Below are 144,179 nucleotides of genomic sequence, written 5' to 3'. Positions count from 1 at the left end.
AAACATTGTTGGAAGTTAGCGCTATGTGTGTCCCTATGTGTCTTTTTTGTCCTGTCTTTTAATCGCCCTGCCGTACACCTATTCAAGCCTCGATAGCGCCGAGGTGGAGGAGGTCATGATGGTGGCCACCTTCCGTTCCCCCTGCCACTTGGGGCAGGCGGGAGTGTCCGCCCTGTCGGGGCCACCGCAGTTCCTGCAGCGGACCGTCTGGCAGGAGGAGCTCTCCGGGTGGCTCTTAAAGCAGGAGATGCAGACCGACGGCCACCTGCAGCACTCCAGCACGTGTCGGAAGCGGCCGCACTGCCGGCACTGCACTGTACGGGGCCTGGCCGGCCTCACCCTGAACCCGAGCTGCTCAGGGGGAACCGGCCCTGCACACCGGATGGTGACGGTACGATTCTAACGGCGCAGATAAGTTCACTATTAGCTCCCTCGGCACCCGGTACCGTTTAAGGTGCTGGTTAATGATGTCGCAGAGCACCAACCGATAACAAAACGCACGCTCCCTTCGCATAGGATCCCTGTCGAGGGCCCGGAGAGCCGTGAAAGCAGCCTGGAAAGACAAATGCAGAAAGAAGCAGTGGCTACTGACACTAACAATTTATTACAAAAACTTCACTGCGGAACATCGACACCTGCAAGTCTCACTGCCTATCACATTTTGATATCGTATCAGCGTTCATCGATGCTGGGTGTGCTGCCTTTGCTGCCAAGAAGAAGCGATCGATCGATCGCTTCTTCTTGGCTTCTCCTCAGCTCATGAACCAGATCAAGAGTTTGCTTTTGAAGGTTCAGGCGGCCGCATTCCGACAGAGACGAAATGCACGAAGGCGCATAAACATCTCTTTTGGAGACCGGTAATAAATCATAGGTTGGTGCCTGCAAATGTCCTTATTCCATTACCCGCCCTAATTTTCTGCCATCCTCGACACCGCTTCCTTTCCTTCGTACCCACTCTGTATTTCTAGTGGACAACCGATTATCTATACTAATTACGTGGCCTGGTCTAGCTTCAATTTTCCCCCTTAATTTCCATTACCGCTATCCCCGGTTGCTCTCTGATCCACACCGCTATCTTCCTGTCTCCTTACGGTAGGCCCATCATTTTTCGTTCATACGCTTGTCTGAGCTGTCCTTAACTTGTTCTCAGGCGTAATTCTTAACTTCCAAATTTCTGCCCCATATAATAGTATTGTAACAATGGAATGATTGTACAGTTTTCTTTTAACCGTTAACAGTGAGCTCCTGGTCATGATTTGGTAATGCCGGCCGTACGCCCTCCGACCATTTTCATTCTTCTGCAATTAACCTTTTCATGATCAGGGTTCCCTGTGAGTAAATCATCTAGATAAACTTACTCCTGCACACATTACCTTTGTCTCCTGCATATTAATCTTCAACCTACTGCTACACTTTCCCGGTTAAGGCCCTCAACCAATTGTTGCGATATGTCCCCAGCGTTGCTAAACAGGACAATGTCATCGGGAAGCAGAGGTTTTTGAGATATTCGCCGTTGACCATCGCTCCTAATCCTTCCCAGTCTAACAGCTTGAATACTTCCTCTAAGCATGCAGCGAATATCTTAGAGAGATTGTGTCTCCTTGACTTACCTCTTTCTCGATAAATACTTTTCACTCTTCTTGCGGATAATTCAACCATGTCAAGCCGGAACGACCACTGAGGCAGAGTCGAAGCCTGAGGAGTTGCGGATACGCGCTCCGTGGCTGAACGTAAATATGAAAGTTACGCATAAATGAAATCATTTTTGAGTTGGCAGCCGAATGGCTGCAGTCTCCATGGCCTTGATGTGAAGTTCGTTCAGTCCTTCAGTACAATCCATACGACATTCACTCACACCGCCAATCACACACAAAGGTCGTAGCTTCGTTCAAACGCACTGCATTAAGTGATCAAAATGTGCGCCGCCCGGAGAGCATACAAGACAGCATAATTCGAGCGACGCAAATGCTTACCTTGCTGATGCGACTCCTTCTGGAGACCACGCTTAGCGTCGTGTACGCTTCACATTATTCACTTCGCGATACCAGGCCACTGCGGCCGGATTTTTCATGACGTCATGCTGTCTTGACTTATGCGCAACAGGCGCGGAGCACCGTAGGACTGTCGCTTACTTTTGTGCTTGAATGCATAAACAACGTCTTGTTAAGAAAGTAACTGGAACTCCAATGCATTTCTCCGCAAAGTTCGGGAATTAATATCTTGGAACTGGTGTCATCCTGAGAATTCGCTCCAAGTGAATCCGCCTTGCGGACTCCACGTCTAGAATTTGTAAATTGCAATACGGGCCATAAAGTAAGTAGTTAGGAAGTTAATTAGTGATTTTTTTTGTTAATTAGCCGACTATGCATTTCAATTTGTAGAGCAAGTAGGGTCCACCGCTTCGAGTAGACCAGCTCATGAACTAGAATTGTTCTATCTGCCACAGGCAACCTTTAAAATTTTTTTGAAAGTGTTCGCTGAAACACCCGGTATATACTGCCATCCAACAGTGAAAGAAGCCTGCGAATACACGCAATATTCCGGCGCGACTGGACGCTCGAGGCACTTTGCGCGTATTCGCAGGCTTCTTTTACGCTCGGAAAAACACTTTTATGTAGCACGTATCGAGCAACAGAAAGCTGTATCGGGAGTTAGTCCCCATGTTGCTCTACAATTTTCTCATTTACGCTTTTCATCTCATTATAATATTTTAGAAGTTAATTATTTAATTATGAATAATTGTCTAAGTAGGCGGAATGAAAAAAATAATCTGAATATGTAAGCGACGGCAAACAACATTATCTTGGTTCTGTCCAGCTACGTGGCGTTGGCATATTTTTAATCTTTGGCTCAAGTTACGTGGGACAGCCTGTATGCAGGGTGCCCCACATAACTTGAGCCAAGAAGTTAAAAATGAAATGCGCGTCGGAAGCAAATTGAAGCAAACGCATAGTATTCACAATAGCCTGTAGTAAACTCGGAAATTTTTTTTTTCGTTTTCCCCATAACTCACTCATTAACAAAGTTTAATTACCCAACCTTTTAATTATTGGGTGAGGACCCCAAGTATGATACGCAGATTTGTAGAGCACCTTCAGAAACCATCGATAGAGCTCTTTATCTTACGATACATCACACGTAGTCCTTTCTTTAGGATTGCAAAGAAAGCCCGCGAAATATGAAAAAAGCCACGTAACGGAGCGCTTGTGCAGTGGTATCGTGCTGCTGGCGTGAGTTCGGTGAACAAGGTCGGCCCTCGTCAGTTGACGGCGAAACTGCATGCTGCAGGCCGAGCGCTGCCGATGAGATAAAGAACGCCCTGCCGCATCCGCGTCGCCAGCCACGATGCAGCCGACCCTGTTCACCGAACACACGCGTGAAGGCAGCACAATACCACTGCGCAAACGCTCCGTCACGTGGGTTTTTTTTTTTTCATATTTCGCGGGCTTTCTTTGCAACACGGAAAAAAGAACTACGAGACGCATCGTAAAGGAAACGACTCGAACGGTGGTTTCTGAAGGTGCTTTACAAATCTGCGTAACATACTTGGGGAGCTCAGCCAATAATTAAAAAGTTGGGTAATTAAACTTAATTAACTAGTGAGCTATGGGGAAAACAAAAAAATTGTCTGAGTCACTAAAGGCTATTGCGAATAGTATGTGTTCGGTTCAATTCGCTTCAGACGCGCCTTTCATATTTAAATTCTTGACTAAAATTACGTGAGACTCCCTGTATATTGTTGTAAACACAACATCTGGGAGTTAGTGCTTGTCAACGTCTCGTTTCCTTTTCCCTGTATCGTCCTCATTTGTGCGAACTTTTCCTTATCGTGTTTCTTCACCTTGTCTCGTTTCGTGCTCGGAATATATAAATAGACTCAACGGCTCAACTAAACGGTCCGACAGCAGAGAATGGTTAAGCTTGTAGTGACTTGTGAGCTCTCGACAATGTTTGCCCTGCATAATAAATGTTACGACCGTTTCTCCAGAGACGAAAAAAAATAATTAAAAAATAACCTTAACGGCGCCATTTGCAGGGGGACTGTCAGCTCCATCGAACGAACATGTGTATATAGGTAAAACGGGAAGGCCTCCATACGACTAGCACTACTTTACTTTGCACTAACGCTGTTGACGAGTACCGATTCAGGGCACTCTGCATGCGTCCTATGTACACCGCCGTCGCATGGGCGCGGCCACCTTTGAACACGTGACCGCGCTGTGATTAACTCTTCTGGCTTCCCCTTTCCGATAGCAGACGACATGCTGAGTACATGCAGAAAAGCGCTCTTATAACTTTCTGAGTGAATTACTATTCACCGGTGACGCAACCCTTTCAACAGAAAGCGCAAATCGAACGATACTGCTGGTGATAACTTACATATGGCCTAAATTTAGCCTGATGGCAGTGAGCGAATGCTCCAAGTCGGCGGGTGGGCGTCCTCCGATGAAACGACACCCGATTACGCCTACATTTCTTTCTATCATTCTCTCGTAAACGGTATAGCTCTTACGACCTCACTATGCTGTGTAATCCATCATGACAGTAATTATGCGCGAGCACTCTGCCAATAAGATTGTTTTCAGTGCCATTAAAAACGTCCCTGTGCTGTTCTCACTGCCCCTCGCAACAATCGGTTCTTCCAACATGCTTCGAACCCTCATAGTCCCCGGACATGGAGAAACGGGGAGAGCACTCAAAGCTGCATATGCATTACAGTCTGCTCTCTTATTTACACTATTGTTATATTAGCTTATCAGTCCCCGAATTAATTCATTCGGATAAGAAAAAAAAGAAAGAAAAAGAGCAAGGACAAAGGTTACAGCCGAAATCAAAATTTGCGCCGAAATTGCCTTCGTGCTTTGCGCTTTATTGAAACTGCGGTCGTTTGAGGATGTTTCGCTATGCTTTGCGTGATGTCAACAAAATTTTCATTGAGACACATTTTCATTTCTTGTACTTCTCATAACACAGTCAGGAAAATGCATTTACATAGCCAAGAAAACGTTGTCGGCCTATATTGACTGCATGCAATTACTAGTGTACGAACAGTCTAATTGTTTTCTCCTGTCATGACGACACCAAAATCGAACGAAAGGACTCTCAATAGTTCGCTCACTCATGATCTGTTCATGATGCATTCATATCGGAGCAAAACTTTCTTGTTTTAAATATGAGTAGCTCACCTAAAACACTCATTCATCTGTTACGAACAACAACGACTTATTTGATAAAAACCGCTGTCGGATGCGCACAAAACGCGTAACATGTGCACGCTTCCCCTGTGTCTCCGCTATCATGCACCATTATTTAAAAGTATGCAAATGCCACGTAGCTGGACAGAACCAAGGTAATGTTGTTTGATGTCGCTTGTAGATACTCAGATAGTTTATTGCATTCCGCCTAATTACGTAATTATACCTAATCAATTAATCAACATCTCAAATATTATAGATAGATGAAAAGTACTCAAGCGGCCAGTCGCGCAGCAATTTCGCGTGCATTCGCGGGCTTCTTTCACGCTCGGAAAAACACTTTTATGTAGCACGTACTGAGCAACAGAAAGGCGTACCGGGAGTATTTCACGTTGCTCGACAATTTCCTCATTGACACTTTTTATTTAATTACAACATCTGAGAAGTTGAGTAATTAATTAGGACTAATTTCGTAGTTAGGCAGTATGCAATAAGCAACCTCAGTATTTCCAAGCGACGGCAAAGATTACCTTGGTTCTGTCCAGCTACGTGGCTTTTGCATATTTTTTAAAATCCTGGTGCATGATAGTGGTGTCCCCATGTATATAGTACTACAGAGTACGCCGAGATTGCATACCGTCGGCTGATACTTTTTCAGATGTGCAGCGCCTCACTTTACTTAACATGCGCAACATTATCCTACACACGCCCGTCCCACTCTTGCGGCGGTTCGGCATTCCACTGTACTCAGCAATAGAAGGCGTCGTATGACTACAGGGTATGGCGTCGTGTGGCGTCGGAGCTGGCAGCTCCGTCCCTTTTGCGCTCCACAATCTGACCATTGTAAACTATCTATACGTGCTTCTCTGTTAAGCTTGGCACGTAGTCATCCCTCAAAAGGATATGAGTATCCTTACAGATTTCTTCTCTTTCATTCTCCTCACTGCGCTTGACAACAATAAAGAAACCCCTAATGTGGCATATCTATGACGTATCCCGTATCACTACCCTGCTCATGCAGGAAACCCTTTACGGGAGCAAATGAACACGGGCACTCTTGTGGAGACAGGATCTGCGAATCGCGTCCTCAACGTGCGTGAGAACGAAAAGGACTTGTTGGACGCCATCGTGTGCAACCGGAAGCGTATCGCCGAGGAAGTGGAGAGCGCTGTCATCAACGCGCAGCTCACAATGCACACGACTTCGGCGTGGAAGGCCCGTTCGTGATCGCAAAAGACAGACCGCTGCGTTCAAAAACTCGGACATTCAACACGGAAGAAAAATATGTGCGACTGAATGTGGAGCGGAAGAGGAAGGTATATTGAGAAAGGCTTGCAGATGGCGACTCACGTGGTAAATAAATCGTAGTGTTCGCGGCAGCGTGATATCCCACAACATCTCGAAGGCACTATTTCACAAAATTTGCCCTAAACAAGACTCTCATTTCGTCTAAAGTCCAAAAAACACATAGACAAGCAACGGTTTCATTTCAGTGGTTTTTCATTGTGGAAGTCGGTACCATCTGTTTTAAACAACCACGTATAGTCACCGCCGCCCGCCCTCCCACTTTCCTTTTGAAATCAAACTTCGCCTGTTTTCCCAAGCAAAATAGGAGCAAAGTACCCAAGCAGTGATGCATCTATTTCTCTCCTGCAAAAGACACGTAACTGTTTGCGTGAAACGAAACCAATTTCCCCATCATATTGTCATAGGCAGAACTTGACAAGATTATCGCTATAAGTGTACAAGCCGATCTTTAAAACTCTGAGTCCTGCCGTTTCACGACTCTACTAAAAGCGCCCCTGATGATGCACTGTACAAGTGTCGTTGAGACGCATGCACCTAAAATGAACTTCCCTTTCATGCCAAGTCTGCAGACAGTCAAACGTAAAACATGATGCCCGCTATAGTACAGAACACACGAAAGTGCACCCACGTATCTGTATAATGCATGCGCCCAGCGACGGCAGTATTATTTTCTTGAGAAACCCAGCGTGTACAGCAGACATAGTACGTTATGTTGAAAATGTGGACAAAAGATAAATCACGCATCCTTCTGATATTTTGAAAATTTTCTGGGTGAAAGAAGAAAGCCCAGTTGGCCTTGAATTAACGCTGCGGTTCGGAGTAAACACCCGCCGAAGATAAGCTGCGTCTGCTCTGAGCCGGTTATCGCATTCTTACAGGAAAGTGAGATCCGCCTGCACACCGACCGCGTCGACGGCGAACATTTGTTCTCGAAACGTTTTGGAGGCGCGGCAATTCGCGATAAACTAAACCTTACTTCAACACCTGTAGTGTGGCGAGCACAACTTGCTTTATTTAACATGCGTCTTCACGGCTTATAGACGACAAAGGCTTACATGCGAGGATTATTCCTCGCATGTGGATGAATAAGTGCTTTTGTCCAAATGCGATGTTTAAGACATGCTTCCGACAAAAAGAGAGAGAGAGAAAAAAAAAGAATGATGCATTTTCTCTGTGGTGCATCTTGTATACAGCACGCTCGACAGGATAATTAAACATTAGCCTGTCGCAATTAAAGTACCTCATACAGGTAAAAAAGGCTTCATAATCTGCTTAGGATTGGAATTATTTAAAAACACTTGACGTCTGGAGCAAACACGCCCTGCGAAATTGCGCAGCACTCAGCAGCGGCTGTGTAGTGCGCAGTTTAGCCTTCATCGCTCCTGCAAACACATTGCTTCCAGGAATTGTGCACGACGCTAATTTACAGCCAAAGACGACTTTGTCACTCTCGGCTAAGCGCTTAGTCGTTGTGCAGCTCGCCCTTTACCCGTGCAGCCTTCCTAAGCACGCATTCTACATACATTGCGCCCGACTGCGATTACCGCGCACACGCACCACGGTTAAATTGGCCAGGCGAAGAGGCTACATAAACGCCGCTCCATTCAGCCCTTCCGCTCTCGCGAAGCCAGATATTATACCCGTACATCTTGAACAAGATACGTTCTCGTACTAGCAGCAGGACATGTTTAACTCTAACTCGAGAAGCTTTGGCTTATCTTGTGCTTCGTTAATGCGGACCAGACGGACAAAGCTACGTTGGCTCAGCGGTTGCGGCGTTCTGCTCCCGAGCACGAGGTGATATGGGTTCGCTTCCCGGCCGCTGTAGCCGACCCCCTACGGTGACGGGGTGCAGAAGTCTGTAAACCACGGTGCGCATTGAAGGAGTGCAAGTGGTTAAGCTTATTCAGGAATAAATCGCCACGGCGCCCTACACAACCCAACGGTAGCTTTCAGACTTAGAACTCTATGTGCTGCAATTATTCACCGCGTCTGATGTGCTCTCATCACTCAATTTACTTCACGCTTTCCTACAGCAATAGGGGCGCTTTAGGTATCTGCATAAATAAATAAATAAATAAATAAATAAATAAATAAATAAATAAATAAATAAATAAATACTGATGTACATTCCGCGTCTGGGTAGTGGCTCAACGAACCCACGGATTGTGTCTGTGACCAGGCGGATGAAAGTGTGAGCAATGTCCTCAAGCACCCGCAAAACGACGCCGCAGAGCACCGACTACTCGGCAGGGGGCCTTTGAGTCTTGAAATGCTATTGGGTCCACGGTTAGAAATTGCGAGTTACACCGAAAGCAAATTTCCATAAAACGTCGAACTCTACATGTGAGCGCGCATATGGAAAAAGAAGCATATGAAAACACGCTACTCAGCATAGTTAATGCTGAGTAGCGTAGTTAATGGTAGCATAGTTAATGCACTGGTGATGCATTTGGTCCATCGTAGAACCAAGCAGGCCAGTCCCCTTTGGAAGAAGTTTGATAGCACCGTTGCACTCGGTTCATCCCTAGCCTTACTTATTTTGTGTCATCGAATTTTTGTCCACAAGTAATTCTTTTCTCATGGAAGGAAACAAGTGAACTTCAGTCGGTACGATTTCTCGGCTGTATTGTGCATAGCGGATAAGTATTCAGCGAGGTCTACTAACGCTCTGATCTGCCATCAAATAGTTATGCGGGGGAGAGGTTCTTTGCAGGACATTCCATCCGGTTCCAGCCAGCAGTTCTTCCTTTTTTCGGGTTTTTTTTTTTCTGCGCGAAGGAGTTTAAGCTAAGTTTAAGCAACAACGCGATGTGAAAGGAGGGTCCGTGACGCGTTTAGTCTGCTGGTGGTTGTAAGGACTGGAGTCGGGCATGAATTAGATGGTAGCTGGCCCATGCCGTCATCCAACTCATCCACGCTGAAGACATTGTTGCAGTAAGAGACTTGTTCTCATCGAGAACTAAGAATATGGGTTTACTTACAGTACCTACATAAGGATGTTGCAGTTCATCAGTCTAGCATGACTGCGAGAGAAAAGCACACTCAGGAGCCGCGCAACAGCCCCTTAAATACACTCTGTCCTCCCTAGATCCCTTGGTGAGGGAAAACGTTCGACCAGAGTCATCGTAGCCGAGCCACCTTTGAGGGGGAGGGCGTACACACACACACACACACCCGCACAGGTTTCACTGCCCCCACCGAGGCGAGACGGTCTTCGCAGAACTGGGTCTTGTCCTAAGAAGGCGTCTCTTAATCCCCGAGCTGACCCCCGCAATGTGGCCGCCGTGGTTCTCCATTGTCTTGCGTCTTGAAAGACGCGTGACGGTGTCGCCAAATACATTCCCTCGGGAACTCCCCCGCTCCCTACAGACCAGGTCGGTGGTAGCGAGTTCACTAACAAAGCCTGGTTCGTCGACCTCGTTTCGGCATTCCGGCGACGAAGAGTTGCTGACTCGGCGTATTCTCCTCCTCACACAGACAGCCCCCGCAGCATACATCGTGATGCCAAGAGGCTGCGGAATGACGCCTTGTCGTCCTTTCAAAGCACGTCTCCACAGTAGACCTAGTGGCGCCGTTCGGCTGGAGGCTGACGGTCGGTTCTTAGAAAACGCCAACCCCGCTGCTGCAGCTGGCTGAGAAAACTTTGCATGTCGGCACCTGTGCAGGCCGTTCCTAACATGGTGTGCCTTTCCCCTGCGTCTGCTAATGGAACAATGGTGCCAGCGCTAAAGTTCGAGAATGCAATTCTGTGCTTAAATATGCGAGATCTTTTCGAGGTTAGAAGTTAACCATAGGTCGGAGGGCCGATTGGCATTGAGAGCCTACGGTAAAACCACAAATCAGGCAGTGCAGAGTGACTTGGGCAGGGCTTCATTTAAATTCAGAGAAGCGCAGAGCAAAGTTAGTTTAGGAGAAAGACTAAAAAAAGGATGAAAAGAAATTGGCCGCTAAAGTGCACAACTATCTGTACCTCGAAAAGCGAGGACACGGAATGAAGGAAGAGGTCAAGGAAGTTGGCAACAAAGTACAGGGTTACTGAAAGTGCAAACAGATAACCCGGAGTCATTAAAAAAAAACGTGACAGAAATAGAAACTATAAATTGGACGCAAATAATAGAAACAAATAATACCATGATGATTTAAAAATAGGGCAAGAAAGAAATTAAAGGGACAGGGAATCAGTATGATAAAATTTGCAGTGTCTTGCTAGTTGAGGCCAGAACTGGCTGCTCGAGGACGAAAATACACCGGAGCAAATATTCGCAACCGGACGGATGAGGCATGCGTCTACTGCATCTAAAGTTCGGAAACAACTTGGCACGCTGTAATGGAATGCCAACACATTCACTCAGCAAGACCCGTACGAAACGTCCATCTTCCAAAGCGATTGGAAGCATTAACCTGTCAGGAGTCGAGATAAGCAAGATATCTTTAGAGTACTGGTGAAAAAAATAGGCATGCAGGGAAAAGATTGATAGAGCAGGAGTCGCTACAGGCATACGTAACTGTTCAATATGGGGATAGAGGTTTTAATGAAGAAAGAAAACATCGACGGGAGATAGCAAAATACTAGACTGCGATAGATGTAGTAAAACCTGATTAGATCAAAGACTACCCAAAAAAAGACTACCCAATTATTATTTAAAGGATAGAAAAATCAGCAAATCAAAAACATAAACAAGCTCAAAGCATGCACAGAAAACGTATGATTTCGTTGCCGCCACGGAGCCACGGAGCGGCCGCGGCCACTCCGGCAGACTTCAAACGGCAGCTGTCTTCCAGTTTCCGCCTAACAGATTTATGTTTTCTGGTATATTCGAATAACAATCCGAAGCTATCACATCTACAGCTTGTGTGCAAGTCGTACTTTACACATTTTTCTGGCGCAGTTTGCTTTTTTTTAAAATTCATTTAGTTCAATAATGTACTTGCGCTTGGCGGAGGCCACTGTGGCGGAGGGCCCAGAACAATCAGGAGCTCTGCTGCACTACCGCACACGGACGTCGGTTGTGGTGCTTGTGCAACGTCGTCTAACGTCGGCAACAGCTTCGCTAGAGTACAATCTAGCTCCGCTGTACATCCACTTTCACAGGCGGGAATGGAGGCGGAACTTATTGTATACTGCGCAGGCCTACATTCAAGGCCTTAGGCAGGAGTGAGAACAAAAATAAACCAAAGGAGGGCCCACACGCGACAAATTAATACACGCGGAAGGGAAGGAACTTTCTAAGATTACAAAACACGTGACAATCTGCGAAGTAATCACATTCGTAGTATATTTTAAGGGCAACAAAACGATACACGTGCATGCTACAAAAGTGCACGCGCAGTTTATCGGCCACAGGAACATAGAACAAAAAGCAACATATGCGGAGCAGTTAACGTGATGAGCTTGAAGCGTGGTAATACGGCGCTGCATTACTAATCGCTTGCAAAAATGAATATATTATCAAATACTCGACCGCATCGGCAGGCAGTCCAGTTGGCGATCGTCCGAGGAAAGAAATAATTCTTGAAAATGTTTGTTCTGCAAGTAAACTCATTAACCTTTTTAGAGTGATAAGAGCGGGTAAAGCGGCGTGTGGCAGGCGCTAAGAACGCGGATTGATCAATTTTTAGGCGTATTGTGATATATAGTAAATAGAAGAGCTTTAGCCTGTCAAAATATTGCCGTGTTTAGGGTATTTCTAGATTGGATTTTGTAACGTTTTATATAGTGATAACCTTCCCCTGTAACAGTTACAAATAAACCTCATAGACTTCCTTTGGATACTTTACAACATTACTGCGCTAGTTTTCGTCCCCGGATCACACACTGGCACTGCGTACTCCGGCAATATTTGTCTAATAAAGGCCTTGTACGCAAAGTGTTATTTCTTATGTCGATTAACCTAGCGTCCACCTAAGGTAGCCCAGTCGTGTCAACGCTTTTTTTTACTACGAAAGTTAGTACATGTTCATATTCCCCTGCAAATCCGAGGTTACGATAACTTCGAAGTACTTATAGCTATGCGCAATGCATAAATGTTGGCTATCATGCAATAGGTGAATTCAACTGGTTGATTTTTTGCAGGTTATAGTCATTGCCACAATTTTCCTACGGTTTATTGGCATGTGCCATGTGGAACACTACTTCGCAATTGCAGCTAAAGCTTCGCTAAGACCCGATTGTTAGGGTTACAGATTTTTCTTATTGTCTTTATCTGCGCGATTTCCCACTAGGATGATGTGGTTTCCTTCCAGGGGGTCTGTCTCATCGTTAGTAAAGTGAAAAGACAGTGTTATCTACTGGTATTCAATCCTTCCTTGATTAGGCATCAAACGGGCGTATTGCTTCCGAAGCGGGGAATGCATTGATAGTTCTATTATGGCCCCCAAACTAATAGCAGTTGGTGATGCTATATATGAAATTATTTTTAAAGAAATACAGGCCAGAAACTCACAGTTTTTTTTTCCTAATTTCGACGGCAGTTGTCTAATAAATCAACGGGCAGATAATTTGTGCATTTCAGCTTGCCAGCTCCATGCACGTGCCAGCTTCAATGCAGCGCTTGGAATCCTCGGCCAGGTAAACCGCTTCCAATGGCAAGAAAACTTGCGTCTATAAGACTGATGTCACTCACTTCTAATGCACCCAAGGACCATCTGCACCTCTTACCACACGACTTCCTGAATAGACTATTTAAAAAGCTGTATTTGTCTAAACATCGTCGTATCGTTGGCTTCAGCGGGTACGACTGACTAGATTGTGTGCACTTTCTGAGGTCACCCAGGGTATACTTACGATGTCTTAAAAGTGCTACCTCTTCCCACCAGGCTAGGGATAAAAAAAACCTACATGTCGTCAAAAGATTGCACCGGACGCCCTACGGGCCGTACCGAGCAGCATAACTCTCTCGGCAACTTCCTCCTAATTACTTCTCGAAGCCTTCTTCAGTGTGTGAATATATCGTTTTTTTTCCCCTAGCTGCACGAAATTTTTTCAAACTTGCCTGGGGCAGATAGCTCAAATCTAACCCTTGACCTAAATTACTTGATGATGCGGTCATTACCACTATGACAAATCAGAACGCTTAATTTAATAATGGGCATAGCCACGCCAATTAACTTCTTGTTTTACGTAACAATTTCCAATCTAAAAATGATAGCCAGTGAGTCACCAAGGCGTATCCACTTGGAACGAATTCTTAGGATTGCACTAGCTTCGAGATATTAATTTTCCAAGTGTCCGACGAAATGCATGCAGTTAGAACTCCAACTACCTCTTATTAAAGCACACACTAAAACGGTGCCCGCATATAACTATTAGTTAGAATAGTTATTTGTATAACTATTGAATATTTTGCTCCCACCCGCTAATAGCTAACTCCATTATTAACCCTGTGCAATTTTCTGTGACCCGACTGTCAGGCACTGCCAGTCAAGCCCTTGAGGTTTTGGTAGGCATGCTATCTGTACTTTGTTTTTTTTAATGCCCAAGAAAGATTGTATTGTATTGTATTGTATTGTATTGTATTGTATTGTATTGTAATATGACTTGCCACATAGAACTTAGTTCATGTAAATTTACACATTTCTTTCTCTTGGGACACCAGATGCATATAACGCAACACGTACATTTCGAACTTTGCGCGCGCATGTCACCAATAGCATTAATTGATTAATTATGGGGTTTTAAGAGTCAAAACCACGATTTGATTATAAGGGAGGCCGTAATGGGGGACTCTGAAATAATTTGGACCGCCAGGGGTTCTTTAACGTGCACCTAAATCTAACTATACACGAGTGTTTTCGCATTTCGCCCCCATCGAAATGCGGCCGCTGCGGCTGGGATTCGATGCCGCGACCTCGTGCTTAGCAGCCCGACACCATAGCCACTAAGCACACCGATAGCATACTCATGTCTACCAAATATAAATAACAAGTATACCTCGTTTACTTCACCGATGCGACCATGGGCACGTCGTATAACGCCATGAAAATGGCGAAAAAAGAAGTTCAGTAATTCTTTGCAAAGCTCATATTTAAGCCAGAAATGTCAAACGTTAACCACACATTACCGTAACTCACGCAGTTGCAGATACACCGGGCCAACGCGATCAACGACTGTGACGCTATATTACATCGGACTCTTCATCAACACATTCATGTCCACTGCAGGACGAAACCCTGTCCCAGCGATCTCCATATAACATTTTCGTTCCATCGCTCGTTGCGCAGTCCTTATTTTCTCGAGCTTCTCCGTTTACCTCAATGTCTCTGCACCAAATGTGCCAGTAGCGGTATAGTGTGTGGAGATGCGCGACTCTCACGCGTCCCGATATGTTGTTTTCCCGCATATCTCACGTCTCCTGTAATCCGGCTTCTCCGCGTGGCTTGGTACAGGCTGCAGTCGGTCTGGTTGAAGCGCATTGCGAGAAATGGCGCGAGTGTGGCGCTGCTAGCGCCACCTGACGGCGGGGTTGGTTGGGCGCGACAGGGAGTAGGCTCTTGCTCTATTGTCTCGGCATCGGTAAGCGGCACGGACGTTATGCGCCGATCCATGCTTCTGCGAGACCGTCTCGCGAGGGCCTACCCCGGAATGGACGAACACGATCGTTCGAATTTACGCACCACCGTTCGCGCGAACGACTAGGCGTTGGTGTTCAGCATAGGGCCAACATATTCGCTCGCTATGCGGTCGCGGCGAGTCGGACTTCCGCGATTTGCCGCGCACCCATCGGCATGTTTTGTGGATAGCAACTCGACTAGCAGGCATTAGTCTACGAAAGGTGCAATAGATGCCCTGTGATTGTTTGCACTACTGCGTTGTCGTTCCTTTGTCCCAAGAACACGGGTGAGAACCCCACAAGTGCAACGATTGTACTATTTTCAAGGATTTCCTACCGGTAATGATTTCGTAATGCCCGCTGTGTGAGCTGCAACCCATTTTTATTATTTCGTAAATTTCATTCTCGTGATCAATGTCTCCTGTGAGTAATTGACCTAGATACACGTACTATAGCAGGTTCTAGACGCTGACTGTCAATTACGAGTTCTCGTCCTCCTCCCAGCCGCACGGCAGTCTGAGCGCAGCCCTGAAATGCATGCGCTCAAACTTCTATGCGAAATAATGCAACCAGTGATGGCCGACTATGATTATAGTCGCCGACCGATTTTTCGGACGCGGACAATAACGCTAAATTGTTCGAATAATTTGGCAATCCGAAAAAGCGAACTGCAACGGTAAAATAAATTTTGTAGTTTTCTTTTAAAGCACCAGTACAGCAGAAAACTTGTTCACGGAATTTCGGTTAGTTCTGTGCTCCATTAAACTGAAGTTTACCTAAAGTTTCGTGATGGCCGAAGCCGCCGGAGCGTTTCGCGTTGGACCATCGCGCAGTCAGATGTAGGTCGTCTCCAAGTGAGACACCCAGCACGTGGCCTTGACTACACGAGGATACATGCTACGCAAATTCAGTTTGGAGCTCTATTGGATTTATGCCCGCACGCGAACTTACGTCCAGTTAGCACACGCAAACTTCGTAGGTGTTCGCGGTAGTTTCTCGCTGATCGCTCGCGGTCCCAAACTGCTTTACACACGTGGCCGATCGCCGCACCCGCTGACCAAGACGGTTGGTACGTTTGGTGCAGAGTGCGGGATATGGTGATGAATTGATAATGCCATCGTCGGCAAACTAGTAGCACCTAGTAGCAGCTTGCAGAAGTTTACCATCAAAACTCACCACAAGCCGGTATTATCCAAAAATACCAGCACGCGAGTATGTGTATAACGTTTGGCTAAACTACTTTTTTTCCAAATTTTTTGCACTCCAAAGTGGGGGTGCGGCCCTCACACGAGTAAATGCAGTACCTGGTTCACCACATGGATGTGAACGATTTCCCTGAAGCCAGCCTGTTCTCTGGGTTCAGTGAAATGTTGCCCTGATTGTATAGAAATTGCCTTGAATATTTTTTACAATAGGGAAAGCAAGATAATCGGCCTATAATTCCTCATTTCTTTATAGTCTCCCCTCCTGTGGATTAGTATCATAGTATTAGAATTTTTTAGGCAAAATAAAATGTTACGAGCTTTTCGATTATAACTTTCCCTCCATTTTCGATCAATTCAAGTGTTACTTTTTCCTCCGGACATGTGCAAATTCATTTTAACCACATAGCTAGTTAACAGGGAACTTCTGCATCGTGTTCCTCACACTTCTTATCAAGGCAATGTGGCTGCTCTGGGTACTGTACAGTTCTGTATAGAATTCATCTGCTGCTTTTACTACAATCATCGAAGTTGCTGATGGCGTGTTGGGCTGCTGAGCACGAGGTCGCGGGATCGAATCCCGGCCACGGCGGCCGCATTTCGATGGGGGCGAAATGCGAAAACACCCGTGTACTTAGATTTAGGTGCACGTTAAAGAACCCCAGGTGGTCAAAATTTCCGGAGTCCCCCACTACGGCGTGCCTCATAATCAGAAAGTGGTTTTGGCACGTAAAACCCCATATATTATTATTATTATTATTGCTGATGGCATTGCGCTTTTCTTTCACTGCTTATGTACATCTTGTTTCCGATACCAAAGTTTCTTCTCACTGATTTCATTCCGCCCAATTATTTACTGTTTCCTCAATCTTTCCGCACCTATTTGATGTCCTGATGTCTCTCCGACTTAAGTTGCGACCACCGAAATCAGTCTAGTTACGGTCTCAATTTATTCCTATTGCTATTTTCATATTCCTGTTCTAAAGCCGCGAGTAGTAGCTTGAATGCATTTGCTTTTCACTTCACCGATTCCATGTTAGCCTGTTGCCTCTTGACCAATTTTACTCTTTCTCTTTTCAAATTGAGAGCAGTCCTTGACCTCACTAACCCATGACTGCCCTTTACCGTACTTAATACTTATGAATCCTGCAAAAGGCTGGTGTCCACAAAGTAAAGCGATTTCTTGTTACCCTACAAGTGCTTTTCCAGGTCCTTTATGTTAGTGCGCTTTAAGAAGGTATTCATTATTCGGAGTTGATTCTGTTATGCAAATTCTACCTACATATCTCCTCTACCTTCGATGTGCCGTAGTTGACATAACTGCCTCTTCCCCAGCCTGCTTTTTCCCCACTTCCACTAGAACTCGCCCATGACTATAGTATATAGAGTTTTCACCTTACTGCTAATTCAACGTCCTCGTAGAAACGTGCTATTTCTTTATCATGACTGGACATTGGAGCATATGCTCGTACTACCTTTCATCCTATTTAGTTGTATTACGACTGCTACCCTTTCTATATGCCGCAAAATTCATCAATATTGCCCGCTATGTCCTTGTGAATTATAAATCCTACCCCGTATTCACTCACGTAGAATACCTCTGCAGCAGGAGACGTGCCCATTAGTCAGTTCTGCCTATGCCTCACCAGTTCTAACCCCACATCCCAGGCAACACCCGATAATTCATTAAAAAAAAAAAAACTCAGTGCCCTTTCACTGTGTGAAGAAAGATGACCAGCGAAGCTGTGTATGTGGGCCCCTTAATGGCGAACTGCACTTCCGCCGCGGGTCGGCCCGGTATTGCATTTTGTGGATCGGTGCACGTATGGGAAGTACTTAACGCCTGCTTCACCTCCATCGCAGATCGGCCCGGCATTGCACTATCTTCTGGATCGGGCCACAAATGGAGAACGCTTAACGCCCGCTTCACCTCCGCCGCGGGTCGGCCCGGTATTGCACTATCTTCGAGATCGGCCCACGTATGAGGAGTTGTGTCTACACACGAACACGATCCGGGGGGAACTAGCCCTTAACAGCTTCGCTGTAAAAATTCAATTATGGGTGTTACCTGCAAAAACCCCGATCTGATTATGAGGAACACCGTAGTGGGAGACTCCGTAAATTTTGACCACCTGGGGTTCTTTAACGTGCGCCTAAGTCTAAGTACACGGGTGTTCTTGCATTTCGCCCCCATCGAAAAATCATTCATTAAAGAGACCTGCTAAGACACTCAGAGGGTTCGCGTGCTAAACAGTGCAAAGTTCAGTTTCCAGTGGCGGCCTGTCCGGATCTAGAGGTCCTTAGAGCTCTCTGCTACGTCGCATGTTCGTCAGATGCTCCGCAGCTGCTGGAGACTCGAGGCCAGGGTTTATTAGCAAGTCATGTAGGAGGTAGTGGCGAAATACTGCACCAGGGAGGGCCATAGCCACATCCTACTCTGGTGAGGGAGTGTCTTGAAGAAACTCGGCGTCTTTCCAATTTGGTTTCACTTGGACCACGAAGTAAGATAGACAGGTGAGCCAACTTGCCTATCTAGCAATGCATTTGCTTCGGGCAACTAGTGTCCAAGAAATAACACGCACTCAACGTGCTCTCAGTCTGCACTTGCCCCTCGCTTTTCCTTCACTTCTGGAGGCGCTTTCTTTTCGCTCTTCCCTGGGTGCGGGTAATAAAATGTTACGCCGCCTTGCAGTCAATGTCACGAATTACTCACGTCGAAAACCGCATAAGCAGCAAAACATTAGTCAGGCACACCGAGCTTTCTTGCCCGTGTCGCGATGTTACTGCGGCACACTATTCGCTTGCAAATGCCACTGGAAAAGTCGCGACTACGGATGCTACCCACGCAAAGGCGAAATGCGAACAATAAAATCGAAATTGTAGCAGGGCGCGTGCAGGGGAGTGAAGGAAAGAAAGCAGCTAAGTATTAGCCGTAAAAGGTACCGGACGACAGCCGATGCATTAAAATCAAAATGAAGTGCTTTCTGCTTGGATGATTCTTTGAGATGCACCGGTGTTGCTGTTACTCATGACACAAATGCGCAATAAAACTAATCTGGCTTGAGTCCAGGCGTGTATTCCGTGCACGGAGCAATTTGTAGATGGTGGAGAAATAAGATGATGGTATTCTTTGAGAACAGTTTTCGTGTTTTTGGATATCTAGGACTTATTTTAAGCACAAATTATAAAAAAGCTGCTAACAATATCGCCCCATTTACTAGAAAAATTCTAGCGCGTAATCTTAGCGCCTTTCTTTTTTTTTTTTTTTTCACGAAGGCGCTGTACTTCTTAAGCAATGGGGATATAAATTGTTTTGCGGGAATGTGTTCCACCGAGTTCTGCGCGCTCGAATGGTGGCGGAAATATGCGCGATGCGGCAGCGAGCAAGCACATAAGAGCATTTAGCGTATCATAGTCGCAAGTGCGCGCGCTAAGTTGCAATATTCGCGAGCTACTGATCGAGCATACAGCAGACTTATCCTAGTCACGAGACAAGTCGCCGCAGCTGGCGGCTGCCGAGACCACCCCAGATACCTCAAGGCCGGTATTTTGTAGGGATGCCTCTTCCGATTCTATGCTTTTTCAGGCTTTTCGTGCTCGGCCAGAGGTCAGAGCGACGGTCTGCCCACATTATCAACGGGATCAGGCGGCCGTGGGTGGTGGATAAGACTAACATATAAGGCTTCGCTACAAAATAGCGGCAGATGAGGGGAATTAAATCCAGCACCCTCTATGATCCTCGTCACGAAATCACGCTCGCGCTGGACCCTACATGGAACGAATTATCAGGCGAGGCGGCACTCCTATATTTTACTCCATGGCCTAGACTGGTAACCCAACCAACCCTCAGCAACACATATATATATATATATTTTTTTTTTTCCGTTTCAGGCGCCACTCCAAAACTGAATATGTAGTGGCCTGGATGAGGAACTGAACTTCAGACCATGAGCTTAGAAAACCGATAACATACCTCTACACTACGCACGCCCACACCATCTGACTCTTAATATCGAGCAAATACATTTAATGCGAGTTGGTCCCGAGAAGTTGTGAACCTGCAAATCTGAGTCATTGGACGGAGTGATCTTGTTATTCTGCAAGATTTGGTGCGTCTGAGCCCACCTGCGAGTCTAAGTCAGTGATGCCGTGTACCTGAGCCAGTCCGAGGAAGTACGAATCCGTGAGCCTGAGTACAACGGAAAAGACGCTTAAAAATTTTGTACTTAAAAGCAAGCAGACACAGCTGGTAACATGTGCCGATCTCTTGTTTCTTGACCCTTTTTGCAGCAATCCCGTGGGCGCTGCCATGTTTGATCCCGTGGCGACACATCCATTTCTTGTCTCAACTGCCTCCGTTGCAGCTTAGCAAACCTGTTTCAGGAGATATCGTAGACGGTGACTGGGTGGACGACACGGAGCTTTGGCCAGTTTCAGAGAATAACATGCAAAAGCGCTTCGGAAGCGATGTCCAAGGGAGCTGGGCAGCGCATATGGTGCTTGCCTTTTTTAAAAGCAAGGCTAAATATGCAATACAAGCTACCCAAACTCTCCGCTCATGAATCGGGGTTAGTGCGTTTTGCTCTTCGTTCTTTATTTGGCAAATTTGTTGAAGAAGTGGGTTGTCAAATTTGTGACCCAGTAAATTTCCTTGGGGCAGTCACTGATTATTTATGCCTAATCACTCGCGGGTGTGCTCAGTTCCGAGAGATTTGTTCTTGCTGTGCGCATGGCTTGAAACATAGCTGTTTTGTACATTGTAATACCTTGTAGCAAACATTTATTATCGCTAGTAACTCGCTTACTCTTGTGGATCGTCGCAAAACATTCATCTTCGACCATTCATGCGCTTTCAGTCTAGTTTGTCATTCATTGTGCATGTATGCTGCGAATATATTCAAGTGTGCTGTCATTCACTTATTGACACGTTGGTTATAGATTGGACGTAAGATTTCGCACCAGTTGGAGTAGATGTGTAGATACTGTACGGGAAACGCACTATGACAGGAAGCGGTGCTACTCCTTTTGTTATTATTTAATGAGCTGTACTCACTCTTGTCAACGTTCCAGGGCTGAAGCACTTTCTTTGAAGGTTAACGATACAACGCTGGTGGATGAGCACATTTCTGTATCCTTGAAGAAAGCCGTACATCTCAAAGCGCTGGTAACACATACGGGCAGCTGCATCAACAGTCCACGAACTTAGCTACAGAGATTGATTTCATTTTTTAATATACCAGTCACTATTTTTGGAGCCAACTACTGCACACGTCTTCAATCCACGATTCAATCTGGCATGATTGGAGCACAGTGTGTTAGCAAAAGCGCAGTTGCATTTCCGACAGCTGATCGAACAGAAGCAACATGGAAGCAGTAATGGTATCGTACTAGTTGTGCGCTTTCGCCGAGGCGACGTGTTGCCAAAAGGAACATCTCGTTTCTCTAGAACAAACTGCTCCATTATATGGGTCAATATGGCCCCCTTTTTCTGTAGTTACGGTAGAATCCCTCAAACAGGATGCTTCTTTAATTCAAGAGGCCAGCACCAGCCATGGTGTTGACTTGGACACTGTGTAGCTGTGAAGTCATGGTTAACTAGCATAACAAGTGTGCAAGGACACATTATAATTGTCTCCATGACACTTGGTTCGATCCTTAGTTGTATAGTGCACTCTTTTGCCATTAGTTGTGTGTAATTATCAAACTGTTCGGTGTTGCTGATTAGCCTTCAAGCTTCTAGCTCCGTCTTTTTCGGCTGCTGACACAGCAAAAGATAAAATCGTAAAAATCACCTATATCTATAGAGAACTCGCAGTTTCTTTGCTTCACAGCAGATGAGAATACACATTTTCTGCAAAGCCAAGAAAATGAGTATTCCATTGGCTAAACGTGCTTAATTAACCATGATCGTAAGCACATTTAATAACTACATCGGACTAGCTGCCTATTTTTTAACTGCAGTCTACTCTGCACTGCCCTCGAGGCTGGGGTATCTGCCATGTCTAAAATTCCGAAAAGCTACTTTACTCTGCTTAATGTAATGTTGGATTTGATGACATTCCTGGTGTTGTAGGCATCTGGCAACAGAAAGAGCTGTTCAAATGCCCCAGTTGTCAAATTTCCAAGTACCTGGTCCTTTCACAATTCTCCAAAGGTAGAGTTGCAAAGCAGCACGACAGTACAATGAAACATTTAAAAAAAAAAAAGTCTGGTTTTTACAACACCTGCATACGCAAACACGGACCCAAAAACAAGGCTTGCACAATGCATTCCATGTGAGCGGCAGGACATCCAAAAACAGCAGTCGTAAAGTGTCCACTGCACCCATCCCCGAGTACACTGATGCACTCAATGCTCACGAAGTGCCTCGGACAATAAACATGGCAGAATGAGCATAAAGGGTGACGGACATTCTACGACACATTTCCGCTTTCAGGCATTTTCAGTAGACTGTGCCCAAGACGTAATTTCCTTTCGCAGTAGTATATGCATGCCTACATGAAAACTGAACTCAAGTATAGGTGTATGAATTGGGTCATGCTCATCGAAAGGTTGAGCAGATGTGCTCACAAACGCCATAAATGCCGTTATCCTAGTGACACCTAACCCACCACGACGGATCAGTGGCTATACAGGGTGCCTTTTCTTTTTAAACACAGATTTTTTTTTTTTTTTTTTTAGTAAAGAGGCTATAAGTGCAGCAGACGTGGCGTTCTTACGGGCAAGTTTCTCGATGAGGCGAACAACCTTTGCTGCTGATAACGTGAGCTTCAGAAGACTAATCAAAAAAATTTATTAACCAAGTTCTTTTTTTGGTGCCTTAGGAACAGTAGTTTAAATCACAATTTTGAAGGCAGTCGCATTTTAATGAACCCTCATATTTTTTAAATCTTGAAAGCCGCACCTAATTTGACATATTTATAGAATTTTGATGGCAAATCCAGGTAATAGCGAAAAACTGAGTGCTGTGGGAGCACTGAAAAGGCGGCCCAGCTATCATATCAGACCAAAACACACCCTGATGACACACATGAGGAAGCTTGAAACCGAACGTCTCCGCCAGTCGCTGCAGCTACTCATACAGCACGCTTCGCCTGGCAATCACGTGGGGCTGTGTGCCAGGTCAGGATTTGTCATGGCATGCTATCGTTCAACCTTCCCTTCACACTTCTTGAAGGGGTGTTGCCTTGCAACACGCAGCAAGACACGCTGTCTCGATACTGCCTCAATTAAGTTTTGGAATTTGGTGGTTAACATTCAGAATTAGGTGAAATTTTCAAGATTTTTAAGAGATGGGTGTGCATGAAGATGTCACTGCCTCTAAATCTACCATTCAGATAACTGCCTTCAAGGCATTAATAAATAAATTAATTTTTGTTAATCAGACTTCTGAAGCTCACATTATTAGCGGCAAAGTATGTTCACTTTACCTAGGAACTAATCTTCAAGGACGCCTGTTAGCTGCGCTCATTCTTAAAAAATACAAATTTGTATAGACAAGAAAAAAAAAGACCCTCGTTGTATACAGGGGTGCTGGAAATTTCTCGACCCAACCTATTTCAATAAAACTGTATATTTATTAATTTCTGTAAAAATGACATCCTTTCATGTGTGCAATCTTCAAATGTCTGAATAATAATTTATAATTTTTTCCAAGCAGTTGTTCCAGCCATGTCAGAGGTGAATGCAGACTTTTCATGTTTTGAACAGCAGTCTGTCATAAACACACTCGTCCTCCAGACGAGAATGCCGAAGGACATGTGGCCAAAAGGTCATGTGAAAGATGTCCACTGAATGCATTGGACAAATCCTTAGGATATCCATGTCTCAGCAGTGGATGCCCACAGGACATCCATAGGATGTCATTGTTGTCACATGGGGACCTACTCAAGCGTCCACCAAGATAATCTAAATATGAAAGGCAAGCGCAATGCAGCGATAATGAAAGTACTTTGGAGTTACAATAAATACAAGGTGGTGCGAAGAATTTGCAAAAATGTAATGGTTCCAGCACTAATGTTAACAAATGCAATTCTATGCTCTAAATCAATAATCTTCTCGGGGTTGAAGATTAACCAGAGGGCAGTGGGCCAAATGGCTTTGGAGGCTCTTGGTAAAGCCACAAATGAGGCAGTACAAGGTGACATGGTTTCGGCTTCTTTTGAAACCAGAGAAGAGCAAAGCAAGATTAACTAGTTTTGAAGACTAAGGAACATGGATGAAAAGAAATGGCTAGCTAAAGTGCACAAATATCAACTCCTCAAAAGTGTACATATAGAATGGAGGAAGAGGTCAAGAAAGTTGGCAACCGAGTACAGGGCAATTGAACGTGCGAAATGTGAGAGAAACAGAGACAGTAAGTTTGATGTCAAGGACAGAAGTAAACGAGACCATGGAGATTTACAAATACATGTACTGCAAGAAAGAAATCAGGAGGGAAAAATCTGTACAACAATGCAAAGAGGAGTGCCTTGCTATTTGAGGCCCGCGCTGGCTGCCTGAGGGCAGAAACATACCAGAGCAAATGCGCTTCACAGGAGGAGGCATGTGTGGGCTACAAAAAAAAAAAAAGCCCAGAAATAACTCGGTATATTCTAATGGAATGTCAAAATATTCACCCAGCAAGACCCGCCTTAAACGTCGACCTTCATTAAGTTCCAAGATTCAATATGGATGGAGGCATTAACCATGGTCAGCAGATGAGATAAGCAAGCGACGTTTAAAGTATTGGTGAAAAAAACGCAGGGATGAGATTGAAGTCACTAAAGGTATAGGTAACTGTGCAATATAGAGATAAAGGCTTTAGTGAAAAAATAAATGACCAAGGAGAGATGGGCAACATGGTAGGCTGCAGGAGGTGCAGAAAAACCTGGTTAGCTCAAGCAGGCTAAGGGACTATTAGTGCTCGTGCATTTCAAAGAGGCCACCAAGAGCAGTGAGTTCCTGCAGTCCCCAATAAACAGCACTTAACCTTCACATGTTCATGTTTCAGTGCGTGTTACGTTGTTCTCGAAGAGCGATGTTAGTTTACTTTTTCGTGTAATAATTACACTGTGATGATTCAAGTTTACTTCGGTATCAGTTACTGGTTCAAAGCGTCCTCAAACTACAGGCGTCTAGAACTGCAGCAGGAGAGGATAGTACGTAGGAGAGGAAAAATCTGGCGTGAAACAGGACTGTCAGCAGCTCTCGTTCTGATATGCCAGCAGGCATTCTGTGCACCGTCTGGGCCATACTGGTGCAAATGCAAAGGCCTGCATGGTGATGAGGCAGGTCAGCATTAAACTATATTCTCTTTTCTCCTTTTTCCCTCAAGGTAATCAAGCAGAAAGGCCACGGCCTTTTGGTTCTAGAAGAGCTGGAGTGACTTATTACTCAAGCACAGAACAATTATGAACACGCGCACCTGAAGCGAAGAACAGCTCAGTCCATCCGTGCAATTATCCATCGATCAAAGTGCATTTGGGAAGCTTAACATGATTTTGTGAGCAGGTTGTGTTGCTCTCCGATTTAATCAGTTTCCCTCGTTTTCTGTTTCGACTTGCTGCTGCGGCTGTCAATGCTAAGTGATTGCTGAATACGTGTTGTGCTGCACAATTCATGACTCTTGTTGACGGTGCACAAGCTAGGTACTTTGACTAATTTTGCTGTGTATGGCCTGCAGCTCTTGTCTCATAGCTACAGGCAACTTGAACTTTGGATTGTACAAAGCTAGTAGACTTGCCATTTGCCATTACAGGGTGTCTACTAAGTTGACATTTCCAAATTCCCTGAGTTTTCCAGGTTTTCCCTGAGTGCCTTTGCAAAATTCCCTGAGTGATGCAGAACTATGTTTTATGTCAAGACGAGCTGAAACCATATCACCCGATGATGTCACTCTCTAGTAAGCATACGAAAAAAACTAAAAAAAAACTACTTAATCCAATTTGAATACTAAGGAGTAGTGTTTATGTTATTCAAAAAGAGAATAGAAGGGAGGGGTTAGTAAAATGCGCAGCAAATAAAATGTCTTCAAAAAAAATTGCAAATCGAGTCAGACATTCTCAAATACGAATAAAAAAGGAGATGCAAACAAAAGCAAATATTTTCGAATATGAGCTATTTCTATAAACTGATAGCAAGCTCAGTGGTATGAGGCTCGAAATTGTCACAATTGAGATTCTCTCTCAACAGCTTGCAAGTCAACCTCAACTGTCCTGACATACTCTCGGCCCGCTCATGACGCCTCAGTGTTGTGTTTCACTGCTTTAAACAGTTTATTTTGGTTTGGATTAGGGACACGAATCTCAGCATCGGCCAACACTTCGTTTTTTGAGCTCAAGCTCCTTAAAAACGGCGGCAGCACGCTTCCTTTCCCGTTCATTCCTCAATGCATAAGTCCTTTCTGTTCTCGTACTCCTCTCGCCACTCAATCACCCCACGGACCATTCGAAGCATTTTCTTGGTGAGTTGCAGTCTATGTCCGAGTTTTCGAACTCCTTAGGGGCCACGAAAACGCCCAAAAAATCGGTCAGTTGGAAAAAAATAAATGCATGTCATTTACTGCCCTTGAGAGCTCAAACCGCCACAGGGACATTCGAAAACGCTCTGAAGGCCTGTCGAGTACACGTATTAGGCATATCGGTGTTCGTACTGTGACAGGAAATACCGGGTACATGCGTGTATAATTAAGGAATACATACTGTGTCCCGTGGCAATAGCCCCTTCCCGCGCCTGTTATGCTTCACTGCAATACTTTTATGTATGCATCACCAAGTAACATTTGTGTACAGAATTGAAGCAAACCTTCGGGAACCGGCATTATGCAACGCACCGTGCTTTCCGAGCGTCTAAGCCAATCGCGAAGATCACAAAGGTGGAGTCCGTGCCATGGCTGACAGCAGAGAATTCTTTCAATAAAAAAACATGGCACCCAACGGCAAGAAGCTTCATGGCGAACGTCGAAGCAGCTAGGCCTAGCGTTGCCACAGTGGTGGCTACAGCTGCCAGCGGATCTGCGTGTGAGAGCGCCAGTTTGAAGCGGCGAGGTAATCAAAATGGCAGCAGTGGTGGCTTTGATTAATGCCATTTCGGACTTGTGGTCACAGCAAAACGTCCGGAAAATTGGACAACGAAGAGTTCTTGCATCCGAAATTTCAGACATTCTGATACATTGACTCTATAGGGTGCGTTGTGGCACCGCGAAGCCGCCCAAATTATCAGGAATCCAGAAAGTCGGTCATTGACTGTACACTGGCAACTCCTCCAGCCAACGACAGGTCGTCAAAGACGATTCGTTACGATTCCTGTCTGTTACTCGAGCCAGCATTACCGTGACTTTCGACCCTTTCAATAAAATTACAGCTATTTTTCCTTGATAGAGGCAAAAATTCCCCGAGTTTTTCCAGACTACTTAAAATCCCTGAGAATTCCCGGTTGGTAGACACCCTGCATTACTATTGCGCAGTCTGTTTATTGGCAGTCTCAGATTTCATAAGCGATCTCCCTGGCTATGCCGCTACTAAGCAGACTGTTGGTGTTGCACAAGCTTTGGGCCCTATGAGAACACAGAGCCCAGTGTACCAACACTTGTTGAATGACATTACATTGAATGAAATATGTTTATTGCAAAACAAAACACGTTCCTCTAAAACACACATCCCTAAAAGATATACATTTATGCTCTTCTTTGGCATTTAGAACACAGTACACTGCTGATGACTGCATCCAAGCAATTAAATTAATGAAATGGCAAAAACGAAGTTCTCACTTCTAAGAACAATGTACTTTGATCTAAGAGATAAAAATAAAACTCTTTAAACACAAATACAATAAAGAACAAATAGTAAAGCTATTATTAGCTTGAATTTAGGCATTCAGATAAACATGAATGAAGCTGACTTATGAAGTGGACTAAGTAACTTATCAATGCACCGTGCAACAATATAGTTGCCAGTCTTGAGACATTCTCAGAAAAAATGATACTGCACTGCTCTAATCTATAATACAGCATTGGTCCTTTTCTCTTTATGCTATGAAGGCAATGAAATTGAACTATAAATTTTCATTACAAAATGCTCATTGGTTTTCTGCAAAATAGACTTTGTAAGTATAAAGCCTTCTGTAGTATTTTTATAGTGATTCAATGGAATGTCAGTGTGCGTTTACATAAGTGTATGCACAGAGTTAACTCAAGTACCTGCCACTAAAAATGACTATTTTCTGTGACAAGAATATTTTCATAGGGTGTAAAAAAAAAAAAAACCCTATCACACCGCATGAACAATAAAAAGAAGAAAGATAGAAAACGAAAATTAAACATAAAAAGGCGTATCGACTGAAGCACACACTAACTGAAGCGCCGCAAAGTGTCCTTCACTTTGGCTGCCTTCGTTCCGTCAGTAGCCTGTTGCCCAAGCATGTTGCTCGTTGTTCTCCTTGGCAGTAGCGTTGCATGGTTCTTGGCACTTTGAAGATGCCATAGTATGCCCCAGCAATGCTGCCAGCCATGGTAGCAATAGTGTCAGCGTCTCCACCCATTGAAATGGCGAAGAACAGCGCTCGGATAAAGCCATTGGATGTCTGTCAAAACAAAAACAAACAATCAGATAGTCTGCCAAATAAATGATGTGAACCCAAAAGACAATCAGATAAGTCGCCAGCAAAAATTATACAAAACCTAGAATTCCAAAACCTATTCTACTTAACACCTAAAACTTAATCAGTTGAATGAACTGAAATTGAACGTAACTGAACTGACAAATTGAACTCGAAGCTCCAAGCTGAAAGAAAGCCTTCACCATCATTACTACTACATGATGAAATTTCTTCTGACGAAACTTCTCTCCAAAAGCTTAAAAAATGTCAAAAGCATAGTTTTGAACATGAAAGAAACTGCACTTGAGGGAAGTAGTGGCACTTCAGTTTAATGAAACCCTTTCTCACTCTCAGGTTTAGATGATGCACTTAAATAAAACAAAAAAGGGGAAGCAATAAATAAAAACATATTGAAATGACCAACAAAACAAGCTGTATGCAAATGGGCACTAAATTTGTATCCACTACAAACGCTTGCTGAACAATTTTCAGCAATGCATTTTCGTAGATGAAAAACTATTAGGCTTTTTTTCTACACCGAGATTTGCAAGCATGCTGTCACGAGCAAGTGAACTATTTGACAAAACAAGATACAAATAACAAGGTAAACAAGGAAAAACTACAGTAAACCCTTGTTATAACAAAGTTATCAGGACAGGAGATGGACTTGGCTATAACCATTATTTCCTTTGAAGTGGAGATGATCTAAAATACTAATAGTAACATGGGACTTGCTCTCCAACAATGGGCCTCTTCGATTTTCAGAGTTCTGGCAGCCCTCTGGCAGCCAGCTAGTCCCGGTTATGATAGGAAGTCAAGCGGGCTGGGATCTCAAAACAACCCGAACCTGCTCAAAGTTTGCAAAATCGAACGCCGGTACAGCTGGCCAAATGTAAACATGCTACCAGCACTGCAGTGCCCGGCGTAGTCGGCCCATTTATGCGTTGTCAGCTTGAAAATATATAGTTGCATTCAAGGATACAATCACTTTTGCGCGACTTGGCGCAGGACGCACACTGGGCCAACCTCACCTTGCGCAGCGCAACAGATGGCCTCCGACGCGGCGGACGACAAGAGGCGAAATCGCGCGCAAGTGATTGTATACTTGAAAGCGATAGCTCAAGGATCCCTGCTCGCAGCGATCACGTTGCCCATCGGCGACATTGACGAGTTGGCGTTGTGTCATCACAAGACATGAAAAAGCAGGTTATCGGGTACGTCTCATACGCATAAAATTTCGTGCTGACCTGCTTGGGCTTCGATTTCAGGAAGTTTGTTGTGGCTGATGGTGCTTCTCATTTTGACCCTAAAGAGCTGGGGACGCGGCTTCCATATGAATATGCACACCGCCTGTGACCAGCGAAGCGTTTCACATGAAAAACATCGGTCGCGATCATGAGAGCAATAAGCCAATGTTTGTGTGTCTAATGTACCGAGTGCAATCAATGTATTCTTAGATCAATGGCCTGCAGTTTGAACACATATTGGTTTCGAGCTGCCACCTAAGCATACGACGGAGAGACGGAGTGAACACGGGCTAGCTGCAAAGCCTTCACTAACTGCAGAAAAAGGAGATATACACATACGCAAGATATGTGAAAAGGAACGCCACCAGAGAAAGACGAACCCGAAAGGCAGTGACTACAGTGACGGGGCCCGGCACTTTAACATCTGCACTACAGTGACGGGGCCCGGTACTTTAACATCCACACTACGGTGACGGGGCCCGTCGCTTTAACAACAACACTACACCGACGGGGCCGTCACTATGTCGGTATTGGGGGCGAGGTCGACTTACGGAGTCGCCATCTGTCGGAAGCGCCTCATATGCGTCGGCGTTAAATAAAGGTTAAATAAACATACTACGCGGCAGCCCTCCTGAACAATTTTGCAGGTACTCTCGAAATGGCAGTATTTTACCTTTAAAATAATCATGTTGGACAAACAGAAAGCACATAATGGTTTACAAACGCTATCTCTTTGCCTACTACGTACAGTAAACTGGGACTGCGAGCGGTCGCCGCAATCGATTCCACCGAACCGGTTTGCGTGAAACGTAAGCAATCGCTGAGAAAACTATGTGAAATATGTTCTTATAGTGGGATGGCTGTCTGTGTAAATAAATGTAGCATAACAGAATGAAGCTGCAATGCAGCGATCGCACGGGTTCGCGGTGACAGACTTCGCGTCTGCATGCATGCATGTTTCGCTGCGCGTCTGCGCGCAATGTTTCGCTTTCGCTCCGAGCACGTTTTCGCACCGTGCCGTGAGCTTTATGCCGCAGCATATGAGCATTTGACAGTACGCAAGCTACCATTGTTGCATGGACACTATTGGAGCTGTTCAAAAATAATTTCGTTATAGCTAGGGTCTTCGACGCCTACAGCGACTTGTGATGTTCCGTCGCGATGATTCAGTCTTAATTTTCTTTTTCTTTTCTTCTAAAGTCTTGGAAGCTTCAATATCATTATTTCTCAAATTTCATCGAACTGCATGTTTATCGGTCTTCTAAGCGAGCAATTACCCGCTGCTTCTTTTTCTTAATTCAGTAGAATATTGATTGTCAGGTGCTCACAAGCAGGAACATGGGCCGTGACTTTTTAAATGCGTTTTTACCGTTCCCCTTCCATTAGAGTGAACTTTCTTTCTTTATTATAATCATCATACGTGTTACAGTGCATACGCAAAAGATTGTACATTCGTGGACAAGTACCCATTGCGGTCGTTCGATCCGTATGTGTGCAATCAATGTATTCGATTACTGCACGGAAGTTGATGACATCGTGAAATTCACGTGGTGTTGTGGACAGTACTGGAATAAAATACCGCGGTCCGTAAAGTTCTTGGCATCCCCATAGGCGCCAGCACCGAGAAGCTCATGCAGCTGGGGGTCCACAACACTTTCGATGAGGTTGGGTCACAGAAGTTAGTCACCTGGACTTTAACCCGTCAGGGAAAGGCGGTGCGTGCTCGACGCGTGGTCGCGGGAGGCCGTCACGGTCTCGCCGTTCCCGCGCAACGTGCACCCGCAACGCAATGTAGGCACACGCCGGGCCCGGGCCGCACTTCTCGGATCCGTCGCCGACGAACCACGATCGGTCGCGTTCGTCGACGTCGCCCAATACGGTTCGTCCGACCGGTTCGCGGCGGCCGTGGTGGATCACAGGGGCAACCTAATGCCGCGTCCGTGCGGGGCAGGTGTCCGGATTGCGGAGATCCATTCTGCACTTTAGAACACATGCTCTGGCGGTGTCCCTCGTTACGGGACCACGGTCATCTCACCACGGAAGAAGAGTGGGAGGAGGCGGTCAGGCACGGCCTGCCCGTCCCAACGTCGGAACGGCTCGCGGCGGCCCCCTCCCTCATAAGGGGGTTTCGGAGTCGCTCCTCAGGACCTTAATAAACTTCACTGCCTGCCGTGAAGTGCTCGAAGTTGTTTGCATAGAATGTTTGAAAGAAGTGCGGCCATTGACGTCGCTACAGTGTCGACGTAAAGTGCCGGTCCCGTCTGTGGTTAAGGAGACGGGCCCCGTCACTGTAGTGTGTATGTTAAAGTGCCGGGCCCCGTCACTGTAGTACAGATGTTAAAGTGCCGGGCCCCGTCACTGTAGTGCACGATTATGTTAAAGTACCGGGCCCCGTCACTGTAGTACAGATCTTAAAGTGCCGGGCCCCGTCACTGTAGTCACTACCCGAAATTTACTGAAATGTGTAAATAAGCGTCTAAAACTTGCGTGGAACACGATGCAGATAACATGCACGCATGAGGGCGCGGTGCGCTGCTCACCACCTCGAAGCCGTTAGGACACACACACACACACACACACACACACACACACACAAAAGCTTCAAACGATTCATCACGGCTCGTATCACCCTGCTTCGCAATGCGGAACGGAGCGTTAGCACTTAAAAAGATAATGCTAGAAGTAAGGAAATCCGAAGATGACCGTGGACAGTTGGCTGAGCGAGGTAAATTTAAGTCCTCAAGTGCCCACGTTGCAATCCGTGAAGTCCATGCAAAGATGGTGGCGAGCACACATCGCCTCTTTTAGTCGTCTGCTAGCCAGAGACCTTCCAGAGAGCAGCCAGACCAAAATTGTCCTGGCAGGTTCTGGCAGCCTGCGGGTAGCCAGAACCGTCCAGCCCGAGCAAGATGGATGCCCAGCGGAAGTGCGTAGCGCGGTGGGCGGAGCAACTCGAGAAAAACGAAGACGCTCTGGCTGGCTCTGGCAGCCCGCGGGTAGCCAGAAGTTGAAAATCGAAGAAGCCCAATGCGAGTGCCCTTAAAAATATATACTGAAACAAAGCCATGCTCATCACCGGTGACAGTGCCGAAATTTTGATGATGCCCGTGAGCAGATGGCTCATCTGCCAGTTGTCATCATGCGATGAAGTTAGTGTAACAAGAAGCTCCTTCCATGACAGAGTTACCTTCGCGGTGGCATTTCCCTCTCGAAGATTATACAAATAAACTCCAAGGGTTATCGTGTATGTTGCACCAAGCGGTTCCATGTGAGTTGCCCACTTTGCACTTCCTACTAAGGAGAGTCTAGCGCCACTACAGTTTAAATATTTTGGTCTAAAATGCATGCACTACTGTTGGGACCACTATAATGTTTGAATAATGCAATACTACGTTAAATAAAGCAATTTTGTTACAATGCGAAATTTATGTAGTAAGTAATCCATAATGAAAGTAATGCTACGGCACAGTAAGAGACAATGGACAAATCATGTAGACATACACAGCATTGATGTCCAACTAAATTTTTATTTGAAACCATTAGTTGGAAGTCAGCGCAAGTCCATGTCTCCTGTTATTCATCCCTTGCCTGTTACTACGCTGTAGTTACTTTCATTAAAGGAGCCCTGAAACACTTTTTTAACTAATCGTAGAATGGCCTCACTAATAGAGAGTGTCATGTCTGAATCTCTTCAAACCCTTGAAGTATAAGTGCAGTTTACACCAAAGTACAGCTTTCTCTCTTTTTACATCTCCCCTAGCACGCTGGTGGCTACACAAGAAAAAAGCTGAGAGGGCAAAGCCCCCCCCAAAAAGCTGACTCCCAACATCAAAAGTATTGGTCACTGGCACCCCTCCGAGATAGCGGCACTCAGCCGCTATATCGGAGGCCATGAAAGCAGATGCAGCTACTTGCAACTGTTGTGGTAGACCCGGAGAGCAAAGAAGAAATTTTTGTCTTTTTGAGATTGCAGGCATATACAGTGGAACCCCGATTAAAGGACTTTCTTGGGACCACGAAAAAGCGTCTTAAAATCCGAACATAAATTATGCCTATAAAAATACTACTTGTTTCGCGCGACGGATTTACGAGAAACTTCAATGTAAACTACTAATATACTCTGCAGTGCTTGGAAAGCCAAATTACCCAAAAAGTAAATGCTATAAGAATTAATGCTGCAGTACAGGTACCAATCATGCTTTATTCAAACGAACCTTTACAGCACTGCACTGCCCACTGCCGCGATTTCCGCCAGCAGACACAAACTTTAAAAAAAAGTCAGCAAGTTTCTTTTGGACCTTGTTTGATCCGTGAACCAAGAGCTTTCGCTCGAGTTGGGCAACGTCCAAAAGGAGGTCCTCTGCAGTGGCACGTGAACAGATGAAGTTCCGGATGCAGTCTATGTGCCGTAGCACCTCGGCAAACGTGGTAGGCACAGGCACGGCATCTGTGGTGTCATCACTGTCCTTGTCCGATGTCGCAGCAGTGTCGGCACTAGGCAAAGCCTCCACGATGCCGTCATCCAGCGACACCTCGCCGCAGACATCGTCGGCCTCCACGAACTCGGTGAAGGTCGTGGCGAGGTTTAATCCCTCGAAATCATCGTCGGCGAAGCCTGCATCGGCCTCGAGCGCTATCGAGGTTGTTGCGTCCCCAGCAGAGGAGGCAGTCTCTCGCTTAAAGCCACAGTGCCTGAACGAGTTAGCGATTGTTTCACGACACTGCGACTCTGTGTTTTTTTGGCAGACGTGTGATGCTTTCCAATCATCATAGCCTTCATCCCCTTCTTTGGGGCCAAGCGTGCAACCACGGCATCGGTTTGATAGGATTACACAGTCGAGCACCAGTCCTGTGAAGAATTATATTACAGTGCAGAAACCTATGTGGGATGTATGGCCACGTGTTAACTATATCCCATCATAAACCACTGTTATGTTGTTATTAAAGGTAGGGTCCATCTCCCTGTAAACATTGCGCACTGCCACCACAGCATCAGAAAAAATATTGGCAGCAGCTGCCTCACTGGGAGGTCTGAACTCAGCCTTGAGATGTTTCTGAAATGTTTTATGATGCAACTCTCTATGGCAGACATTCATTATTCACAAGAAATCAGTCAAAGCTGTTGTCCCTTTGCCAGTACTTTGAACAGCCTGTACAACTCTCATATTCACATCAAAAATTTTGCAACATTCCTTTCGCTATGATGACCACCCCTTCACGCCAGCGCCGCAAAACGCGCATGTCAGTATCATTTGCACTGCTAATCCATCTTGTTCCCAGCTGAACTGAAAGTCCTGGTTGGGAGCACTGCTGGCACTTAGATTTGTCAATAGGCGCGTTCAGGACGGTCATTTGAACCATGTGAAACTCCTCCGCTTGTTCCGTACTGGCAAGCACCTCGCCTTCACCTGTCAGTTATATTTTCAGCGCGGTCGCTGACACCAAACTTAGTTTTGCTTGCACTTTTGCGGCGACCTCCCAGGATGCTTCGGCCGATACAAAACACGGCTCCAAGCACGCCTTAATGGTGCCACCCCTACTTGTAGATAGTGTAGCAACATCATGCAAAGTGCCGAAACGATAATCGGACACACCCGAGCCGCGATCGCTGGATGCATCCGACGATGTGGAACACGACACGACACGCTCAACAGTGCCACTGCTGTTTGCACGAGATGTTTCACCCGTGTAAGTGCCAGAGAGCGACTCCTCAACATCGTCGACACAAGTAGGTATTCCGCCCGCGTGTGAAGTGCTCAGCTCCTGTATGGCATCATCGGCACGCGTACGCACCCTGCCGGCATGTGGAGTCCTCGGCTGCGCGTCTGTGACTTCTGCGCTATGCTGCACAGTACTGCCACGCGACCTTGAAGCAGTCTTTTTCACCGTCGCCGATTTTCACTAATGAGTGCCGTAAGCATGAGCCGTCTTGTACTTCAGCGGTCGCCGAACCATGGCCACCAGTAAACTTCCGAAACTACGCAACACAAGCACTGATGAATGCGTCGAGCTGATATGTCCAGAGTAGCGTATCACACCACAAACCAGATTCTGAAACTATGCTCCCCACTCACTGACAGCGAGCAGATATGTCCAGAGGCGCATATCACAATACAAGTCAGCTACGTTCCGAAAGTACTGATAAATACGTCGAGCTGATATGCCCAGAGTAGCGTATCAAAACACAAACCAGATTCCGAAACTATGCTCCCCACGCACTGACAGCGAGCCGATATGTACACAGGCAGGCGCATATCACAACACAAGTCAGCTACATTGCGCAAGTACTGGCGATCCTGGCAAGCCGAGATGCAAAGAGGCGCTTATCACTTGTGGAGTCCTCTGACGAAACTACGCTCCGTACGTGCTCATGAACAATGCGAGGCAATTGTCAGACGCACAAGTCATGGGTGTTACGAGATGTAAGCTTCTGAAACTATACACCGTACGAACAGACGAACATACCGCACCGAGAGGCGCGGCCTGCACTCAGTGACACAGTAGCAGAAGACGCACACCGCTAACGAGACCAATGGCAAAGCTCCAATTGGCCACGTGACGAGCATGGCCAATCGGAGGCCTCGGATTGGCCTTGAATTATTTGCTTTTGTGCGCTTGCTTCTGAATGGAGGAGGTGGCTGGCACGGCAAATTTAACCATGGAGAAATACGCTTTCCAACACGGATAAAATGGCAGTGCTGGGTTGCGCAGTTGCAGAGATATCGTGGTTTGAAAAATGCTGTTTTTTCTCAATTTTCGTGGAATTTTTTTGTCACGTTGGCTGCTACAAAAAAATTTTTTAGCACTTCAACGCAGTTTTTTTGCATTCATATTTCGGAATCAGATAAAAAACAAAGTTATAGAAACGGAATATGTGTTTTAAAAAAATCAATTTTTTGGTCATTTTTCGCGATACGAAAGCCACGTCCCCCCTTAAGTGCATGAACACAATATTGCTACATTAGCACGCTTGAAACGAACAGATGCTATGTATGCAACTTATAGTTAGGAGAGATGAATGAGGACAGCAGAGAATTAGGTGGAGTGTCAAGAGTGCAAAATTTATAGGTATAGCATGGGTTCAGTTGACAAAAGGGTAGGACAATTGGAGAGCTCTGGTCAGGTGTTCCACAGTATTGAACATGAAATATTATCCAAAAACAACTTTACCTAAAGTTGTAATATGTTGTCTGTACTATAGACATTTCAGACATTAAACTTTGCATCACACTTTATCAGTACCCTCATTTTAATGACGCTGTTCACTGACAGCATGCAAACTTTCAGTGACATGTAAGCCTGTATCATTCCTACATTACACCAATAGTTAGTCTTCATTTTATGTGTTGAGTCACCGTTCATGGCTGTGGCATTTGCATACAATGACATGCCAGCTGGTGTGGGCGGGTCTTTTCAATACTTGCAGCTGACAGCGACATACATGTATTTACATTTTACAGCAACAACTTTGACATCACCAGCAGCAATGGATGAGACACTGGTGCGACCATCATAGAGCACAGTCATTCATGTGGGCCGCCTAGGAAGTGTTAAGATGACAAACACCACGAATTCTACACGATATGCTTGTTGAAAACCTTGTTAGGGGCTATTTAATGTCAGCGTAAGCACTTGTTATGCTTGCAAAGAAAGCATACGACTAGAATAAACAGACAAAATTCAGTTACAGTACAGTCTACGCGCTAGAGCTGGCTCTACATATCGAATGCTGTCACCTTGCAACCTGTCAGCGGCCGTGTACCACGAAGGAATGCATAAAGCGCTGCTGGCACTGAACGGTCTGCAGTCATCTCGTTGCCCAATATAGCAGCAACCCTATCAGGTGGAGCATCCTCGCAGCTGTTCAGCATTTTTTTTATGATTACGAGCTTTTCAGTGTAGAAACTGTAAGGTGGAAAAACAGGCAATCAAAGTAATCAAAATGACACTTGAAACACAACAGTAACTATCAAACCACCAGCCAGAAGATCAGTTCCTTTACTACTGATCCATGAACATTAATTTGTGCTAGCAACTACTGAATATTATGCAGCTCCTTGGTATCTCTGTGCAAAGCCCACTGTTCATTACTACAAATAGCTCCAATTTTGAACGGCGCTGAGTGACACTAATCATGGTAAGTAAGACAAATGGACACATCAAACGGGATGAGAGAGCACAAACTACCAACTAGTTTATTGTAGATGAAACGTGGCCCTTATATGGGCTGTGGTCAATTGAGCATGTGCAGATGCCAAGGCTAACAAACAAGAAGTGGAAAGAGACGCTTATGAAAAAGTGGATGCAATGAATGATTATAATCATTGTCAGGTATTTGAGTTTTATATGATGCATTCTTTGAGAACTTCAAGTACTGCCTGCCTGCCTGCCTCATACGACTTTGAGTCATTTGACTCTCTCCCGATTCTCGCGTACTACCTGCACCCAGCCAAATGGTGCATGCAAGATCCGGGTACTACATGTTGTTGGCAGAACATTGGATGGCAGTTACCTTCGCCAGCGATTCAAAAGCAAGTTTCCCCCTTGTGCACGCTAACCGGCTCCCAAAGAAGCTCTTGGAAGACCCCAGCTTTGTCAAGAAATGTGTCAACATAGACATTGCATTCCTCAGTGGTTTACTTGAGCAGCTCGAGGATGGAGTCCTACCGGGGTACTGCTTGATGCAGAGAAAAAGGAACATGTTTGCAATGATCGAGAAGCTAAGCAAGCCCACATTCTGACCCTCAGCGTGTCCAAACTCCATAATGAATGCCTGCTCGAAGTTACTGTCAGAGTCAAAAGGCCAGCCGAAGTGCGCCGCCGCAGGGTTCATGCCATAGCCAGCTACCTGCAAAAGCTTCCCATAACTTAAGATTCCCAAATCACATGGGATCTGGATGCAAAAATTTTTGTGCGCAGCAAGGTTGCTAGACATAACCAGGAATAAGAGAAATAAGAGAATAAGACATAACCAGGAACCAAGAGAATGAGGTTCTCTCCTCATTCTCTTCTTGTGTCCTGTATCACCAGCACATGAGGTGCTCCTGCATTCTTATTTATAAATCAAGAAACTGCAATGTGCCCCCTTCTGGGAGCTCATGAGTGAACTTAAGTTCCTTATGTGCTCTTTCAAAAAGTTTAATCATTTAGAAATAAGGATACAGGAACACCACAGGTGCTGGGGGCTGCAATGCTTTCATTCCGGGCACTCTAAAATAATCAAAAGAGGAATTGCCCTAGTGCGCCTCAAACATGCCATTAAAAAATCATGCTACCACAGAACTGCAGACAGTTTGGCGAAACAGATTAATAGACTCCGGAAGAGTAGCTACCCGAAAGGGATGGTTACTCATGATGATGATTGGGGTTTTTGGCACAAGGGCCAGAAGTGGCCAAAGAATGCCAAGGGTATGTTACAGACTGACATTGGTAAATGAATAATGAATATGAAGATATAGATGAAACACAGCTGTACACGGGCCTAAAAAATATTTGTTGGAAAGTGTGTAAATATATTTGTAATAAAACTAGACAATGATACATGACATATGGTATCAATAAGGCATCAATAACTGGTGCAATAAATGGCTAATGACATTAAATACCACAAAATGCAAAGTAATGTCTTTTACCCGGAAGTCGGCAACCTCACAGTATCCCTACCATATTAACAATTACACTGTTACAACAGCTACACAATATAAGTATCTAGGGGTTCTATTCACATCAAATCTTTCTTGGACAGACCATATCACGTCAATTTCAGCTAATGCCTCCCAATCGTTGGGGTACTTGCGACGCAACTTAAGAAATGTTCCTTCAAATGTTCGCAAGCTAGCCTATCTAACTCTCGTTCGTCCCAAGCTCGAGTATGCATCTCCCATTTGGTCCCCTCACCAGAAATACCTAATTGAAACGCTAGAACGGATCCAGAATAGAGCAAGCCGCTTCATCATAAACGATTACAGCTACCAGTCTAGTGTTACACAAATAAAACTTAAACTTTCATTACAATCCTTGAGCACTCGCCGAGACATTGCCCTTTTAACACTGTTCCACAAATTCCTTCACTCCACTCGAACACCCGCATGCTTGAAACGACCCTACTCCACATCACATAGGCTTCATAATCATTTCAGCTATGCCCGCCTTTACGGGTCTACAAAGGCATTCCATTGCTCTGCTCTTCCTCGTGCTATCAGAATATGGAATTCGCTCCCTGACAGCATTGCAAGCCAATCTAACTACGATTCATTCCGTGATGCCTTGACTGAATACATGACTAACGAAAAGTGAAGTTTTACGTTTGTCGCACAATGCTTTCTATACTTGCACTATATTTACATCTTATTTTCGCATTATTGCTGTTATGTCGCTATGTGTACCGTTTCGTTGGAATGTCGCGTCCGTAACTTTTCTGTCATTGTTTTTCATCATTACTGTTGTTATTAATTACACGACTTCACTGAAAAATCTGTGTGATTTATTCCTTGTTATTATATTATGTTTTTTATGTTTCTTCTTTTCCCTAGTGAATCGTGATCTAAATAATTCTTTTTTCATCTCAGTTGTACTTTGGTTGTAGGTTGTAAAAAGACACGGTTTATAGATGCCTTGTATTCAATGTATTTTCTATGTACTGCCCCCCTTACTCAATGCCTCACTTTGAGGCCTGTAAGGTATTTTTAAATAAATAAATAAATATGCTGTGGAAAAGCAAAAAAGTGAAAAGAGGCAAGGTTCTGTAGCTTGTCATACTGTTTCTTATCATGTACTTCCAGATGGAGGTCACTGATGAGCTGCCACTGCCACGGTGGTAACAGCTTTGCTGGAGGCATCAGACGATGTTGAAGAAATGGTACCCCCCTTCAACGCTGAGACTGCATATGCAACGAGAAAGGCTCTCTCTGCAGGTCGATTACAAAAATCTTCGTAGCTTTGTAACCTGGGCCTATAGTATCACATAGACATTTTGCTACAAGGTAAGATAACTCTCATGTGCTTTTCCGGTTGTTCAGAATGTATCACGATACCTTGGAAAGTTTTCACGCTGGTGGCCAAGAAATTGAAATACTTTCGTGTGTCCTTGTTTATGAGGCCGATCTAGGGAGTTTGGGAAAATAATTCCTCATAGAAAATTGCCCGTTTTCAGCAGCAACCCAGCCGCTCACCATGGAGCCCAACAAGGGGATGCCGTAGGTCTAATAAAAACAAGCTCTGCGACTGCCAAATGTACGTTTCCGCTATAACCAAATATGTACAGCCAAGGTTGGTTGTACTACACAAGGTTAAACCTCGCTGCCAAGAATAACAGAAGTAAAAAGAAGTGTAGAGAGGACAGGAAGATGGTTACGCACATTAGGAAAAAGCTGCTAACGGACATGAAAAAGAAAGAGAAAAGGAAAAAAGCACCAGTAGATAAAACCAACTAACCGGTCAATGTAATGTATGTGCACAACTTTTCACACAAATTTAGGAAAATTACGACCAGACATAACATTAGGGTGCTTTTCTCAATTCCGCAAAAACTCGCAGGAATGTGCAAAAAGGTCACGAAAAACTTAACCATGATCACAGCTTCAACGTCAAACAGGGTCAGTTCATGAAACTTTCAAAAGGCATAGTATATAGAATCCCATTTTCACACGCAAAGCATACATCGCACAGACAGAGTACTGCCTGAGTGAAAGATTAAAATGACATAAATACATGTGCTAACAGCTGGTTGTGCTGCTGTGCACGGCAAAATGTGTTCCTGCACAACAAAATTAAAAAGAACTGCTGTTGCCACCGACTCTAATAACAAGACTACTAGGGAAATTTAAGAGGCTCTGAGGTAGGAAAAGATGCTGACACATGCGTGAATGCACCTTTTATCTTTCTCATGGCACCCAAGATATAGGTGGCAAAAAATGTCACTTAAACAAAATATCAAACACCTAGTGATAGTTAACCACTCATTGCATCCACTGTTTCATAAATATGTCCTCCCACTTCCAAGCTGTCCACATCTTTTTGTTGTCTAGTTAGCCTTGGCATCTGCACATACTTATTATAGACCACAGCCCATATAAGGGTCACGGTTCATCAACAATAAACCAGTTGGTAGTTTGCACTCTCTCGCCCAATCTGGTGTGTCTATTTGTGTTACTGTGATTAGCGTCACTCAGCGAAGTTCAATATGAATGAAAAATTAGCCCAGTTCCTCGCCTTACTCAAGTAGCTTTCAATTTCCCAGCAGAGTCAAAACAGTGCACCGAGGCCTTCATAGTAAACTTATGATCTACAATAAACAGGGTGTCTACCAAGTTGACATTTCCAAATTCACTGAGATTTCCAGGTTTTCCATGAGTACCTTTGTAAAATTCTCTAAGTGACACAAAACTTCGTTTTATGTCAAGACGGGTTGACACCATGTCGCTCAATGCTGCCACTCTCAAGTAAGCATAATAAAAAATAAACAATATGGCTTCTTTAGAAGCTGCGACAAACTTCCTTCCCATTTATTCCTCAATGCCTAGATCGTTTCTCTTTTCGTCCTAATTCCGCAGCATGTTCGCCCTGCAGACCATATGAAGCATCCTATTAGCCAGTTGTACAGTCAACGTCAAATTTTTTGGACTGCCTAGGGGCCGTGAAACACCAGAAAAATCGGGACGTTCCAAAAAAATGAATGCATGTCTTTTACTGTCCTTAAAAGGTCCCTGACCAGGCCACATAACAAATTTCAGTTATACGCTGGAAGTTGTTACGTGCCATCTGAGGAGCGTTCTGCTCTAAGAATTTTTCAAATGGTTTGAACCCATGATTTCAGGAGGCGAGGACCACTGCCAAGTGAGACACTCTCTCCACTTGCCCCGTCTAGCCTCCACAAGTGAAATCCTTCCACTGTGTTCTCCCGTACCGGAGCTCGAGGATTGCGTGACATATACGTCACGGGCCCGCCTTTATCTTTTGCCCCTTGCTTTTTTAGTTGTGCAGTCCACTTCCGCTGACGGTGTTACGCCCAAGCTGTTGCGTTTGTCTCGTTCGCGCAGCGCACGAGAACGCCCAACTAGTGGTATAAGCCAGTGCGACGTGAATACTGAGGAAGACACGAGCGGATCACAGGGCATGACGGCACGCTCGAGCATTGCAGAAAATAACATAGTCTCGTTGCCAGCGCGCGTGACTGCATGATGTGGGAATATGTCGATGAAACGGAAGCACATCTCTCTTGCAGCGATGCGAAGTAGAACAAGAACACGCATACATTCGGTTTGTATGTTTTATTATTTCTGTAAACTTTAAATTGTCGAATGAAGCGACATATTACACAAATAACGAATGTTGCCTTGAATAATTCTCCAAGTCACGCGTCACTGCGAGCAACGTCACAGCAGTACGTGTATGCAGGCGTACTTGTACGATTACGTCTGCTCTCCGACTGGGAACCCAGAGCCCGCGAGAGGAAGGGCAGAGGCATTCGGTTTGAAATTTCAGCTCTTTCCGCAGCGCGCTACGATGTAATACTTCGCAGTCACGATCGTTAGCACGCATAGTATACACAGCGCTTCTCAGCTCAAAATCGTCAAACTTCAATCAGTCAGACTTAACTCAGCTCAAATCGTCAGAGGGGCCCTTTAAGGGCTCAAATCACTGCAGGCACATCCGAAAAAGCTCAGAAGACCTACCAGTACACTAATTAGGCATATCAGTGCTCGTACTGTGACAGGAGATGGCGGGTGCAAGCGTGTATATTAAGGAATACATACAGTGTCTGATGACAATTGGCCTTCTTACCATGCTTATGCTTTATCGCAATACTTTTGCGTATGCTCCTCCACGAAACATTTCTGTACTGAGGAAGAAGCTGACTTTCGTGAGCAGGCAATCTGCAACATGTTGTGCCTTCCGAGCTTCGAAAGAAATCGCAAGGACAATAAATGCGGAGTGGGTGCCGTTGCTGACAGCGGCGATTTCTTTCAATGAAAAACACTGCACAGAATGGCAAGAAGCTTAATAGCGAACGTCGAAGCAGCTAGGCCTAGTGTTGCCACCGCGGTGGCTACGGCTGCCAGCAGATCCGCGTGCGAGAGCACCAGTTCGAGGCAACAAGGTAATCAAAATGGCGGCGATGGTGGTGGCTTTGATTAATGCTGTTTCGGACCGCCAGTTACGGCAAAAGTCCGAAAACTTGGTCTGTGAAGGGTTCTTGCGTCCGGAATTTCAAACGTTCTGATACATTGACTATATGGGGGATGTGGTGGCACTGCGAAGCCGTCCGAATTACCATATTTACTCCAATCTAGGCCGACCCCGATTCTAAGCCAACCCCCTCAAGTCCGAAGCCAAAAAAAAAAAAAAACTCAAATGTAGGCCGAATAACAAAAGCGAGGAAAGCGTTCACAAAATGCAAATGGCATTTATTGAATCTGAATGTGCAGAGCTCATACAACGTCGTCGCTGCTAGACTCGTCGCTGTGTTCCTTGTCACTGTCACCTTCAAACAGTGCACTATCTTCGGTACTGTCAAGCGCATTGGATATGCTTCCCTTTTTAAAGGCATGAACGATCAAAGTACCTGGGATGTCGTCCCACGCTGTAGCTACCCAGCCCGCCAGCTGCGATAGCGATGCACGTTTGATGCGGCCCGTTGCCGTAAGCTTGTGATCTTCATAAGTCAACCAGTCCGTGTAATATTTCTGCAGACGATCCTTGAAAGGTTTGTTGATGCAGACATCAAGTGGCTGCAACTGGCTTGTCATGCCGCCCGGTATGACAGCGAGGTCCGCGTTAACTTGGGTGAGCACAAACTTCACGTTGTCGGTCAAGTGCCCACGGTAAGAGTCGACCACAAGGAGCGAGTTCTTTGTCAAAAGGGTTCCTGGACGCCGTCACCACACAATCTTAACCCACTTTTCCACCACCGCACCCGTCATCCACCCGTTCTCATTTGCCCGCACAATGACATTTCTTGAGGAAATTTTCTCGAGCAGGCAGTGTCTTCCTTTTAAATATCATATAAGGAGGGAGTTTATGTCCATCAGCTGTGCAGCACAGCATCACAATTGCGCGCTGCTTCTCGTAGCCCGCAGAGCGCACCTTCACCTCCTTGGCACCCTTTTCACTCACAGTGTACGCCACTGGCATATCAAAATACACAGCCGTCTGGTGGGCGTTGCCGATTTGCCCAAGGTTGTAGCCTCTTCTCTCTTTCCCAGCATATAGCGCTGAAAAGCTATAAGCTTTTCTTCGAAATTGCTTGGCAGCTTCTGGGTGATTGAAGTGCGACAACGGAGGCTGAGGCCGAAGTGCTTCATGAATTTCAAAAGCCAGCCCCGGCTGGCTTTGAAATCCTTTGGCATTAGGCCTTGCTCCCTCAAAAGTTCCCTAGCTTTCGCTTGGAGCACTTCTGTTGTCGCTGGAAGGGCAGCTGCTCTCTGCGTCCGAACAAAGTCGGCCAAAACTGCCTCCACTTCGTGGTGACGGCCTTTCTTTGGTCCACTAAATGCCATCCTCGTTGCGGCATGCGTAAAAAGATGCTGTTGTTGTCCCCTCCAACGACGAACGTTTTTCTTGTGGACGCCGAAGTCCTGCCCGGCTTGAAGGTTCGACGATGCCTCTGCGGCTATCACAACTTTTCGCTTGAAAGTGGCGCTGTGGTGGCCTCTCGTGCTTGGTGCCATCGCGATAACACCACACTGCACACCGATATGGCCGACACCACACAGGTCAAAATGGCGACCTCGCTTGGGTATGGTTGGCTACTGGCACGCCTAGTAGCGGCTGCGACACTGACTTTTCTAGATGGCGCTAGCTATGCACCATATTTAGCAGTTTCAATGAAAAACTGGCGCGTTTCTTAAAATCCTTGAATCTAAGCCGACTCTAGAGTTTGAAATATGATTATTTGAAAAAACCTATCGGCCTAGATTCGAATAGATACGGTATCAGGCGTCCGAAAGTGGGTCGTTGACGGTACACTGGCAGCTCCTCCAGCGGATGACACGGTGTCAAGGAGGATTCGTTACGATTCCTTCCTACTGTGACTTTCTTACCCTTTCAACAAAATTACAGCTTATTTTCCCTGATAGAAGTACAAATTCCCTGAGTTTTCCCTGAGCATTTCCAGACTATTCAAAATCCCTGAGAATTCCCGGTTTTCCCAGTTTTCGCGGTTGGTAGACACCCTGAATAAAGCCATTCATAAAATCACAATTCAGGTTCCTCTGAGGCAACTTCCTCCCTATCCCTGCACTCCACTTCCACATCTCATTACAAGAGATATATATTTGGCAAATTTTAATAAAATGAGGCGATCTTTTTTTTTGTGGAAATTATAGTTATTAAAACTTGTCTGTGTAGACATCGCAATTCTGTAGCATCAGCTGGGTTATTTGAAAAACAGACATTACTTGCAGAATAAAAACCAGCATGATGCTAGCTAATTAAACTCTCTAATCAACTTTAATATTATTCACTTTAGAGGAGATGTCCCAAATCTGAGCGGTAAAGAGCTGAGCGGTAAAAAGCTGAGCTGTAAAGAAGTGAAGTCCATTTATCAGGAATATATTCTGCTTAAGCACCAGTTTTGAGGAATCTTGTTACGAAGAACTGCTACTGCACATGTCCTCAAATTCCGTAGCTAAATGCAATTATGTTCCAGTTAACACTGAACAACACTGGAAAAATGCAGGTAAGTGTTAACTGGACCATCAATACATTTAATCAAATTGAAAGTGCAGTGCTTGTGCGTGTCCTTCTACTACTTGTGCAATCTTTTTGTGCTACAGTTAAATATGGTCAGCCTTTGTAGACCTGATCAGCCAGCTTTATTATCGGAGACCACTGCCCTTCTTGAACACTCTGTGGCCTATACAGATGCAGAATGAAAAGTAAGAATGGTATGTTTTATGAGCCCAACACACTATAAAGCTCAAGTCGCTCAAACTCAAGATAGAATAACCAGGTAGTACACTATTACTTGAGCTGCAGGCCATACACAACAAGATTAGTCAAAGCACCTAGCTTGAGCAGCACAGTCAAACATGAAGAAAGCAATATGAGAGGGAGCCAGCAATAAAAAGGCACAAAACGATTGCTTTGAAGTGTCTTCTAATACTTTTTCATTGTCATCCACACAATTTTCTTCCTACAAACCCCACACTCAATGCTACTAGTACACTTTGCAGTCTCAATGTAGTCAAGTATTCCAAGCAAATCACTATCACAATGCACTTCTGTGAATAGATGTTCAAAACCACTACAGCTTAGCAAAAACATTCACTCTCTCCTTACTTGAAGCCCCTACCTAATTACCCTTTAAGTGTATCTTTTTTTGATGAAATTAAGCTCTTCTCTCTGACATGTGTTTTGATTTTATATGTCTGTTCCCTTTCTCACAGCCCCTCACCTCCAGAGGCATCGAGCCTGGGCAGCTCCTACACTTTCGTTCACTAAGGTATAGGCATGATCCAGGACCTTTAGGTCCTAGGTACCATGAACCATAACTTCATAATTTTTTGCCTGTTTCTACCTGAGAAAACAATAGCTGAAAATCCAAGCCCAACTAACCTGCTAAACTATGTGGGTGGGCTTAAAGATAACAAGCTTCACAGTAACTCCTCTAGTACTTGCATGATGCACTACTTTCACCCTCAAAATTCACAAAAAAAACAGGAGGAGGGAGGGGGTTGGCAAAAAGCTTACATATGCTTGGGTTCAACAAATTGTGGCATGCCTCACAGTGCAGTTCATAACTCATACAACTAAGCTTACCGGCATTGTTTGGGTTCAATTTTCTCCATCTTTAACTTCAAGGTGTCAAGAAACCTTCCAACATCAAGTTTCTTGGACGGATCTAATGAAAGTGCGAGCTGTATAGCCAAGCATACAAGCGCTGCTGCATTGTATCCCAGAAGATGGGCATGTGTCAGCTTGCCTTGATTCTGTGCTACCTAGATACAAAGAGCATTAACATGTTTGAATTCGCTGCAGCAAATAACATTCCTGCAAACCTGTGCGCTTTAGAATTCGTAAAAATCCTGTGGACAAAACAGGTGGGACGAAGTGGAAGGGGGCACAGTATAGTGCTTAAATTTACAAAATTTGCTCTGAGCACTTCTTTTGTTGGATATATACACACTTTATTAACAACATTTTACCTTAAGATGCAGCATACAAGCAGCAGCAAACTTGAAACCGCAGAGACTGACCATATTGTGTTAGACCACTGCATGACTCTTTCAGCAACATTGCTGTTGCCGATACCACCTGCTTTAGGTACTTGTCTGAATAAGTTTGCTCTAAACAAGTACCTCTCTGGTATATGGCATCTTGCGCTGCTACAAGAGGATGACGTCAGTATTACCATAATTTCCTTTTTTTGCATGCAGTGTTTGCAATTCTGTGCCAGCCCATCTTTTAACAGCTTTACAACATTTTCCCAAACACAGTTCATCATTCATAAAATTTGTTCCAACATTCGTAAAATCACAGAATGAACCCAAATTCATAAACTTTCTAGAAAATTGGGGAGCTGGCCAGGTATGGAATAAGATATATCCCTATTACTATTCACAGGTGCCTACTATGAGAGGATTCAGGAGACAGAGCACTCCTGCAGGAATCATACGCACCTATTACAGGGAGGCTAGAGGCTAAACTCTGCTTATTTGGCACATACATTAAGCATATTAGTGTCTCAGCACAACGCTACTGTTCTGTCATTATCACCAGAGCTGCTCTCCAGCCAACTGTCAGATTGTGTGCTAGCTGAGCCATGCCAAGTACATAAGGGGTAGAGATTAGTCAGTTACCTTGGTATCTATACCATAACATATAATTACTGCTACGAGCATGCACATAAAGGCACACACGGAAGAGAGACAATGGAAAACACACTGATGGAGCCACCAGTGTCAACGTGATTGATATGTTTCCATTGCGTATGCTTATCTTTACACTGCATACAGCAGGAGGCGCACAATTTTGTAAAAATATTGCTTGTTCTTTGCTGCGCTTTTTGAGGCCCTCCCTGTTATATCCCACCTATGATGCCATAGAACCGTGCAACAGTCCTTAGACACCAGCCATTGGGAGATTTCTCATAGTCATGAGATATTTTTGAACAAAAGCTCGAGCACACATGTACCCCCTCGAACCTTCTAATAAACAAAGTATGATGGTTAAAGCGCCCCACCTGTCTTGTCAGCACTGTTTCATCGCTTGCTGGCATATTTGTCTAACACCTACCTTGAGAGGTTACTATAAGGGTCATTCCACACCAACTATCCCAACGTGCCGCTCAAGCAAAATACATTTCTTTCAAAAAAATTACTCAGAAATGACGTATATAAGCATTACTTGCATAGTATTTTCTCGAAATATTTTTAGCGGAAAAATTTCTTGGCACCCGTGAGGGCCATTCAATTTCATTAAATGGTGGAAAACCAGGTGCAAAACAAAAATTTGCCAAAAATCTACCGTTTCACGCAATATTTAGAACTTTTGAGTTTTTATGTTGTCTGAACATTGTGCTTTCGTTATAAGACCGTGTCGCAAAGTGATTTTATGTACTTTAACTCTTAACACCAGGGTAAAAATATGCAAATAATAGCGTTCTTGAGAAATTTTTCACAAAAAACGGTAATGGAAATAAACCTGGAATTCTTTTTATAGAGCTATCCCTAAAACGTACTATCTTTTAAAATTTTATTTTCGCCAATGTGCTGCACGCAGGCTCTAAAATAAAAGCCTGAATTTGTCAAAAATGCTATTTGGCATGTTTAGATGTTGGTAACACACTAAGGTGGTTCATTGAAATACATGCAGAAAAGCAGATAAAACTGAAAAGCACACCACCTTTTGCCACGGAAATTTTAATCAAAGTAATTTGCGTTATCACCGAGAAAAACTTTTTGAATTCGAGTCCCATCACTGTAATATTTTGGTCATAGCATGTTGGCTGGACACACAAACCAACTGAATTTCCTGCAGAAAAAAGGGTGGTGTATCCACGGCATATGGTTTTCGTTTTTATCGTACTGTATTCTTTGTATGAACAAGAAGAAAGGGGGTTAACTGAGGGGCCAGATTTTTATTAGTCGTATCATAAGAAGCCAACAAACACTGACACCAAGGATAACATAGGGGAAATTACGTGTGCTTAATAAATGAAATAAAGAAATTAATGGAAGTGAAAGTGGATGAAAAAACAACTTGCCGCAGGTGGGGAACGATCCCACAACCTTCGCAGGTTGTGGCATTGATTTATCGTTTTCTTATTTCATTTATTAAGCACAAGTAATTTCCCATATGTTATCCTTGGTGTCAGTGTTTGCTGGCTTATGTATTATTTGTATGTTACACGGGCTGATCATTTTCAAGTTTTACATATGTTTAAAAATTGCCTGCGGTAGATAGCATAATCCTTGTTCTTGAACTGGATTATTTAAAGGCAGACAATACTAGCACAAGAAATCGAAACACATATTAAACTAATTACCAAAAATTCACTGACTGACTTCTGAATTCGTTACTATACAGCATATACTGCAATTTACAAATCACAGGCACTGAGCCTACAAGATGTATCCACTTGGAATGAACTTCCAGGATGACAACACCAGTTCAGAGATATATTTTCCCAAAATGAGACAAAATATGTGGGCATTCCAGATACTTTTATGCTTCAATGCATAAGAGCATATGTTAAAAAGTAAGTAAACAAAGTAAACAACAGTGCATTACTGTGGAGATTTTAAATGACACATACATTATATAGAAACTAGCCTTATCCTGGAAATTAATTCCAAGTGTAGGCGCTTTGTAAACTCACTGGCTACAATTCTGAAATTGCAATATGTGCAGCAAGGTAACCAATTAATAAGCTAATTAGTGAAATTTTGTTGATTTGTTGAATATGTTTTGATTTCTCGTGCAAGTAATGTACACCTCTCCGACTAATTCCGCTCAAGGACTAGAATTATGTTATCTGCAACAGCCTGTATTTAAAAATTCCATAAAACTTGAAAATGATCCCCTGTATATAAGACGGTAAAAAAATATAGCAAGATCATTGGCTTAGGCACCACAATGCCCCCAATAATAAAGAGCCATATTTATTAGTTTCTCCAGGCTTGACATCACAAAGACCGTGTGCTGCGTGTGCTAACAAACACTTTGTAGATTACTGTCTATCTGACACCAAGAAGCAGTAATAATAGTAGAGGCATATCACAAAGCCAGTGAAATATGCTCAACAAAGCTGCCTATCAATTATATTTGTAGGGAGCTGGGTTTAGCGGAGGCAAGGAATACACATTTTGACAGCTTGAGAATGTAGAGTCAAGTGGCTTTATTCAAAAGTAAAAGCAGGTTTACTGAGTGGTTGTGGTGGCAACCCGTCGGGTGAGTAAAGGGCAACGACCCCCACGGCGAGGCAAACTGGATTTCCAAGGAGCGGGGACAACGAAGTGATGGACGGTCGCTACAAGGGCTCCCTTTTAGAATGCCAGAGGCTTAGGTGTGAATGGCGGAAAGAATGAAGAGTTAATGTTCAAGATAGGCTGGTTTTACGTGGTCCCATAACACTGTCTATTCTTTGCCCCGAACACCAATGTTCAAGGTTTTCTCTGAACGCAAAATTAGATGAAAGGGGCCTTCATAGGAAGGAGTCAATAGTGGCTTGATAGAGTCGTGTCGTGGAAAGATGTCTGTGGTTGTGTCCATTATCGGGAAACTAAACATAGGCTGCCCACAGGCGATACGTGGGGTTGTGAGTTGAAGCTGGTCGAGCCACAAATGTAGCGCGGCCGCTGGCGGAGTGCCTTGCTGGGTGCCAAAAACAATGGAAGGCAGATTGCTGATCCATAGAGCATCTCATCTGCGCTGACTCTGAGGTCATCCTTGATTGATGTTCACAGCCCCAGTAATACTAGGGGTAGCTCTTCCACCAAGTGCCGTCTTTCGAGTGTGGCAGTCAACGACGCCTTCAGTTGTCGGTGGAGACGCTCGACCATGCCCTTGCTCTCTGGGTGGTAAGCTGTGGTGTTATAGGCGCATGCCGAGCAGTCTCGTTAAAGACAGAAAAAAGTTAGCTTTGAAATTTCCGGCTTTTATCAGTAGTCATGGGCAAAAGGCAACCGTACTGCGACACTCACGTAAACAACAAATAGTTCCGCCACTGTTTTGGCCGTGATGTCTTGTAAAGCCATCACCTCATACCACCTACAGTACCACTCGACACACATGAGGAGGTACTTGAAATCTAGGCATGACAGAAGAGGCCCCACCAAGTCTAATTGGACGTGATCGAAACAGTTTTCTGGTGGTTGAAATAGCTGCACTGCTGAACCTGTGTGCCGGGTCACTTTCACACTGTCACAACTTCACATGCTTCGCAGCTTCTTGCCCAGCTTTGAGCATTTTTGTTGATACCTGGCCAGACAAAGTGGTCTGTGATAAGCCTCTATATCTCTCTGATGCCGGGATGGCTTAGCCCGTGCAGTTAATTGATTGGCCACCAAAACTGATGTGGCACTAACGGGTGAGCAGCTGCCTGCGATGTGTCGCACGTGAACAAAGTTGTGTAGGGAAGCAGCACCTCTACAAGCTGGAGCAACGGGCCCTTTTCCCACAATTGGCACAGCTCGGGGTCATTTTGCTGGGCGGAGGCTAGAGCTTGGAAATTCACAGGGCCAGCAAGCATACCGCCTATCCGCAACAGTGCGTCAGCTGCCTGATTTTTGATCCCAGAGATATAGCGGATGTTTCTAAAAAATTCTGAGATAAAGGAAAGTTGCTGAAGCTCACATTCTGAGTAGGAGGAACTGTTGTTCTTGAAAACGAAGGTTAACGGCTTGTGGTCAGTCAGAATGTACAAGCTACAGCCTTCAAGAAAAAAAAAACGAATGCTTGACAGCACAAAAGATGGCCAACATTTCCCGCTTGCAGGTGCTCTAGCAAGCTTCTGTAGGTTTGAGGCACTTGGAGAAGGCTTGCGGCCTCCAGTCTGTGCCATCATGCTGCTGCAGTACTGCACCCACTGCCAAGGTCGGCGTATCTACCATAAGGCGAGTTAGCACGTCGGGCAACGGATGAATCAGCAACACTGCGGTCACCAACCACGTTATGGCTTCCTGGAAGGAATGTTTGAGCTCTAAGGACTAGAAAAAGGTAGGCGGGTTTTATTTATTTATTTATTTGTTTTTTTTAAGTCACAACGCAGCAGGTTGGCAAGCAGCTGACGAACTTGCGCACAGGATGGTATGAAGTGCCTGTGAGAAGTTATGAGCCCCAGAAACTCGTGCAACTTTTGGAAGGAGATTGTTGAAGGGAAGTCCTTGATTGCCTGCACCCGTGATTCCAGTGGCTTGAGGCCTTGCGATGAAATACGATGGCCGAGAAAATCCAGGGCTTCAACTCCGAAAATGCATTTTTGGGACTTTAGGACCAGGCCGTGTTCATCCAGTCGCTCAAATAGAAGGCGAAGGCTTGCAATGAGAATGTCATCAAGGTAGATGAAAATGAATGGGAGTCTGCGTGTAACCTCATCCGTGAACATTTAAAAAGTTTGCACCGCATTCTTCAAACTGAAGGCATACGGACAAACCAAAACAGGCCAAATGCAAGTGATTCCTGTCTTGAGAGGGTTGCTGGGTTCAACAGGAATTTGGTAGTACGGACTCAGCAAATCAATCTTGCTGTATATTTTGGTTCCTGCAAGATAGGCGTCGAAGTAATGTATGTGGGGAAGGGGATATTGATCGCGAGTAGTGAAGGCATTCAAAGCTCGATAACCACCATAAGGCTGCCAGTCTCCGCTGTGCTGCTTTGGAATCAGATGGAGGGGTGAAGACCAATTGCTGGAGGAAGGACAAATAATGCTGAGCTAAAGCAAGTGTGCCAACTCACGGCCGGCAACTTCCAACCTCCATACAGCGAGCCCCCATGGCCGGGCGGCGACAGGTGGGCCAGTGGTGGTGATATGATGTGTCACCTTGTGCTTCACGGGCAGCACATCGTTTTGGAGCTTTGCGAGTTGCGGGTACTCAGTTTTGTTGTATGTTGAGACCAGCCGAAACTTATGGATGCCAGATGAGGTGAGGTTGGACTGCAGGCCAAGTACATCAAGGAATGTGCTGTTATTTTTTAGGCGTCGATCGCGAACGCTCACATCCAGTTCGAAATGGCTGAAGAAGTCCGCTCCCTGCATGGCAAAGCTGACGTCGGCGACCACAAACACCCATCTGTACAAGCGCCGGAGTTGAAAACGGGCCTCAACGTGCATAAACCAAACACGGGGATTCTTGGGCCAAAAGCTGGGCAGCTGAAGCTGTGTGGCGATGACAGGAGATGTAATCATGGCGTCGTCTCTGTCAGCATGGGTCGGAACAGCATCGTCCATGGCTAGTGTCAGAAAAAAAAAACATAAATGTCCTGGGTCACCACTTGCTGGGAGCTCGATTTAACAGAGGCAAGGAATACACATTTTGATAGCTTGAGAACATAGAGTCGATTGGATTTATTCAAAAGTAAAAGCAGGTTTGCAAAGTGGTTGTGGTGGCACACATGTCGGGCGAGCAGGGGGCAATGACCCCCACCGTGAGACAAGGCACGGAGAGCAATGGGAATGACCCCACGGTGAGGTAAACTGGATTTCCGAGGAGTGGGGACAACGAAGCGACGGACGGTCGCTACATATTCACCAAATGTATTAGTCTTTTTTCACTGGTTTCGCGGTAACTGAATGTGTGTCGTTCAAATGGTGCTCCCAGTTGACGCTCATCCAAGGGATTTAGGGCCAGCTCTACCACGTCAAACATAAGTGGCCGCTTATGCATGCTTCCAGTAGCACGGATGTGCACTATCTCTATCTACCTTAAAGGGACACTAATGGGTACCAGAAAGTCAAGTTAAAGTGGTAGAGCAATGTTCTAGAACGTCTAAGGCGTCAATATAATCGCGAACAGAGCTTTAGTAACTGAGAAATTGAGGTAAATGCATGACACGATTTGAGACCCCCCAGCGACATTCCGGTACTAGCCCGATGACGAAAGCACTCCTCATAATTTGTGTTACTAATACTCAACTACTCGTATAAAAAAATATCATTTCATTCGATTATAAGGCGGAAGAAAATGCTACTTGTCTACGTCTATTCGGTTCTAAGAAAAAGCATTTTGACATTACCCTTCAGTAGTATGGGTGGTCGAAAGGTTTTGTTTCCGCTCGACTCTGCGCCACGCACGCTTCGGAATTTCAGTAGTTTCGTTATCGCATCGTGCTGTGTGGGTTCTGCTGGCTCGCGAAACTTTCATTTCGAACAAGCAGTGAGAATGCCACGTCCTTGTGATGTCGTGGGAAGCCCTCGTTGCTTTCCCGCTCCGGAGAGCCGGTGTAGAGGCCGCCGTCGTAGTACGCAACGACCCCGGCAGCGCGAGCCCTCAGCAGCAGGTCGCGCTCGTCAGTGCTCAAATTGCTGAAGTTGAGCCCAGCATCGCGAGCCAATCTGTTGTTGTCAGGGTCCATGGCGACGAGCGTCGAAGTTTGCGTCATAGGATAAAGTACCAGCTTATGGTCGCGCGTTTCTCCTTCCGCTAGCCACCATACTCCCGCTTTCGATCTGCTGTCGGCTCTGTCTTGGCTCTGTTTCTGGCCCCGCGTTTGTGTTTTGCGCAGAAAAGCCGTAGCGCCGTCTGCGGACGCCGTTCTACTCACCGATGGCGCAACGTCACTATGAGACCATGATGTCAGTACTCCTCGATCGGAGGGCAGGCGTTTTGAACTGCGTTAGAGGTACGCAGATGCTTCAGAACGCTTTTTCTCTCTCCTTGGCACGAAACAAGCGTTTCGAGTTTTCTGGGATGGTACTTCAACAGTACACGTTCACTTTATAGTAACCTTTAGTGTCCCTTTAAGTAGGCATCCTTTCAAGATTTAAATTCTTGTGAGCATCAGGTGGTAAAGTTTTTATCTCTCCGTACACACCACCATCTGCACCATGGATTGCATTTCTCATCAGTATGCATGAGGAGAAGTAAAAGTGCTAACCAAAATATTGCAATGCTGAGACTTAAATTCAAAAATTGTTTTCTCAGTGACAACGCAAACTATTTCGATTAAAATTTCCATGGCGACAGTCGTTATTCTTCTCGATTACATCCACTTTTCTGAACATTTTTCCTTGGCCCATCTTAGTGTGTTACTGACTAGATCTAAACAGAGGCCAAAATAGCATTTGGGCCAAATTCAGGCTCTTACTTTAGACCCTGGAGTGAATGCAGCGCTAAGGCGAAAATAAAATTTCAGAAGATGCACATTTTATGGTAGGTAAATGAAAATAATTCCAGGTTTTTTTCCGTGACCACTTTTTGGAAAAGGTGCTACAATTTGCGCATTTTTAGCTTGGTGTTCATGGTTAAAGAATAAATGTACTTTGTAAAACTGTTTTCTAATGAAAGAATAATGAAAGAACAAAAACACGTTTGAAATATTGCACGAAACAGTAGATTTTTGGCAAATTCTTGTTTTGCACCTGGTTTTCAACAGTTTTGTGAAATTCAAATGGCCCTCACGGGCGCAAGAAGTTTTTTCACTCAAAATATACTGGGAAAATACTGTGCAACTTATAAGCACATACATGAAATTTTTTTGTAATTTTTTTAGGGAAATGGATATTGGTCAAGTGCCACGGTTCAGACGTTTAGTGTTGAATGACTCATAAGTGCATCGTCAAAGGAAAAAGCAACAAAAGTTGGAAGGCAGAGTGCACAATGTCATTGAAAGCGAAGTGGTAATTGGAAAGCCAGCGATGTTCACAAAAGGATGGACTGGTATTTGACATGGATCTTTCAGAAAACTGGGGCTCAACGATTTCTTCAAAAGCGTTTGTTTGATGACGCTACCTTGCTATAAAAGTAATGCCATGTGGTTCAGTAGCAAAACATTAGAAAAAAACTGCCCACACATGTTGAATGCTTCTAGCAGTCCCGACTTCTGTTTGGGTTGACAATCTGAACACGATTGCCTGAATGTCTTGCTGGTGTAGTGAAAGTCATGCAGAATGTTTGGATGCAGAACACAGCTCTACTTTACTGTAATGGCAGTGTAGTATTCTCAGAAGCTCTAAATTAGTTCACAGCACTTCTTGCCTATAATCAGTCAATACCAGTGTAGGGATTGTTTCTGATGCATCATTTCAATGACTTAGCAGCAGCTACAGGCACCTGGCTAGGAGACTGTACACATTCTGCAAAAGAGCAGACTGCTTATAGTTTCATAATTATTAATAGAAGTTCGTTTGAACTTTTCACTAGTAACCTCAACTGGATAAGCAGGTAGTACAAGGAGTCTATTCACAACAAACACCTTCATTTGCTCTCACACTTTTTTCACGAAAGCAGTCATGGCACAGTTGCACGATTAAAGTCAATGGCCCAAAAATATGCAATTTTTCAAATTTTATTAGATAAATCCAAAAATGCGGAACTTCACACTTTCCTGTCCGCACCTACACCCATCAATAGCCTGTTATCGATGATTTCAACTTCAAATTTTGCCACACTCGAGGTGCTTTGAGACAGTTAGCGTCATCCCGGGCATAAAAGAGGAACTATTTTTTTAGTTTCGGTTTCGTGTTTCTTTTTTTCACCGCGGGGGGATTTTAAAGTGTGTTTTAGTTGGGTGTGACGAGCACCCGTAGCTTCCAACATGGTGTCGACGTCACGCGCAGATGCCTTTCGGGAACGGCGAATTTCGAAGAATTCTGACGAGTCTATGTCAGAATTTTCTGAAGGTGGTAGCAGCACAGACTCAGAAGTTATACCTCAGCACAGACGTCAAAAGTGCACCAAATAGTCCCGAAACATCAGCAGGTATCCGCCAGCAGGTTTTGTTTTCTACTCCAAACTATTTCATAGCTGCTATGCTCAAAGATAACCAGTGCGTTCCAAAGGTTACAGTTCTTATCCGCAGGGCGTCAACATTGTTTGAGCAGGACTACTTGCCAGTGGTGGCGCAAAGAGTATAGCTTTGCACAAGAAGGCAGCTGGGTGTGGACCTCGGCATTGCGCAATAACAGTTAAGCCTGCCTATAGCGAACCTCCATACAACGAATTTCTCAATATTCCGAAGTTTTTCTCTTCCTCGTCATTACTCCATAGAAGCACACGTATTTGTGACCTCTACGTAACAAAGTTGCAGCAGGAGACAGCCTGCAAATAATGAATTCCCCCGGATGACCATTTAGTGATTCTGTCCAAGTTTTGTTATTTTAACATTTTAACACGAGCAGCAGCCACATGCATCTCCTGCAATTGCCTCGCCTACAATGGAGCGCGAAGCGGTGTACGCACTTAGCCCCGGCGACAGCTAGGCTTCTGCAAAGTGACGCCGGCATAACACAAAGGGACGCAAGGAAGCACTGCACAACACGCCCCGATGACAGCAAGGCTGCCGCATAGTGCCACACCGCCGGCGCAGAAAAAAGGAAGGAACAACGTGGACGACACTGATCTGCGCGCACACTGAGCCACCCCATGTGTCCCTCAAGCTGCCAACACAATTCTTACCAACACGGCTGTGTCCTTCTTTCCTCGTCCCTTCAAACCTCATCCTGCTGCTCGTTGGTTTCCGGCAGCTCCGGCGGTGCACCAGCCTCTGCACTTCACTTCATTAATCTGACACCAAGTGACACTACTAGAAGAAACGGAACTGTAGCTTTCCGTGTATCATGAGTAGTGGTGTCTCTATGTCTCTTCTCGTCGCTCATTTTTGAGGCCGTGCATGCGTGCGAGTCGGCTACTATGTTTACGCATCCAGTCACTTCATCCAGTCACATCCATCAGGCCTGCCCGATCTCGCCGAAGCTTGGGTTTCACTGCGCGCAAATGGAGCAGCCCCAAATGAAGTGCAGCTTTGTGATTTTTTTTTTGTATGTGGATGACTGCGCCGTCACTACCGGAGAGATGTTGGATGAGGCACTGGTGGAAAATGTCAGATATCACAGTGACGACAACGGATCTTCAGAGGTCGATTCATTATGTGCTTTGCCTTTCGGGAAGGAAGTGCTGAATGCCATTGACGTTTTTCCCTGCATCACGTGCTCGCTTGACGATGATGGTGCAGCGCTGTGTTCCTTGATGTCTTACGAGCCTTCATTGTTGCTGTCTCACACGAACAAGCAACAGAGCAAAATAAGGTTTCTGTTGCTAAATAAATGAGTTTTCGGTGAAGTCTGCCTCCAGTACGCTCGTTTAATTTGTACGTTTATTTTTCTGATTTTCATGCTGAAACTGCATAAACAAAAACCACTTTGTAACGGAATTTTTCGAGCGTCTGTCAATTTTTTTATATTCAGGTTTAACTGTACTGCACTCCACAGTGATGTGCAGTGGTTTATAAGAGCCGCCGCATGAGAACGATAGCCACCAGGGCTAACATTTTACTTTGTATATTAAGAACTTCAACAGCTACAAAGCTTATGTTTGCAGGAATGTTGTATATAGCCTTTATGTTCAAAATGTAATTTCTAAACTTTTTAATGTTCTCTTGGTGCAGAGCAGCATCAATATTTTTAGTTTTCTTCTTTTCGTAACAAATTTTTTTTGGTGAACTAGCCTTTTCCGAAGAATTGTTAATAAATGTTCACTTGAAGATAATGCCATTAGAAAGCACATTCCTTTTTCTACAAATTCCTTTTCGCCAAATATTGCCTATTTTCCCACGGAAAGAAAAGTGTTTGCTATTAGCCCACAAATGAGCACTCAATGAAGGACTTAATGTCACCCTCTCAATTGCCCTATGTAATCTCCATCTCCAAACCAACTAGCTGCGAAGCTTCCAAGCATCTGAAATGAAGCCATTCAAGAATACTTCATCAGCACATGAAACTTCAGCTTATTATTCTGCACCCTAAGCTTTATCAAAGCACACAGCACTTCTGAATTACCCATTTTTCCTAGTCATCTGTAACTTCTGTAACCCTGAAACAGATTACTGCCTCCTTCGGAAAAAGTCTGCATGGTACTGCAAGACTGCATGCGTGCAAGAAACTAAATTCAAATTCATCATACATCTTAGCTGTTCACTACAGCTAGGTAAAGGTGGAACAAACGATCAACTTGCAGTGCATCATAGTTGAAGGGCACTGAGGTGTCAAGATTTGTATTGTAAATGCAGATACCTGAACTGCTTTTTTCTCATCTCCGTAGTAGTACAACGAAACAGGTGCAACCCGCATGGCGGCACCGTTTCCATAGGAGCCAGCGCCATCAAACTGCTCTTTAGCAGGTCCGTAAACATCTTCATACTTTTCTTTGGCTAGTGCAGCAAACACCCATCTGACTTTAGGACCATACTCATGTTTAACTTCACCGTTCTGATAAAAATCTTCAGTAAACCTGCAAAGAAAGGAAAGAGCATTTATAGTCCCTGCAACAATCCACTTTCAATTTAGCCAAATTAAATTTGTAATCTTTTGCCTTGAAGTTTGGCAACAATAACAACAGGACACATTAAATTAAAGCACCTGCTGCTATGCTTCCAGAAAGTAGTGCAGCATTCAGAAATGGCCAGAAAAATCAGGTGGAAGCTTCTCAAATTTTGGTTCTTATGGTATAACTCATTGTGCTGCAAAATTAACCCTCTCACGGCCAATTTTTGTTGCCATATGCGACCGCCCAGGATCGATTTTTTTATTGCAGATTCCAATTTTTCTGAGGGACCTATTTCGAAAAAAATTTACCGTAATTTTTTTTGGGTGCCCGTAAAGTGAGAAAAAACTATTTTGTGTTGGTACATATGAACTCTTTATTCATGAATAACAACAATAAAAAAAGGAAATAAACTTGTAAGAATAAAAAATTTGATGCATTGTTATAGTTCAAGGCTTAGAATATGCGCACAAGAGAATATTTCACAACTCAAACGTTCCTGCTCTTACACTAATATTTACGTCCACAGCATAATCAAACAGCATAGGTGAGTGCACCTGGGAAAACTATGTGGTTGTGCACCCGTCAAAAAAAGCGAAACGTGTAACAAACATCTGCTAATCTTTATCTTATCACCAATCAGAGGCAATTAGATATCGCAAGTCTTTCAAAAACAATAAAAAGGAAATGCATGCACGGGGGCATCCTTCCCATGCTCACCCCTGTGAGCACTAAACGAGCGAGAAACAGGCGGCCGCCCTTTGAGCAATTAGTAACGACATAGCCATTAGTTTTGCAAGCACAAGCCGAAACCGCTCGCAGAACAAAACCCAAACTGCCACGCGCCAATGCGCAAGCGGTAGATAGACGCGCCTGAGCAAGCTAGCTCTAAAACAAACCATGCACCGAAAACCAAGAGAGGGAAGCGTGAGAAAAAAATTCCCTGTATTCCCACATAGAGGCAGCACATGCCAGGAAAGAAAAAAATGAGGAAATTGTCATGCTTTTTAAACATAGACAGCACCGTAAATATACAGCATCGACCATTTTGGACTTGTTCGCGGCGCCGTATATTTACATCATTGACCCTAAAAAGGTCATGACTTTCTGCTCAACACATCTATGATGACATGTACAGTCTTGGTCAAGAGTTCCCAAGCCATTGCGCCTTCGGAGAGAGAAAGAAAGCCTTCGGAGAGAGAGAGAGAGAGAGAGAAGGGAAGGCGGAAAGGCAGGGAGGTTAACCAGACTGAGTCCAGTTTGCTACCCTACACATGGGGAGGGGAATGGGGAGTGAAAGAGGAAGAGAGAGAACTTAAGTGTAGGGTGTCTATAGTCGGGCAGTCAAGTCTGTTGCCTTCAGGTAGCGAAAAAGCGCTCGAACCGCTTTCTGGGCCAATGAACTGTGAGGCCAGGCTCCCAAGATCTTCGCTTCCATAAATGGCCTGTCATCCAGTCTATTCCAGTGTATCCAGTGTATCCAGTCCAGGCACACTGGAGAGTCTCACGTTGATTATCGAAGCGAGAACAGTGGCACAGAAGGTGACTGATGGTCTCTTCACACTGGCACTTAGCGCACATTGGTGAATCCGCCATTCCAATGCGGTAGCTGTAGGAGTTGGTGAATGCTACTCCTACCAACAGCCGACACAGCAGTGTTGCGTCACGTCGTGGAAGGTTCGCTGGTAATGTAAGTTTCAGTGATGGGTCGAGGCTGTGTAAACGACACCTAGAGTTCTGTGGTGTATGCCAGCAACCTAACGTGATTGCACGAGCAAGACTGCGAAGCTCTCTTGCAGCGTCGACTCTGGATAAAGGTATAAGGAGTGTCGGTGAGCCAGCCTGGGCACGTCGGGCAACATCATAGGCGAGGCGATTACCAACGATGCCACAGAGTCCCGGCAGCCACTGAAATATATCATGTCCTCTTTCAGATGCGCAATGGCAGGTTTCGTTGATTTGTGACACCAGCTGTTCATAATTGCCACGTCGTAAACTTCGCAAGCTCTGGAGGGCTGCTTTCGAGTCACAACATATTGCCCATTTGTTGGGCGGTTCCTTTCCAATGTATTCGACAGCAGCGCGAAGAGCGGCCAGTTCAGAGCCTGTAGATGTCGTTACGTGTGAAGTCTTGAACTTGATGACGACCGATTGAGATGGTACAACAACGGAGCCCGTAGAATTTTCCGAGACGGAACCATCCATGTAAACATGAATTCGGTTAGCGTATGAACAATGCAGAAGTTCCAATGTGATCTGCTTGAGAGCCGCAGTGGTCAGGCTAGCTTTCTTCACTATTCCTGGAACAGCAAGGTACACAGGAGGCTTCTTCAAGCACCACATAGGGGATGGCGTTCTTGTCGCGGGTGAGTGCCTCAAAGACAAAGAGTGCCGGTGAGCCGCAATTGATCTGGAGAACGCTGCCTTGGGTCTTTTCTCAGGCAAGGGAGCGAGATGGTGGTCAGGGACTCTGGATATATGGCGAACATGCGCCCGGAGTGTGTCGATATCTATATAGGTCCTTATTGGGTTGTCTCTCGCGGTGGCAATTGTTGCCACGGTTGAAGCATTTCGAGGTAGCCCCAGACATGTTCGAAGGGCTTGGCCTTGAATGCTCTGTAGGACATGGATGTTAGTTTTGTTAGCATTGGACAGCACTGGTGTGCTGTATCGCAAGTATCCTAGGAAGAGCGTCCTGTATAGTTGAAGCATAGATGCCACGGATGTGCCCCACGTTTTACCGGCAAGAAACCTTAGTATACGGGAGATAGAAGTAAGCCTCTTCTTCAAGTGTGAGATGTGGGGGCTCCATGAAAGGTCTCCGTCTATAATAGCGCCTAGGAATCGGTGAGTTTTTGCGTAGGAAATTGGTTGGTGGTCAATAGAAATGGGGTACCAGGTCACGGGCTTGTGGGTAAAGGCGACTAAGGCGCACTTCTCGGTCGAAATGCTTAGGCCTTGCGCACGCAGGTACGATGATGTTAGGGTCACTGCTTTTTTGAGCCGTGCACGCACCTGGAGACGTGTAAGTGCCGAGGCCCATATGCATATGTCGTCAGCATATATTGAAAGGTTTACTGTATGCGGTAGAACGTCGGCAAGGCCAAGGATTGCAAGGTTGAACAAAGTGGGGCTAAGAACCCCACCCTGAGGGACGCCACGGTAAGTGTAATGGTCAGTAGTTCGGCCATCTGCACTGTGCACAAAGAAGGATCTTTTGAATAGATAGCTCCGAATCCACCGAAACATGCGTCCACCAATTCTATTATTTTCCAGGGCATCAAGGATGGCTTCATGCATTACATTGTCATAAGCGCTTTTCACATCGAGGAATAGTGCAACCGATATACGCTTGTGGTGTTTTTCTTGTTGTACAGACGTGACCAGGTCGATGACGTTGTCAATAGAGGAACGGCCTCTACTAAAACCAGCCATGGCATCGGGGTATACGTTGTGGCGCTCAAGATACCATTCTAGGCGGGTGAGAATCATCCTTTCTATGACCTTCCCAACACAGCTGGACAGCACAATGGGTTGGTAGGACGCTAGGTCAAGTGGCGACTTTCCGGGCTTCAGGAGTGGTATCAAGCGGCTGGACTTCCACCGCTCAGGAACAACGCCATCATTCCATGACTGGTTATAACATTCCAGAAGTCTGCTTCGGCCATCTTCATCTAGGTGGCATAAAGCAGCGTAGGTGATGCCGTCTGGTCCTGGCGACGATGAGCGCCTGCATGAGGCCAGAGCAGCGTCCAATTCCTCAAGTGAGAAGGACACATTCAATTCTGGGAAGCGTGTCGCAGGAACGTCACCCAGAATTTCGCTACTGATGGTGACCACACTGCCCGCAATCTTCACACAGAAGTCTTCGGCTATAGCGACCTGTGAGCGGCCTTGATAGAGGGCTAGGGATGAGAATGGGTGTCGTTGCTGTGGAGACGAGCCAAGGCCGCGCACTGTCCTCCATATGATAGACAGTGGCTTGCGGGGGTCAAGTGATTCGCAGAACGTCTTCCACCGTTGTTCCTCCAGCCTGTCCATACGACGTTGGATTTTCTTCTGTATACGTCGAGCAACTCTAAGGTCATGAATTGACTTCGTGCGCCTGTATCGCCTCTCGGCTCTTCTGCGAATCATTCGAAGTCGCTCAAGTTCCATGTCAAAATCCGTACGTTTTTTAGCGGATTTAAATGTGTACTTAGACGATTCTAGTACACTTGTAATAAGGTTCTCAATGGTGCCGGTAAATCCTTCTTTGCATGCCGCTTCCACCTTTGTCTTATACGTTGACCACCTTAAATATACTTGTCGGGAAGTACAAGAGGAGAAGCTTCCAAATCCAGTGATACTTAAGCAGGTGGGAATATGGTCACTACCATGAGTCTCGATGTCAGAGAACCATCGAACATTTTGACCAAGTTGCCGTGACACCAAGGTCAAGTCTAAGCAACTGCTGTAGTTCGAACCACGCAAGTACGTCGGACTGCCATCGTTCATAATGCTAAGTTCATGGTCGGAAGCAAATTCCACAAGTTTCCGGCCCCTGGAATCTATTCTGGAGCTTCCCCAAGCCAAGTGATGAGCATTAAAGTCTCCCGTGATAATCTAGGGTCCAGTAGTCGCCGTCAGGATGTCTCGCAATCGGTCGCCGTCGAACTGACTATAGGGGGATATGTAGGCGCCGATAAGGGTGAAGGCCACTTTATTCTTTGTAATGCGGAGACACACGTATTGGTTTCCATCATGAGGCTGCACCGAGTGGGGAATGTAAGTCAGTTCTGTACGGATGTAAACAACTACTTTCCTGGATTGCCCGCACGTCGACGCCATAAAGGCTTCGTATCAGAGAGTCTTAGCGCTTTTGACATGTTCGGTTCACATTTTACCACTACAGGAAATCGGTGCGTGAAAACGTATTGACGGAACCATGAAATCCGTGATTTAAGTCCTCTGGCATTCCACTGGAAAATCGTCGCGCTACGCACTTCATCACGGAATGAAGGCAGTGGAAGAGCCATTGTGCTTATGCAAGATTTGCAAGCACTGGGCTCAGGGCATCCAACACTTGCACTGCGCTTCGAGCTGTTGGCGTATTCGAGTTGCCCACAAGCGTGCGAATCGCATTTATCAAAGACTTGAGCATTGTAACAATTCGGCGGTCATGCTCTGTCAGCTCATCTGGGTGAGGGGTGGAGCATTGTGGTGCCTTTCCTTGTTGGGGTTTTCCACAGGGCTTATCCTTGGCAGTGGTGGCCATTCCTCATCCACGGCATTCTTTTGAGATGCTCCGTTATCTATACACGGTTTGGAAACATTCTGCACTGAGGTTGGAGCAGATTCAACAGCAAGAGGCTGTGCGGCACGCGTATTCTTTGTGCGGAGAGCAGAATTCCTTGATGAGCATCTGCGACGAGAACGACATCGCCTGACGTCAGCAGCTGCTTCACGATGAGTCGACCGGTCCCTCACCATTTTCTTCAAGATGGAGAGTTCTCGCTTAACTCTAGGACATTCCTATGATGAGGCATCGTGGGGCCCTTGACAGTTCGGACACTTATAAGGTGACTGCCTTCCATCGCATGTGAAGGTAGGTCATTTTCAACATGCTGTGCGGCCCTTTGTTCCCAAGCCGCTTCAGTGCAGAAACTGTCAGAAATTCGGCCACGTGAGCGCCGTCTGTGGAAAGTCTGCTATATGTTCCCGCTGTGCAGCGCAACACTCTGCAGGCAACTGCCAGGCAGAAAGCCTTCGGAGCTATGCAAAGGGGGAAGGCAGCTGGGGAGCATCAGGTAACAGCAGATTTGTTGAAGGATGGTGAGCAGATTGTCCTAGAGAAACCAGCCACCCTGTATACGCAATGCCTCATGACCTCGAGCATACCGGAATCTTGGAAGAACGCTAACATAATCCTAATCCATAAGAAAGGGGACACCAAAGACTTGAAAAATTTAGACCGATCAGCTTACTGTCCGTTGCCTACAAAGTATTTACTAAGGTAATCGCAAAAAGAATAAGGAACACCTTAGACTTCTGTCAATCAAAGGACCAGGCAGGATTCCGTAAAGGCTACTCAACAATAGACCATATTCACACTACCAATCAGGTGATAGAGAAATGTGGGGAATATAACCAACCCTTATATATAGCTTTCATTGATTACGAAAAAGCCTTTGATTCAGTCGAAACCTCAGCAGTCATGGAGTCATTACGGAATCGGGGTGTAGATGAGCCATATGTAAAAATACTGAAAGATATCTATAGTGGCTCCACAGCCACCGTAGTCCTCCATAAAGAAAGCAACAAAATCCCAATAAAGAAAGGCATCAGACAGGGAGATACGATCTCTCCAATGCTATTCACAGCGTGTTTACAGGAGGTATTAAGAGACCTGGAGTGGGAAGAATTGGGGATAAATGTTAATGGAGAATACCTTAGCAACTTGCGATTCGCTGATGATATTGCCTTGTTTAGTAACTCAGGAGACCAATTGCAATGCATGCTCACTGACCTGAAGAGGCAAAGCAGAAGGGTGGGTCTGAAAATTAATCTGCAGAAAACTAAAGTAATGTTTAACAGTCTCGGAAGAGAACAGCAGTTTACGATAGATAGCGAGGCACTGGAAGTGGTAAGGGAATACATCTATTTAGGGCAGGTAGTGACCACGGATCCGGATCATAAGACCGAAATAACCAGAAGAATAAGAATGGGCTGGGGTGCGTTTGGCAGGCATTCTCAGATCATGAACAGCAGGTTTCCATTATCCCTCAAGAGAAAAGTGTATAACAGCTGTCTCTTACCAGTACTCACGTACGGGGCAGAAACCTGAAGGCTTACGAAAAGAGTTCTGCTTAAATTTAGGACGTCTGCTTAAATTTAGGACGACGCAACAAGCTATGGAAAGAAGAATTATGGGTGTAACGTTAAGGGATAAGAAAAGAGCAGATTGGATGAGTGAACAAACGTGGATTAATGACATCTTAGTTGAAATCAAGAAAAAGAAATGGGGGCATGGGCAGGACATGTAATGAGGAGGGAAGATAACCGATGGTCATTAAGGGTTACAGACTGGATTCCAAGGGAAGGGAAGCGTAGCAGGGGGCGGCAGAAAGTTAGGTGGGCGGATGACATTAAGAAGTTTGCAGGGACAACATGGCCACAATTAGTACATGACCGGGGTAGTTGGAGAAGTATGGGAGAGGCCTTTGCCCTGCAGTGGGCGTAACCAGGTTGATGATGATCATCATGAATGGGTGGTGTAAGAGTGGCGACGGCAGCAAAGCAAAATTTTCACCTGTGACGGCAAGTGAAGAGGTTTCCGCGGGCCGAAGTCGAGACGCTTTCCGGAGCTGAAGGCCAAACTTGCAGTGTACGTTGCTGAAATACGTGAGTGGTCCCTGCCAGTGACGTGCGACATGGTCATGAGACAAGCCTGGATCTTTGCCTTTTAAGGACCTGCTCCGCTGCGAGTACGAGTGGCTGACGGCAGAAGACCGCGAACTTACGCCAAGCGGACATGGCAAAAGAGCCTCCCTGATGGCTCTGTGTGGTTGGGCGCTTTTGGCATGGACTTGTGTATGTATGCAAATGCGGAATTTCACTGGATGGCGACGTGCTTCAGGACCGTAGCAGCAATGACGATGGTAGCACTAGTGAGTAGTAGTAGTCCAGTGACCATGCCAGCTACCAATAAATTTTTGTTATGGAATGCGCCCGCGAGTATGTTCTTCTTCTTTCTTTTTTTTTTTCCTGTCACACATGATATTGGCAGGGGAGGGGGTCGACTTACATTCAAGTCAACTAACAATCGTGTAAATACGGTATGTGACAATGTTGACAATGTGTTCCCGCACCAGTGATATAAGTGATCTCAGACATAAACGTCGTTATCAGTGCATTGTGTGTATTACGAACGCGCAGACCTGGGCCACAGTCTTGTAATGGTCTGGAAAGCAAACTGCTACACAAGATCACGCTACTTCACATTTGATAGGGACTGAAGATAAAAGCCAAAAACTGCTGACGCTGCTTGAGAAAATGGTGGTTACTCATTCCCAGTGCCCCTATTTGACGAGGTTTGCGTAAAAATTGATGCAATCTTTCGTGCAAAGAAGCGTCACGGCCACAGTGGGTTTTTGCTTGTTTTTATTTATTATATTTACTCGCATAATGATCACACTTTTTTGTCAGAAACATTGACGCAAATTCAGGGGTGCGATCATTACCCGGGTTAAATTTCCCGCGGAAAGAAAACTTCTCGCTACGGGATGCGGGACACCAAAACAAAAATGGCAACCGGAGGAGCAAGCCGAACGCGCCGAACACGATTTTTTTTCTTCTTCTCGTGAGTACATTACGTGCATTGAAACAGTTCCTTCCGTATCAGTAATGAATAATATCATTAATATCGACAAATTTGCGGCAATAACATAGCCATGTCCACTTTGAGGGGACAGAAACAGATGGGCGCGCTTAGCTGCCAGTGACATGGAAACACATGGCCGGCATGCTGCGGAAACTGCGGCATCCGTCTTCACTACTATCCTAATACGACACGTTTCTGCTACGGGTGGGTGAATATCTTAGCTGTGTTACAAGCGTCGGCGTATGAATAGCGTACACTTTTAACGTATCCGAGTAAACGTGGCTGCTATCACTGCCACGCACGATTTGAGGCGTGCCCACGAGCGCAGATGAAAAGAATCGAAAGGCACATTTTTTTGTTTTTATTGACCACAACCATTATAAAGCCTACCGATAATAAGGGCAAATTTGGCACCTCTTTTTGTCATGGAAGAGTGGTAAGTGATGAAAGTAATGAAATGAGGCATCTACTTAAGAATGTTTGGTGCGTGCAGACCGCTTGGCTTGTCTTGAAGAGTTGTTCGCGTAGCATTCAACAGATGGTAAGCGCTATCATTATTAGCTAGACTTGGCACTTGACACATCGCTGTGGCAAGTTCAGGGTGCAATCATTACACGTGAAATTTTTTTTTTAAATCTAATTTTGACAACAAAATTTAGGGGTGCGATCATTACGCGAGTGCGATCATTATGCGAGTAAATACGGTATTTATTCCCAAGCTTTCTTTCTCGTTAACAAAATTCACCAACAATTACGATACTTCCTAATGCGAAACTTGAGCAAAGCTCTACATGTGTTTTTATTTCACAATATAGTGGCTGGCATGGACAATCTGTCTCGTGCAGCAAGTTCCATATGGAGCGAAGTGTGGCACATCTGCCTCACTAATCGAGAGATTGCAAGAGGCAACACATGGGAGACACGTGGGTGCGATTCACAGCAGCCACTGCAGACAGGCCTCCGCTCATGCTGAGCTTTGTTTTCATACAGACGACATGTGCTACTCTGGTACGATGTCATACCCATCATTGCGGCACAGCCCGTCTTGCACGGCACTATGATTTTCTTACGCTTTTGTTCCACCACCGAGAGCGGCCCTTCGTCACAGGGAAGTCATACCACCAGTGTCAGCGGCAACAACATCCAAGGGAGCGTCACATCGAGCCTTACTCGTAGCTGCTCACCATCGCCCCTTGCAGGAGCAGTGATCCCTGTCACACACACTAGTACCGTGGACTGACCACAGCAGCCGATGAGCGTAGCGCTCCCCACCTCACGGCGCCCTGCCCCCGCTCGAAAGTGCAGGAGATCGCCCACGTGGCTGAGGATGCTGTGGCCGCCGGCAACTCGGCGCATGCACAGGCTGCCTCCCCTCAGCTCCTCCTCCACCTCATGGTTCTGCTACACCCTCTCCTGCACTTTCCTCCTCCTCTCTTCGCTATGGCCTTTCTTTCATCTACCGCTACGCTCCGTGTTCGTTTTCATCTTCATGACACTCGTTTACGCCACCACCACCGCCGCTCGCCTCAGGAACGAGCTATGAAGAGCTGCACTCTAAAAAGTCTTCACGGAAACTAGGTTGTTTTCAATTCTGTTATCAGTCATTTCACAACATCGTCCACAACTTTTCATTCACATCTCAATGATGTAAATTTACAAATTTAGCTAATTAAACGTATTCGTGCACAGTGAACAAGAAATAGTCACAGTGGCCACCATGAACAACACCCATCAAGGTACAGCGAACGCCGTTTGCGTTAGCTTGGTATGGTTTCGTTCACGCTTGTTTCGATTGTCATTGTCATTGCGACTGTTTTGTAGTCTGACCGTATGCACAACAAAAATTGTATAGTACAGTGAAACCTTGTTAAACCGTAGTTGGCCGGAGCTCGGAAAAAGTACGTACTAAACGGTAGTACTGTTTAACAAAAATAGCACGACATCGCGCCCACGCACCTGTCGGAAACAGTACACGAAACTCAGAGAGAGTGCAATGAAAGGCAAAATAAACATGCTGTATTTATTCACTTCGCGCGGCAAAAGTGTTATTTTCGTTTGACGCCGCGGCAGCCTAGCAGCGACGACAGTGGCCTCAAACTTACTGAAGCTGCGTGCCAGCTTTTCAGCCAGCCCCCCCTTCACGGCACACACTCGTATGGTAGATTCCTCGTTGGCGTTACGTATTCTCGGTGCACGTGCGTGGTAGCGCTGCAGAAGTCGCGGGGCACCTTTTTCATTGTGGGGTGCTGTTCTCGTCGCGTCGATTGCATTCATGAGGCCGACATAACACGCAGCATCTGGCACTGTCAGGCCTGAATCGCCCGTTCTGTCGCTTTTCGTGTTCTCCTCATCACTGTCGCTAGTCGGCACTTCGGCAACAACAGAGGTAACAATGGCGAAAGGTCGAACCTCATAGTCGACATCTCTTCGCAGCCGCAGCAGTGCTGCCGAGCAACTTCTTCGCGTTCCAAATGCCACACACCGTAGTCAACAGCAGATCCCTGTTGCGTACCAGCGCCGACATCTTCGTGTCACGTTCGATAGCACGACGTCCAATTTTTCTTCTATGCTGAGCACCCAGCGTCATTTTTTTATCCGAGCTTCGGCATGATGTGAGTCCTCGTTAGCACTACGCCACAACGCTCTCTGGCACGGCACCGAAATGATGTTGATGTGGCTTCATGTGCAAACACACAGGGCGCTTGGAGGCCGTTGTTCCAATCTCTGAGGCTTGTTGTTCTGCCGGGCCGCCCGATGGAGACAACACACTGCCGTGTTTGCACGACAAAAAGTGGAAACATTAAGTATTAACCAACATGTACGCAATAAGCTTGGCTAGGTTTAGGCGGATACAAAACCCATTATGTTCAATGGCCACTGAGTTGGGGATTTGACTATACTATTTTAAAACAAAACTACTGCTTTAAGCGGGTATGGTTTAACAAGGTTTCACTGTACTTTCTGGAAGCCACATGGCACCAGCGATTACAGTGGAACCTTCGATGAGTCACGTATAAAAGCAGATGCGCTTGACCTGCAGATCAGATTTTTGACGATCGCCAACTGTGCTACATGTCTCTCTCAATTTCTTTGCCTCAATATATCGCAAAATGAAAACAAGTATAGAGCTGCACTCAAATTTTACATTAACGAGTATCGTAATCATCGGTGAATTTTTTCTATCATTACCAACATCCTTGTAATCATTGTAGGTCATATCAGTACAGCTGAACCTTGATACAATCAACACAGATATAATGAACATGGATATAACAAATTAACAGATATAACGAAGCAAATATAAGATTTGGTTGGTCATGCTTTATATCAAAGGATTATTCTGAAATAAAAATGTGGCATCCGACAGTATCGGTTACAACAAAGCAAATGTTTGTTTGCACAAGCCTAAAATATAAAGGGCGTTTCACGTAACTTGAGCCAGACATTAAATATATGCAAATGCCAGTTACACAAGACTAGCCACTCAAGACACTTTGTATGTATTTGTGGGTTTCTTTCACGATTGGAAAAAACTTTTATGTAGCGCGTATTGAGCAACAGAAATCTGTATTGGTAGTTTTTCCTGTTGCTCTACAATTTTCTCATGCTAATTATAATAATTGAGAAGTTGATTTATAAATTAAGCCTAATTATGTAATGAGGTGGAATGCAAAAAAAATAATTTGAGCAACTACAAGCGATGGCAAACAACGTCACTTTAGTTCTGCCCAGCTATGTAGCATTTGCATATGTTTAATGTTTGGCTCAAGTTTAGGAAACACCCTGCATATTCTTGTAGCAAAAATGTCAACTACAGCCACTGATAAATTTTTCAAATGCCGGATTTTTCGGACCTGCACAATTCCTGCCGTAGCTCCACCTTCCCCTAGTACCAATGTTTAATGGCAAAATCCACCATTTCGGGCACCGTACAGTGTTTCGAGCATGAGCCACATCTGTCATACCACAAATATGGCAGCCATGAACAAAGTTGCCGCCATGTCGACCATCACAAAACCGCAACTTTGGTTGCAGACTCCCGACAAAGCGGCGCTGGTTAGGCCTAGTAGCCAAAGCAGTGCAGCCAGCGAAGTGGCTGGCATCAAGTCGCAGAAAGCTCACCGCCAATATGTTCACACTTGTAGACTTTATCAGCAATCAAGTGTTAGATCAGACACACGGGCTAGACTGATGGCCGTAGTAGTGAAGTACAAATCCAAGTGCAGCACCCTCAGTGCCCGAAAGGTCTGTCGGCGGCATGCGCATTACGGCCAGTGGCTTGACTTGGTAGGACCATAGCGGTCAGCTAGGACAAAGCTGCTGCAGTCCACAAGCTAATGTACTAATCCCGCGCGATAACATTGACACACAGTTTTGTATTCCCAGCAGTGCAAAGCCCATGTACTTGTGCCTCATATTGGCACACAAAGAATAAATTACAATAAATTAAAGCAACATGTCGATGGCCCATCAAAATCCGCAGGAGACCCCATGCTGGCGGCCTGTTGATTGGAGGCGCCCCGCTTCCATTTCTTTTTCACAGACCTGGTCGCAATTTTTTTTCCACCGATAGCTGTGTTATATATGCTATAACTAATATCGGATATAACGAAGACATTTTAGTGTCCAATGCGACATCGTTATAAGGAGGTTGAACTGTATTAAGCAGATTGATTTTCATTACATTAAGATATGCCAAATGGTCTGAATTTGTCTCAATTAGAAATCACTCGATGAGTGAACTCACGAGACAACAAAATAGTTGACAATAATACCATAATTATAAGGTATGTCATTAAATAAAATATCTTTGAATGTCAATGGAAAGAAGCATTTAGTGACTTGTTAAGTTAAAAATCTGCCATGAAACTTTACTAATTTGTCTTGAACCAGTGGCACCACTTGGTCACTCAAATTTTGCTTTCATATCCTGACAGAGCTTTCTGACAGTGAAATTATGAGTAGTGGGTTCACATCGACATGAACTGCCACAGTACGTTCATTCATAAGTTCCTCAAATTGAGCTTCAAATATATCTGTGTTGTACGACTCACTGTTGTTTATGACCCATCAAGGGTTTTCGAATTGATCCCAATGGGTCTAATTGAGAGACTGAGCCATCTGGTCCCAATTGGCATAAATGTGTTAAAAAAAGTCATTTGGTCCAACTGAAAACTGCAATGCTATATTTTTGACTGGGTCATCAGTCATGTAGCAAATTTTACCTTTTGGTGCAACTGTTGACTATGTGGTTGAATAATGGTTAATTAAGCTGGGACCTGCTACTACTGCTCATCTTTGGTTGCTGCTAACTTGAAGTCAACCAGCAATATTATAAATGGCAGTTCCTAGTCAGTATGCTTATCAAAAGGCCTGAAAGAACAATAAAGCTATCTTTTGGCTAAGAAATAAAATTCCTTTTGCTCAATACTTCGTCCATGCAATGAGTCCAGCAAGTCCCAACCTTTGTATCAAATAAGGGCATTATCTGTTGGTAAGTGTTATATATTGAATTAATTTAAAGGCACATTTGTTGTTAAATACATGTACAAGCAATAACTTTGATATACCCAATTTAATACAAGCATGACACGCCAATACAAGCTTACATATAAAAAATTTTACATGCAAAAAAACAAAAAACAAATGAAAGATGCAAGAAACTTTGTATGTCAATACAAGCAATCCCGCATAACTGAATAAAACTACACGTAGAAAAGAAAGCCTTGCCTTCGTGCAACAACAGTGGGATCAAAACCTCCACAGTCTAATAGTGATTCTGCAAGAGCATGGGTCATTGCAGTGTCATCTGTGAACTTGTAGTAGCCACCAAATTCGTGGTCTGAAAACAGAAGTTATGAGGAGATTACATCCATGTACCACAACAAGGAAAATGTACATGCATTTGGACCATATAAAAATTGCTTGCTTATTGGTCGCATGCTCCACAGCAACACAGAGCAGCACTTATGCGATTGATGCCCGTCTTTGCAAACAAAATGGAACTGCCTCGACACTGTTGTCAACTTAAAGAAACACTGAAACGATTTTGACGATTTTCTAGAAACGTACCGAGTCGTTACAGTAGGTCCTTCTGATCATTAATTGACGCATCTAAGTGCTCCGCGTAAAGCGTGTAATTTATCATAAGGTTTTAAAAAGACACATCGCTGCCGATCGCAGCACACTGCACGGTGGAATTTTAAACCGCCCCCTACCCATATGACGCAAATCACCCATATGACGTCAGTGGGGCAAGCTATCCCATTGGCTGACCAGGGCGCGTGATCGATAATTTTTCCAACTTTATGGTAAACAAATAATGTTCGTAATAGTTGGAATGTTAGTCAATTTGTTTTTATAAAAAGGAAGTAACATAAAGGGAATGCACAAGAACAATTTTTCAGTACACTTAAGCACTTCCGGCACACAGCAAGTGTCGTCTGCTTGTGTTACAACGTGCTATGTCTTTGACAAGAGCTACGCCGTCAGTGTCGGTTGTCTTTTCGTGAGCGCTATGATTAGACTTTGTTGCATTGTGGACTGCAAACATAGCGACTGGCAATATGTCAAGCTGCGACATCGTGTCTCTCTGCAAGCCAGTAGATGAGCGGACTGGCTGCAGCGCATCAGACTGCCGCTATCCGATCGGCGCCAGGATTTGTGCGATTGCGGCTGTCACTTTACACCGGAAGATGACTAACGCAACAGCGTTTCGTGAGTCCGGTACTAGGGTAAACGCAAGCGCAAAGGCGACAGGGCCTGGCCGTGTCCCCTTGCGTTTTGTTCCATAGGATGAACAGAAGCGCAAATGTGAATAGCCTGCACGGTGCAGCCACCTCGTGGCATAGAGCTAAACCAGACACAGTAGCAGTAACAAAATGTATTTTTTGCTGCTGGTGTAAATTTTTCGCAGGAGTGTAATCATTAACACGTTTTTGTAAATGTTCAAAATGTTTTACACTTGGTTAGAGCAATATTAGCTCTTTCTTTGGCTGGTTAAGCTCAGCGCCTACGGGTGGCTGAACCGTGGATACCAATCAGGCAGCTCATATACGTCTACGCTTCATCAGTTCCTTCATCAGCTAGAGTTTATACTTCCACCGTTCCGTCGAAACGTTCCGCTAGTGTGTGGTTAACGGAATACCAGACACGTTCGGCGCTGCGACAGAATGTTCGCAACGCATGCTGCTTCGATAGCTCTCGCTTGGGGGCGACGGCCAAGCGGCTAGCAGAGAGGTTTCGCGCGGGCGGGCTCCAAAACAACTGGAAGTGGCCGATGTGACGTCGCATCGTGACGCAGAACAAGTGAAGGCGGAGCTTAGCCTCGATGGCTCGGCGAACGAGTTGAGGAGGAAAAGCATGGCTAGGGAGGAGGGCAACTTGTAATCGCTTGTAGCTCCATTAGTACGTAACGCTTCACTTAAATTCACTTAAATTAAAACTTGTCTGAACCATTTCAGGGGCCCTTTAAAGACATGCATAAAAACTTGTGGGCTCAATTTAAGGCTAAGAAAAGAACACTTTAATAATAAAAAGCAAGGTTACGTTTGTCTTCAGACCTCAGGTAGAACACTAGCTAGCCTAGTCTAAAGGCCTTGGCACTTAACTACGGAACCGCCCGTGCAAAGTAGAGAAACTACATATCTAGCCAGAATGACCTATTTTATCTACAGTAGTGGTCTAGCCAGATTAGGATTTGGAGAAATTTTTGTAGCAGGAAAAGAGCTGATCTGCAGCAGTTTAGGAGCAGCCGCACCAGCCTTTTGGAGCAGTTTTTAAACAGATAAATTTGCTGCTGTGCTGCTTAAAAGCAGCACAGCAGTAATGTGTAGCTATTTGGTGCAGCTAAATTTGTTATTACTGCACTATCAGTAAATGCTGCTCAACAGTAAAGGAAGACAGAAGGCTAACAGTCAACCAAGGACAACTGAGTTGTGGTGTCCTTGGTTTCTATAGGTAAATTGCTATAGGTAAAGCACTTTCATAAACAATTACATAAAATTGTGTACATTAGCGAGAATAAAGCTAAGCAGCCAGGTGCAAGACAGAAAAAAAATTGTAAACTGTTACGGCGTTCTGTCCTCTACGTGGGTGCGGCCAGCGGCTACGAAGGCCTCCCGTTAGGAGGTCCTGACAGTAGCTCCTCAGGATTAAATAAAGTTCGTTGTCTGTTTGCCTGTGCTAAAACAATCTGCATCGTCAGACAAACGAAAAAAGTGACGGCAAATGTCTTGTGCGCATGACACATGTGCTTTCATATGCTTCACTGCAATACACAAAATGCATATAGTAACAATGCTTGAAGTTACGACATACAAGACAAATCTGCATCTATGACTTGCATCTGGAATAAGATGCTGTTATACACATTGCAGCAAAGGTGGTAATGATGGCCGTGAACAACGTTGGTACTACTACCCCGTACAATACTGAACGATTGCTGCTAATAGACACAAGTCTTTTCAGCACCAAACAGTAACTTTAGTTGCCGACGCCCGACAAGGCATTGCTGTCTTGACTAGTTTTAACAGCCTAGGTAGTGTGCTTGTGAGGAAAACTTGTCTCGATGTGATACGGGCCACACAAGCCACCACGGATAGCTTGCCTCTATGTTCATACTGGTGACCAGCGGGCAACTACCACGGGCATGCGCAGACATTAATTTGTGCACTTAAGATCATGTGTTGACAGAGGGTTCCAAACTACATGCATGAATCTGTGTGCGTGAACACGTGTATCCGACCACGTGTATCTGCATGCCTTCCACCATACTATTGTGTTTTCCGCATGAACGGCTTTCGTCGCTGTCCTCTCTGTCAGCGATGTGCATGAGAATTGTTTCGATCGGCGTTGTCGACACCAATGAACCTTGTATTGACACAAATCGAGCACCGTGCATGGCACCAACTTACCACGGGCGTTGACCTAATATTCAAACAAAGCTTGTATCTGATGTAATACCGTATTTACTCGCACAATGATCGCACTTTCTCGTCAGAAAAATTGACACAAAATCAGGGGTGCGATCATTACGCGGGTTAAATGTCCCGCGAAAAAAAAAAAATTTTTTTTTCGCCCCGCGTTTGCTGCGGGACACCAAAGCAAAAATGGTGGCCTGCGGAGCCAGCCGAATGCGCCGAACGCGATTTTTTTTTTTTCTTCTCGCGAGTACATTACGTGCATTGAAACAGTTTCTTCCGTATCAGTAATGAATAATATCATTATTATTGGCAAGTTTGCAGCAATAACGTAGCCATGTCCACTTTGAGGGGACAGAAACAGATGGGTGCACTTAGCTGCCAGTGACATAGAAACACATGGCTGGCATGCTGCGGAAACTGCGACATCTGTCTTCACTACTATCCTAATACGGCACATTTCCGCTAAGGGTGGGTGAATATCTTAGCTATGTTAAAAGCGTCAGCGTATGAAACTGCGGCATCTGTCTTCACTACTATCCTAACACGGCACGTTTCCGCTAAGGGTGGGCGAATATCTTAGCTGTGTTACAAGTGTCGGCGTATGAATAGGGTACACTTTTAACGTATCAATGTTAACGTGGCTACTATCGTTGCCGCTCGCGATTTGTTGCGTGCCCACGAGTGCAGATGAGAAGATTCGAAAGGCGCCTTTTTTGTTGTTGTTGACCGCAACCATTATAAAGCCTACACATAATAAAGGCAAGTTTGGTTGCAGCTTTTTTTTTAGTCATGGAATTACAGAGAGTGATGAAAGTAATGAAATGAGGCATCTACTCAAGAATGTTTGGTGCGTGCAGACCGCTTAGTTTGTCTTGAAGAGTCGTTCGCATAGCATTCCACAGATGGTAAGCGCGACGATTATTAGCTAGACTTGGCACACAACATATCGCTGCGGCATGTTCGGGGTGCGATCATTACACAGGAAATTTTTAAAAAATCGAATTTTGACAAAGTTCAGGGGTGCTATCATTATGCGAGTAAATACGGTAGTTCTGTGGAAACCCGCAAGGTGGGGAGAATTAATGAAGGTAGAATGAGACATCCACCCAAACGTAGCTAAGTGCTACAAAGGAAACCCATATTGGTTCCTCGAAAGAACAGCTTCACAGCTGAAAAAAAGAAACTGAAGCTTTTCTTTTGAGGAACCCGTATGGGTTTCCTTTGTAGCACTTAGCTACGTTTGGGTGATGTCTCATTTTCCCTTTATCAAAGCTTGCATTGCCTCACTCGTGTCGACGTCGGTGTTGCCATATGAAAAAACCCAAGCCACGCAATAAAAATTACTTGTTGGGCTGTGGATTCGAACTACCGACCTCTGGGTTGCAAGAACACCACACTAACCGATTCAGGCACTGTCGGTTCATCATATGCGAGTTGAAAGAACGAAAGCGGGAGCAGGCCACGCGTCGTGTGTTCGGCCAAAGAACAGGTGGCATTTGAAGAAGGCCACCGGGAACTCACTTGAGAAAGGGCTCACTGTCGACGTGCCAACCTCGCCACGAGGAAGCACGAAGCCGAGGGACGCTAGGTAAGGCTCAACATGAGTGAAATGCAGACAAATCAAGAAAATATGTTTTTTATTTGACTTTGCAGAACACTATTAGGTTACAGTGGAGCAGTTCTGCATAAGCCCGCAAGGTGGAGGAAAGTTCGCGAAATTAAAATAATGTCATACGCCCGACAAAGGAAAAGCATTTTCGTCCCTCAGAAACCACTTTTAATTTACCTACATGTGGCCAAGGGATTTACGCAAACAGCTCCCACTGTATGTTGATGTACTTTTGTTAATGCTAGTGAAGAGTTCTGTTTGTATGTTTTTTTTCGTTGTGCAGAAGCAACTAATATTTAGGTTTATTATTCATTATTAACCTGCGAATAGTTCTGCAGGTTAATAACCTGCAGGCTTTGAGAGTTCTGCAGGTTTCCGCAGAACTATTACGTCCAACTCTTGCCTTTGCTTCCGAGTTGTTGATAAATTCGACTTTGCCTGCCATCTGATAGCCGTCTGGTTAGCTCAGATGATAGAGCGGCTGCCCTGCAAAGGCGGCGGTCCCAGGCTCGAGTCCCGGACCAGGACGAATTTTTCTTTAACTGTGAAGCTTTTCTTTTGAGGAACCCGATTGGGTTTTCTTTGTAGCACTTAACTACATTTGGGTGGGTGTCTCATTTTCCCTTTATGAACTTTTTCATTGACATCTCGTCGATTAGGTAAGTTTATAAGGTCAGCTAATTTGATGTATTCGTGTACAATAAGCAAGAAATACCGACTGTGACAACCATGAACAGCACTCCCAACATACAGTGAGTGCCATTCGCGTAATGCCCTCGGTTATTTTTAAAAATTTTTGGTGGCACTCAGCTGGCACAGCAGAGCACCACAGAATAAATGTAAAGTTAATTTGTTGGTCATTGGTGGCACTTCCACCTCGGCAGGTATCTCTTAGCGGCATTTCCACCTCGGCATTGGTGTTCGTGAGGTTAAGCAAGTGAACGTCTTTCCCCTGACACGATAAGCGGGCGAGGAGCGAGGAGGAAGTGCAGTGTCTGCCACCTGGCGGGATGTAGCCCCTTAGCAAACAGTGCACTAAGCGCACCTTACGCGCCCTCTCCGGTGCTAACTTCAGAGCATGTAACGAGCGCGTGTGTACAGCTGTTGCGAGCGAGCAAGCGAGTGGGTGAGTGCCAGGAGAGGAAAGCAAGAGGAGGGAGTGACGTCACATCTGCTCTGCTAGGCACATGTTCAGTCTATGCCAGGCAACTCTTTTCCTTTAATTGGCCGGTTAAATATGCCACTTTTTTTGTGTGTGACATCATTAGTGACATCATTACTTCTGCTTTCTACTTCTGCGTTTCCAGGAATTTCGCCAAAGTCATGCTCATGTGGCAGGTCTCTGAAGTTTACGATTCTGTGCTTTGGTGTGTGGTAATCAGTGATTTCTAATCAATTCTAATTATTCCGCACACTTCAGTAACTCAACTTGTAACTAAACTTACAATCTGATATCAAATCTATAATGAAACCCACGAATTTTGTACTGTACTTTCTTTTTATGATTTATTTTGAATTCGATTCCTGGTTGTCCCAGGAGGTGAACCAGAAGTGCTGCGCAAGAAACAAGACTGTCACTCGATGCTCGTACCACTAAAAAAACTCTGACACTTATGACATAAAGAGAAAAACATGTTCAGTGGCTTTGCGATCAGCATCGCCAACCAATATTTTGCACAAGTTCGATTATTAGGGCTGCCCGATAAAGTTAATGTAAAATGGCGACCAATATTTTAAATGTCAAACAATGGTTTCCAAAATTTTCGGACTCAATCTGTGCAAATTGAGCCGTGAAGATCATAGCCGCGAACGCAGAGTACCCAAAGTGCAAATTTGAGTGAAGAACACGGTTGCCATTGGATATTTCTGGTCAAGAGGTTTCAAGTGCACGTGTGAAATGTTTTAACGCTACACGCTTGGTGTTTGCCATTAATCGACTCAGATTTAACAATAAGGTGAACAAGCAAGCCTTAAAATGTGTAACAGATTGTATGTATGACTTATTCATTCAGCTGAGAGTGAGGTTTTCTTTTACGACTGCCCTATAAAAGCCAGTTCCAAGTCAACTTTAGCTGATCCGCATATTACACAAACGTGTACGACTTATATAAAGCATTTGTAATGCATTGTATAGCACAAAAGACTTTATTTTACTGCGGCAAAGTTACAATGCGCCACCAAAAACACCCTCACTCCAAAGACACCAATGCTGAAACTGATTGCTTTAGCTAGACTTCTAGGCCTAAATGATAGCCGACGCATAGCTGCGCGATGGCCACTGAACACGGAACATCCTGCAAAATTTAGTGACTTTATTCGAAGTTAGTGTTTTGGCGCAATTTGACATAGCTCGGTGTTTTGGCGCAAGATGGCCTAATTGGCACAACCGTTTTATTCCTGCACATAGGAAACTCCTTTAAATTACATAGCACAGGCCTTCTCTTTTAAGCTTGTTAACTGGATTCTCTCTTACCTTTACAAGTACGTTTACAATTACATGGATGCGCATCAATGAATAATACTTCGCTAGCATGGTCATCACCACATGCAATGGTCGTCACCAGTTTTCATTATGAAAATAATGACCCAATTTAGCATCAAACATTTGTAGGCAAATATGTTTGTACTGCCAGAAAAGCAAGAGGTGCTCATTGTTATATTTATTTCGTTTTTCTTTTCATTAGTCCTGCTCAAGCCAAAGCCGTATGCAGCATTAGACAGTTTTAGTATAGCGTACGCTAAAGAATAGCGGGTTGTCACTGCGCCTGCGCTAAACGCTAAACGAAATAGAGGGTATAGCGGGCGTACGCAACCCAAACGAGTTAGCGTTAGTGTTTTTGTGTGGTTTGCGGAGTTTGCAGGAAACATGGCGGCGGTCCTGGCTGCCCGCTTCCTATTGAATTTGGCGTTGCTTTTGTAAAATGCACTTTGTAGCAAATGACTGTGCAAACAGCTTTCGCTTAGTCTCAGGCGGCTTCGACGACAGAGTATTATGGATAACCTCGTGGTGTTTTCGAGATCGCTTCTCGCTTCGAACGAGTCGAAGCCTAACGAAACAAACATTCGAGATGTCAGCGCCACCTATTGCTTCAGGCGCGAAATAGCCGCAACGACGGCATATGGCCTCTGAGATATAAAGATATCGCCGGCCAACTAAAATTGTAAGAAATGTCTGCTGCTTAGCGTACTCTATATTATAGCATATAGCATACGCTATAGTTGCGTACGCTAAACTAAAACTGTCTATTGCTCTACTTGCAACCAATTTTCGCATGCAAGAACAAATCGCAGAATACCAAAGGTGCTGCTCAACAGGCCCAGAGACACACGCACTGCTGCCCACGAGTAGGAGACACGCCTACCTGGGTCTGCCGTAAACCTCCGACCTGCCATGTCATCTGCCTTGACTAACTTTCTCCGGATACGCCACAGAAAGTAAGGAAGCTGTGATGTTGGCAATACCTCGCGAAAAGGAATTTCTTCAAATGGTGAGCCAAGGCAATCTCCAATCAGGGCCCCTACCATGCAACCTTGGTACTTTGCTTTTAGCCCAAGAGATACATCCAAGCTGAAACAAAAGAAAGTTATATGAAAGAAAGGGTTGTTAAAATTTGTGCTGAGTGCATAATTAATGAACTTGTGCATTATGCTTCACTAAGTGCACAAAGTATGAAGCTGACATAGACATGTACTTCAATTTAATTCAATTGGGTGAGTCAGGTAAGTCAGAGCCAATTGAATTTACACAAAACATAATCACAGGTGCATTCTGCATTTCAGCAGGGGCTGCAAAAGTAGAAAAATTTACGGCAGATACAAGTGCCTCCAGTTTGATATGTAAAATAACTAAAGTAATTGCAGAAACAATAAACTGCATGCATATAGATATGCAACACGTAAACAGGGTAAGCAGCAAAGTAGTGTCAGACATTCAGTAAGCTCCAATCAACTCGAATTTGCATATCTCAAAATATCGACTAAATTAAAAACTTTTCATGGCAGAGAGTCCGATTCCCTAATTTCAGCACATTTTTCCACTACCCTCACCTGAAATTACTTTTCTGGTGGACTCCATATATCTCAACAACTTAATTGACCAGAAAAGGCAACTATTGATGGGTAATCTTCATAGTTGCTCCTGAGTAAGCCTCAACTCCTAACACAAGAAAAAGCATAGAGGAAGCAAGGAAACCAGGAAGGAGTGTCAGGTAATAAAATTAATGCTAACCAAAGCCAGCATAGCATCACGTCAAGGTCTGTTTTGGTGTTTTACCACTGCCATACTCGGAGCACATTCTTCCAAAAAGACAGATGCATATGTTGCAAAAACCAACCCAAGTTGTATATCCCAACCCAACCCAAGTATATCAGGAGCAAATGTGCACAGAGAGGTTGGTAGAGCACCCAAACAAGTACGCATAGATTAAAACCTACTGAGAACCAAACATACGGGGGCAGAATCCACTGAGCGCGGCTCAGACTTACTGGTCACATTGTGAGCCAACTTCTTGAGGCACAGGAAGGAGAAAAAGTGAAGGGAACAGCTTCACGGATAATTGGCTTGCAAAGGCTGGTTGTGTGACATCATGCTATCCTAGTTTCTTTTACTTTCTTTCCTCCTTCCATGCTGAAAGCATAGCGTAACCACGGCCGCTCGATGCAAAAGCACAGGGTATGGCCCGCTGCGTTGCGCCTGAACGGCGTCTCGGGCCCAGTTCTCTGTGCGCCTGCTGCGGCACCACTGCTCGGGGACGGCTGCTGATAGAGTGCGCCTTCACAGCTATGTCAGCACACGCGATCTCCACTCCAATCAAAGCGTAAATAATGCGTTTTATATATTTCGAAATTGCAGGTAAAATCTTTAAGTCGTCATTAGAAGTGCTGATTACACCACAAACACCAGCAGATTGTCACAGGGGTTGAAATCTGTTCTAGAATATGCCTGAACGCTATCTGTAGGTTGCCCATACAATGCATGACTGGGTAACGCACTTCCCTTGAGAGGTTCTGCTTGAAGCAATCTATCAGTCATACGGTCACACACAACTTTTTGATCAATGGCTATCTCATCGATAATGAGTGAGCAGTAACTTCCTGCTCCACAGAAAACCCTTCGCGCTCCACACGCAGCCGCTCCTTTATCAATGTTGTCACACCGACTTTGCCGGTCGAGTGTCCTACATACTTTTGAAGTGTAGCACGACATATAAGCTTTAGATGGCCTCTGCTTCGAACATGCTCATACCATTTATTTGAGCACGCTTGCCATAAAAAACATTCCCGCGGGATTCTTTCATTGTAGGCAGGCTTTTTTTCCCCGAAGTGGCCACTTGGTTGCTGATGAAAACAACAGCTTTGTCTCCTTTTTAGACTCTTTGTAATATGTGAATAAAGGACTGAATTTCATTGTTGTTTTCATAAACTAAAGGGCGTTTTTTTCATTTCGTCCCGTTCGAACTGCAATTTTTTCAACTCTTCTCCTTGACGGGCAACTTCCTTTTTCAATCTCTTGACTGCTTTCTTTGACTGTTTAAGGACATTCACAAGATCTAATGTACTTTGGCAGGCCTGGTTAGCAGAGAAACTACATTCAGAGCATGATCTTAAGGCAGTCTCTGGAATTAGAGCTTCCACCTAGTCGCTGAGAAAGTGCGAGGCACTTTCGATGTTGAGGCTTTCTCCTGAGCTGCCGCAATCATCGCCTGCCTCAACTGTTACTGTGTCATCAGTAAATTTCCTTCGACAGCGTTTTTCGGGCTTTTTTTGCAGGTACTGTGGATATTTGCAAAACATGGTCGGTAGTGCAGTCGGAAGCAGGAGCCTAAGCTTCGCGTCCTTTTTATAGTAATTTTCTGTAAAGTGCAGGGAACGTACTAGAGACCTGTCGCTCGGTTCCCACTTGCTTACTTTTGCGGAGACTCCTTGGCAAGAGATATCTTTCAGCCACACTTCTCGACGCTCCGAGTCGCAGGGGAACTCATGATATTTCACAGTCGGGTCCTTTTTGGTATTTGTGTCGCAGAGTGGCACACAACAGTTGAGTGGCATCGCACCACCTGAACGAGGCTGGCTACGGTACACACACACACCGAAGAGACTTAACAAAGCACAGCAGGCACAGGCAAACTTGCTCACACACATGCATGCGAAAAAGCACGAGATGAATGCGTATCGCACGAAGCAAACACGTTCTGACGTGAACGAACTTGCTCACACACACGCACGTGAAAAAGCACGAGATCAATGCATAGAGCACCAGGCAAACACGTTCTGATGTGAGAACCAACGACCGCTTAGCACCGGCACTAAGTCGCTTAAGTGTCCCCGAGCACTGGCGCCCTCACGAAGAAAAACGGTCGCAACTCTAAACTTGGCTGAGACACGCCCGCCTATTGTCCGCGGCACAACGTAGCTGGCAGCACCTTGCTTTTATCGAGCGGCCATGGTGTAACACAAGCGAAAAAACGAAAGAAAGAAATGTTGCAGTTGTGGTGATTCTCTAATACATATTTTCGTATTTACCTGTATTTTCTTGCCACAAGGCAAAGCCAGATGAACATGTGTAAAGCAAATGAGCAAAAAAGGGAAGGGCAAGAAGGAGCTTATCAAGGTGGCACAGACACAGATCCTACTAAAGAGGTGATATCTCCAGGCTGTCTACCAAGTTTACATTTCCAAATTCCCCGAGTTTTCCAAGTTTTTCCCCGAGTGCCTTTGCGAAATTCCCTGGATGACACAGAACTTTGTTTTATGTCACGACCGCCTGACACCATGTCGCCCGATGCTGTCATTTTCTAATAAGCATGCTGAAAAATTTAAAAAAAAAACGACTTGATCCAGTTTGAATAGTTAGGAGCAGTGTTTATATTATTCAAAAAGAAATCAGAAGGGAGGGGTTAGTAATATGCACATCGAATAAAATATCTTTGAAAAAAATGGTAAAACTCATTGCAAATCGAGTCGAATATTTTCAAATGTTTTCAAATATTTTCAAATATTTTCCCTGATAGCCGATTTGAAGTCTGCCAGGGAGAAGCAAGTGGAAGCTGACGACAAAATTAAAATCTTAAGTGATAAGATTGTGTCTTTGGAAAAGGCAATGGAGTTAAATTGCACAATTAAAGCTGGGACAGATTCCGACACCGTACGCGTGGTGTCTGAGCAGGTGGCGGTTATTAAGGCACGCTGTAATGACTCCGAGAATAGGCTGCGACGCTCGAATCTGCTTTTCTTTGGTTTGGAAGATAACCCTAGAGAAGACTGGATAAAGTCGGAGCAAAAAATAATTGACTTCTGTGGGGATAAGCTGGGCATCAAAATAAGTGAACAACAATTTGAGCGGGTGCATCGGTTGGGAAGATACTGCGAGAACAAACGGAGACCAATCATAGCCAAGCTGACCGTCTTTAAGGACAAAGATCGCATTCTCTCTTCGGCACACAAACTGAAGGGAACGTCATATTCCATTCGCGAAGATTTTTCACCGGAAACTCGACGTGCTAGACAAAAGCTAATTGAATTTGCGAAAACCCAGAATAAGGCTTTCAAGCTTTCAGTGGACAAGCTGCGTATTGAATCGAGAACTTATATCTACGATGGTTCTGCAAGTGCAGTTGTCCCGTTGAATAGATAGCTACGGTTTGGAGCATGCGCACAGAGTCACCAAGTACTAAAGCTAACCCCGACTTCACCCTCGCTATCATTATCGTACGCCAACATACGAAGCATATTATCAAAGCGCGATGTCATCTCTTCCTTCTTGGAAGACAGTAAATCGGACATTATCGCTTTCACAGAGACATGGCTGCATCCTGCAATAACAAATAATGAAATCTTTTCATCTTCAAACATGTACGACATATATAGGTGTGACCGCACTATTAAAAGAGGAGGTGGTGTCTCGATTGGTGTAAAGAAAACCATTACGTCATTTTTAGTCAACACTAATTCTGATCTCGAGATTGTTTGGGTGGCCTTCACGATGTCATCTTCTAGAATACTAATAGGTAATTGTTACCGTGCACCAGATTCTAACAATTCTTTCATTAATGCTCTCCGCGACACAATCAACAAAGCCATTGAACTCTTCCCGGCTGATTTAATTTATCTTCTTGGGGATTTCAATTATCCACTAATCGATTGGACGAATTTATCATCTCCTTGTCATATATCGTCTGAATTCATCAACTTGTCGTTAGACTTTAATCTATTTCAAGCTGTCACGAAACCCACACGTGGTGCCAATGTTCTAGACCTCATTCTTAGTACAGCACCTGAAACAATAGGTCACATAGAATATTTGGATGGTTTCAGCGACCACCATTTGCTCCAAATAACGATAAACACAACGCCACCGGTTACGGGCAAAACGACAAAACAAATTCGTGATTACAATAAAGGCAATTATAAAACAATAATCTCAGAATTTGAAACTTTCTTCGAAAACACAATGTGGCCATCATTTTACGATAGACCCGTTGAAGAAAACTGGCTCATGTTTAAAAATACACTGTGCGCATTAGTAGACAAGTATGTTCCACTCATTAATATAACTAACGATAAGTTTCACCCTTGGTTTACTAAAAAGCTTCATCGCATGAGGAACAAGAAGAAACGCTTGTATAATATCGCTAATCGAGATCGCACATCAGCAGCGTGGCAGAATTACAAAACGTACCTGAATTCGTACTGCTCAGCTTTAGGCGAAGCTAAAGATAAATATTTTTCTAATGATCTTCCTGAGCTGCTTAAGAACAATCCTGCCAAGTTTTGGAAAATAATAAAGCCTAACAACGAATCAGATGAATTGTCATTACATAACAGCAGCAATATTTCTATTCCAGCCAGTGAATGTTCGGAGGTCTTTAATTCATTCCTCAGCTCTGTATTTACACAAGAGAACACTTCAAATATACCTTTTGTTTCAGAATTAGGCTACCAATACATGGAACCTATTGAAGTCACTTTGGAGGGCCTCTCTTCTCTCATAAATAACCTTAAAATGTCTTCTTCATGTGGCATAGATGGTATTAACTCAAAGATTTTAAAGAATACCGTAGAAATATCTAGCAAAATTCTTTTTTACATATTCAGACAATCACTTGCGACAGGCCACCTTCCCGCAGATTGGAAGATGGCGAAAGTTATACCTGTATTTAAAAATGGCAACAGGAACTCCTGTGAGAATTATCGTCCCATTTCATTGACATGCATTCCCTGCAAGTTGCTTGAACACATTATCGCTTCGCATATTTACAGACATCTTGAGACTAACAACTTCCTTTTTCATAATCAGCATGGCTTTAGGAAGGGCCTCTCGTGCGATACACAATTATTTGAATTTACAACAGACCTACACACTAACTTAAATTATAACTTACAAATTGATTGCTTGTTCCTTGATTTTTCGAAGGCATTCGACCGTGTAGCACATTGTCGCCTAATATCAAAACTCTCCGCACTTAAATTAGACTGTCTGACCTTGTCATGGCTCCGAAATTTCCTGTCTAATCGTCAGCAGTTTACTATTGCAAATAACTACTCTTCCTCCGTAACAGACGTTTCTTCTGGTGTACCACAGGGTAGCGTCCTCGGTCCCTTGCTTTTTCTAATATTTATTAACGACTTACCTCAAAATTTGTCCTCCACCATCAGAATATTCGCCGACGACTGCATAATTTATCGCCCAATTAAAAACTCAGATGATCATCTCATTCTTCAGCAAGACGTTCAACAAATCAATAACTGGTGCAATAAATGGCTAATGACATTAAATACCACAAAATGCAAAGTAATGTCTTTTACCCGGAAGTCGGCAACCTCACAGTATCCCTACCATATTAACAATTACACTGTTACAACAGCTACACAATATAAGTATCTAGGGGTTCTCTTCACATCAAATCTTTCTTGGACAGACCATATCACGTCCATTTCAGCTAATGCCTCCCAATCGTTGGGGTACTTGCGACGTAACTTAAGAAATGTTCCTTCAAATGTTCGCAAGCTAGCCTACCTAACTCTCGTTCGTCCCAAGCTCGAGTATGCATCTCCCATTTGGTCCCCTCACCAGAAATACCTAATTGAAACGCTAGAACGGATCCAGAATAGAGCAAGCCGCTTCATCATAAACGATTACAGCTACCAGTCTAGTGTTACACAAATAAAACTTAAACTTTCATTACAATCCTTGAGCACTCTCCGAGACATTGCCCTTTTAACACTGTTCCACAAATTCCTTCACTCCACTCGAACACCCGCATGCTTGAAACGACCCTACTCCACGTCACATAGGCTTCATAATCATTTCAGCTATGCCCGCCTTTACGGGACTACAAAGGCATTCCATTGCTCTGCTCTTCCTCGTGCTATCAGAATATGGAATTCGCTCCCTGACAGCATTGCAAGCCAATCTAACTACGATTCATTCCGTGATGCCTTGACTGAATACATGACTAACGAAAAGTGAAGTTTTACGTATGTCGCACAATGCTTTCTTTACTTGCACTATATTTACAGCTTATTTTTGCATTATTGCTGTTATGTCGCTATGTTTACCGTTTCGTTGGAATGTCACGTCCGTAACTTTTCTGTCATTGTTTTTCATCATTACTGTTGTTATTAATTACATGACTTCACTGAAAAATCTGTGTGATTTATTCCATGTTATTATATTATGTTTTTTATGTTTCTTCTTTTCCCTAGTGCATCGTGATCTAAATAATTCTTTTTTCATCTCAGTTGTACTTTGGTTGTAGGTTGTAAACAAATACGGTTTATAGATGTCTTGTATTCAATGTATTTTCTATGTACTGCCCCCCTTACTCAATGCCTCACTTTGAGGCCTGTAAGGTATTTTTAAATAAATAATAAATAAATAAATATGAATAAAAAGGAGATGTATACAGAAACAAATCTTTTCGAATATCCCATTCAGTCACAAATTATGATCGACTGTGGATACGTGTGTGAAACATAGATGGTGCTTCAGACTCCACTGAAAGTAAATCAAGATGGTATAATGACTCTGAGCATTTAATGATGAGACATTATAATTACAGAGTAACTAAATATTTGAATATTGTAAAGTCAGTCATGCTACATTTCTTCATAGAAAGGATTAAATCCCCCGCTCGAATTACATGCACAAGTTTTTCATTGGTCTCAAGCATTTCAAGAAAGGAAATAAAAATATTCTGAGGTTGCTACCGCCATGCCCCATGCCAAACATCACACAAAACAAGGTAATGCCTTCACCAAAGTGGTACTCTATAACGATACCTATCCCTCAGAAGTAAAATGAAAGTAATTTAGGTTATCAGAATGCTCAATTTAACTTAAGCTTAATGTTTGTGTTGTATTCCTTGCTATCACTGCACAGAAATGAGGGGATTTGAGCTATTCCTATCAATTAATAACAAGCTCATTGGTATGATACCCGAACGTTGTCATAAGTGAGATTCTCTCTCAACAGCTGGTAACTCAACCTCAACTGCCCCGACATTCAGCCTGCGCACAATGCCTCAATGTTGCATTTAACTGCTTTAAAGAGTTTATTTTGGTTTGGATGAGGGTTACCTGCATCTCGGTGTCAGCCAACACTTTGCTTTTTGAGCTCAAGCTCCTTCAGAGAGGAGGTGGAACAGTTCCTTTCCTTATCATTTCTCAATACGACAGTACTTTCTGTTGTTGTCCTCGTTCCACCATACGTTTGTTCCACAGACCATTTGAATCATCCTCTTGGTCAGTTGTACAGTCAACATCCAATTTTTGAAACTCTCTAGGCGCCGCGAAAGTGTCCGAAAAATCGGGCCGTTTGAAAAAAAATCAATGCATGCCTTTTATTGCCCTTAAGTGCTCAAATCGCCACAGACATATCTGAAGAGGCCTGCCGGTACACTTATTAGGCATATCTGTGCTCGTACTGTGACAGGAGATTGCGGATGCACGCGTGTATAATTAAGAAATACATACTGCGTCCTGTGACAATTGCCCCTTTTCACACTTGTTATGCTTCACCGCAATATTTCTGCGTATGCTTCACCGCTTAACAGTGCTGTATTGAGGCGATGCTGACTTTCAGGAACTGGCATTATGCAACGTGCCGTGCTTTCCGACTAAGAAGCCAATTGCGAGGACCACAAAGGTGGAATCAGTGCCATTACTGACAGTGGCAAATTATTTCGATGAAAAACACCGCGCCAAACAGCAAGGAGCTTAATAGCGAATGTTGAAGCAGCTACGCCTAGCGTTTGCCGCGGTGGTGGCTATGGCTGCCAGCGGATCTGCGTGCGAGTGCCATTTCGAGGCGGCGAGGTAATAAAAACGGCGGCAGCAGTGGCATTGATGAACGCCGTTTCAGACCTGCCGTCACGGCAAAAAGTACAAAAAATCGGACAGCGAAGGGTGCTTGCCTCCGAAATTTTAGACGTTCTTATCATTCACGTGGTGGTTCCACGAAGCCGTGTGAATGATCGGGCATCTGGAAAGTTGGTGGTTGACTGTATGTAACACTGGCAACTCCTCCATCAGATGACACGGCGTCAAAGACGATTTGTTACGATCCTTCTCTGTCACTCAAGCCAGCATTACCGCGATTTTCATTCCCTTTGATAAAATTACAGCTAATTTTCCCTCATAAAAGCATAAATTCCCCTACTTTTCCCTGAGTATTTCCAGACTATTTAAAATCTCTGAGAGTTCCCGGTTTTCCCTGTTGGTAGACACCCTGCATCTCCAACCGAAGATACTGATTTCTATCTTGTCTTGAGACTGCTTTGTTTGAAGATTTTATTAATGTTGACAGATAAGTGAAAGCACTTCTCACACAAATGCCCAATGATGAGCACTGAACTGTTGCTTTTGTGCTACTTTCGGATAGATGACTATCTTCCATTTCATGAAATTGACTCGTGCCTTTGCACTCTATTTATTTACTTGTTCAATGTTCCTACACTTTCAGTTGATTCATTCGTTTTTACCCTACCAGCCGCTAGCTTCCTGGTTAGCCTAGTTGACAGAGTGCCTGTCCCATAACGACAGTGGTGCTGTTTCAAACTCTAGACCAGGATTAATTTTATTCAATATACTATGAAAATTTGCTTCAGAAATCAGCTGCACACCATCATTTTAACAGCTAAACTGCTAATCACTTGTCCACAACATGTGTGCAATCTCAGGTTCAATAGCAGTTGGCAAACAACACCGATGTGGTACTGCAACAGCTACTGTATTCCTGCCTTGTAAAATGTAAACATGATACCTATACTTCTTAGTACTTTTGCTACTGCAGAACACATTGAGAGTTACACTTTGTTCCCTTTACTGTTCATATATATATGTAGAACCGTAGCAGGTAGACAAACGAAATGGCTCATGGCGGCAATAATTGTGATGGTGGCACACACAGACTGTGTTAAAAAAAATTCAGACTAAACGCCACACAGTCTGAGATTCTGGTTGTCTTTATACATTGACTAGGCACATACGTCAACTAAACAATAGAAAATGTTGAAAACAGTGAGTGTTCAATAAATAAGATGGCGACCGGTTTTCAAGGCAAGCATAGTTACCCAGAAATCGAATGGGCCTCGGTAATGGCATTTCTTCTAACCTATCTTGACCTGGCACAATCATAATAAAATAGAGTCATTGATAGATTTTTCGAATGCCTGATTTCAGATTTCCTTAATTACTCAAGACCTCCTCACGGCTGGCACCAACACCAAATCCATAAGACCAATGTACATTGGTGGCTGAAATCTTGTATGCCACACAGCAGTGGTGTAGCCAGGAAATTTTTTTGAGGGACGGGGGGGTGCACATGCCTTGTGTGCATCATTTACCATTGGCCACTGCCCAAAGGCAATTGAAATACGCATGCTTGATTGACTCCTTGTAACAACTCTAGCTTGGAAGAAGATCTAGCCAGCGGAGATCGTCGATTTCAATGTTCTTTGATTTCAATGTTTCTTGAAATTGTTTGTGTGACAACGGCATTAGGCAATGTATATATCCTTACAACTACAGGTACAGTAAAGCCACACTATAACAAACTTGGGTGGAGGGGTCGAAATTCAACAGGCAAAAACATGTTGCACAATGCCAAAGGACTACAGAAGAAATGAAAAATGAGCGCATATGTGTTAACCTATTCTTCCGACTACTTATCAACATTTTGCAAACATGCCAATGGAGAAGTTAAATGCTCATTGATGTGTGTGAGCAGACGCTTCTAAACAAAATTTACGCTCGCATCTAGCGTTGAGTGTCATAGTAACACTGATAAGCCATGTGATTGTAGAGAACATGCGAGCAGAACATGAAGCCATGAACCCCTTCTGCAATTTTGCAACAGTTTATCATGGTCATGGCTAGTGGTTAGACAGTGCGCCATGTGCTGTAAGCCACAGTTCACCACATTTTAACCAGCATTATAGTGCACAACAATCAACAAAGGCGCAGGGAGTCGTGTGTACAGAGAGCAGACTCGGCAGCACAGCTGGTTCCCCGTGTTGCCAACAGCTTGCAGCAGCTTTCAATTTCAAGGGTATTTACAATTACTTCATTACTGCCATTAGTTCGTCATAAACATTCATAATAACAATGTTCGACTGTACTGAATAGTGAATACTACTATTCTACATGGTTATGAAAAAATAATTTCGTACTGTAACATATTGCACTGCACAAGCAAAATACCAAAAAAAGCAAGTTGAAAAGCCACACATGTCTTATAACAATTACTTGCCAAGGATTACTAAAACAGCTTACAGCTCATTCTCAATCACACAAGTAGGAGAAAGGGGACCACTGTCTTCAAGTACTGCCTCCTTATCTGGCATTTTTCTCCTAGTAAAGGAATGAAGGGGGCTAGTTTGTGGACGTTCTTGATTAAATTGCGCTTAGTGTTGCGCTAACGAAAGTGAAGGACAGGACGTGGACATATGTAGCGCAAACTACTAACTGTTTAATACTGTTAAAGAACGCGCTTATATACAAGGAGATATGGCGCGGGTTGGAGATGTAAAACAGGTGCAAGTGAACGATGTACGCCTGGCCGAAAGTATGATACCATGCCGTCACCTTGTCATGTCTTTTTATATCCCCCCCCCCCCCGGCGCCACATCTCCTTGTCTATACCGCATTTATTCGAATCTAGGCCGATAGTTTTTTTTTTTTCAAATAATCATATTCCAAACTCTAGGGTCGGCTTAGATTCAAGAATTTTAAAAAACGCGCCAGTTTTTCATTTAAACTGCTAAATATGGTGCACGGCTAGCGCCATCTAGAGAAGTCAGTATCGCAGCCGCTTCTCGCCGTGCCAGTAGCCAACCGTACGCAAGCGAGGTCGCCATTTTGACCTGTGTCGTGTCGGCCGTATCGGTGGGCAGCGTGGTGTTATCGTGATGGCACCAAGCAGGAGAGGCCACCACAGTACCACTTTCAAGTGAAAAGTTGTGATAGCCACAGAGGCATCGTCGAACCTTCAAGCCGGGCGGGACTTCGGCGTCCACGAGAAAACGTCATTGGAGGGAACAACGACAGCAGCTTTTTACGCGTGCCGCAATGAGGATGGCATTTAGTGGACCAAAGAAAGGCCGTCACCACGAAGTGGAGACAGTTTTGGCCGACTTTGTTCGGACGCTGAGAGCAGCTGCCCTTCCAGTGACAACAGAAGTGCTCCAAGCGAAAGCTAGGGAACTTTCGAGGGAGCGAGGCCTAATGCCAAAGGATTTCAAAACCAGCTGGGGCTGGCTTCAGAAATTCATGAAGCACTTCGGCTTCAGCCTCCTACGTCGCACTTCAATCACCCAGAAGCTGCCAAGCGATTTTGAAGAAAAGCTGATAGCTTTTCAGTGCTACGTACTGCGAATGAGAGAAGCAGCACGCTACAACCTTGGGCAAATCTGCAATGCCGACTAGACGGCTGTGTATTTTGATATGCCAGTGGCGTATACCGTGAATGAAAAGGGTGCCAAGGAGGTGAAGGTGCGCTCTGCGGGCTACGAGAAGCAGCGCGCAACTGTGATGCTGTGCTGCACAGCTGATGGTCATAAACTCCCTCCTTATATGATATTTAAAAGGAAGACACTGCCTGCTCGAGAAACTTTCCCAAAAAATGTCATTGTGCGGGCAAATGGGAACGCGTGGATGACAGGTGCGATGGTGGAAGAGTGGGTTAAGATTGTATGGCGACGGCGTCCAGGAACCCTTTTGACAAAGAACTTGCTCCTTGTCATCGACTCTTACTGTGGGCACTTGACCGACAACATAAAGACTGCGCTTGCCCAAGCTAACCCGGACCTCGCTGTCATACCGGGCGGCGTGACGGGCCAGTTGCAGCCACTTGATGTCTGCATCAACAAACCTTCCAAGGATCGTCTGCAGAAATATTACACGGACTGGTTGACTGACGAAGAACACATGCTAATGGCAACGGGCCGCATCAAACATACATCGCTATCGCAGCTGGCGGGCTGGGTAGCTGCAGCGTGGGACGACATCCCAGGTACTTTGATCGTGCACGCCTTTAAAAAGTGCAGCATATCTAATGTGCTTGATGATACCAAAGATAGTGCACTGTTTGAAGGTGATACAGTCGAACACGGATATATCGAACCCACATATATCGAATTATTGTCTGTATCGAACTCGTAAATTATCCCCTTGAAAATTCTGTGTAAAAGTATAGAAATTCGTACGTTTATATCGAACGATATTTTTACCCGCCATTGGATATATAGAACGCCGCGCGATCTCGGCACTCGCTGCACCCGCGTGCTCCGCGCCTCCCCCGAAAGGTTCGGAAAATGTGAGAGCGAGAGGGAGGGAGGCTCAGACGGTACTCCCGCTGCGCACGCCCTCCGACTTGCGGCAACACCCTGCTTGCGGAACTGCTTTTATTTTTCTCTCTCCCAATGTCTCTCATCCTTCCCCTGGGTAACCATAGTGATCGGCTCGGAAAAGGTAGCCAGGAACGAAGGCGGCGGTTCTCTCTCCTCCTTTTGCCTTTTTTTTTCTTGTTGCTTTTTCACGAGTTTTGCTCAGCCAACCACAGCTCGTGCCTTTCGTACGTCGCTGTCGCCCTCGGAGGTGGCCATCGCGAGCGCTTTGTTGGCGGTGGCTGCGCACGTGAATTCTTGTGTTTTGTGCGCGTTCTTGTGTTTCGTGTTCATTATTCTTTTGCGTGCGTCTCACGACACGTGTGACTGGATCGTGGTGAGCTGATGCGGAAGCAATGGCCGCAGCAAGCACAAGCAGCTCAAGAAGCGCAAGAACCTGGACTTTGCGACAAAGCTGAAAGCAATTCAGCGTGTTGAGGCGGGCGAGAAAAGTGCGACGGTGGCAGACGACTTCGGGATTCCTCGGAGCACTCTAAGCACCTTGTTAAAAAACAAGGCGGACATAAAGTCAAAAGCGGCGGAGTTACGAACGTCAGGAGCTTGTCGTGTGCGCGCTCCTGCCCACGAGAAAGTTGAAAAGGCCCTCTATGCGTGGTTTTTAGAGGAGCGGGCTAAGAACATTCCGGTGGATGGCCCAATGCTAATGGCTAAAGCCAAATGGTTTGCCGCTGCACTCGGTGATGACAACTTCGCCGACAACACAGGGTGGCTGCAGAGGTTTAAGAACTGCCATAAGATAGTTGGCAAAACCATTTCCGGGGAAAGCGGAGCCGTCATCAGCCAGGATATCCAGCAGTGGATTTCGAAGGAATGGCCGGAAATTTGCGCGAAGTTTTCATCCGCGGAAATCTTCAACGCCGACGAGACCGGGTTGTTTTGGCAGATGCTGCCCAGCAAGACGCTCGATGTCCGGGGCAGCACGTGTCACGGGGGCAAGATGAGCAAAGTCCGCGTGAGCGTTCTGCTCGCTGCTAATATGGATGGCTCTCAAAAGCTCCAGCCCTTTGTGATTGGCAAAGCAAGGGCACCGCGCTGCTTCAAAAACTGTAAGCAGCTCCCCGTTCGCTACGCCTTCAATAAGAAGGCGTGGATGACGTGTCAGCTGTTCACAGAATGGCTGCAAGCGTGGGACGCCGAACTGGGCAAATCGGGGCACCTGCAAGCTCGAAAACATCGCGCTCAAGTTTCTGCCGGCGAACACGACAGCAAAGTTGCAGCCGCTCGACCAGGGCATCATTAAGTCGTTCAAAGTCGGCTACAGGAGGCGACTCATTGATAGGCTTTTGGTGAACCTCCGCATGGGCACCGAGCTTAAGGTTGACCTGCTGGGGGCCATTCATATGATGACGGGCGCCTGGAGAGACGTGAAGCAGGATACTGTGGCCAACTGCTTCTGAAGGCAGGCCTCGTGACAGCCAAACTTCCTGAAACCTGCGAAGACGGCGACGGCGACAACGAGTGCATGGACGACGCGTTTCGCGAGTTGTCGTCCCTTTTCCCGGCTGCCGTTCCAACCGAAGTGTCTGCTGACGATTATGTGAACGTTGACAGCAATGTTCAGGCTGTTGCGAGCCTCGCCGACGAGGATATTGTAGCTGCAGTCGGAGGGACCCAGGCTGACAGCTCGAGTGACGACGAAGATCGTCCGGACGAGGGCGCTGCTACACGCTCGTACTCCGCCGCTGAAGTGGCAGCAGCGTTCAGCTTGATTCGCCGTTGTTGCGGCGACATGGAAGGAACCGGGCTTTCGCACCTGAACAGCCTCGATAAGATCGAGGTTGGCGTCTTTAATTTCATTTGCAAGGCGAAGAAGCAGACCAACATACGCGATTTTTTTTCACGCAAATAAAGCATTACGTTGCGTCGTGTGTGCGGAAATAGTTGTCATTCTTGAATGCACCGATCGGTAGGTCATCGTCCGCCACAGGTAAAGTCTCTGGGCCTGTATTTTTATATCGAATTTTTTATACAGTAAAAGCTCGTTAATTCGAACCGCAAGGGGAAGCCGCTTCAGTTCGAATTAACGAAAGTTCGAACTAACGAAAGTGAAGGAGAGCAACAGTACACTGCGATTTGGAAGCAGTAGGGCATGTCAGAAAGTGATGGCGTGTGCCGCGGGCACACGCCATCTTCAAGTCGAAGCTCTGGGTCCGACTGTGCCACACCACCGATGTCCACCGAAACGAACGTTAGCCGAGGCTTAACACTATCACAATGAATCGCGACGGCCGATACCTCCTAAGTTGAAAACAGAGGTGCACAACCGATGAAGACTGCCGAGACAAAGACGCTGAACATGTGAACGTGGCGAAGGCCCTGATTCGTTGGTTCTTGATTGCAAGCGCAGCTGCGACGTACTTGATTCGCTGTGTTGTGGAGCTTGCCATGCCATCTCCGCACAACATTAGCAGCTGTACAAGATTTGCAAAGCCTCCGAGATTCGCAACGGGCAAGAAGTCTCGGAGGTTACGTAGAACGGAGAGGCGGCAGCCGCCGCTGCCTTCTGGCTGACCCCGCACCGGTTAGATTTTTTTCCGATTTTGCCTTCTCTCGCCGTTCTCTCCGTTTCGGAGGCAATACAGCCTTGTGTGTAGGCAGTAGGCGCGTTTCTCTGGTCGTGTGCCAGGTGAGCGTAGTTCGAATTATCCGTGAGGGAACCTTCTCGCGTTCGAATTAACGGACTTTTTAATACATAGACTTCTGTGGAGCTTGGCCGGACCAAATCGTACAGTTCGAATTAACGAGCTTTCACTGTATATCGAATTAATTCGCGATCCCCTTCGAGTTCGATATATCCGTGTTCGACTGTAGTGAAAAGGAACACAGCAACGAGTCTAGCAGTCATGACGTTGAATGAGCTCTGCACGGTCAGATTCAATAAATGCTGTTTGCATTTTGTGAACGCTGTCCTCGCTTTTTTTGTTCCGCCTACATTCTAGGTAATTTTTTTTTTTTTTGGCTTCGGACTTTAGGGGGTCGCCTTAGAATCGGGGTCGGCCTAGATTCGAGTAAATGCGGTAAGCGCGTTCTTGAACAGTATTAAACAGTTGGTAGTTTGCGCTACGTATGTCCGCGTCCTGTCCTTCACTTTCGTTAGTGTAACACTAAGCGCAATATAATCATGGATTTCTCTTCTCCATCCATCACTCCTAGTTTTTCTAGGCTTTTTCCTGCAGTACAAAAAAGGGCCAGGAAAAAGCCTAGTTTTACAGAACTACAAAATTGGTACCAGTCCTCACCTGACCAGTGTGCAATGTTTTTTTTCTTTGTTAGCATACTGATCTAGATAACAGTGCACTAAGTTTCGAAATACTGCATGGCTGCTGCATATATATTTCACATACAGAAACACGTTTCAGACTTTCAACATTTTCCTTAGCACACAGGTTGATATGCCAGTGATTCCATAGAGATCTAAACCATGCTGTTCTATTGGTAATCAAAGGGACACAAAAGGCAAATATTAAATCAAGCTAAAGTGATAGATTAGTGCTGGAGAATGTCTAAGTCATCAATATTATTGCAAACAGTGCTTTAGTAATTGAAAAATTGAGGTAAATGCAGGACATGATTAGGAACTCCCGAGACATTCAAACGCTAGCTTGAGGACGAAGGCACTCCTTATTACAATTCTGTCACTAGTACTCAACCACTTGTAATAAAAACATAATTGTATTGCATTACCATATGAAAGAAAATGCTACTTGTCCAGTTCTATTTGATCTTTAGAAAAAGAACTAAATGAAATTACCCTTTACAATGATGCAAGCAGACGAAAGGTATTGTTTTCTCCACTCTACACCGCCTGTGCTTTCGCATTTCAGTAGTTTCATTATCGTGTAGTGCTGCGCTGGCTTTGCTGGCTCGCAAAACTCGCACATGCTGCAAGTAGCAGAGAACGTCACGTCCATGTGATGTCGTGGGATTCCCAAACGGTCCACGTCACTTGACCAAGAGCTGCTGCAGTGGCTCAGTTTTTCCACAACCATGTGTTTGCGTTCTGCATAGAAAACTGATGCGCCGTCTGTCGGGCGCTGTTTTACTCATTGGTAGCAGTAAAGGTCGGTGATGGTGAATGCAACGTCACCAGTCCACGATTAGGGGTGGGCAATTTAAATGGCGCTACAGGTATGCAGACCTTTCAGATGCAATTTTCTCATAAACCAAGTCGTTTCTTGGCACAAAACAAGCGCTGCGAGGTTTCTGGAATGGTATTCTAACAGTCCACGTCGACTTAGTATTTGCCTTTGATGTCCCTTTAATATGGTGTTTCTATTAGATCAATATTGAATAGCGAAATCTTTATTTCTGACCCTGCAAATGATTCTAATTGCCAGCTAGCTCTTTCTCTAATTTGTGATCGTTTTATGTAAACCATGTAATGATAAAGCGCTGCAAGAATGCGGAAACTGAACACAATGTGCACAATGGGCACCGTAATGAGTCCAGAAAAAATTCACTTCCAAGGGTAATTAAAAGTGCTCACAGCTCATTTTCCACGAGACAAGTTGGGGACAGTGGACTGCTGCCTACAGAAAGTGCCTTCTCATTTGGCATTTCTCTTTTCCATTGACCACTCCTAGCTCTTCCAGGCTTTCTCCTGCAGTAAAAAAAGAGGCCAAAAAATAGGTTTCCAGATAATTAGTCTTCACGTGACCAGAGATAAAGGGGAGTGCTTTATTTTTTCAGATCTTGTTTCACAACACATTTCATTCTTGCATTATCTTTTATATCGCACAAGTATGTGTCACAGTGGTTACTCAAGCAAGCTGCCCGATTACTAATACTTTCGAAGATGTTCCTTCATTAAAGAAATAGTAGAGTACTGTGAATGATTTACTATTTTAATATGCAATACTGTACCAGCAAACAAAAGACAAAAAAAGCAAAACAGGCAACAGAAATAGATGGTACAAGATGCACTTGAAAAGCCTTGCAACAGTTAGCTGTCGAGCGTTACTAAAATTGCTCACAGCTCATCCTTGGTGCAATAAGAGTGAGGCAGAGGACTGTTTGCATGTAATGGCTCCCCGTACTAAGTTTCTGTTTATCACTACAAGTTCTTTGAGGTGTCCTCCTACAGCACAAGAAAAAAAGCCATGAAATTAATCAATTATCCAGCCACACACACACACACACACACACACACACACACACACACACACACACACACACACACACACACACACACACACACACACACACACACACACACATATATGGGCACCACATTACAGGTGTCTATGGTGACCAAACACTAGTATCACTAAAATTGTCTATGTTCATTATTGCTGAAGAGCTACCATCCCTTGTATATGCTGCATACACTGACACAGTAAAAATCAAAAGGATTTGAAGAAGTGACATAACAGCATTCTGACAGCATAACAGACATGAGAGACAATTATTTTAATTCATTCTGGTCCATAAAACTGAACGTGACTAATAAGGACAAATCTGCCTACAATGTTGCTTTTACACTTGACTTCTTGACTTCTACTAATTCGTCTTGTTGGATAACTCGTGTTAGCTTCCAAAGGTTACTAAAATTGCACACAGTTCATTCTCTAAGAAGCTAGTACAAGACAGAGGACTGCTTTCAAATACTGCTTGCCCATATGGAGTTTCTGGATTCCAAAATCCATCACTCGTAGTTGCCTGAGGATTTCTCTTAAAGTACAAATAGTCATGAAAACAAAAATGTTTCACAACATAATTAATTACTGGTGCAACATCTGCAGTTTCAAATATTTAGTGATTTCCCTTATTCTTTTTTTTTTTAACTAGATTAGCACTTTTATGTTGTCCCAGGTTGCCTATACCATATTGCAACTGTAAATTAGTGTTTCCATGCAAGATTAGATGCTTTGCAAACCGTTAAACTGCTTCTGTATCATATTTATTACTGATATCACTTTGTATATGTCTTGAGTTCTCTACAAACCGTTTGCAAGGATGTTGGGACTTCTGTCAGGCTTTTTACCTTTAGTCTCTACTTCCTCTTACTTTGACAGGTAAATGATAAAATGGAATGAAAAAAGAAACAAAAATAATTACTCACAGCTCAATTTCAACGGGGCTAGTATGAGACAGAGGACTGCTTTCAAGTACTGTTTGCTGGCATGGAACTTCTGCTTTCCCAAATCCATCACTTGCGTTTGCCTGAGGGGTGCTCCTAAAACATAGATAGCCATGAAAAAAAAAAAGTTTTAGCGACATAAACTACCAGTGCAACATCAGCAGTTTTTATGTTCACCAAACAGTAGTATTGTTAAAATTATCAAAATTTCTTAATGCTGACAAACAACCATTTTGTCATGTTTCACACTATGGGTGTCACTATGGGTGTTTTATTTAGTGCTGCTGCCTGAGACAGATATTCATCAGGCAACTTGTGCATTATGTGCACAAATTTAGTAAACTTGAGTGGATTATGACGTGACTGCACAGCACGTTTGTGCAGATAGGTTGTCTGTGCCTTTCTGACGATGCATACAGAAGGTGTAGAGTTGGATCCTGAGACATGTTCTCTGTTCTTGCCAAGGATAAAGTGGAGAAATTGGACAAGTTGCTAATAAAAGATATATTATCAGTGTAAGGCACAGATAAGACACAGACATGAGTACATGTTGAAGTGGTAAATTCCCTATACAGATGCTAAGCTTTCCTTTATCATTCAATTTGAGAATAGCCTCACCCTGCACAGGCAAAGGTACATATTGTATAGGCCACAACTTCAACATTGTTGCCATCTCCCTGGGCCTGCATCAATAGAGAGATGAATTGGCTCCTTACCCTCAAATTAGGCCAGAGTATAGCTGCTTGTCAGGGCTTCTTTGAGCTTGTCATCCAGCTAACATTTGTAGCAGCAGCAGCAGCACTGGCGTCACACCTGAGTTACGCAGACGCTCGCATATACATGAGGGAGGTGCTGCTGGCACACGCCAGCCAGGGCCAGCGTTTGAGGATATTTAAGAAATCCTGCGCTAAGAGATCGGTCGTGCCAATTTGCTCTCTCTCTCGGATAGCCAAGTCTCCGCCGGTCTACATGGTCACTCGTCACCTGACATTTTTCCTCGTAAGGTTTCAAAGAGCACAGTGCACAGTGTCATGTTTGCTGTTATCGACCTGCAAAAGTAGCTGATCAGTATATACCCATAAGGCTTATCACCTCCAATGCTTGGTGGTGATCAGTCTATCACTCCTGGGACCTACACTGTGTCAGTTCTGGTGTCTTTTTCTGACAAGATCTGTCCAAAAAATTCAAAATCCGATTGAAAGATGCTACATTTGTTTAGGTTTAATGTGCATCCGAAGCTATCAAAGTATTGTAGGACTATATTCAGACAGACACCGTACACTGCCTCTGTTCTGCCATACACAAAGAGGTCATGACATCAAAGAGGCTGGATGATTTCTCAAATGTTCACTAGGACCTATCTGATCATATTGCTGAGGCATAGATTCCAAAGTTCAGACTTTTGCAGGGCTATAGTCCAATAAGAGTAGCAAATGCCATGACGTGCCTGAACTTTTCATGCAGCACAACTTGGTGGTATCCACCATTTTAGATAAAGTGTTTAAATGAAAAGACTGATGGCACCGCTTAGGCAGACAAGATCGTCTAATGTTGGGTAAGTGAGTTGCTCTGTTGTGATGGCTTGATTGACACTATACACATCCATGCACATACTATATAGACCTTCCTTACAGAGCAATTTGCTTCACATAAACAAGATGGCGCTACCAATGGTGCGCCGCGTGTTGCCTCAGGCGAAAGCATGCAAAAGCGCACAAATACGAAACCATCACCACTTCTGCCCTGCTACTGTGTGATCAGCTCTTGGAAATGCAACTGGGCGATTGCCAACGCACTGTGCTTCATTCATGCTGCAAAGTGTGGGACAAAAGAGGGAAGACTTGTGCAGTAGTTAGCTGCAAGAATAGTGACTTGTATATAGAAGAATAGAATGAATCTGTGTGGCCAAGTTCACGGTTTACTGCTAGACAAGGACTGCCTGTGTTGCTGGCCCTTCGCAATGCATAGCTTTCCTCAAAAATAAAATAAATCCCTCATTTGCCAACATTGTATTGTTAACCTTCAGAGAAAGGACTTCAACACCATAATGTTGACGAGTGTGAGTGCCGCTCATTACACAGCGACAAAGGAGTAGCGTCGTTTTCTAGCGTAAGTTCCTCGCACGTTATCTACACACAGCTGCTCTAACACACACTCAAACTTGCGCTAATTCTATCACCCATGTACCAACAACAAGTGAATGGAATCAATGCACTGAAGTGTGGGTGACAACGCTAATCGCACATGAATGTTTAAAGCTGAACTTTTTGCAACATTTCGAAGAGTAAACAAGTGACTAGCGATAATGCGTCTTTGCTACAAGCCATTACAAAGTACAGAATATCTATGTTCTAAGCCTTAAAGGGAAGCTGAAAGGTTTTCCAGAGAAAATGAGTTAACATCTGTACATAATGGTTTTCAACCCTCCGAATTTGCGCCTCGTGACGTCAACTCTAGTAACCAACCGCTGCCGCTACACATGAAGCGCGGTGCCAGGTAGTTTGGTGCTGTTTTTCTGAGACGGTAATGGAAAATTTAGAGAGACAGCGTTTTTCTGAGGAGTTTGGCGTTACTCCCTACATGTACGAGCTGATTGCGAAGAGCCGGCCTCTCGAAGAAGCAAACGATGCTGGTGCGAGCAGTGCTTTCTACGCGAACGAAAGCGAAGTCTTGGGATCTCCTCATGTTGGAAATGCTCTTTGGTGAGTATGTTTTTTGCAAAGCGATCTAGTGATCTCGTTTCCGGTCAAACAACTGTAGTGTTGTGTTCCTGCATGCCTCCTCGTGGAACGTAAGCGGGGATGCGATCGTCGGCACTTGTGCACTGTCCAAAGCTGTCGGCAATCTACAAAGACGGTTTAAACGCGTGAAAAGCTTCCCGGTTCATGCAGTACATGTAGTGACCTTCATCTGTTGACTACCACTCACGTTGACCACCACTCACGTTGACTACCACTCACGTTGACTACCACACACGTTGACTACCACTCTACATACACGCAGACGCACCAACAAAGGAATGCAGGGTCGATCGAAGCAGATTACGATGGCACGCACGCAGAAACAAGCGCGGTCAGGCACGGTCGCGGACGCTACGAAGGAACGAAACAGAGTTGACGTCACAACACCGCGGTTTCCGGTCTCCGCTCCGCTCGCTCACTCAAAGGGGGGCGAAGCTACAGCGCAATTTCAACCGACGATTACGTCGCTCCTAATTGAAAAAAAAAAAAAAACCCAAATTTTACCTACATGGTTTATTTATAAGGTTCCCGCATCCGTATATGAGCGTCTTATTGAATTCGGCAGACTCTTCAGCTTCCCTTTAATTATGTGCGGCAAGAATAAATCTACCGCAACTGATCACACCCGCAAGCGATTAGGCAGAAAATAAACAATTGGATAGCAACCACAGCGACCAACATTACTGAGTCAGACACATGACAAGCCACTGCTTCAAAATGATTGGCAAGTAATAAACTAAGAGCAATAGACACCATAATCCTGATCTAATTCAGAATCAAAACGTTTGGACAGCTTGGAAATACATTTATAGCCTCGCTTTTAGTATAAGCACCATATACGCAGCTCACAAATTTTCAAGAAGGCATAATGAGCTCACAAAGCGCTTACATGCCCTCTGAAGCTGCGGCCAATGCTTCGTGTCGTCCACCCAGCCACCGCCTACAACATCCAAGACAGAGATTTGTTGAAGTGCACCAGACATCATGCACATCCATTGTAAACACGAAGACAACGAATGCAGCTGAGGCAACCAATGCATGTGTTACCACATAATCAAACATGACAGCACCCATCGGATCACCATGAAAAGGGTCTGCATATATGGCATCAGGGTGAGTGGGGCTTGAGCACTGAAACAGTATGGGAGACTCGAGGGGTGAGGTCAACGACTTTCTTGATCACAGTGAGCCCTTCAAGCCATTCAACCTCTTCATGGCTGCCTCTCAGAAACTGAACAGAACTGGCTGTAGCATTTGTGCAACTAGCAAGGCGGACCCACCTATATGCAACTTCGCATACATTCCTTGGAGCTTACGTAGTTCTTTGAACAACTTTGGGCAAGTTTCTGAAATGCTCCGGAAGGACGAGATTTTGTGCACGGATACGTGACCAAGGGACTGAGCCGACTAGACACAGCAGTTACTCGATACACTTGTAACACAGCAGTTACTCAATGTGCATGTGACCAGCATGGTTTTGCAGTTTGATACCTTTGAAGGAGATTTCAACAAATAATTTGCCTAGCAAGGGAAGCTGCATTTTTCAGCACTGGCACTGGGCCAATTAAGAATGGCTTGTTGGGTATCTTGTTCAGTGTCTCCTGACTGATGTTCACTGATGCTCCAGTGCACATAATGAAATGAAAGCTGAAGTCAATAATAGTCATCATTGCTCTTGCGGCTTCGGAATTCCTGTATTGTACTGTGAAGGCCTGTTTACTCCCTACAATAAGCTGTGCTCCAATAGACTGTATACTGTGCCATGGTATTGGCTCTTAGTTTTGCATACTTCAGCAAAATTGCCTCCCTTTTTGTACATTTGGTAAGTGTTGTTCCTTGCAGGACATCAGGATTGTGATCAGTCAAGGGGTTACAACCCACCACACATTAATCATTTCATCTCTTTTTCCGAGAATCGGTCCTTTTTGACTTGCACTCCAACACCAGCTTTGAGTTCTTTCCCTCATGTACAAATTAGTTGACTTTCGCTGTGGCTGCTAAAATGCAAACAGCAGCCACAGCGAAAGTCAAGTTGAACAAGTTGAACAAGTTGAACCAAATCAGTTCGAAGTGTGAGAAGTAGAGTTTCATGGCAGTCGTATCAAGCAAAATTTGTGACAATTTCTGCATGAGTACCAATAAACAAGCAGTGCTTAGATACGAAGAGGAGGTGCACAGAGAAAATGTTTATGGTCTCAACATCCTGCTGAATTGCTTTTTGTTTAAACTGAAGATAACGTACAGATGGTCAACTTCTGTGGAATGGTCGTGTAGACATTTATTTGCTTGCATGTGCTTGTCTGGATGGTCGGACATGATTCCAACTTAAGCTTGATAAGTGTGGATGTTGGTGCTGCTGGAATAACACTGTCAGTGAAGCATAGGCATTGTAACATTCTTCACCAATGTAGTAGAGGAGTAGTGTTTTCTTCTGCATGGCCATGTACATCTGATGTGCCAATGAAAGGTTTTCTAGCCCAACAATTTACCATAGCCGCCAGTCGCTGACAGTTGTTGGGGCTATACCAGGGTCCAAGGGTGAGAAAATGGTCAAGACAGACAGAGCTAATGCTATCTTGTTTTCGTCCCTGCTTGAAATGTGAGCATGCAAGGCTCTATCTCTGTTTCGGAGGCTTGCCAACCTCTTAAAATGGTTCACTAAGTCCCAATGTGGTTCTTGCAAACATAACCCGTGCTCCTATGAAAGGACATTTAAGGCAGCGTCAGGGTTTCTAAAATAACTATTTACTGCCTCCCTTTTTAAAGCCATGGCTTGTATCACAGCTGGTTTCTTTTGAGTTGTATTTGCTTATCTTTTCTCAAAACACCATACACCCTTTGCAAGCTGCATGTTTTGTAATAGAAAGCCCTCGATGACGATTCATCATTAACAGTGAAAAAGTGACATAAGGGCGTCAAACTTTGAATAGAGATGGCACGCTTAGCAGCTATTGGTAGAGGATGTGTGACAATGTTCATTAAGTGATTTGTAACTGTTTCAAAATGAAGTGTGATTGCAACACTTGAACCTCTATTTATAACAATGTTGATTTTACAGTTGACTTCCTTTAATTTGAAATGGGTTAATTCATCTTATTAGATAAATCCTGTTAGCTTTCAAATGCTAAGATTGCTCACAGCTCATTCTCTGCAAGGCTAGAATAAGACACAGGACTGTTTCCATGAACTGCCGGCCCATACGATGACTTCGTTTCCTGCCCATCACTCCTAGTTCTCTCACGTGTCTTCCTTAAGTGCAAAATGCATGAAAGAAAAATATATTATTGAACCACATAATTATAAACTGCTGCAACATCAGCAGTTTATATCATTACCAAAAACACATAAGCACTAGTATTGGCGGCAAGGAGTTACGCAGTCGCCATCTATCGGAAGCGCCTCGCTGGGGTAGTATGAGGGATCACATGGCGCGCTCCTCATAGTTTTTGTTGCCAGCGCTCACCGAAAACACTACGCGCGAGCTCTCCCGGACATTTCTGTAAGTACTTTTGAAATGAGAGATGTTTTTTACTGTCTAAATAATAATCTTGGGTAAACTGAAAGAACAGAATCGTTTACAGACGCTATCTCTTTACCGAATACGTACAGTGAACCCCACTGCGCGCGGTCGCCGCAATGGAGTCTCTCGAACCAGCTTCTTGCGTGAAAGGTAGGTAAACGCTGAGAGCAAACTATGTGAAATATGTTCTTATAGTGTTTGCAGAGCTAAATGGAGCGTAATAGAATGAAGCCTCAATGCAGCGATCGCACAGATTCGCAGCGACCAACTGCGCGTCTGCATGCTTGTCCGCACACTGTCTCGTTTTCGCTGCGTGCGCGTTTTCGCACCGTGCCATGAGCTTTAGGCCGCAGAATATGAGCATTTGACAGTACACAAGCAACCATTGTTGCGTGGGCGCTATCAGAGCTGTTCAAAAATAATTTCATATAAGAGACTTTCGACGCCTACGTGGACCGTGATGTGCCGTCGCGACGATTCAATCTTTTTTTTTCTTCTTAATTCCTGGACGTTTCAATATTATTTCTCGAGTTGCGTCACACTATGTTTATCAGTGTTCTCAGCGTGCGATTTCCCGCTGCTTCTTTTTTGTAATCCAGTGCATTAATTCATAACACAAACATGACCATATGCCATGCTTTTTTTTTAGTATGCTTCTTACCGCTACCTTTCCACTCCAGTGAACTTGCCAGTATTTATAGCATCGTCAAGTTCATAGACCAAACCGTCATGACATCAGTCGGGCAACGGACTCGGGCGAGCGTCTCAGTGCGTGTTTTCCGAACATCACAGACCCGGCGCCATAGCAGAAATCTCCCCCGCGTCTGTGCTTGCTGCATACCCGAGCTGTAGCCGATGACTGTTTGCCGGTTTTATGTTTTGCGAGCCAAGCTTCACACAGCTTCTTGTCCTGCCGCTACGTGTGAATAAGGCTGACACCAAGCTCCGTTGCATACGTCCAGCGCTGCGGCACCGAGCAGTAGCCTACCATGTTGCGCGCCTTCAAAGGCAGCCACTACCTATTGCAGTGCTTTCAAGCGTTGTAAAGGAGACACTCGAAGCGGGAAAATCTCGCCACTAAATGAGGACCGCAGCGTAGGAGGCAATTTAAACTGTCATTTTCAGCTCGCTTCGGCGCTCCCGAAGCAGCCCACATGGCCGCTATGTCCACGTGATCCCTAATATAGCACGTCATGCCGACGGTGGCACCAGCTTTTCCAGTGGTGGAGCTCAAGGCCAATAGCTAAAAGGGAACTATTTTTGGAATATTAAATGTGGAAGAACTAGTTAGAAGAAATGGCAAGCACACTGGTTTTGGGAAGAGCCTCTGGTGCATACTTGACTTGTAATTTAGTATAGCATAGAAGCATATATTAGGCTGCAGTGTTAAACCAAAAACATGACCTAGCATTTTTGCAAAACATCGTGCACAATAGCGGTTGAAGCGGAAAAATCCAGATTTTAGTAGACGAGCTGTTTTTGGCCCTTCCACTGGCATTGCCTTGAAGTTCAGCCAATATTTTTCAGACACCAAAAATTCATCATATCACTTTTCCAGCACAAACCAAATATATTATTCTTTGTACTGACCTGCCTCTGCCTGTATTTCCTTCCCAGTTCGACGACATCACTGGATTTTTTTTCATTTGGTATGTCTTGTGGTCCCATGTGGAAAAGGATAGAACATAACATGAGAAATATTGCATGTAAAAAAAAACCACACGTAGTGGCAGGCAGAGGGCCTTGCCTTGTTATGAGGTGCACTGATTTTGCTTGTATGCAAGAAAATAATAACAATAATTAAAACTAACAGCATGAGTGCTAAGGTATTGAACCACCTAATTTGAACTGTAATCGGCACAACTTACTTTTGCCAAATTGTAGCTGAACCTAAACCAAAATTTGTGCCACCATTTTGGAGGTGAATGTCAAGTGGTTCAGCTACAGCTCAGAATGGTACAGAACAAAACACAGGAACCATTCCAAGCTGGTCTGGTTACCAGTTCAGCATGGTTCAGAGCAAAACAAAATAATTGCATCAAACAAGTTTGGCAGGCAGTAACATTTTATAGGATAGTGCATTTGTTCTAAGCAACTCAAGGCATTGACTCCTTAAACTACCCATTAAATTGAGCATACCACAGGTGAAAATATCAGAAGGCTTGTGCTACCAAACATGCTACTTCCATCAAAGGAAAGCTATGTGATAAATGAACAAAACTCGTGAACATGAACAACATAAGAAAGCTCGAGATAATTGAAATGCAGAAGTATACATTTATTATTGACCAGCTGCTTTATTAAATTTGCAGCACACAAGTGCAGGTATAGATTATTCAATAATTTATACATGTATAATTAGGTTCCCGCAAAATACAAGAATGCAGGCCAACAAAAAGAGACACTTTGGTCAACAGAGGAAATTACATGTACTTACTAATTGAGTTAAAGAAGTGATAAATTAATAGAAATGAAAGTGCATGAAGAAACAACTGGCCGCAGGTGGGATACGAACCCACGTCTTCGCATTACGCGTGCAATGCTCTTACCAATTAAGCTACTGCGGCGCCGTTTTCCCACTCACTTTCTGGTGTATTTATGTTTTACTGCTAGAACTGACCCTGGGCGGATTAGCCAGCACAACCACTCACAAACCTTGGCGGCGCATGTGCAACATCCTTTCTGCCACAGGCTCACGAGTGCATGATCTATTTGGGTGATCTATTTGGGTAGCATGTGTGGGTCAATAAACCCACACATGCTACCTGCAAGCATAATGTTATCACACTTGGGACCCTCGTAATGTAATGTAACTTAATAACTACATGTAATTTCCCCTATGTTGTCCTTGGTGTCTGTTTGTCGGTTTCTTATGATTAATAAGAATCGGGCCCCTCAGTTCCCTTTCTTTTCGTTCATTACATTACAATGGTCCCAAATCCGGCAACATTGATGCCTTCAGGTAGCATGTGCAGGTTTACTGACCAGTCGCCGTTACTCAAATAGATCACATACTCGTGATGCCTGTGGGAAAAAAAGGATGTTCCACATCCACTGCCAAGGTTTGCGAGTGGTGGTACTGGCTAACACTCCTAGGGTTAGTTTTAGTAGTAGAACATAAATACCGCAAAAAGTGGGTGGGAAAATGGCACCACGATAGCTCACCTGGTAAGAGCATCGCACGCGTAATGCAAAGACGTGGGTTCATATCCCACCTGCGGCCAGTTGTTTCTTCATGCACTTTCATTTCCAATAATTTACTACTTCTTTAACTAAATTAGTAAGTACATGTAATTTCCCCTATGTTGTCCTTAGAGCCTTTGCAGGCTTCTTATGATTAATAAAAATCGGATCCCTCGGTTTCCTTTTTTTCTCATTCAAGAATGCAGGCAAGAATCTTTTGGTGATAATGAGGCAAGCTATAACACAGGTTTTATAAATTATGTTAATTCAGTGTGTTGATTTTGTCTTAATGTGCATGCTGCAAACCGTAAATATAAACTCATACAAGTTTCATAATACTGTTATAGATCTCAATTGAGCACAAGAATGAAGGTCCTTGACAGAGCAATGAAGATAATTTTGGTGGGGATGCTTGCAACATGCATCCTTTCAGCAATCTTGCCTCAACATACCACCTCCCCCCCTCCCCCCCAACCTTTTTTTTTCGTAAGTTTGCCTTGCAGCATAAGACAGCTAAGGGTCATTCCACGCCTACTGATCCAGACTTTGAGCTAAGCCATCTTCGATTTTTTTTTAAAAAAAGAATCATGGCTTATTGCATTACTGTGACAAACATTTACCCAGCTTGGTTTTGTTGAAAAAAAAATGTTTTGCACCATGGCCGCCATCTTAAATTTGCAAGCGGTCGCAAAACCTAGTCTAACAAAAGAATTTGTACAAAACAAACATTTTTGCGCATGACTATCAAAGATTTCTCATAAATATAAAAGACATTGCTCTTTCATACGCATTAAATTGAACAAAATTTGTCTTACTTTTGTTTAAATATAAAACATGGAAGAAGGTACAGAAAGGAAGGTTACGGCGCTAAGCAGATGGGGACGAAGTGAAATACAAACAACACATACGGGCGCCAAGTTCCAGCTGTTTATTTACCTACTTTTAGCTGATGTTAAAGCTTATAACCTTATAGCTAACATTTAGCTAACGCATGCCTCAATTTGGCATTAATGAAGCCATGCGAGCTCAATCATGCTACAGGTTTTAGTAATAAGATTAGCTGATTGGAAGATGCTTGATTTCCTCCCTCCATTAATACAGGTATGTGCGAAAAGCCTCTTGCAGAAGATAAAACATGGCGAAAAAGTGCGGAAGTCAAAAGAAAAAATTGACACGCACATAATTCTGTGCGTACATAGGCGTTTCTGTAATACTGACGCACGTAATTCTGTACCCACAATACAAGCTGTCCCCATGCAAACTGGCAAAAATTTGCCCTTTGATGGCAAATAAGCTACCGGCTAGATGCTCCAAGAAGCACGTCACACGCTACACAGATTGTGTTAGCGATGTCATTTACAATATTCCCCTAGAGTGTGGCAAGGTGTATGTTGGACAAACGAGACAATGCTTCAATGATTGAGCAAGAGAGCACCGGTTGGCAGTCAACATCAACATCGGCAGCCACTTGGCAGACCACTGCAAGCGCTGTGGTTGTTTGACACTCCTCGACAAAACTACCTTTCTAAGGAAAGCAAAAAACTGCACTGAAAGAGAGATAATCGAGGCTTTCCTCATAAAATGAGCACGAAATAAGTGCGTTAGCATGCCGTCGCTGGCATTAAGTGACAATGAAATGTCACTCATAAATGATAGCCTGTAATTGCCGCTAAGGTTAAAACATGCAGCTGCCACATTTGGTTGGATGCTCGGATTACAGCTGTAATGTATGCATGCTCATATGTACCTGCCATGATAATTCAGTACAGATCACTGGCCTACGAGCAGTGTTAATTCGTATCACCCCTGCCTATCTCTACTGTGATTACTTTCCCTTTGGTTTCTAGTATAAATCTGCGTGGGTTCTGGTAAATAAACAGTTGGAGGTTGGCGCCCGTATGTGTCGTTTGTGTTTCACTTCGTCCTCGTCTGCTTAGCGCCTTAACCTTTCTTTTTAAGGTCATGAACCAACTAGCTCAGCAACAAATTTTGTTAAAGGTACAAAAAATGTGGAAATTTAAAATTTCCTACAAGATTTCATGTTCTCGCAGTAACAATTCCAACTATTTCTCTAAGTTGTCCAGAAGGTGAAGAAGCCAAAAAGAATGTTTCAGAGATCAAAAAACATAATTTGTATGAGAAAAGAAATTTCAAACACGAGAAAATTTGCTCTTTGAGGCATATTCAGCCGTCAATTGCATAGTGAGACGGTCCTAGTAAAAATATGAAGAATAGTAAGTTGCACAGTACCATTAAATGGCATTTATTTCTGAAAGTTTAATCAGAACAATTTTTATCTTAAGAGAAAATAATTCTGCAAGTCGAGTCCTTGCATTAAACACCAGCATTGCTCTGTGCTTGCTCTCCACTGCAGTGCATGCTAGAGCTGACGTCAAGGAGACAAAAGAAACACTGCATTGTGCTCCAAGTGGAAGCGCTTTATATTTTGCTTTTGAAAACTTCGCTGGCGTGTTCATTCACATTTTGTCAATTTAAATTCTTAGGTTGCTGAGTATGACGTAAGTCTCGCATGCACCGCTGAGAGGGATAAATGCTTGATGTGATGAAACCTGTGGATTTCTTTCAATGGTAGCGCTCCTGCAAACCGGCCAGTGAGGTCAGCTTCATTTTCCTGAATAATTTCTTGGGGCACCCATAGTGCTATGACATGCTTGATAGTTTTCTCCGCCCATGTAAACAGCTCACAGGGGGTCAATAGTTGATCTCTACGTGGCCTCTGGCTACTTGCTCTTGCTGTCAAGCGCTTCACAGTTCCACCACGCCATTGCACACACTCTTGCCGTGTGAGGTGGCAAAAAAATTCCATTCTACTAAAAACTTGAAATCGTTTTCATGGTAGCAGAGGTTCATGAGGTTCTTTTTATTCTTGTACTGAGAAGCCGCACCATCGGAAAAGCAATTAATTTTTTTTAACTTCTGGTAGATCATTTTTCAACTTCAGCACTTCTTTCTGAAATGACCAGACAGCAACTGTGTTGTGCTCTAGGCAGTCTGAAATCGCAACAACCGACTTCACTCAAATGTCTGCACTGTTCTCTCATGAACGTAAGTATACGACGAATGGATGCAACGCGGCCTATTTACCCAGTGGTATGATTGCAGGGGCGTCTTGAACGATAAAACTGTAGTTCTCTGCAGAGTCCATGAGTGTGATTGCCTCCTACTTTTTAATGTTTGCTTTCAACTCTCACAAGTATTTTGCTTGTTGATTGCTCACAAAGTGAAGACTTTTTAGGTGCTTGAGTATCTCCAGGAATTTATCACAGAAGTCTTCTAGATTTAATATAATTGTCTCTAGCCAACACCCTACACCACTTATCCACTGCTGTACCTGCATAGTTTCTTCTCCGATTTCAAGGTGCAGTGCATCCCGGAAGCGTGTTCCTATTTGCTCCCAAGCCCAGCGCTCGATCGCTGCGCCGCCTGCACGTACATTTCTAGGTACATTTTCGTCGAAGCACCATGGCACACGCCCTAGATTTTTTATGTATTTGGTTTTGCATCCCGCACGGTGTCTTCGGGCCAGCCTGCATTCGCAGAGTTTAGGTGGTGTAGGTAAATTTTAATTCTGAATGCTTAAGCATTTGTATGCTTACTCAAAGAGAAAGCCATCCCTTTGTCCGTCCCGTAATAAGACGACCGCTTTCGAGATTGCGCCCGCAGTAGCGAATGAATTTGCCTTTACGCTGCCTTCCGCTTCAACGGCAACGAAACAGCGAAAACGCAGTGCTGGTGGGGCTCTCAGTTAACGCCTCATTCTGCAACTTTTACAGATCACTTTGAAGTTAAGTGGGCGCGCGTTTCTTCAAGACTATGTAAGCGGCAAGAACACAGAGCACAAAGCTATGAGCTGTTGGCATTGTTCTGTGGGCATCGCAGATTGCTTTCAAGCTGCGGCCCACGCGGCATTGCCATAAGAAGCCGCCGCCCGAGTACGTTCATGGTTCAATATTAGAGAATTTTGGCGCGTCCAGTATTCCGGCAAGCACAGGCGGTTTGCCAGGTGAACGGGCACTTAAACGTGAGCGGCCATATTGGTGGCACCAGCTGGTGGCGCCAGCTGTTGATGCAAAGCTCAACCACACAAACATGGAGCCAATTACTATATTCTGCTTAGCTGCTGGTGTAAATTTTTGACAGTGGCATAATTGTGTGGACAACTATGCCACTGCCGAAAATGTGCACCAGCGGCAAAGCAGAATATAGTAGCTTACTGCAATTTCAGCTCTGTGTTTGCCTGGTTGAGCTCTACGCCACCAAGGCGGCTGCACCGTTCAGGCCACTCATGTTGCCCCCGCCCATCCGGCAAGCCGCCCAAACCACCCCCGTTTGCCGGAATAGCAGACAGGCTAAGTCTCCAATGGTTTCACAAGGATGAATAAGGCTCTGAAGTGTGATAACGGCTTATACAATGATTGTAGCTGTCATCAGCGCACCTCGGGCCTCCACCTGCAGTACTTCGCCTGCGTCATCAATTTCCTTGCGCCGCCATCGGCACCAGTTTGTGTCGCCATTGAGCTGTCGTTAGTAATGGCCTAATCAAGTTACATAACATTGGTAATGACACCAGGCTGCGCGAAGATGAGCAAGTGGCACAATGCTTACGCATAGTCTAACTCCCAGAGGAGTTTCTGCATGATTTTTTTTCTTGTTCCTGGATGTTTAATATGCGCCGTGTATGGCGCCAGTGCCTTGGTATTGTTTCTGTTGAAAGAGAGATAGTGATGTCAAGAAGGAAAGGAAGCTTGAGCGCAGCGATGATGTGGCTCGTGGTGCGACAAACTCACGATGCCCCATGATTATCCCAGCTTTTGTAGATCGAAGCACCTCGCACACCACGACCAACTTCTTATCACATTCCTTAATCCCTTTATCAAAACTGAAAAATTTCGTCCAGTGTTACGTCAGTTTCCGCATGTAATTCTTATTTCGAAACAGCCTACGCGGCTTGTTTTGAAAAACCTATTTTCTCTTAGCGACAGCTGGGTGAGCAGTTTGTGCGCACAGGCATAACACCTCCATAGTCCCACAAAGTACCTACAAGGATCTAGGGCGCTCGCTGTGATGCTTCGGGGAAAAAGTACCTAGAAACATGGTACACGCGAGCGGCGCATAGTGGCGCAGCGGTCGAGCACTGGGCTTGGGCGTAAATAGAAACACGCGTCCCGGAGCAGCTTACTCGATGGCATGCCAAGTACTCCATTCTCTTATCGTATTTTGATTGCTTCCTGTACTTGGCACTTGGAGGCTCCAAAAAAATGCAAAATTTTTTCATGGGGCCATGACTTCGACCTCCACGTTAAAGTTGGGATCCCCTTCGCTCATTCTTTTTCATGGACATACTTTTGTTTAATATCGTGCATTAGAGACATATAATCGCTTATGATAAACTCATCCCTAAATGCAGCTGCAGATGTCGATGTCTGGTCGCGGCCAACATATGAATACACACTTTTTTCTGTGCTTTTCTGAAGCTTACTGGCTTTCTTTTTTGTGTGCAACTCCTGAGCCTTCTGTCCTCGTTTTCTGTTCAGGGGGCTCTCCCCCATGACTGTAAGCGCATCATTGATATTGACCCCTATAACTTAAGGGTCACTGCAGTGGTCAGATTGGGCATCACTGTCTTGCACTATCGGCTGAGTAGTTCCGATTTCCTGCGTGCTATAGCACTGCCGGCTGCAATTCTGGCAAAGCCACTCTTCCGGTATGAGCCCCAAGGAAGGTAGGCAGTCGGCGAGGTCCGCTGTAATCACGCCAGTGCCCCCGCATATGTTGATATGCTTGTAGACAGGATTGCAGCAAAATTTCAAAGCCATAAATGTGGTGTACTTTTTAACGTACACGTGATAGTGATGGGCACATACCGTTGCGATATAAGTCTGCTTAACCTGCAGGATCAAGACGCACCGATTCGTTTCAGACAGGTCTTCCACATTTATGGTTCTCCGCTTCCTTGTTTCTGTTGTTTTGTGGCCATCTTTTGGTATACACAAGCAAACAAAGAGGAAGCTCACAACTTGCGAAAGATTTTTAAGGTAAAACACAGTTTGAAACGACACCCAAATGCATCAAACTAACATGCACTGAATGACAAATATGGCAGTGCATATAGCATCCATGAGACGCAAGCAGCATACTCTCGCCGTTTGCTTTTCTTTCCGAGGCAGCAAAATAGAGCAGAAAGATGCAAATGCAGCACGAACACAGTTTTTTGGCACGAAAGTCAAAGCTTGTGAATGAATCTTCTACTTTATCTGCTCACCTGTTGTAAATTGGCAATATAGATAAATGGAGACAAGCTAAAAATGTGCAATGCATGGAAAATCTTGGCACTGACCTCTCCAGCAGACGGAGACGTAGAATGGCAAGCTCGTAAGCCTTCGCTTGTTTCCACCATGGGCATTGCTGTAGCAGAAACCAACTCTGTTTCGCTACACAGCGCCTTCTCACAGAGGGAGTGGTTTTAACACTGACTACTCCGCCAGTAAAGTGCCAACCTTGGCCGAAGGGCAGCTCTGTACTGTTTATGTTGAGGAACACAAGCCACTCTACTGGAGCTGAGACCAAAAGGGGCAGCTGCATTTGGATGAGCAGTGTGTCTACAGCAGTTTTGGTCCGCATCTCCAGTTACAGTGCAAGGTATCCCGATCCTCCTCCTGCTAGGCTGCCACTTCATCTTTAGTTTTTGTATCCAGGCCCTTCAACAGGTATCGGTACTGCCAAAGCTGGCAGCCTCTCAAGCCTAGGCACAATTGTATTCAAGCAGTGGAGCGCTGGTTCTGTGTATATTTGCAGCAGGAGGCAAAGTGTGCTGCAGTGAAGAGCAAGCACAAGGCAACGCTGGGGTTGATTGAACGCAAGGAGTCAACTTTCAGAATTATTTTCTCGCTTAAAAGAAAAATTGTTGCGACTAAACTTTCAAAAATAAATGCCATTGAATGGTACTATATAACTAAGTATCTTCCATATTTATACTTGAAGCACCTCACTATGCAATTCACAGCTGAATATGCCTCAAAAAGCAAATTTTCTCTAAATTTGGAATTTTTCACTCACACGCATTTTTTTTTTATCTCTGAAACATTTTTATCGGCTTCTTCACATTCTGGACAAGTTAGAGAAACAATTGGAATGACTACTGTGAGAACACAAAATTTCATAAAATTTTCAAAATTCCACCTTTTTGTACCTTCATCTGTGTTTTATATTTAAACAAAAGTAAAACAAATTTAGTTCAATTTATTGCGTATGAAAGAGCAATGTCTCTTACATTTATGAAAAATCTTTCATAGCCATGTGTAAAAATGTTTATTTTGAAAATTTTTCGTTAGGCTAGGTTTTGCTACCGTTTGCAAACTTAGGATGGCGGCCACGACGCCAAAAAAAAAAATTGTTAACCAAAAACAAGCTAGGTTAATGTTTGTCATAGGAACGCAATAAGCCCTGTTCTTGTTTTTTTTTTTTTTTAGGAAATTGAAGATGGTCGAGCGCAAAGTTTAGATCAGCTAGTTGGCGTGGAATGACCCCTAAGCCTGATTTCTGTACTATGCAAATGTAAGTCTCGCCTACGTCAAACTACATTTTCAATGAAGCTGCACCTAAATCGGGTACAGTTTGCATGCGCTTCTTCAGAATACTTACTCGTACAATTTTACGCACGAGAAAACCACTCTAGTAACCTTTAGCAGGAAACCAAAGTATGAAGAGCACTTGATAAATGTACGATTCGCGATTTAAGCATTCGTGCGCCAATGACAGCACTTTTAAAACCGGATTAATTTTAATCATCTGGATTATTATCATCAAAACCGGTAGAAAAATTAATATTCCGGTCACATGGAGAACTTTCGATCCTGACTGCACCCAATCCGATCGGAAATTCTCGAGGAGGGGCCAATCGCGATCGAGAATTTCCATCCCGATCGGGTTACCCAAAATGTCTCTTGTGACTGGTGTATAAAACCAAAAATCCGTGACACGCCACATTTACTGAATTAATTATAATGCCCGCCAATGGCGTAACAAGCTTCGCGCAATAGAAATAGCATGACAGCTTTGCATATCTTATCTAGCTTTGAAGAATACTGTACCAGTCCTTGGCGCAGGATGGCTGAAGGCATTGAGGAATGGCCTAGGACTAAAGTTTCGTTTTCGCACGACCATGCTTCATATGCGTCAAAGTTTTTACGTTCTTGATACTCGCAAAATTTATAACATGAGCTGTAATCGGCATGCTTTGACGCAGATATCGCAATGATAATTTTATCTGAGACTTCAGATCGTAAAAAACAAACGCAACGCGAGTCCGCCGCGCTGAATTTGCTGCAGCGCAGCGGAGTCAAAATGGAACAATGAAATCGAACACATAAACAGAACAAAAGGACGAAGGAGTACTGCACGCTCCCAATGCGCATTGTGTAAAGTTAAGATGTCTTTATCATAGTAACAGATTTAAGACAAAATAAATGTCACTTTATTTCACTTTTCAACGAAAGAAATTAAAACACGGCTCGATTACTCGGCTTGCATGCGTGTACACATCTAGGCGCCGGTACAGTATACACACAGCTTAGTAGTGACTATATCGGACCGATAAGAACCGTCTAAGCTTACCTTCAGCTGAATGACACACGGCAACACCCAGCAACAACAAGACCGCTTCAAACTGTAGCGCCTATCGGGTACGCGCGTGCTCGCCGTATCAGAGAATACCTATAGTGTATAGTGTACGCATCATGCACACTGCATACACTTCAACAATTGAAAGGGGATAGCCGCGAAGCGGCGCTGCGTTGAGCAACGCAGTTTTGGTTTTGACACCTGTCGCTCCGTAGTGTGTTGTCTCGAGATAGGCGCAGGGATTCATGAAAGCAGAAATATATGAGCCGTTACTCGCAGGCATGGTGAGGCTCCAAGAATTCCTCAACTTCGGTCTCATGCTCAAATCGGCACGGTGGTTGGAGTGTCAAGTTACGCGCCGCGTACTTGTGGTGAAAATGTTATCGTGGTTACAGTGATACCAGCGCCCTCACACGAAACGTGGGAGACGCTTAGCGGTAAAACCAGTAAAACCATAGAGTTACCATACTAGTAAAACCAACAGGTGAGCGCTTGGCACGCCTGCTACTGTTGCCACCGTAATGTGTAAGCGTGCCAGGCGAATAACCCCTTGTGAATAGCCGACAACCGTGCCGACAGCCCGGATAGTTTCGACGGCGCCTATTAATGCCACTAATACGCCACTATGACCACCTATGACTGTCATCCGGGCCTCCGAAATTGTCAATTTATTCATTTTTTACTTATTTTTTATCTCGTGAGCTGAAAAAGCGGGCAACTCGAATCGAGAGTTAACGCAAACGTTTAAGAAGCATGGAAATGGGGAATCGAAGTTGTATGCCGAATATCCATCTAAATTTGCGCCGTATGTAGATCACTGGCCCATCTAGCATGGCGTCGTCTAGAACGAACTAACCTCTCTCTCTCTCTCTCTCTCTCTCCATATATATATATATTAATATGTATGTTACAATAAGTGAAAGAGCCTGGAAATGCGTCGTCAGTTAGTCTGTCAGTTATACTTATTTTTAACAGACAGACCTATTTATCAATCACACGTGGTGAACCATGGGGGCCCGAAAAATTATTTGAATTTGCATTTATTTCTTGCAACTATGTAAAATTTCAAGCTGATACATGGACAAAAGTCAATGAGTGCCTCACAGAGGTCTATGATGAGCATGTAAACAGATGAGAATACACAGTGTACACAGTGTAGAGTATAACATGTAATATACAAGCGCTAGTAATTACAAATAATGGAAGCAAGTTGTAGTTACATCGTGTGGCTATTCAGTGCGATATAACCAGGTAGACATACACAAGCCCTTCTTTAGTACTCTCAATATACGTTGCGTTTCCATTGGTGATAAAGGAGGGAGTTGAATTTCTGCATCTTTATGGGCTTATTTCGCCAACGAGTCCGCTAATTCGTTGCCTGCTATACCAGCATGTCCCGGGACCCACTGTAGTATCGCTTCATGTTTTCTTAATTTTAGCAGCCCGAGTTAAACTGTTCAGTACTGCGCATGTTACTCGTGCGTGTGGTTGGCTGTCATCAATATTTTCAATACATGCTAAAGCCAATAAGAACTCCGTACGAATTACCCACTTTTTTGGTGCCTCATGTTTTGATAATGTAAATGACTTGGAAAATTGCCACTAATTCCACCGTTGTTGGTGACGACGTGCGTCCTAGTCGATAAGTGTGCTCTACCTGATGGTATAACATAGGCTGCAGTCGCACTTTCTTTGATTACAGAACCGTCTGTGAAGACGTGAATAGATTCCTGGTACTTGTAAAATAGCCGATGTAAGGCTAATCGTTTCGCTGCTAATGTGGGAACGTCGCTTTTACTTCTGAGACCTGTTCTAGATGGAATACCGATAACTCTTCTTTTTTTTCTGAGGATTTGGGGTCTCTAATCCTGCTGTTACCTATACTTAGAAGGTCGTGTCATGTTAATTTCTTTTACGCGTAGGTTAGCTGCAACGCTATTAAAATATGCAGGCCATAAATAGGGTCCACTGTTTTCGGTTTAAACTGAAGATGGGAGACCTGCGCTGGCCAGGAGGTGCTACGGCAGTTCGAGTGTGCAACTGAAATATGCTGGCGCTTTCCGAGTCAATAAAAATCGGATGACATTTAAAACGATAACAGACGCGCGCCTGTACCAACGTTTGCTTTAGCCTGCTGTGTTCAACCAACATCTGTGCAAGACCATGCGCTTTACGTCCTGCCATGTACGCCCGTGCTTATAGTCATGTCAAGAGCTCGACATATGGCTCAAAATGGGCAATGAATTCGCTGACGCGAAACCGCAGCATGTGCTGCTAAAGATTGTTCTCTCCGGTTAAGTTGGGGCTCGTTACGCGGTCCCGACGGCAGTCCCTCGGTTGCCTTGGTTACCTTGGTTCCGGTATGGGAGAGGACGAGGAAGGAACGTCGCTTGCGGACACTACCGAGGGACCGCGTGACGAGCCCATACTCTAGGCAAATTGAGAGTGTCTGCTTGATGATGATGATCATCTATTGGCATCCCCATTGAAACTGGGTGGTCAGAAATATTCACCTAGCCTGCTTGATTAATCAGGTGTGCTATACATGCCTTTCATCCTTGTGATAATATACGGTACGCGGGAGTGGAAGCATAAAGATATGGAGACAGTGCGCCGTGCGGTGGCGAAGAGGACCATCTTCATCATCGACACCAATTTGGGAGCGCCGGCAGTGGCGCCTCAAAAAGCGTGGCGCGAGAGTGTGGCCCGTGGCCCCGTGGCGTGAGCAGTGCGCGAGGTTCGGCGTTGGATGGAAAACAGCTTCCTCGCTGGGCGTCTGGCCCATAGGAGCTATCGCCGCCCGTGCCACTACGCCACACCCAAGTCAACGCTGTCGCCCGCTGAGAAGTTACCTCGCCCGCTCTTCCACTGGGCAACTGGCCCACGAGGGCTGGCGGCCCTGAACCGGGGCGATCGAGCGTTCGGGTGAGCGGCCACAGGGCTACCCCGCCAGCTGTGGACGCGACCCGGTGACTGCGGCCGTGGGCTCCCGAGCGCAAACCCCGCCAGAGGGAAACCGGGCACGCGGAGGCTCCCGTATATCGACTGTTGCGACTGTTGTGACAGCCGGGTCGGACCGCCTCGCGGTCCGACCAGGCTGTCCGACCCGGTTGTCCGACCCGGCCGTCCGACGCGACTATCCGACCCGGCCGTCTGACCCGGCTGTCTGACCCGGCCGTCCGACACGGCTGTCCGACCCCGCTGGCCGACATCGGTTACACGAGGTCTCCGGCACGGTGACACGCTCTTCCGCCTGAACTGTAGGCCGATTATAAGCCACCGATACATAGATATAGCTGCATGTCATCTATGAGGTATTTTGGGAACTGTCACGTGTGTGTGCCGTTTTCTGTGTTATGTGCGTCAATACAAGTCTGATGTGTGTTTGTGCTTCCGCGTGCTGCTTCTCCCTTTTCCTGGAGTGATCCGGCACCCAATAACATCACAATCCTATTATTTTGTATGCATCTTCTTAATCACTTTTTCCCCTCGAAACTTATCTATCTACCTTGTATCGCTGCCTATGCTGGTACATGATCCGGTCGTATCAATCTCTTCCCTGCCTTTTTTCCACCTAAGCGTCTCTTGCTTATATCGACCCCTGACAGGTTTGAGCTTCCATCCACTTTAAATGCAAGCGGTTCTTGAAGGTGTACGCTGCGTACTACATGGTCTCGCTGGGTGAGTCCCTTCGCATTCCATTAGATGTGCTCAGTGGTCTCCGTATCTTTTCTGCAGCATACATATGCCTTATCTAATTGCGAATAATTGCGAATTTTACAGCGACTGTTTATGCGGACCTTGTGCTGTCGTTAGTGGAGTTCGCTAAAACTATCATCATCAGCAATGGCTCGAGCGTCGTCGTGTTCTTCCACACCTGGCTCGTGGGCGCCCCTCGGCGCTATACCGCACGAACGCGCTCGTGCCACTGCATGCTCCCGCGTTCGTCGTCGTCGTCTCCTTCCACAGCTGCCTCCGTTGCCGCTCGTCATTCCAGCGCAGAATTTCACTTCTCTTCTGTCGTCGTAGTGGGGTGGCTGAGTTTACGGGGGTATGAGTCATTCATTGTCTTACGTGTCGGACAGATTTAATTTTGAAGCACAAGGCTCGGATTGTGAAATGTAAACGCCGTCAACTCAAGAGCAAGCAATGCAAGATTCAACGTCTCCAGACAAAGCACTGCAAGCGAAGGAGGCACACCAAGCAGCGCAGACACAAGAGATGACAACTCAAGATCAAGCGGTAGAAGAGACAACGCAAGACCAAGGAAATACAACATTACGCGCAAAATGAATAAAAAAAAACAATAAGATGGTTTTTATTTCACGGCAAACCTTGCTCTCATTGCTGGCGTGCAAAAAAGAGGCGGAGCAACTTGCACGCGAAAAAAAAAAAAAATCACGGAAGAACACAGACAGAAACTTCATACCCCCATGCTTTTTTTTCTTGCCCCCCCCCCCAAGAAAAAAAAGAACACTGGGAGAACCGCAAAAAAAAAAGTACTCCCAAAGTATGCTCACCACGCGAAGCACATAAAAGCGAAAATGAGGTGAAAGAATGGTGAAACAAAACATTTACAATAAAAACTGCTTGCGAAGTTTGACTTACATGGTGTAACACTCGGTGTAACTAAAGTAATGCTAACGTATTACGCTGTTCGACCATTTTCACGGATTGGAAGGGGCGGTGATTTTTTGTCCTTAGGCAACCAGCTCGAGCCTCAAATAGCGAGGCTCATGTTAATAGCAAGGCCCGTAATGTTCTCAGTCCTCGATTTTTTTTATTATTATACTAATTTTGCTTTTTACGCAGCAATTAGGTTGACAATTTCGATTTTACGATGGCGAAAATATTTCCATTAAAGTGTTCTTAATTGCGCTCCTGTTTCTAGATTGCGTTGACACAATCGCGGGACAGTCAACTAACCTTGCACGCAAATGAGGCTGAGCTGTAAGTATTACGGGTTAAGCAAACTGTAGAAGCAGCGATTCCTATAAACACGCATGTGCATCGCAACCACGCACCTTTCGCGCGTATCCGTGCACGGACGCTCGCGCAGTTTTCGACAGCTATAGCTGTCGATTATCTGGAACGGTTATTATCGACTATTATCATCGAAAATAAACTGTGATGGAACGTGACGATTGAAGGCTTAAATTCAAATTATTGCTTTATAGAGTTCTAAATTGTAAAAGCCAGAGGGGAACCAAATTTCTCTAAAATAATTCGAGCAAAGTTATAAAGGCCGCGCAATGGCAACCACTCCTTGCGCCGCACTTATTGAGATCGAATACGTGTGCGAAAAAGTGCGCGAAGATCTCTGATGTCCTCACTTTTTTTTTCTTATTATTATTTTTACATCGCAACTCAATTTCATTTGTTTACTCTTTGGCAGGGATGTTTTATTAGGATAACGCCGGCTCTTCAGCCGTACAGTTTCCAGTGTTGTCTCAGCTGATGAGCGACAAAGAACGTTTTGTTTTGCGCGCTGTTTACCTGCACCGTTTGATTCTTCGTACGTGCAAGTCTGTCTTTACGCACCCATCCGCTTCGACACCCACGCCAGGAATCTCATAGGCCATCCATGCAGCTGTGAAACTGGCGTCGTCCGGCAATTTACTAACGCCACACATTTTCAACTGAAGAGGCAAATCCTCTTTACCCATAAAAGTAATACGGAGCGGTCATTCGGTTGGCCAACGGTTGGCTAATGCCAAACCACTTTTTTCTTCCTTCTCGGGGGATTCAATGTGGACGAGGCTATGTCCGCGAGCGTTCGCGCTTAGGACTGCACGTATGCGACGCGCATGCTTGCACCAACGCGGCGCAACTGGAGGCAACGCTTAACGGCGCCCACCGAGTGAACAGCAAGAGTCGCCGCTTCTTCTTTTTTTTTTGGGGGGGGGGGGGGGGCTCAGGCGAGAGCAATCTGTGTCTGCGAGGAAGGAAGCGGGTAATTACAGCGGCTACTCGCAATGTGCCTTGTCGGCGCGATATAATGCGCGCCCGATCGCACCTCTGTTACGACCAGGAAAAGGTCGCTGGTCTTCTCAGCGCGCGTGCTTTGCCGGCGGTCAGGGTTGTTTCTCGATGAGTTGTGATATGGCACTGGTGTTGCCGGGCAGTTGCAACGGAGGAAGCAAAAAAAAAAAGAACGCAAATGACATTTGCATCTACGATCGCTTCGTCAGTGTGCCTGGAATGTTGTTCAGGCCGATGGCCTCAGAGAATACGTATACAGCGAGGGGTTCAGCAACTTGGAAATAGTGTCCAGGAAAATCCCTCTGCATTTTGTCTCTTAAGCGCAACTACCGTTAAGGCAGTCCGAAACAATCCAGTTGAGCAACTCAAGTCGAAATTGTAGTCGTTCACGCCGAGAACTTGAGAACTTTCACTTGTATTATACACTCGGCCGATGTCTATATATAGTAGTAGTTGCAGTACTTTATTTTTGCAGAAAGAAAAAGGAAAAATTAAAGATGTACAAGTACAAATGCATGATGCATACATATACAAACACACATTATTCATTCGTATATGCGTACATATGATTCTGCCAATGTAGGTGAGGCAAAAGGTGCCGACATGGGCACCTGCATGACGAGGCTTCGGATCTAGTAACATTACAGTATTAGTGAAACAGCGGTGAAATACTAATGTTTATAGCATTGATTTAGGAAGGCATGTGTACATCAACGTAAAAGGCACCTACACGCGTACATATCGTGTCAAAGTAATGTTCAAATAATTAAATATAAGCGCGGAAATAATACACATAGTTTAATGTAACAAGCAATGTCCCTACATGACTATCAATTTATAAGCAAATATTAGGCTCATTCATTTTATGCGGTTATATTCTGACGCATACATTATTAACACGCGCACACACACACAACCCCCCCCACACGCGCACACACACGCGCACACACACGCAGGCACACACGCGCACACACACACACACACACACACACACACACACACACACACACACACACACACACACACACACACACACACACACACACACACACACACACACACGCACGCACACACACACGCACACACACACACACGCACACACGCACACGCGCACACACACACGCACACACACACACACGCACACACACACGCACGTACGCCCAAACGCACGCACGCATTATTATGTTGAATTAATCAAGCGCAATTTCCTGGCAATTCTTCCAGGAAACGACGTGTTTGGTAAAGCGTGTAACGCATTTGAGAAGAAGGCAGGCTGCGGTTACATTATATGTATGATGTGACGGAAGAAACAAACTTATTCGTGGTGACACAGAAAGAGCAGTAGAAACACTGCTCTTTCTATGTCATCTCGTGCACGTAATGGGTAAGTATTGAAAGCGTGAGTTTTGAGTACCTTGAGCGTATATTTGCAAGTAAAGATCAACAGCAATATCAGCTAACATCAAAATTGCCTTCCCATTTTTCTTCACTTAATAATAAATAAATATAAATAACCCCCAAAGAGCCTCAAGAGTTTCCAAATGCAATATTTATTGCATGCCGAAGTAGTCACAGACATCACTCAAGTCTGCAGAAGTTTATATAAAGAAATGAAGAAATGTTAGAAAATTGAGAAGTCACTCAACCTGCTGCCACAGCAGCCACCCACTGTATGTTCAACGTAACTGTCAATGGACAAGATTTTGGCACCGTGGTTTCTCATATTCATAGTAAGGTTAATTACAGCGCAACACAAGACGAGGACAAAAGAAGGTATAACACGATGACACGGCGCTACATAGCTTCTTTTGTACACGTCTTGTGTTGCGCTGTAACGAACCTTACCATGAATCCCAACCAACTGGCCCAACTTAAAAATTAAATTATGGGGTTTTACGTGCCAAAACCACTTTCTGATTATGAGGCACACCGTAGTGGGGGCCTTCGGACCACCTGGGGATCTTTAACGTGCACCTAAATCTAAGTACACGGGTGTTTTCGCATTTCGCTCCCATCGAAACGCGGCCGCCATGGCCGGGATTCGATCCTGCGACCTCGTGCTCAGCAGCCGAACACCATAGCCACTGAGCAACCACGGCGGGTCTGGCCCAACTTGCTGTTTCGCATATCACTGCTACAGAAGGTCACGAAAGCGCTGAAATTTCTGAAGGAATCCGGACTGAACGAGCATCTGTGATACGGAGCAGAAAACGTCCACATAGCCGGCGACATCGACAGTGGACGTTCTCTTCTTGTCTTAATCTTTTCCGCTCCTTCCTTCATTGCAGGGTAGCCAACCGAACTCAGTCCAGGTTAACCTGCATGCCTTTCATTTACCTTTCTCTCTCTCTCAGTGTAATTGTTTCAATTACCTAGGGGTTTCTCGATTTCGTCAGCCATTGTTTCAGGAACTTATACCAGTATCTACGCATGCCATAGATGCACATTATGTGCTGAGTTGCAACCCACTAACCTCTAATCGCCTGCCATATATATATATATATATATATATATATATATATATAAATATGTATATGCCTGCCTTATTTCCTTATTTCCTTCTTTCCTTCCTTTTTTCTTCCTTCTTTTTAATTTCTTTTTTACTCTGCACACACCGATGACCGGACAGGCGGAAGACGGATGCACAAAGCGTAGATGAGCCCACAACAGTTGACACCGTAAAGTAATTACAGATAAGAGAGTCAATGTTTCTTCAGTAGTGTGTGGAAGTCACTGAAAAAAAAATGCAGATGCAGCGATCATGTTGGAATCTATTAAAACGAAGCTTTAGTGAAGCTGTTCGTGGGGTAAGCACAGAAAACTTCACTTTGAAAGGGGGTTTATTGAAGCTCGTTCGAGGGATCGCAAGTAGCTCTTAATTACCAGTCCTAGCTCTTGGCATATCAGCAGCACGAGCGCGAGTCTCACGCCCCAGCGGTGGCAGTGCGCACAGCGCTACATGCGTATTCCCCACTAGAATTGCCCGCGCGGTGAAGCGGAGCCATCCAGTCTGTGGGTGATACGCTGTAGTGGTGCGGTGAATAGGGCGGCACGCGGCAAGTTGCTCATTAATAACTTCAGACAAGAATACACGGCCTCTGTGGCTAAGCAGTTCTCGCATTATTGTTCTCGCAAATTTATGGGTGCTATTCGCGTTCGCTCGCATTCGCTTGTTTTCTCTCACGTGTGCATCATTGTCACCATCATCATTACTTATTGTCCCTTATTATATGATTGTTACATAGGGAGAAACTCGAATAACCGCTGTAGTCACGAAAAAAAAAGAAAGAAAAAGTAACATATAAATACGTCAAGGGTCCATGTGGGAAAAGGTATGAGCATTGAAGGAATTGCGGACGTAAGGCATGACAGAGGTTTGAGTAAAGTAATTAGTTCTAGAAATAGGCCACCAGTACCTGCTTATTTCTTTGTGGATCACGCTCAATAAATATTGATTCTGGCAGCTCGTTCCACTGCTCTATACTTATGGACAAAAACGATCTGTTAAATATGGTGGTAAAGTACCATGTACGCTTAGGCTGTTTTCAGCGTACCGTTAGACTGTTGTACACTGCTGCACGCTGTACACTTAGACTGCTCTCAACGCACACGGTGTTCGTTACATCGGGAGCAGTGCCGTACATATAGCCTAGTTACTCGGAAACCAGAAGACCACAATTTGCAACAATTAACGACATCATCGCCAACGGGCAACAGCTGATTGATTAGGTAATACAGAATTATTTCTGAGGCTGCCTTTTGGCATAATAAAAGAAAGGATGGATGCGGTTGATAATAAAGTGATAATTTTGGCAGCTCGATGGTCAACCAGGTGGACGTTCACATTTTAGACTGCTTCAAACATAAGTGAGGAGCACATTTGCTCCTACCCTTAGCTTCCGCATTTTGCGAGAATACAGGGCAAAATGGTAGCCCCATATCCACGGACGCTGGGGAACGAGAGCCTTAGCGTAACCACTTCGGAACTTATGGTGCGATATATTGGTTATACTATAAAGAAAGTGCATAAGGTTATAATAAAAACAACCGACAGGGTTGAAAGATGGAGTCATAATTAAATATTCGGCTCTCATTTGGGCAAGATGTTGGTCTAATCCAGATGGCGAGGGGCATGGCTAGAGGAAATGAGGGGTGCACACGTATGTGCACACAACGCGCAGCCGCTGCGGGCTATTATTCAGAGTCCAATGTTAGGAGCGAAACAAGTCGTTGCATGCCGGCATACAATGTGCCATGATGAACTTGCGGCTCAAGTCTAAGCGATGGAACTGCGCAGATACCGATGCCTTTGGTGACACAGGGGTTTATAGTCGACCTCTTAGGCGTTTAGACGCCTGCATGAAAACGTTGAGTAATAAGAATAATAACATAACGCCACCGTACTCATCCGGTACTTGCCTACCTTTTTTTTTTGTCCCATTTATGGATTATATTCGGTTTTCTGCTTGCGGTCCTTGAAGACCCGCTTCACGATGCTATTAAATGGGTCATGTTTCCTCTTAAAGCAACAAAACGGTACGGGCCATTTCGCGAAGCGGGCTCCGACCGTAAAATGAACACCAGTTGTTGACGTTTGACGCCGCGTCTTTTTTTTTTCTTATTTTTATGCCACGGCAACACCCGAGCCGAACCGCGAATAGCTACCGTACGGAGCTCCCGCCCCCCCTGCGCGGCGTAGCTGCACTGCATACGAATGGTGCCCAAAATAAGCGGCCACCTTCAGGCGTCACTCTTGCCTTCGTCCCACCTTTACGCCACCCTCCCCCCTGCACCCAATCCCCTCTGCCAACAACGGCCTCGCGGGTAACGCTGTGCGCTTGAGCGGTTATGGGACACCGCGTGCCTACGATGAAATTCAAGTAATGCGGTTCAAAAAGTGGTAGGCGCACACATAACTATTTGTTGTTTTATTAAATGTGATGGGAGAAGTTTGGCTACTATTCCAAAATCATAGCTAAAGAGAACCCCAATAAATGAGAGATAAACTAATGATATATACGGTTGGTGTGATTAGTGAACGCTTGATCCCTCCCCAACATAAAAAAATACGTTTTTGTTAGTAATTTAGTGTTCAGCCACTTGACAGCCGAAGAACTCTCAAGGAAATCGACCACTTTAATAAACGTAACCAACTTCGTTGGAAATTCAAGCCCAGCATCGCGTCTAAGGTACATGAAAAAAAAGGGGAAAATAGGGTAACAAATACAAAGAAAATGGGGGAACAAAAATATATTCGGAACGTCAAAGAAGCGAGAGAAATACTATAACATATGTCAGGTCACACAGTTATAGCAGATTCAGTGAACAAGCTCTACAATTCCCAGGCCATACTTATTTAAGTTACACAACAGCTTTTAAACAGGGGTGTATGAATATTCAAAAATTTCAATACGAATCGAATAGTTCCTGCTATTCGACTGGTATTCGATTCCAGAATTCGCTACTCGAAATCGTTGAATGTTCGTTTCCTCGTTTCATTTTTACCAAGCGTAATCCACGAAAACTTCATATTTCATGTTGCTTTAGAAAGTAGAAAATATTGTATATTCTATTCGATATTCGGTGGTCGTATTTCTCGAGTATAAGTATTCGATTCGATTCGGAAATGTAACTATTCGAACAGATCTACATTTAAATTGCGTTCTTATTGTCAACCGGTCTGTTGCGAGTCTGAAAAAGCACTTGCTTGATCAGTTTGCACGGGCACATGCTCGGATCAGCACCTCCATATATGTGAATTGTGAGGCCATTTCTTGAGTTCGTTGAGATAAAAGCGTGTTTCATTTTTCTGAACAAAAGTAAAGGTTTAACAGCACATGGTGGTTTCTCGCCTTCACTTATCATTCTAGATTGCCGCGTCATCTGGTGACATTGCAAAAATACAACACATTCATTCCTAATCGTCGATGACGATGCAGCAGAACGTCTCACACAAAGTATCAATTTTCTGGAACGCCAGTTGCAACATAACTATATTACACGCTTGACATATGGAGTCGCCTGCATCTAGCTTTATGTTACACCAGAATATTTTAGCTTGTCATTCCTGGTTTAACTTCGAATATGATGAAAGCTGTTGTTCATGGGGGTGGAAACTGGGTTCGAGGAGGCTGCAAGGAGTGATACAAGAACAGCTCAAAGTATGCTTCAAAGAAAAAAAATCGAAAAAAAAGAAAGCTTTGAGGGTCACGTATCTGTCGCGCTTGGTTTGAAAATGTTTTAATAATGTATATGGCTTCATGGAGGCGAGTCATTAAAAGTAAAGCAGCCGCAAAATATAAAGCGACTGATGCATAATCTTGGTTCTCAAAGTTATGCATAACAGTGACACTAGTAGCGATCGTGTGATGCGCATTGTTTTCTTTTTTTTTAAAGCCGAATGTGTGGCCGTATTGCGTAGTACACTGAATTGGTTTACGGATGGTGCGGACAGCTCCAGATAATATGAGCTATATCCCTGGCAGTTCAATATACCGATGAGAGTTAGTAGTTTTGTTGAAATAGAACTACTTAGATTATGACTCGGCAAGCCTATACCAAAAGTTTTCTTGTGGAGAATACGACAGACTGGGAGCACGGTTTGTTCTCTTGACCCTCCATGAGGTCGCGGTTTATCCAGGTCGCGGAGGCCGCATTTCGATGGCGAAATGCAGAAGCGCCCATGTAGTACTTAGATTTATGTGCATGTTAAAGAACCCCAGGTGGTTAAAAAAATTAATCTGTTGTCCTCCACTACGGCGTGCCTCATAACCATATCCTGGTTTTGGCACTTAAAACCCCTGAATTTTATTTAATTTTGTTCTTTTGAGGTAGCTGATGGCTGATTAAGACATTGAGCACCACCTTTTACACTGAAAAAAGTACGATACTTACTGTAAGAAGTAGTGATCTTGTAATTTCATTTACTGAAATGCGCCTTTTATATTTAATCATCTGAAAACTGCGCTTACGCTGTGTTTGCAATGATATGTATACGCTTCTGTTGTGTTTGCGGGGGGACTCAAATGCGACGCTTTGTTTGAGCTCCTTCCTTTAAAGAAAGAGCGTTTCTGACCCTTAAACATTTCTGAACGTTTGGAAAGACCTACCTGTACTTTCTTTCTTTTCTTTTTTTGGTGAGGTGGTGTTGGGTGGGGGGGTGACATTTGCAGCAGCTTCGGGCTTACGCCTGTCAGAGATACAGCCGGTGCCTCCTATACACAGGCATCGGCTCCTTAACGCACGTAATAAATAGTCGACGCTTACTATTGTAGTTGAAATACGTTCTTTAATTACAATGCGCAAGATTGATCTATACTGATAACAAAACTGCTGCAGCTGTGAAGGTTAGTAAGTGAGGAGATAGAAAACCGGACAAGTTTGTATTGGTTTGTGGCTAAAACAAGAGCGCACTGGTGACGAAGGAAGGTGCAGACACAACACAAGGGCTGACTATCAAATGGAAAATTTAATGAAGGAGACAGTTAATATACACTTCAGCTACGCTTGCCCCTGCAAGACAACGAAAGAGCATGACAAAGGATCATGGTTAGATCAGTTAATACGAAAGGAATAAACAAGAGAAAAAAGGACAGAGTTACAGTGTGGTCCTCAACTATCACTGATTTGGTAATATAAAAAGGAAACTTCTCATTCCTGGAATGTTATTGAAGGCGCACTCACAAAACAAAACTTGGTCCTGCTTTCTGTATGCAATAAGTGGACACTCGTCAAGACAGTCATAGAAAGAAGACACAAAAAGGGGGCAGGAGGGTACCACAGCACGGTGACAAAACTCGACTTTTTCGACGGTCTTTTGACAGCAAAGAGCGACAAAAAAGCCAGTTCTATCTAAGTGCTCCCATCACGCTTCCGTCTGCGGAAATGCCACCCTTGGCTGTGCCTGACAGTGAGTCGATGAGCGACCATATTGAATACAACCGAAAGGACGGGTAAACTCCGAGAGTGATGAATGTGCGCTGTTGTCGTGGGTACATCACGTTGTGTAGACACGCGGTTTACAAATTCTAAAGGACTCCCATGAGCTGCTACTGCATGCATGGCACATATATACAAACAAGTCGCCAAGCAGGAGCACTTCGGAGGCTGTCACAAGCCCGCTTTCATCAAGCCGTGCTTTGCAGAAGCACTTGTCTGTTGGCGCGAGGCCGCAGACAATTCGTTATTTTTAAGCCTTCCCGGCTTTGAGCTTGAAATAGATGTGGCACAGAGAGCGACGAGAACTATACCGTGAATGATAAGCGCTGTTATCACACCAGCGAAGACTTCTCGGATACGCGGTGCACTTCATCCTGCGCGAAGACGGGTTTTTTTTTGCCGAGATCGCGTACTGCTTGAGACAAGCCGACACTGGGCGCTTCCGTGCCACCAGTGCGCGTGGAACCGGGCCACGGGTTCCTGTGACGCTGACTCACGTCACCGGGATCCCTGCAGCTCAAAGGCTGGCGAAGCTGGCGCGCATTTATTTCACCGCTTGAAAACAGAGTGAGGCGTGGGGCCGCCCGGGTAAATATAGACACACGGAGCGGCTCGGCGTCTTAAAAAGGACCAGCTGGGTGTCGACAAAACTTGGGGAAAAGCAAGGCACGCGCCGCGAGTCGATACTAAGGTGCGCGGAGACCAGCCAGCATGTCCACGAAGGCGCCAGCGATCGGCATTGACCTCGGCACCACGTACTCCTGCGTGGGTGTCTTCCAGCATGGCCGAGTTGAAATCATAGCCAACGACCAAGGAAACCGCACGACGCCCAGCTACGTGGCCTTCACGGACACCGAGAGGCTAATCGGGGACCCTGCCAAGGCGCAAGTGGCTCTCAATCCTGAGAACACAGTGTTCGATGCCAAACGGCTTATTGGCAGGAAGTACGACGACCCCAAAATTCAACAAGACATCAATCACTGGCCCTTCAAAATCGTCAATCAGGGAGGCAAGCCCAACATATGCGTGGAGTTTAAAGGCGAGAAAAAAGTTTTCAATGCAGAAGAGATCAGTGCCATGGTGCTGACCAAGATGAAAGAAACCGCAGAGGCCTACCTTGGGTGTCCGGTGAAAGACGCCGTTGTCACTGTACCGGCTTACTTCAACGACTCTCAGAGGCAAGCCACGAAGGATGCTGGTGCTATTGCCGGCTTGAACGTCTTGAGGATTATCAACGAACCCACTGCGGCTGCCCTTGCTTATGGACTGGACAAAAACCTAAAAGGTGAGAAGAACATTCTCATTTTTGACCTCGGAGGAGGAACTTTCGACGTGTCCATTTTAACAATAGACGAAGGATCCATGTTCGAAGTACGGTCAACAGCGGGGGACACTCACCTCGGAGGTGAAGACTTTGACAATCGCCTTGTCAATTACTTTGTCGAGGAGTTTAAGCGAAAGCATAAGCGTGACCTCAAGACAAATGCGCGCGCCATTCGACGACTGAGAACGGCGTGCGAACGCGCGAAACGGACCTTGTCAAGTAGCAGTGAAGCAAGCATTGAGATCGACGCGTTATTTGAAGGAATTGATTTCTATAGCAAAATAACAAGAGCTAGATTCGAGGAAATGTGCATGGACCTTTTCCGAAGTACTCTGGAGCCCGTAGAGAAAGCGCTGCAAGACTCCAAACTCAGCAAGTCCCAGATACATGACATCGTGCTGGTTGGTGGCTCGACGCGTATTCCTCGAATCCAGAAGCTTCTGAAAGATTTTTTCAATGGAAAGGACCTCGCCATGTCGATCAATCCTGACGAAGCCGTGGCTTATGGAGCTGCCATACAGGCCGCTATTCTGACAGGAGACACCAGCGAGATTATCAGGGACGTTCTGCTCGTGGATGTAGCGCCGCTTTCGCTGGGCATTGAAACTGCCGGTGGAGTCATGGCTAAGATCGTGGAGCGCAACAGCCGTATTCCTTGCAAGACGTCCAAGACCTTCACGACATACGCTGACAACCAGACTGGAGTCACCATTCAAGTTTTCGAGGGTGAAAGAGCCATGACAAAGGACAATCACCTACTGGGCACCTTCGACCTCATGGGCATCCCTCCGGCTCCAAGGGGCGTTCCCCAGATCCAGGTGACCTTTGACTTGGACGCCAACGGAATTCTCCAGGTGTCGGCTAAAGACGAGAGCACGGGCCGCTCCGAGAGCATTCGAATCACCAACGACAAAGGCCGACTGTCCAAGGACGAGATCGACCGCATGCTCGCCGACGCCGAGAAATACCGCCAGGAAGACGAAAAGCAGCGCGAGAGGGTGGCCGCCCGCAATAACCTCGAGTCGTACGTGTACAACGTCAAGCAGTCGGTAGAAATGGTCGGTCCGGAGAAGCTCGACGCGGCTGACAAGCAAAAGGTTCTGAGCAAGTGCGAGGAGGTCATCAACTGGATTGACAGGAACACTCTGGCCGAGAAGGACGAATACGACGACAAGATGAAGGATATGCAGCAGGTGTGCACGCCTATCATGACCAAACTGCACCAGGGAGGTGGCCAGGCGCCTCCCAACCAGGGCGGTGCTGCCGGCCCGAAGATCGACGAGGTGGACTGAGTGGCGATGCTTGTACTCGTTTCGCTTCGCCGCCGATACTTGTCTTATCATCTTGCTTGTTCTTAGTTTGTGGGAGGAGAACCCCAGCCACTTCTCACATGCGACTCACGAACGAATCGTCTCCTGTGGAGTGCTGTCTGCCCACGAAAGCAGTGTTATGCATGTTATACCTTGCTTTCGGGAGGTCGGAGGAGCCATATTGCTCGCGAGCATCATTAAACGTGAATTCTGTCGCGAGCATGTTAAAACACGCATTCATGAATTTGTGAAGGATGAGGTTAAACTGCTGAAACATTGCGCACATTGCATTGGACCTGGCTGCCAAGATTGTGTCTAAATATCTATGGACTTTGGGTAAAACTTCGGTTCCATACAAACTCGCATCTTCTGTAATTTTTCTATTAAAACGAAGAAAAGGATCACATAGGAAATCTGTTTGATGGCACCTTGCTCAATGTGCAGATGAATGAGGGGATTTCACCTGTCACTGTTTAGTCTGTTATGTGCTGCTCAGATATTGATTATGAAACAAAGACACTGAGGCATGCCTCACCATATCCCTAACCCTTCTGTTTATTCGCTTGCAAAGTGGTGAAGCGCTAACTAATGAGTTCTATATTTACCTCCAACAAATCTTAGCTTCCCAGTTGTTCTTCCAGCACCTGTCATTTTAATTATCCTCTGTTTTTCTTTTTGGACTAGGAAAAACTCGGAATACTTAAGTACGGAAGCTCTATAGCTGGGCGGGACAACTGCAGCTTTACTCACAGCGCGACAATCAAGGAACCGGTTCTCCAATAACCATAGCTTGCAAACCGAAACCCGGTTTTGCAATGAATTCAAGAAGCTAGTTGGAAAACTGCGACATGGCTTGAAGTATTAATTCCTGAATTGATAAGCCGGATTGAGCTTTTTCAAGAAGTTCCTTACCAAAGCAGTTGCCGAGGATATTAGAGTGATTAAACAGCATGAATTAAAACAGGAACAAGTCGAAATTTACTAAAATGCTTTGTTGCATTTGTACATCTTCGCCTGCATTTGTAACAGTGGCTTAATTCAGGCTCCAATACATATACTCGTTTCAGCACCTTACTTAAAAACTGGCGGCGGAGAGACTGCATCTCCAACTCCCACGTAATCATGAGCAACAGTTGCTGTGGTCAGTTTTGTCTCGTTCGCATTTCAATTTATGCCGATGTTGTCGTTGATTATGTTGCTTGTTCAAATATAACAGTGCATTAAAGTGGTGTTTGCAACAGCAACAAATTGAGTGTTGATGAAAGCACCACACCCGTGCATATTAGATATTTCTTAAACTAATATACCCTGTCAAGCCGGGTCATCGCAATCATGTCGCAACCTCTGTCATGCGTGTCAGGTAGGGGTCATTAGAAGCGCCGGAATGGCCCGAAAAGAATTCTGGGGCTATACGTGCCAATACCACAATATAATTATGATCGAAGCACGCCGTAGCGAGGGACTCCAGATTAATTTTGACCACTTGGAGTTCTTTAATACGCACCCGATGCACGTTACACGGGCGTTTTTTGCATTTCTCCCCATTGAAATGTTGCCGCTGCAGCCGGGATTTGATCCTGTGCCTTCGGGCTTAGCAGCGCAATGGCGTAGACACTGGGTCATCACAGCGGGTTCCCGGAATGGATCTGCCTGGCTTTGTGGAGTTCAGAGTCCTAATTACAATGGGGCACGACGTCCACTTGGTGTTATTAGCATAAAGGTATGTATACAATTTCTGCACGAATAACTATACAAAGCGCAACAATTGAGGTGCGCGGGAATTTTTCGTGTGCAGGTCATTTGTTGACACTTATATAAAGATGACGACGTGGGATGAATTTTATTCCCGGACATATATTAATTAATTATGTCATTTTGCTTTGCTAATAATGAGAATGGGTTTATAATGCATCTCCTGCAATGCTCCCGTTCTTCTCTTTACCTGCGTTACAATCTTCTGTTACCTTTTGTCCTGTATGGGGCATCAGAATGAGCGCGTTTTCAGAATAAAGGCACCATTGATGCGCTTGAATGAATGAGAAAAAGCATGTTCGCCAGCTGATCGATGAAAAGGAAAATACTAAAAAGAAATGCAGAAATCATCAACGATGATTGTCAATGTAGGCGAATAGCTGAACTCTCCCAGAAAGCTATTCCCTTTATTAATGTGACTTTTTTATTCCTCGTATCTCTTACAAACTTGGCAGTTCGTGCACGCTGAGACACGCTCGCGTACACAATGCACACCTCGAGTTTTTCTGTTTGATACCTCCAGTGGGTGAGTGAAAAATAGTGCTATAAAGAAATACGTGAACGATAGTGAGATTGAACATCCGTCTTCCATTACAGCAGGCCAATGCTCTAACCATTAGGCCACGATTGCACGTGTGTTTCCAACGTGCCAGATTAGCCACGTCGGCGAAAAGTGCTCCAGATAGGCCTATGTTTCTATCGACCAACGTACATCGCTTGTCAAAAATTAAAGGTCGCATCCGAATTAACCCGTTATGGCGTTCTATCGCGGAGCACGAGGGCGCGGGCTCGAGTTCCATAGTGACAGAGTGAAAAAAATGCTAGCGTATACCGAGCATTGGGTGCACGTTAAAGAACGCTAGGTGGTTCAAAATAACTCGAAGCCCTCCACTACAGCGCTTTTCTAGCACGGGTTCTACTTCGAGGTGTCATCATTCAATAAGCGACTTCTTTTTCCGCAAAGCACGACAGCACAGAGGGCTGGGGCTTTATTCAGAGGAACGACGAATTTTCCATTTTTCTCTCAACACGATGAAGCACGCGTAATGAAATTTCGGATTTTTAAAATCGCATACTATATAATTACACCACAGTATGGCGCAGTTTGGGCTCAAAAACTTAAACCTTCACTGTGTGAAGGTTTAAACTTAAAATCACTGTGGGCCGCTGGCTTCGAAACTATTTCTCTTCGTTACGCACTGATCAGCTCCATTCACTGTCTCTTCAATACGCAACAAAATGTAACTTTATTGAGCGCCTCCCTGTTTCGCCTTGAAGTGCTTCATAGATTGTTCGCGTACGGCACTGGAACGCCCACCATAGCTTCGGCGAGGTAGTCGACATAGTCTTTCTTCAGCTTCCTTTGCAGTATGTCCGAAGAGGCGAACGCGTAGCCGAATTTCATGGCTCCGTTCTCGGTTAGGTTACCGAGGTTTGTATACTTTAGCGCCGGCTCGAGCTTGCTGCGCACGGTCAGCTTTACGTCGGGGAAGCGGCGAGCCCCGATCTCGGCGCGAAGCGAAGCCAGAGTCGGGGAAAACGTGGCCGTCACGCCGAACACGTCCGGCCGACCACCCAGATAGCGCTGGTGCGACGTGAACTGGACCGCCAGGTTGTCGAGGAGAAGACTGCACAGCACCAACACGCGTCCGGACGGCAGCGTCTTGGCCTCGGCACAGTCGCCGGACCGGTTCACCTTGCTCAGACCTATCACCTTCACGTCTCTGATGTTCGCTGTCCAGTCGCTGCGGATAAAGTTTCCCAGTTTCGTGTAGCGCTCTGGGGCGTTCATCGGGTCCAATTCGGCGTACTTCTGCATCCGTTCCTGCAACACGGTGTCCATGAAATCGTTCGCCTCTTGCACTGTGGCACACATGGCACCTGCAAAAGAACAGATACATTGTTACGCCTCGCACTTCTGTCGATGACTGAGTATGCCACTTCAGCGAATAATATTCCATCTCTCAAAGTGTTGCGCATCGTTCTATCGCGGTCCGTAGGCCTGTGCCCTTAGCTTGTAAGGGCGTCCTTCTGTTCGTGGGCCGCATGTGTGCCTGATATGTATTCACTTGCATGCTTATGTTGTGCGTTTACTCTGGGCCTGCGTGCTGTACCACGCTAGAAGAATTTAGTAACCACGAGATAGCGCACGTGCCTTTTTTTCCTTTTAATGTTTCCTATTCCAATTTTCTTATTCATACTTTCACTGTTGTCATAGTTTGAGTATACGTAGCCCACAATCGGAGACAGTAGCGCATTCTTTTCTTTTTCATTTCATTGGGCTATACTCATCTGTCCTTATAATAACATTGTTGGTTAGACCAGCTGTATATTATAAAGAACGATGGACTAATGGCAGATTCTTGCGAATCATCATTGGTCGAGACATCTGCTAAAGACCTCAGACAGCCATACAAAAAAAAAAAATGGCCCCCGAGGGCCATATGCTTATTCCAATTTCTAGTTGGAGGGAAACGTGTGGCGTGTCGGTGCACGCGACGTTGCAACTGTGCAGGACACTGTTTCTTGGGCATCTACGCTACAACTTGCCTGTACTGACCAGTACTTGCAGACCTAATACGTACAATCGAGAGTGCTTGATCCCAGTCATTCGGGGTTCTTCTTGGATTGTCACGTCTTGGCGGAAACTATATCGATTTCTCAGGACTTCCCTGTCGCGACTCACATTGCTATGTAAGTGCTCAGAGCGCACATCTCCGACCATCTCGCCTCGCTTCCATAGGACGGGTATATATATATATATATATATATATATATATATATATATATATATATATATATATATATATATATATATATATATATATATATATATACACACAGCTAGGGGATCAGTTGGAGAAGGTGGAAGCACGTGCCTCTTGCTGCTCAATTTCACTTATGCGTGGGCTGATGCGCTATGAGTGATGACAATTACTAAACAAAAAATACTCATTAAGATAGAAAAATAAAAAAGAGATCCAGAATACGGACCTCATACGGACCCCATACCTCTTTCTCTCAGACAATATAGGCTTATCACGCCTGCGTCCCTGCCGATTATATGCTAGTGGGGAGCCCTCCTTTATGCTTGGCTCAGCTGCAAGACCGACTTTGAGTACCAGGAATTCAGGCAAAAGTAGAATTTTCATCGCTATAGTTGTCAAGCAGCTCTCTCTACTCCTGATGTACGAGAGGTACAGAGAGACAACCTTCGTATTTACACTTATGGCGCGACCACTGTGGGCGTACCTGCGGGGTCTGTGATCATCCCTGAAAGAAGCCATCCATCACCGTAAACCTAAGACTGCTTACCGGACAGCGTCGACATCTGCAATGTTTGCTGCTCTCCGTGGCACACTTCCTGCGACCCCTCAGCAACCGCTTCTAAAATGGAGCGTGTTCACTAATTCTAGGGCGGCACTACAACTATGCTATCCGTCTAACAACATGGACCATATAACCAAGTAGTGATTGATTTGTTCTTCGTTAGAGTAATTATGCAAGCCATTTTGGGGAATGGGCTAAATAGCAGGCGGAAGGAAAGGTCAATGATATAAAATAATTTTGAGAAATACAAGAAAAAATAAACAACTTAACTTTAAAATTATGTTGCCAGGTACGGGTACACATTAAACAAAAATGAATGCATAAATATTAATGTAAAGAAAAAAAACCATATAAGAGAAAGGGGAAAAATTTTATGCATTTCTTTTTGCCTCACCTAGAAAATCGCAAGTGGTGTCACATAGGTTCCGTATAGCTAGAACTCAAACAAAAAACTACAAAATAGTGTTTGAAGTTCGAGAGGTTATTCATCCTCTTGCCATGGACACGCCATCTTCATCATCGCCGTATTTGCCAAGCCATCACGCGCCTACTTCTTGTTATGCTACGCGTATACGAAGTTGTTTCTTTAGCTGCACCAAATTAAAAAAAAATATCCTGTGGCGCATAACACAATTTTGACCCTTGAGCTAAATTGCTAGATGAGGCGGCCACCACTTCCACGAGTAATCAAAATGCTTAAATGAACAACCAAGAAAATTAACCTTTCAATTCATTAGTTTACGGCACGTATATTTCAATTTACGAACTGCAGCCGGCGCGTTCGCAAGACCTATCCACTTGGAGAGAATTCTGAGCACTAAACGACTTTCGAGTTATAATTTTCAAACTATCCGGCAAAATACATTGGCGTTCCAGTTACTTTTCACTGGCACTTTATTCATATTTCTAGTTTTTCTTTACAAAATGCGAGAAGAAGCCTAAGGGCTAAAGTCTGAAGGCGCACGCCTGCACTTGACAAGGAGCTTCACACCCAGTAGGACATTTACTCTAAACAACATCGACGACATGCTGGTATACGTTATACATATACACAACGCTGAATGTTATAAAATTAGGCCTAACTGAAGAAGATATACATGTCAATAATGGTAATAAAATACTTTCAAATGCTACAATCAAGATACAAAACACGCACATAAACGTATATGCGAGAAGAAAAAGATGCAAAAAAAATGAAAAAGAGCGCCCCGCCTCTCAAGACAGGTGCATAATTCCTCATAAAATGAATAGTGCTGATGCACTCACATACAATAAAATAAACCTCTACTTATGATAGTAACTCATCTGCAATGTAACTTTTCAAACCTTTTAGTGACACCGTCTGCTTCACCTCTTTTAGTAAGCTATCATTTTGATTTAGAATATATGAAATCTGATATTTTAAACTTTGCAAACCGTAATTCGTTCTTCGTTTTGATAGTCAGTAATGTACGTACCTTTCTATAATTGAAGCTCTTATTCGTATGGAGATAAGTTTGTTCAAGTGTCTGGTAGGGTTTCTTTATTTCACTATTAGGTACCTTCCTATCTTACGTGTGTACAGTTTGTTATTGCTTAATAGGGTATGTTTTGACATAAAATGTTTTCTGCTTTCACTAAAGCTGAACTACTCAAGAGCGCCAATCGATTTCGTTTGTAGAGAAATGGCGGGCTTAAATCATTATCGCCACTCGTGGACAGGAACGCGTGGGCCGATCCCGGAGATAGTGCAATACCGGGCTGACCGGCGGCAGAAGTGAAACAGGCTTCAAGCAAGCACTCCGCCAACTTCCAAAACCAAGTTTAATATTTTGGGTTCCAATAGAACCACATACATTGGGCGTTGTAAGAGTTGGTATTCATGCGCTTTATTTGTTTTAAATCATGTTTGACGAATAATATGAAAGGGGGGAAACAGTGTGTCGACGATGCCTGTGCGCGTGGCCTGCGCTTCTGTAGTTATGACGTCAGGCGCGTCTGAAGTGCTGGCGCGGCTACAGCAGCAGTTGCGGCAGATCCGTGGGAGGTATACGGTGACCGTGACGGCGCTTGTGTCGGTGTAGTGTAGCGCCGCATGAAAAA

General features: G+C 44.8%; 3 protein-coding genes and 1 non-coding gene across 13 annotated transcripts in view; 1 reads left to right on the top strand and 3 right to left on the bottom strand.

Annotated features, from left to right (window-relative positions):
* Window positions 1-27,838: 27,838 nt before the first annotated feature.
* On the bottom strand, window positions 27,839-120,611 carry LOC135901599 (ADP-ribosylhydrolase ARH3-like). Of its 9 annotated transcripts, none has more exons than XM_070531130.1 (12): window positions 119,933-120,173; window positions 118,180-118,247; window positions 110,229-110,293; window positions 106,008-106,058; window positions 102,360-102,473; window positions 100,785-100,898; window positions 82,757-82,962; window positions 74,592-74,703; window positions 60,250-60,466; window positions 47,841-48,019; window positions 37,817-37,985; window positions 27,839-28,818 (listed from the first exon to the last, which is right to left on the bottom strand). In XM_070531130.1, exons 1-12 carry the CDS (start codon window positions 120,003-120,005, stop codon window positions 28,612-28,614), a joined length of 1,575 nt encoding a protein of 524 aa, XP_070387231.1. In that variant the 5' UTR covers window positions 120,006-120,173; the 3' UTR covers window positions 27,839-28,611. The 9 variants fall into 9 exon arrangements, with proteins under 9 accessions (XP_070387231.1, XP_070387232.1, XP_065287504.1 ...); XM_070531131.1 differs by lacking the exon at window positions 119,933-120,173 and adding an exon at window positions 119,484-119,509; XM_065431432.1 differs by lacking the exons at window positions 118,180-118,247; window positions 119,933-120,173 and adding an exon at window positions 120,456-120,611.
* TRNAT-CGU (transfer RNA threonine (anticodon CGU)) lies at window positions 111,133-111,205 on the bottom strand. Its single transcript has one exon. It is a non-coding gene; the product is annotated as a tRNA-Thr (tRNA).
* A 14,317-nt stretch (window positions 120,612-134,928) lies between the features above and the next one.
* On the top strand, window positions 134,929-137,419 carry LOC135901596 (heat shock protein 68-like). The gene has a single exon (XM_065431424.1). It carries the CDS (start codon window positions 135,093-135,095, stop codon window positions 136,995-136,997), a length of 1,905 nt encoding a protein of 634 aa, XP_065287496.1. The 5' UTR covers window positions 134,929-135,092; the 3' UTR covers window positions 136,998-137,419.
* Window positions 137,420-139,990: 2,571 nt separating this feature from the next.
* The window catches only part of LOC135901597 (uncharacterized), a 12,105-nt gene continuing 7,916 nt past the window's right edge, over window positions 139,991-144,179 (bottom strand). For both annotated transcript variants that reach the window (XM_065431426.1, XM_065431425.1), the window contains one exon: window positions 139,991-140,648. In XM_065431426.1, the coding sequence (XP_065287498.1) occupies window positions 140,050-140,643 (594 nt within the window). In that variant the 5' untranslated portion in view covers window positions 140,644-140,648 and the 3' untranslated portion in view covers window positions 139,991-140,049. The remainder of the gene's footprint in view (window positions 140,649-144,179) is intronic.

This window comes from Dermacentor albipictus, chromosome 1, assembly GCF_038994185.2.
Source record: "Dermacentor albipictus isolate Rhodes 1998 colony chromosome 1, USDA_Dalb.pri_finalv2, whole genome shotgun sequence".
Classification (NCBI taxonomy): domain Eukaryota; kingdom Metazoa; phylum Arthropoda; class Arachnida; order Ixodida; family Ixodidae; genus Dermacentor; species Dermacentor albipictus.
This window is presented reverse-complemented; position numbering and strand designations above follow the sequence as displayed.

What these genes read in the sequence shown, in the direction of transcription:
- LOC135901596 (XM_065431424.1), top strand. Translation starts at nt 135,093, where the DNA reads ATGTCCACGAAGGCGCCAGCGATCGGCATTGACCTCGGCACCACGTAC.
- LOC135901599 (XM_070531130.1), bottom strand. Translation starts at nt 120,005, where the DNA reads ATGGTCGTGCGAAAACGAAACTTTAGTCCTAGGCCATTCCTCAATGCC. An exon ending in GGAAATACAGGCAGAGGCAG is followed by an intron (nt 106,059 to 110,228) that starts GTCAGTACAAAG and finishes TGGATGTTGTAG; the next exon opens with GCGGTGGCTGGGTGGACGAC. An exon ending in GGCCGCTGACAGGTTGCAAG is followed by an intron (nt 28,819 to 37,816) that starts GTGACAGCATTC and finishes TTGTTTTGACAG; the next exon opens with ACATCCAATGGCTTTATCCG.